Raw genomic sequence first — 144,179 nt, forward strand, 5'->3', positions numbered from 1 at the left:
AAAATGCTCAATAAATATAAAGCAAATGAATTAATTCCTCTGTGCTCCATCATTTTCTGAAGCTAAGATACTGCAAGGGTCAGTGGAGGAGATTTACATGCTGACCTTGTCATATTCTGAATGCACTTATAACCTACCTCTCATCTGTTTTCAGGCAACCTGCTCATGATAGCGCCTTGCTTTCTAACTAAGAGCTCAGCTCTGACTGCTTTCTTCTAATGATGGTCTGAGATGTTGTCACTAATTTCCTTTCCTATCAAGATTCCACATGTTTCTTCATGTCTCATTAGCTACTTTTTGCCACAGGGGTATATTTAGCATATTTGAGTAGAACTTCCTGGGATCTTTGAACTCCTATTGTAATGTTCTATATATTTGTTGCCAAAATATAACTTATAAGTATTTGCTGGCTAAAAGTTAATTCATTAGCATTAAGCACTGTGCTAATGACTGCATTAAAATCCCACACCATGTGAAGAAGACGAATGAAAGCCTCCCCCTGCTTCTCTTGATCATAACAACTTTGGACTATAAATTATGTTCTATAATCCCTTTTTCTGAGTGACAAAAAACAACCTGTGCAGCAGTCATTTGTCCTCCAGGTATTGTCTATTCATCATTACAATGATAAGCTTCAAGCTACAAATGAAGTTTGTTAGCTCAGATGGAAACTTTGGAAGAATTATTGACAGGGCTTATTTTTAAAACCTGCCTTAATTAGATAATATGCATATGTAATATATAGAAGGGAGAGATCACTGCTTCCAAAAACTCAGCCTCTTAACAGTGGGAAATCAAATGGTTGCTGACCTAACATGCAGAAGCTGAAAACCAAGTACGAATTCCTTGCAGTATTTCAGGAAAGATACTACAGGCCCTACCCCCATTTTCTAAAGGCATCAATATCTCATTGAACAGCAAAAAAATAGAAGCTATACAGTGAACGGCTATGAAGGCAGTATAGTAGATACAGTCCTTTCTTTTCATGAAATATCCCACTGTGATACTTATGACTTATCATCTATAGGTACACACAAATTAAAGTTTTTAAGTTATCTCCTTGCCAGCTCAACCGTAAGAGTTAGCTCACAATTTTCAAAACAGTATTAAAAGCAATGGCTATTTGTATTTGTTAACAAAGACTGGATATTGAATTCTCTGAAAAGATAAAATTATATTATACATATACATACACATACACATACACATACATATACACATACACATACATATACATATATACATGCATACTTCATATATATTATATGAAGTAGAAACTGTTACCAACCAGTGTAAAAATTTTTCAGTGCTTTTAATATCTATAGAACCGTGCTATGCAGGCATGTTGGATATTATCTCTGGCACTGTCATGAGCTTAGAGCTGAGGAAAAAGAAAGGGTGAGACAGACAAAATGAACATATCTCCTCTAGAACATTTTACCCTTCTCTGTCCTCAGTGAGATGCCATTCTTCTTTCAGATTTCAAAACACAAGTGTCACTTACAGGGATAAATTACTCACTCCCAACATAAACCTCTTACCTGTTTTCATCCCTCTAATCATGAAAACTAAATGTAATGCATGGTGTTTGGTTCAGCCTGTTTCTTAAAGGAGACTATGGTCTTGAGCACAGTCATTTCGTCTTTTTGCTCACCAGTGTCTTTACAAGGAACAATAAAAATCTTTAGATAAGAGAGAACGGGACATCTGTCTAAGAGTCTGAATGGTTGTGATGAGGGCCAGACCAGAGCGAATTTAAAATGGGTAATGTTGAACAAGGCAAGAAGATTTTTGTTCAGAAGTGTGTCCAGTGACAGTGTGGAAAAGGGAGGCAAGCATAAGACTAGACCAGATCTCCATGGTATGTTTGGGCAGAAGACAGGTCAGGCTGTCGGATTCTTTTACACAGATGACAACAAGAACTGATAGAGTCTTTGAAGAATCCCAAAAAGTACATCTCTGGAACAAAAATGATCTTCTTCACGGGAATTAATAAGGGAGAGACCGGTAACAGTGGAGATCCAGGAACGCAGACTTGGTGAGACTGCGCTGCGAGTAGCCGAGGCGCAGAGAAGTCTGGGCCGAGCACATGGAAACCGCGACCCCCCTGATTGGTTCATGGGAGCAGAAACTCTGCCTTAGAAACTCAGTTTCCACCCGGAGGGCCCATGCTTGCAGAACAGGCTATCTGCTACCTGGAACAGCAGAGATCCAGGGACACAGGCCAGGTACACAGGAGAGACAGGAATCAATCACTGACAAAAAGACCACGTACAATCACAGACAACAAGATCAAAAATTCAGATGACAGTTGATGCTGGCAAGGATGTGGAGAAAGAAGAACACTTCTCCACTGTTGGTGGGGTTGTAAACTGGTACAACCACTCTGGAAATCAGTTCGGCGATTCCTCAGAAAACTGGACATAGTACTACCTGAAGACCTAGTTATTCCACTTCTGGGCATATACCCCAGAAACACTCCAACATACAACAAAGACACATGCACCACAATGTTCATAGCAGCTCTATTTATAATAGCCAGAAGCTGGAAAAAAACCCAGATGTCCTTCAATGAATCCAGATGAATGGATACAAAAGTTGTGGTATATTTATACAATGGAGTACTACTCAGCTATCAGAAACAATGACTTTATGAAATTCTTAAGAAAATGGATGCATCTAGAGAATATCATCCTGAGTGACATAACCCAGTCACAAAAGAACAGACATAATATGCAGTCACTGATAATTGGATACTTAACCCCAGAAAGCTCTGAACACCCCAGAAACAACTCACAGACTGTGTGAAGTTCAAGAAAAACGAAGGCCAAAAAAAAAAAAGAAAAAAAAGAAAAGAAAAGAAAAAAAATCATGCTTAATCTTTACACACCAAGAAAACTTTGACTAATTCCAGGTTACATCTTGTTTTACATGTACTTATGTAGTTATGCTCATTATAACTAGTAAGATTTTAATGCATACTATCAAACCTTTAAAAAAATCTAGTACTGACAAAAATGTATTCATATACTGTTATGAAAAAATGCTTTTAAAATCTGTACATTTATCTTTGTTTTTTAAGCTAAAGTTGTTCAATTAAAAAAAAAGAAGGGAGAAATGTCAGACCTAATAGCTTATCTTAAAAAGGCCACTAATGAGTAATTTCACTGCCTTATTTATTACAAAACAAATGTCTCATGGCTTTTAATGTGTACCATAATTTAATTCATACACCAAATTTAGATCCTGAATGGCTCACAATGTTTTTGTTGGACAGTCCTGATTTAAGTAAAACTGACTGTGGTAACATTTTTTAAAGCAACACTTCCAGCTGTATACTTCCTAACACTGCTCCCCCTTTCTCTGATTAAGAGTGGACTTAATTAGTCATGATTCACTTTCCATAAATATGGGAGTGTCACCTCAAACCTATCGGATGGTTTTATACTTAGATTTATATAACTGGGTGTGTGAATGTGTTTAAACACTGGGAAGATTCTATCACTGTCTCAGAAACAAGAATACTCACCTCTGTCTCAGTTTGTGCTCACTGGCCTCTCACAGGCCGTGCTAAACACCAGGAAGCAACTAGTGACACTGCTGTTTTAATTAGAATTCCCTACATCAATGATGCTGCCTTTTACCAATGAAAGGCATTTTCTGTGGTTTATGTATCACATCAAATAAAGAGTATTTAACACTTAATAAATAAATAAATAAATAAACAAATAAATAAATCTTTAGATAAGCAAATGAAGGGACTACTTTGACTCTCAGGTTTTACGTGCCATGTAAGGCAGAATGGGAAGGCAGTTTGTCTACCGATGGTAAGGGACAGAATCACCACAACTAGAAAATAGATAATTGCAAAAACACTAACTTATTACTGTGTAGTGGGCCCTGTCTTAAGTGACTACCTGCCACAACCAAAGCATGAGCACTTTTAAAAAATATTTAACCCCTGTTAACTGTACACATTTATGAGGTTCGGTGTGTCTCTCCATACATGCATCTGATGTGTACACACTAATCAACTACCCCTTTTATTCTACATGCACATACCATTCCAATCTCTTCTATTCAATATTCTACTTCTAATTCAGTTTTTCTAGTTCCTATCTTAAAGAACATGTAGTGATCATCTTTTGGCACCTGCTCAGAAGCTCTTGACTTCTATGTCCTGTCCTCATATTTAATCTTCTTCCATAACAGGAACAAGGTGTCAAGCGTTTGTACTCCTATTTAAAATCTGATTACATATGCATAAGAACAAAGATAATTTATTACAAGAGATAAGAAAAACTACCAGACATTTTCTGGTTGTCTACTCTAAGAACAGATGGTGTGCTTCTGAGAAATATCAAGATATATGAAAGAAAACATTTAGGCAACTGATGTTCACGTGGGTGCTGATTTCTGGCTACAGAACATGCCTGTTGCTTCCTGACATCTGCGATATTCTTCTCTAAGTACCGGGGTGGGGGGAGCATATAAAATACAAATGACAAAGTTACAAGGATTGTGGGTTTGCGCATTGGTGAGCTATTCCAACTGGCCTTATAAGGTATAAACTAACCAGGAACGCAGAAGGATGACTTCAGAGACTGTTGCATAACAGACATGATTGGAACTGCACTGACTGGAATCCAGCAGGCCTGAGCTCAGTGTTTTGGGCCTGCAACTTAAAGGCTGGGTGGGGTTTTATGTTATTTATTCGGTTGCCTTATTTTTGTTTTGGTTTTGGTTTGGGTTCGGGTTTTTTTTTTTTTTTTTGGCTTGTTTGTTTGACCACAATCAGCAGGTGAAGCATTTCTATATTATTTTACTGATAAAGAAACGGTAAGCTTAGGTAATTGTTAGCTTGACAAAATCTAGAGTTATGTCAAAGACAAGGCTTCATGCAGACCCATGAGTGATTATTTAACTTCTCGCCATACCCAGATTAGAGAATTGATTAGGTTAAATTGAGGTGGAAAGACCCACACTTAGGACTTTCGGGGGTTGGGCCCTAGACCTTACACAAAGGGGAAAGCAAGCTGAGCATCGGTATTCATTGCTCTCTTGTTGCTGCTGTTCTTCTTCTTCTTCTTCTTTAGGTGTTTTGTCTTATTTTTTTCTTTATTCCAAATCACATACCTCCTCCCCAAACCCCCTGTATCCACCCCACCCATCCCACCAGACCTCTAAACTCCCTGGGGTCTTTAGTCTCTTGAGGGTTAAGTGCATCTTCTCTGACTGAACCCAAGCCCAAGAGTCCTGTGCTGTATATGTGTTGTGGGATTCATATCAGCTGGTGTATAGTCATCCAGTGTCTGGGAGATCTCAGGGGTTCCCGTTAATTGACACTGCTAGTCCTCTTTCAGGGTCACCTTCCTCTTCTGCTTCCTCCAGCTTTTCCCTAATTCAATCACAGGGGTCAGCAGCTTCTGTCCATTGGTTGGGTGCAAATATCTGCATCTGACTCTTTCCGCAGCTTGTTGAAGGGCAGTCTTTTGAAGGGTAGTCATGATAGGTGCCTTTTTGTGAGCGCTCCATAGCCTCAGTAATGGAGTCAGGTCTTGGGGTCTTCTCTTGAGCTGGATCCCCCTTTGGGCCTGTCCCTGGACCTTCTTTTCCTCGGGCTCTTCTCAATTTCCATCCCTGCAGTTCTTTCAGACAGGAACAATTATGGGTCAGTTTTGACTGTGGGATAGCAACCTCATCCCTCACTTGATGCCCTGTCTTTCTGCTGGAGGTGGGCTCTACCAAGTTCTCTCTCCCCACTGTAGGGCATTTCATCTAGGGTCCAAACCCTTTGAGTCCTGAGGATCTCTTACCTCCCATGTCTCTGGCACATTCTGGAGGGTCCTCCCAACATCCTATCTCCCAAGGCTGCCTGTTTCCATTCTTTCTGCTGGTCCTCCAGGCTTCAGTCCTTTCTCCCACCCCTGTCCCCTTTCCCTCCTAGGTTCCTTTCTTCCTCCTTCCCTCCTTGTGGTTGCTTGCTCTCTGCTTCTTGACTAAATAATCACAGGCACTTTAACTAGTGAGGAGATGAATTTCCGCACATAACCAAATTTCCGCATTTTCTGATGAAACAGAGCAAGACGACTTTGAAAGTTAGATATTTAAAGGGGAAGAAATGAGCCTATTCAAGAGCAAGTTTCCAAAGGAAAGAGTTGGAAAATTTGGCATAGATTCTTAGGCTCAGTTTCATTAGCATAATAGCAATCACAGTTTAGAACAATCACAATCAGAAAAGGATTCCTCAGAGAACAGAGTGAGAAGCTCACTTGCTGAGACACTAAACCGGAAATTCCAGCCACTGGTCTAAAGAGAAAGACAGGCCTTTCTAGTCAGAAAAGACTGGACACCCCTTCAGACATCAACTTTCAGAGAAAGTACAGGTCCTCAAAAATCCCCAATATCCAGCCGATATTTGGCCAGTTATCAGCATACCGGAATGAGTAATACAGCAAGTTGCCAGTGTACCGGAAGCATAATGAGAAGGCAACAGGACTCCAATCTGCCAGAACAACGGTCTGGGATTAGGCTTCCTAAATGTTATGTCTGTCTTCATCTTGCTTCTTCATTGCCAGGTAGGAGCTGAGGAAATTCATATAACTCAGATAAGGCCTCAGTTTACATCTCTTCTTGATTAGAAATTGCCTTTATTTTGCCCCAGAAGCATCCCAACAATTTCCCTGCCTTACCCAGAGCTGTAAGGGCCTGGTTCAAAATCCTGAGTCTCTTATTTGGTTGTTAAGAATTGAGTTTATAACCTAAGATGATATATACTTATTCTTGAATGCCTGTGAGCTGCTTACTAGTGAGCTACCAGATAATTTACTAAGCATTACTTAAATCTGGTACTAGAGTTTGTATTAATCTCTGAGCTCATTAGCTTTTATTAGACAGACAGACATACAGACAGACAGATAGATGATAAATAAATAGATAGATGTTTGTATCCCTTGAATTATTTATAAACTTGTTACATTCTTCATAATTGTGAGACTGTAATTTTATACTATATTGCTTTTGCTGTGGAAGTATTAATAAACTACAGGATACTACAATAGACCAAAGAAATGTGATTAGCTTAGTGAACCAATTTTTTGAGGTTACTTACAAGAGCATGGCTAATTCAAAAACAGCTGGGGTTTCTTGCACAGCTAGCAGGCAGCTCTACCAAAGAGTTGTCTTCACTCTGGTGATTGTTAATTGATTATGAAACCTCATGAAAGGGGTCTGATAAATCTTATAACTTTCTTAAGAATTTTATGAACTCTCTGGTCTTAGAGATTTTCTTCTGTACTCCAAGACAAAATATTTCTGTATTAGTTACCTTTCTATTGGTATGACAAAATACAAAAGACATGCAACTTTAAAGACACAAGATTTATTTTGGCTCATGGAAAGAAGGAACAGCAGCAGGGGTGTGAGGCAGCTGGCACACACTGTATCTGCTCAAGAGGAAGAGGGGATGTTGGTGTTCACCTGTCTTCTTTTCCCTGTTTATTCAGCTCTGGGATCCCATAGATGGTTCCACCTACATTTAGGATTTCTTTTCTCAGTTAAACCTCTCTTAAGACATCCTCACAAACACATAGAGAATTTTGTCTCCTAGATGATCCTAAGCCCAGTCATGTGAACAAGACAACTAACAATGACTGATTCAATGCACCAGGAAAAAAACTACATGATTTCTCCCATTCTTTAGTCTCTTTCATTTTTCTATCCTGTTTTAAGATATTCCCTGAACCTTGGAGGAAGTGAGAGATGTATTTGATTATTCTCTTCCATTTGTAACTGAGCATTGGGCCATCATTCCGCAGCAGCAATCACTTACTTTGACTGGTTATGAGTTTTCCATGGTAACTGCTGCTCAATGTAAAAATGAGTTTCCCTACCCAAGACTAACAGAAGCAACAATCTGACCTATGAGTCTGAAACACTATATTTGGAAGGAAATTTAATATCATGTAATATCATCTAATCAAATAATATTGGCATTCATTCTTCTGGGCTTATTAAGTCCTGGATCACAAGGTTTCCCTGGTTCATAGTATCAAACATGGGTTCTATTTCATGAAGCAGACTTTAAGCCCAACTTTAAAAAAAAATATGGTTTCATGATACCAATCACAGTATAATGGTACCAAAGTGCATACGCTGTCTTGCATGTTGACATGTGCAGAGTCAATAGTGCAAAGAACCATTGGCAAAAGTTCTCCCCTTAACAATCAACATACTACTTGTAAGAATTATGAAAGCAGACAAAGGGGAGAGTACTTCCAGAAGTGTTCAAGCTTAATTCTTCCATACCCTACAACTAGAGTATACTCTGACTTTGGTAATAGGGTCTTAGCATGTGTCTATTCAACCAAGAGCAGTGGTAATAGCCTCTCACCAGCTTGACCTTGAGATGTAACCTCATTTGGGGGCTGAGATTTTTCATTCAATAAACAGTTGGCTTCTGGGAGTATCTTTTCCTACCCATTCAGTGTATCACTCAAGAATTATCTTTGATTTTAAAAAAATGTTTTTTACAGAGTTGAGCAGGGTCTCTGAAGGTCCATGTCTATCCATACAAAACAAGTGACAATTGGTCTTGAATCACTACAAAGAAACTTAAAAGGAAACATGAATAAAGACCAGAGCAGCATGAAAAGATCCTATTGCTTGTATCAAATGAACTATGTTGGTTCCAGCAGCGTGGATGGACTTTCATACCTTGAACCACTGCTGTGGAGCCACTTCACATATCCTTGTCTCCCAATGGGCTCAACCTAGCCAGATTGTACTGATCAGCTTAGCCCAAGACCAAAGGAGAGAATGCTCACCTAAATTCCAGCATCAGTTATACCTGGCTGCTGAAGAAGCCCTAGGCCGGACAAGCAATCTCAGCCCCCAGGAGAGTAATGTATATAGAATACTCTGAGAAAATAATTCCCCAAACTTGGAAGAAGTTTAATCTTTCTCATCTCTTTATTAGCTGTCGGTTTTTCCTAGGAACTTTAGCTCCACTAAAATGTTGCCACATTTGGTACTGAGTGACCTAACTCTGCCCCATAATCAGCTTTGACGTTTTCCCACCCCCTCCTGAATACTTTAGTTCCATTATATATTTTACTTACATTGTAACCAAAATCAATTAGATCACCCAAAGCCCCTTGCTACTCTACAAGGACCGTGTCCAGCCATGAAGCCCAGTAAAACCTGTGGAAAAAAAACAAAACTCTTTCTTAATTCTCCTATGGATAAAGTTCTAACTAGATAAGGAAATGGGAATCATATATCATTTCCTTAATTTCCAATTCTCTCAATAATCCCTGATATTTATATGGAACTCAGCCAGTGATAGCCAAGCATCCATAATGACCCACATGAGACAGTCCATCAGGAACTTTCTTGATAGTGACTAATTATGAAACCTTTGTCTCAAGGAATGATAAATAGTGTGACTCAGTTTCTCTGCTCCCATGGCACTCTAGCTGATCCATCTGCCACCATGCCCCATAGTTCCACAGGCAGGTTATGAGAGACTCTCTCATGTATTGTTTAAAAGTCTCCCCAGTTTGAGCAATTTAGAGGCAGAACATTCCCAGTTACTGTATTTTACTTTACTGGGCCATTGTTAAAACTCCCATGTTCATGCTAAGTTAGATTTTTTTTTCTACTCTGCATTTAAGGTTATGCTTGAAGAGTGTCTTCTTTTGCTTTGCTCTGTTCCTCTCCTTTGTTCAGTGTACCCTCTCAGTTCTAAGTCTTTGGAGGCCAAGAGTGGCTCTTAGCACAGATCTAACAAACTCATTTTCTCTTGCGCCCTTCCAAGCTTTGAGAAATGTCAAACCAACACATCCATCTCATTCTTCCTTTTTCCCATTTTTTCTGAAAAATCTGAGATAATAAAGATCACAGCATGAGCATGTCCTTTCTTTTTGTAATTCCTCATCTATGTGGCAAGTTCCTTCCAGGCAAGTAGATGAGCCTCAGTTGCATATTTTATTGCCAGGACAAATGCCACATATCTCTGGCCATGTCCTGCTTCTGATTTTTCTACGCGTGCTGCTGTCGGGAACTGCAGTATATGCTCCAGTCCACCAGCCATTTGGGATGGCATCCTCACAACTTAGGTGATAGGTTTCACTCATCAAAGAGACATGCTGCATTCCTTTAAAGCCACGTCCCACCACTCTGAAATGTCTCAGCTTCAATGGTATGCATTACCACCCACAGCAGGGAGTTACACAACTACCATTACAACAAGGGAATTCAACATGGGATAAGGTAACATAGCCTTGTGCACACTGCAATGGCTACTCCTGGTTTGTCAACTTGACTGCATCTGGAATGAACTACAACCCAGAAATAGAAGGCACACCTGTGATCCACATCTTAAGACTAGAAGATACAGGCTTCTGACCTGGATCTTGGCATGGAGATCTTAAGGCATAGTGGCCATAAAACCTTAGGTCCAGAAAAGGTAGTACATACCTTTAATCCTAGGAGACTCAGGCAAGCATATCTCTGAGTTGAAGGCCAGCCTGGGACAAAGCAAGTTCCAGATCCAGGTGTGGTGGTACACACCTTTAATCTGGGCCACACTTTCTGCTGGAGGCCTATATAGGGACACTGAAAAAAAGAAATTCATTCTTCCTCACATGCTTATACTTACTTGCAAGCATATCTGTTGGAACCTACTTCTTCAGGATTCTACTTTATACAGAAGACCAGGTAAGAAAGATCTGCAGGAGCAGTCTTACAACTGAGCCCATGGGTGAATCCACACTCCCTCTCCACTGACTATCCAGGGAGACTGCCCAGAATTCTCAAACCACAGGTATCTCAGTGCTGCCTGGGAACAGACTGTTCAGGAACAAAGCCAGAGACAACCTACTGCCATTGGAACTCACAGCCTACCCAGAGAGCCAAACACATATAAATAGCACACTTAAAGAGTTACAGGAAAGCCAGGAGAATACATACAAACAAGTTGAATCCCTTAGAGAGGAAACACAAAAATCACTTAAAAGCTACAGGAAAGCACAACAAAAAACATGAAGGAATTGAAAACATAAATAGAAACAAAGACCTCACAAAAGAAGACAACCCCAGAGATAGAAAACCTAGGAAAGACATTGGGAATTATAGACAAAAGCATCACCAACAAAATACAAGAGATGGAAGAGAGAATCTCAGGGACAGACAACGCCATAAAAAACATTGACACAACAGTGAGAGAAAATGCAAAAATAAAAAAGATTCTAACCTAAAACATCCAGGAAATCTAGGACACAATGAGAAGACCAAACCTAAAAATAATAGGTGTAGAAGAGAGAGAAGACCCCCAACTAAAAGGCCTAGTAAATATCTGCAACAAAATCATAAAAGAAAACTTCTCTAACCTAAAGAAAGAGATGACCATGAACATACAAGAAGCCTACAGAACCCGAGATAGATTGGACCAAAAAAAAATTCTTCTTGACACATAATAATCAAAACATCAAATGTTCAAAACAAAGAAAGAATACTAAAAGGAGTAAGGGGAAAAGGACAGGTAACATATAAAGGCAGACTGATCAGAATTAAACCAGACTTCTCAACAGAGACTATGTAAGCTAGAAGAGTCATACAGACCCTAAGAAAACACAAATGCCAGTCCAGGTTACTATATCCAGCAAAACTCGCAATTACCATAGATGGAGAAACCAAGACATTCCAGGACAAAACCAAATTTACACAGTATCTGTCCACAAATCCAGTTCTACAAAGGGTAATAGATGGAAAACTTCACAACAAAGAGGGAAACTACACCCTAGAAAAAGCAAGAAATTAATCTTCTTGCAACAAACCCCAAAGAAGAAAAGAACACAACAGAATTCTACCTCTAACAACAAAAACAGCAGAAAACAACAATCACTATTCCTTAACATCTCTTAACATCAATGGAATCAATTTCCCAATAAAAAGACATAGGCTATCAGACTGGATACATAAACAGGAACCATAATATTGCTGCATACAGGAAACTCATCTCAGAGACAAAGACAAGTACTACGTCAGAGTAAAAGGTTGGGAAAAAAAAACTTTCCAAGCAAATGGTCCCAAGAAACAAGCTGAATCAGCCATCCTAATATCAAATAAAATAGACTTTCAACCAAAAGTCATCAAAAAGGGAAAGCAAAAACACTTTTTACTCATCAGAAAAAAAGTCTACCAAGATGAACTCTCAATTCTGAACATCTATGCTCCAAATACAAGGGCACCCACATTCATAAAAGAAACTCTGCTAAAGCTCAAAGCATATATTGCACCACACACAATAATAGTGGGAGACTTCGAAACCCCACTCTCATCCATGGATAGATCATGGAAGCAGAAACTGAACAGAGACACAGTGAAACTAACAGAAGTTATGAACAAAATGGATTTAATAGACATCTATATAATATGACATCTGAAACCATATATATATATATATATATATATGTACCTTCTTCTTAGCACCTCACAGCACCTTCTCCAAAACTGACCATATAGTCCATCACAATAAAGGCCTCAACAAATACAACAACATTGAAATAATCCCATGCATCGTATCAGATAAGTATGGACTAAGGCTGGTTTTCAATAACAACAAAAACAACAAAAAGCCTACATATACATGAAAACTGAAAAATGCCCTACTCAACAATAGCTTCATAAAAGAAAAAAATCAAAGACTTTTTAGAATTTAATGAAAATGAAGGCACAACATACCCAAACTCTTTGGATGCAATGAAAGCAGTTTTAAGAAGAAAACTCATAGCTCTGAGCACCTTCAAAAAGAAACTGGAGAGAGCATACACTAGCAGCTTGACAGCACAACTAAAAATTCTGGAACAAAAAGAAGCAGTTACTCCCAAAAGGAGTAGATCGCAGGAAATAATCAAACTCAGAGATGAAATCAACCAAATAGAAACAAAAAGAACTATACAAAGAATCAACCAAACCAAGAGCTGGTTCTTTGAAAAACATCAACAAGATTGATAAACCCTTATCCAGACTAACTAGAAGGCACAGAGAGATCCAAATTAACAAGATCAGAAATGAAAGGGGATTTACCAATTCTACATCTGAGAGAGGGCTAGTATCCAATATATACAAAGAACTCAGAAAGCTAGACTATAGATAATTAAATAATCCTATTAAAAAATGGGGTACAGAGCTAAACAAAGAATTCTCAACTGAGGAACATCAAATGGCTGAGAAGCACCTAAAGAAATGCTCAGCATCCCTAATCATCAGGGAAATGCAAATCAAAACAACCCTGAGATTCTACCTCACACCAGTTAGAATGGCTAAGATCAAAAAAAAAAAAAAAAAAAAACTCAGGTGACAGCAGATGCTAGCGAGAATGTGAAGAAAGAGGAACACTCCTCCATTGTTGGTGAGGTACAACCACTCTGAAAATCAATCTGGCGATTCCTCAGAAAATTGAACATAGTACTACCTAAAAATGCAGCCACTCCACTTCTGGGCATATACCCCAAAGATGCTCCAACATATAACAAGGACATATGTTTCACCATGTTTCTAGCAGCCTTATTTATAATAGCCAGAAGCTGGAAAGAACCCAGATGTCCTTCAACAGAGGAATGGATACAGAAAATGTGGTATATTTATACAATGGAGTACTACTCGGCTATTAAAAACAATGACTTCATGAAATTCATAAGCAAATGGATAGAGCTAGAGACTATCATCCTGAGTGAGGTAACCCAGTCACAAAAGAACACACATGGTATGTGCTCATTGATAAGCAGATACTAGCCCCAAAAAGTTTGGAATGTTCAATACCCAAGAAATAATTCTCAGATATTATGAAGTTCAAAAAGAAGGAAGGTCAAAATGGGGATGCCTCAGTCCTTCTTAGAAAAGAGAACAAAACTCTCATAGAGGAACAGGGATTGAAGAAAAGATCACTCAGAAGCCACCTCACCTGGGGATCCAACACATAAGCAGTCACCAAATCCAAGCACTATAGCTGGTCCCAAAAAGTACTTACTGGCAGGAATCAGAGAGAAAGATGCCCCCTCAGGGACTAGGCTAAAGTCATATAGATACAGCTGAACATGTTTGTAGCTAACCATCAGTCTGAACTCGGGGATCCCAATGAGGTTGCTAAAGAAAGGACCTAAGGAGCTGAAAGGGGTTGCAAACTCATAGGAAGATAACAACATTATTAACTAACCAAACCCTCCAAAACTCCCATGGAGTAAAACACCAACCTCTGTGCACACGTTGAAAGACCTATTGATCCAGTTGCATATGTAGCTGAAAATAGCAGTGTCTGGCATCAATGTGAGAAGAGGCTTTTGTTCCAGAGAGGGAATGTTGTCTCAGTGCAGGGGAGTGACAAGGCAATGGGGTGGAGAGGCAGAACAGAAGGGAGTGCACCTTTGTGAATGTAACTGGAGGGGGAGGGAGGATGGGAGCCCAGAGGGGTAAAGAGATAACAACTCAAATATAAATACAGAGTATCTAATAAAAAAAGATTTAAAAAATTTCAAGGAACTGGTAAAATATTTTTAAAAAAAGAAATGAAAGGGAAAAGATAACAGAAACTGAAGAAATTCAAGAAGTCATCAGATCCTACTAAAAACACTGTACTCAACAAAACCAGAAAATCTAGAGGAAATGAACAATTTTCTAGACAGATAAGAGGTACAGAAGTTATAACAGAATCAGTTAAACCATCTAAACAGCCCCATAACTTTTAAAGAAGTAGAAGCAGTCATCAAAAGCTTCCCAACCTCCCCTCCCCCCAGAAAAAGCCCAGGACCAGATGGGTTTAGTGCAGAATTCTATCAGAACTTCATAGAAGATGTAATATCTATATTCTTTAAATTGTTTCACAAAATAGAAACAGAGGGAACACTACCCAACTCATTCTTTGAAACCATAATTACACTCATTCCTAAACCACACAAGAACCCTACAAAGAAAGAGAACTTTAGACCAATTTGCCTCATGACCATTGATGCAAAAATACTCAGTAAAATTCTTGCAAATCAAATCCAAGAACACATCAAAATGATTGTTCATTATAATCAAATAGGCTTCATTCCAGGAATGCAAGGATGGTTCAATATACTGAAATCCATTAATGTAATCCACTATATAAACAAACTCAAAGGAAAAAAAAACCACATGATCATCTCTTTAGATGTTGAGAAAGCATTTGACAAAATTCATACCTTTTTATGTTAAAAGTCTTAGAAAGATCAGAATTTCAAGGCCCATACTTAAACATAGTAAAAGCAATATACAGTGAACCAGTAGCCAACATCAAACTAAATAGTGAAACTTGAAGCAATCACACCAAAATCAGGGACTAGGCTGCCCACTCTCTCCTTACCTATTCAGTATAGTACAGGAAGTACTAGCCAGTGCATTCAGACAGCAAAAAGAGGTCAAAGGAATAGAAATTGAAAAGGAAAAAGTCAAAATATCACTATTTGCAGATGACATGATAGTATGCTTAAGTGACCCCAAAAATTTCACCAGAGAACTCCTAAAGCTTATTAAAAAAAAAAAAAAAAACTTTAGTAAAGTGACTGGATATAAAATTAACTCAAACAAATCAGTAGCCTTCCTCTCCTCAAATGATAAACAGGCTGAAAAAAAATTGAAGAATCAACACCTTTCATAAAGAATATAAAATACCTTGGTGTGACCATAACCAAGAAAATTAAGGATCTGTATGACAAGAACTTACGTCTCTGAAGAAGGAAATTGAAGACCTCAGAAGGTGTAAAGATCTCCCATGTTCATGGATTGGAAGGATCATCATAGTAAAAATGGCCATCTTGCCTAAGGCAATCTACAGATTCAATACAATCCCCATCAAAATTCCAACTCAGTTCTTCACAGAGTTAGAAAACTATTCTCAACAATAAAAAAAGAAAAGAAAAGAAATTTCCGGGGGAATCACCATTCCTGAACTCAAGCTGTATTACAGATTGTTGTGATAAAAACTGCATGGTATTGGTACTGAAACAGGCAGGTAAATCAATGGAATAGAATCCAGGACCCAGAAATGAACCTACACACCTATGGTCACTTGATCTTTGACAAAGGAGCTAAAAACATTCCATGGAAAAAGAACAGCCTCTTCAACAAATGGGGTTGGTTCAACTGGCAGTAATGAGCACCCTCATGAAAGATACATCACTGGAGTTCTCTAAAAAAATCTGTAGGCAGTTTCACTGAAGCATCTTTTCTGCACAGTTGCTTATCAGTTATATAATCTCCAGAAATAATACAGTGCATCTGGAACTTTTTGTAAGTACCTGTAACTTTCTTGTGAGTTTTGTAAGTTTCCTAAGACTAATCAGCCTCTCTCCTCCCAGGAAGAAGAAATAACTGTGAGAAAATATTTACTAATATATTTAATTGTTTTCAGACAATGTCTGTGTTTTCATTTATATAAGCCCAACTAACAGGATATCTTACACACAGTAGATGTTAATATTGAGGTTGCTGAATTTCAGAATGAGTAGCTTCTAAAGTTAACTATTCCAATCTTAGTTTTTAGTTATATAAATGTTCATATAAGCTCAACATTACCAATCTAGTTTGTTAATATTTTGGGTTGGTTAGTGTTTTGGATTTTTTTGTTACAATGTTATATGTAATAATGTATGTTTGTTCCAACAGTTTGAAGTATATAATTCTTAATGAGTCTTTACAAAAAAAAATAAGAAATATTCTAACACAGAACTATTTTCTAACAGAATGTTTTCCTTGTCTAAACAGCAACATAAAATCTCTACTAGGTTGTGGGGCAGGAATGGGAAGAAGCTAGCATGGATGCTTCACAATTTCCTCTGAGTTCTGATGATAGTGGGACACAAGCCAAAGATTTGCAAGCCACCATCTTTCAGAGACCTGTCCTTCCTGTTGCTGATGCTATTTCTCAGTATTGGGGTTAAACCAGGGCCTTGTGCATGCCACCTCATGCTTAACTACAGTGCTGCTTCCCCAGAGGTTGTGTTGTTTTTACTGTTGTTTATTTTAATACTTAAGTTACCCAGTCTAAAGAGGAATTTAGAACCCATCTGCCAGCCTTCCAAATGGCTAGGAGCACTGGCCTGAATCACCAGACTGTCTGAGTTACACTATTTGTAGGCAACATGAGCACAATTCATTTAGCTGACGTCTTTGGGCTCAGGGTTACAGATGTTCCATTTTTAGATATTTGTGTGTCCTCTTCTGGGACATGTTTGCTACGCCTTATCTTGTGCACTTGAAGTGATTCAACTTTGCTATCTGGGAAAGACTCTTTACAGCCCAAGGTCAGGCTTTCCTGAAAAACTTAAGGACAACTGGTCTGTATTCAAAACCTTTGGACACCACACTGTTCCAATTAATCTCAGTATTTCTAGTACTTAATTAGGAGAGAGCTCTCTAAGTTTTGAAACTCGTATTTTCAGTTGTTGCACTAAGAGCAGTATTAAGGTAATTTAGGTAAAAAAAAAAAACAAACTTTAAACAAGGAAAGGGAGAGTTAATTACCCCAGGGAAATGTGTGGACTCCTCTGTGTGCTCAGTGGCTGTGTGTTCAAACTGCTCCTTAGCAAATAGCTCCTTGCACATCACACAAGCTTCTCTTTGGAGCTGCTGGTTCAGAGAAAGAAGGGAGGCTGCAAGACTACAACAAGTTTGCCAAGTGACAAGAATCTGGGAAGTCTTCACCTTCTCAGATCCTTTAGTGGCCTTTGAGAAAAGTTATCAATAAATGTAATGGCCTGGTTCTGTTAAAGCCCAGTCCACCAACACACAATGTGCTCAAAACACAGCAATAATAGAGCCTATTACTACTGCCCTTGGTCCCCCTCCCACCCCTTCAGAGACAAAGATATGTCCCTATTGCTGAAGACACCTGTATTTCTGAAACAGACCCCAGAGAGCTGTGGATGAGAACTGACCTAGATGCATCCTCTCTGAAGACTAGCTTTCATGGTACTGGAAAGCATCATGCTAGCTTCTGAAGAAGGGAAGCAGCCAACAGTCTGGCTCAGCTGTAACGCCTATAAACTACATAAGTGACCAGCATGACACGCGAACCCTACGAGGGCAGTAGTGGCACTTGTATCTTGTCAGCAACCAACAAGTCTAATTGAACTTAAGATGCAGGCAAGAAAAGGAAAAGTGTCTGATACTAGAAACCTAGCTAACTACCCAGGGGAAGTGAAGTCATGGGGACTGGAGGAGAATCTATAACTACCACTTTACTAAAGCAGCATAAGCCTTAACAACAATCTAGACATTTGGCCTTGGACAGATGGGTAAGTAAAGTCATCACCCCTCATGAAGGAAACTTCTCTTTGCAATAGATAGAGACCACTATAGAAACATAAGCAACAAAAGTGCAGAGTTGTGCAATCCAATTCCAGTGGATATATCTACAAAACACTCTTGTACCTAAGACTCGTGGAACATTGGAGAGGAGGGGAAGAAACATTGTAAGAGTGAGAAGATCGGGAAGTTTCCCTTGAGGCTGTGCCTCCTAGTAATGTCAGAAGCTGTACTGATTAAGATGACTACCCAAAGGTGAGCTGAGCGAAGACAATAGGCATGCCAAAGTGGACAGGGAAAAGCCCAGGACGCCTCATCCCTACGCAAAGGACTGTATTGAGAAGGGGAAAAATAGACTTCCCCAGAAGCAAGCACACCAGTTATCCAATACCAAATGGTCATCCCTGAAAACATACATACAAGTACCATTATACAGACTGAGGAATATGAAGGTACATATGTTTATGCACACAATAACAATGACAAAAGATGCCATGAATTTGAAAGGAAGCAATGAGAGGTGTATGGAAGGGTCTAGAAGGAGGAAAGGGAAGGGAAGGGAACAATGTAATTATATTATAATCTCAAAAATAAAGAGTAAAATATTTAATGTAACCAACAAGCCTTCTGCTGGTTGAAACGGGTGTCTAAATTGTTCCTAGCACTGCTAACAAGTTTTTAGAGGGAGACAAGAGTGTCAAGATGATGCCTGGTTTTCAGAGGAAAAAAAAAATTAGAGAAGCTTTGTAGTTTTAAGTGTGAGTTACTTGTAAAGGAAACTTGGATTAAACTTCTGGGAGGGTATTCTTTTTGGTCTTTACTTTTGGATTTTTTTATTTTAATTTTAGAAAAAGCATTTTATTTTTGCATACACACAGACAGACATACACACACTGTCAACATCTGCCTTCTACCTTTGGCCTAACTTCTGCAGGTTAATTTAGTCTTTTGAAGAGTCTCTCTTCCTTTAAGTCTTCCTAGAATTGCCTCATTCGCTAATAAGTAAGGCAGGCACCCGTGGAGTGGGCCTCTGTGTTAGCACACCTTCACAGCATCTTTTCCCTCATTTTCAGATAGTTTCCTCATTACATTCTGTCCTACATGTACTTTATGCTTATAGTAACTAGTGGGATTTCAATGCATGCTGTCAAACCTCTAAGAGAATTAAGTACTGACAAAAATATATTCATATAGTGTTATGCCAAAATGCCTTTAAATATCTGTACATGTATCCCTCTTTTTTAAAAATAAAGTTAAAAGAGAAAAAAAGAAAAAAGAAGAACTTCTTGTTGTAAGCTGAGCATGGCCCCAGTTTTAGTCCATCTCTTTAATCTTGGACAGATGGGATCCAAGGCTTTGAGTTTGAGCTAAACACATCCAAAAGTATGTCTACTACTTTTTCTTTTTAAATTATAACCTTAGCCTGAGAATGACCAGGAGTGTATTCTTTAACTGAATATGATCAGGAATGGATCCATGCTTACATGAATAGATACAGGCCACCCGGATAAAGTTCCTGTGCTTCCTCTGTTGCCTTAGAAACAGCTCCTTTGCTCTCTGCCTACACAGGAAAAAAGTCTTTCATGTCTTGAAGATGCTTGTTTTGCCATCTCCAAAGTGCTGCCTATTTCTGTTGGTTACACTTCTGGCCCGACTTGCCTTCTGCAACTTCTCCAGTGTGGACTTCCACATCTGTTCCCTTTTTCTCTAAGGTAGCATTATGCTAGCCTCTCATTTTCTCCTTCATTTCTTAGTTGTTTGCTTTTATTAAATTGATATGCATCTCTGAAATCAGAGCACAGACTTCAGGAGTTCTGGGAGATGACTTCCATTCCTTTGCAGGAGGTGACGGCAGGATCTATGCCATCTAGCACAGGCTCTGAGAGATACAAAGCCATTCCAGAAGAGATGCTTGAAGTGACATTGTCTCACACCTATCTAGGTCTCTGCCTAGAGCACTGATCTAGGGCAGGCTCTGACTTTCCCAGCCTACACTTCCCTGTCCTTTGGAAAACACATCCATCTGCCACATAATCCTTTAAGTTCTTTAAAAAATTTTTTTTTGATTTAAAAAAATTTACTTTCTTTCAAGGGCAGAAAAAAACTGTGCCAGAAAAAAACAAGTCTGTTACAGGTGTAATAGGGTTTCTGATGTAATTTTATTTTTTTATATCTCTATATTATGTCTGTGCTGTTGCTGTACATGAATTGGTTCCAGGTCACTGGCTGGCAAACATGTACTCCAATTCTGGAATGGTATTTCACTTGCAGACTGAACTGTCTGCTGAGCAACTGCATTATTTGTGTCAGAAGAGATGAATAAATAATGCAGCAGGCCTACCACCAGAGGGTTTGCATTTCTCAAGCAAGTAAGAATAGTGGTGGCTGTGGATAGGAAATTCCACATATCTTTTTAAAAAGCACAGAAATAAGCCTCTAGTGTTATTATTTTTTCTAAATTAGAAAGAAGTTTTTCTTTCTTGTACTGGTAACTGTATACCCATGTTCATAGTACCATAATTGCACAAGCATCCAGATAGATACAACCTATATCCCTTAATTATGAATGTGTAAACAAAATATGGTTTATATGGTCACAACGGAATATCATTTAGAAAAGGAATACTGACAAACATTATATCACAGATGAACCTTAAAGACATTTTAACCAAGTAAAACAGGCCAATCACAAAAAGATAAATACAATATACTTTCATTTATGTACAGTAATCAAATTCAGAGAAACAAAAGCTAGAATTCCAGGGACCACAGGTTTGGAAAGGACTGCGGAGTTAGTGTTAAATGGGTCTAGAGTTTTCACTGGAAATGAAGAAGAAACATTAGAGAAGGTAATTATGAATGTGCTGCATTTAATGCTACAGAAAGCTGCACACTTAAAATGGGTAGTGACTTTATGTTATGCACATTTTACTGCAATTAAAGGCATATGAGGGCATTGGTTAATCAAAATAATACTCCCTTCCACCTCAGAAAATGTTAGAAAGTGATGACGTGAAAATGGGATCCTAGCTAGTTCCTCCCTTGGCTAAGTTGAGCCTACATGGTAGCCGTCGGCACATATTAATGAGACAGACCACTCATCCCAGGATAAAGACTCTTTATGTCTCGGTGGTTGAGAGCACGTACAGTCTTACGGGTGACTCAAGTTTAGTTTGCAGCACATACATGACCACCTGTGACTTCAGCTCCAGGTGATCTGGCTGCCTCTTCTGGACTTCATAGGCACTGTGCTCATGTGCACAAACCTAAACACAGACACACATAATTAAAATAAATAATCTAAAATATTCTTTAAAAAGAAAGGCAATAAAAGAGGCTGTGGAAAGAAAGCCTCAGCAATAAAGGTGTCTGGCACCAAGCCTCACTACCTGAGTTCAATCCCCCTGACTCACACAGTGGAGAGAAAGCTGTTCCATGAGAGTTGTTCTATGACTTCTACCACATGAACCAGATCATGCACACACACACACACACACACACACACACACACACACACACACAAAGAAATAACCATAATTTTTAAAGTTTTAAAGCAGATAAAGATGAAAAACCATTAGCATAATGGGAGTCTCAGTGAAGAGAAGGAACCCAAGACTGGGTGTGCCAAAATTTCAGCAGAAAAGTGACTTTTCCTAACCTCTTCCTGTCCCTACACCCTTCATCAGGAAAAGAGAGCATCCAAATGATTGGATGGTGGGTTTGTTTGTTTGTTTGTAGCATTGGAAATTGAGTCTAGGTTTTTATGTAAGCTATACATTCTTCCCCTAGTATTCTCCTAACCATAGACCTAAATAAAGTAAACTAAACTGAAACAAAAACTTTCCATCTGAGATACATGAAAAGGAGTTACCTGTAGCAAGTGATCCGGAGAATCCAGTGTGTCCTGTGTTGATGGGAAGAACAGACTGCCCACAGTTTATAATCATCTGCATGTCTGACCTATCTGTCCAATTTCATATGTGACCTTTTATTGTTTAGTATTTCTTAAAATTTGACTATCAAAGAAACTTCTACCCCCACAAAAAAAAACATTATACTTATCTTCTTTACAGTTTTATCTCTACTATTTGCAATGTGGAATATCTTCTTGTGGCTAAAGAAAATCAAAACAATCACAATAATGCACACAGGTTGTTTTTCCTTCAGTAATTTAGAAAAGGAGAAGGAAAGTGAGGGACTTCATAACTAATAACTTATTAGTTAAATAAAATGTCATTTACCCCAAAGCCCTAGTGTTCACACAACCTATTCACTGTCCTGACATTAATCTTACAAAAAGGACTGTGGAACACGCCAATGAACACTACAAATATTCAGTTTCATATGAGGGATAAGGCTCATTTCCATTCACAGTTTTTCTAATATGCAAACTGTGCCTTCATTCTGTTTGTACCACCTTTATCAACATCTAAATGCTTAACCCCAACAAAAAGGCACCTCTAATGTATACTGATAAGAACAGCTCCTTAACACTGGTTTCACTTATAAGATATACATATGTCTGTCAGCAATAAAAAGAACATGAATAGATTGGAAAGCCATCAAAGAAATTTCAAACCCTACCCTAAGTTCATCCCCATGTCATACTAAAGGCACTCCGGGGTCAGCAAACAACTCTTGTCCAGAGAAAATGAATATATACACAAAGCATTAGATAATAAGAGCCTTCAGCCTTCATAACAAGATAGAAGAGGCTAGAGAGAGATGAAAAACCTCAGTGCAAGGCAGAGGCTTTACCATCAGTGACAAAGAAAATCCTTACATCATCAGTAGGGACAGAAAAGAGAACGAATTGTATGGGCAAATGAAGCTGATGGTAAGATATACAAATAGAAGCATCTGGTGGTCAAGCACAGATGCAGTGCCACAGACAGAGAAAAGGGTGAGTAGCAGACATGCTGATCTGAAGAGTCTCACATATAGGAAGGACCCCATTCACAACAGAAAACAATACCCAGCAACCTATCTCACCAAGAAGGCCAAGGACATCCACAATAAAAACCTTTAAATACTGAAGAAGAAAAAGAGTTTAAAACATGCTAGAAAACAAAAATATTCACATACTCATGCATTAGCAGAATTAACGTTCTAAAAATGACTAAATTATCCAAAACAACCTATTCAGTCCCCTCCAAAACTTCCAATGACCTTCTTCACCAAGGAGAATCCTAGAGTTCATATGAATGCTAAACAGACCCCAAAACTGAAGTAATCCTGAACAAAAAGAGCAATGCTGGAGGATTTGCAATAACTGAATTCAGATTATATACAGTGGAGCAATGGTAAGAGAAACAGCAGGGTTCTGGCACAAGAACAGACACAAACAGCAATGGAGTGCAGTAGAAGGCCCAGAAACCTGAACTCAAGTGGAGACTCTCTGGTTGAACAGAGAGGCCGTTGTGCCACCAGAAGTACAGGTAAGCTGCATGCGGGCAGACCTCTCCCATTCTCTTAGTGTCCTCCATCATATCCCCAATCCACTCACCCCTGATCACTAGGTACAAGCCCCTAACTTGGACAGAGCCCTCCTGCCTGACAAGAGGCCACACCAGCCAGGAGTCTGTATAGGCCACACAACTGCAGAACTGTGCCACTCCTTGGTGCCCCTATCCCTAATACCCCCACCTCTTCTCTTCACTGTGTCCCAAACTCTAACTCAGGTGAAGACCCCTTGCTAAACCAGAGGACACACTAGCTACCATATATCCAGCCCTCAACCCAGAGGTTGAGATCCCATGCTCAACCACAGTGTACACAAGCTAGAAGTCCAGAGAGAAACGAGAAACAAAAAAAGAAAAGACATTAAAGACAAACCCAGAAATCAGCACTGATACCTATATGCAACCCAAACCCAAATGCCTAGATGCCAGCCTATGAGCACAATGGATAATAGTGAAAACAATATGTTACCACCAGAGCCCAACTATCCTTCCACACCAAGGCCCTGAATGGTCCAACACAATTGGAGCCAAAAAAAAAAAAAAAAAAGACCTGAAAACAAACTTAACGAAGATAGTATAAGTCCTTAAAGAGAATTTTTAAACAACATAAATCCCTTAAAGAAATCAAAGGCAAATAAAAAATAGAGAAGAAAATCCCTTTAAGATAATCAAGGATGGCAAGAAAAAAACAGAGTTGAAGAAAACAGAACTGTTCCAGATCTGAAAATGGAAAGAGAAGCAATAAAGGAAACACATTCTGATGGAATTCTGGAAATGAAAAATTTAGGTAAGCAAAAAGAAACACCAGTGGCAAAGTTCACCTACAGAATGCAAGAGATGGTGGGGAGAATCTCAGCTGTTAAAGGTACAATGGAAGAAATAGATACATGTGTCAAAGAAAAAATTAAATCTAAAAACATTCAGAAAATTTGGGACACTATGAAAAGACCAACCCTAAGAAAGAACAAAGAAAAAAAAATCTCAGAACAAAATTTTCCTAACCCAATGAATGAGATGCCTGTAAAGGCATATAGAACACCAAATAGATTACACAAGAGAAGAAATTCACATTGCCACATAATAATCAAAACACTGAACGTACAGAGCAAAGAAAGACTGTCAATAAGTGCGAGGGGAAAGTAGCACATAAAGGCACACCTTTGGAATAACACTTGACTTCACAATGGACACTCTAAGAACCAGAAAAGCCTGAAGGGGTGTGCTACAAACTCTAACATATTATAGATGGCAACCCAGACTTCTATACCCAGCCAAATTTTCAGTCGTAATTGAGGAAGAAAATAAGATATACCATGATAAACTCAAATTTACACATCTAGCTCTAGAGAAGGTGCTAGAAGGAAATTCTAATGTAAGGAGGTTAACTATACCCATGAAAACACAGAAAATAAATAATATCACTCCCTCAAAATTAAAAGCAGAGAAACATACTCATCACTGTCACCACCACCACCTCCACCTCTACCATCACCACTAATAACAACAAATTAACAGGAATCAACAGTCATTGCTCAATAATACTACTCAATATCAATTCCCCAGTTAAAAGGTAAATACTAAAAGAATGAATGCAAAACCAGGATCTATCCTTCTGCTGCACACAAGAAACATCTCAACAGCAAAGATAGACATTACCTCAGAGTTAAAAGTTAGAAAAAGACATTTGAAGCAAATGGACCTAAGAAGCAAGCTGGTGGAGCCAGAAGAAAAGGAGAAAGACACACTTCATACTCACCAAAATGATCTCTCAATTCTTAATATGTAAACTCCAAATGCAAAAGCACCCACATTTGTAAAAGAAATATATATCATTCAGACCAAAAGTAGACAGAGAAATATAAAAGCTATCACATATTATAAACCAAATGGATTTAACAGATATTTAGACTACATTTCACCTAAACACAAAATAGGATACTTTTTTCTCTGCATCTCATGGAACTTTCTCCAAAACTGATGACATGCTCAGTTACAAGTCTTTACAATACAACAAAATTGAACTAATCTGCATTTTATCAGACACTACAGGTTGGAGCTGGAGTTCAACTACAACAGAAAATTTAAAAACTCATGGAAACTAACCAAGTCTCTACTGAATGAAAACTAAGTCAAAACAGACAGACAGATAACAATGGGGGGAGGAGAAAAAAGAAAGGGAAAGGGGGGAGAGAAGGAAGAAATTAAAGACTTTCTAGAACTCAATGAAAATGAATATACAACATACCCAAATTTATGGGACACAATCAAAGTAGTGCCCAGAGGAAGTTCATAGCACTAAGTGGCCACATTTAAAAAGAAAATATGGAGTGATCTCATGCTAACGATTTAACAGCACACCTGAAAGCTCTAAAACAAAATTAAAAAATCACATGCAGCAAGAAATAATCATATGAAGGGCTAAAATCAATAAAACAGAAACAAAAAGAATACAAAGAATCAATAAAGCAGAATTGGTTCATTGAGAAAACCAACAAAATAAACAAACCCTTACCAAACTAACAAAAAAAAAGAGAAAGAATACCCAAATTAACAAAATCAGTAACAAAGAGAAGAAATAATAGCAGACATCCAAGAAATCCAAAATGTCATTTTGTCATACTTTAAAAACATTTACCTCCACCAAATTGAGAGATCTAAATGAAATGGAAGTGTTCTTGATAGATACCACTTACCAAAATTAAATCAATATTTTTAAAAAATAGACCTATAACACCCAAAGAAATAGAGGCCATAATTAAAAGTCTCAAAAAAATAAACAAAAACAAACCAACACCAGAGCCAAACTTTTTGCACAAAATTCTTTCATACTTTCAAAGAGTTAACACGAATTTCTTAAATTAGTCCACAAAATAGAAACAGAAGGAACATTTATTCAATCCATTTTATAAGGCAACAGTGACTCTCATACCCAAATCTTTATTCAACAGAGAAAATTACAGAACAATTTCCATTACCAACATAGATGTAGAAATACTCAATAAAATACTTGCAAACCTAACAAAAAAAAAAAAAAAAAAAAACACATTATAAAGATCACCCACCATGACTGTGCTGATTTGAACAAAAATGGCCTACACAGTCTCACAGAGAGTGGCACTATTAGGAGGTGCAGTCTGTAGAAGTAGGCATGGCCTTGTTGGAGTAGATGTAGCCTTGTTGGAGTAGGTGTGGCCTTGTTGGAGTAGGTGTGGCCTTGTTGGAGTAGGTGTGGCCTTGTTGGAGTAGGTGTGGCCTTGTTGGAGGAAGTGGGTCCCTGGGGATGGATGTTGATGCCCACATCATGCCCAGTGTCACTCACTCTTACTGCTGCCTTCCAATCCAGATGTAGAATTCCTGGGTTCTCCAGCACCATGTCTGCCTACACACCGCCATATTTTCAACCATAATGATGATAGACTAAACCTCTAACCTGTAAGCCATACCAATTAAATGCTTTCCTTTGAGAATTGCCATGGTCACAGTGTTTCTTCACAGCAATAAAACTCTAACTAAGATAGAAGTTGGTATTACACTGACAGGCTGGACCTTGCTTTTGTTCTGAAGAATGTGGATTTGGGAACATTGGGTTAGGAAAGCAGTGGAATGCTTTAAGCACACCTTTATAGCCAAACCAACAGGAACAAGGAAGACAATTGTGCTGAAGGTGATTTGAACTAAGGGGTCCTGTGTCAAGAGGTTTCAGGGGAGAGATACTAATATGTGCCCTAGAAATAGTTCTTATTATATTTTGGTAAAGAATGTGGTTGTTTCCAGCCTTCATCCAAAAAATAATAATCTGTCTGAAGCTAAATTAAAGAGCTATGGATTAACAGCCTTGTCAAAGGACATTTTCAAACAACCTAGCATTGACTGTATTGCATAGGTGTTAGTGCCCAGTCTTATGTAGATCTCTAATGAAAAGGAGTAATCCAAGAAAGGAAAAATACGAAATGAACACTTAGAGGAGAAAGGAGCATCAGGGCGTGTAAACTGATTAAGGTAAAAACCTGATGCCAAGTGGAGTAAAGAGAGTGGTGACCTCAGAGCAAGACCCAATCGAGCTAAGCTTCCAACTTGTGGAAAGGAATTAAATAAAAGTGAAAAGGAATTAAAGCTTACAGCCAGGTGTGGTGGTGCACAACTTTAATCCCAGAACTCTGAAGGCAGAGGCTGGGGAATCTCTAAGTTCAAGGCCAGCCTAGTCTACACAGCAATTTCTAAGACAGCCAAGCTCAGGCAGTAAAGGAAACAATTAAAAACAGAAAGCTTATTGTTTGGCATCAATGGAAGAAGAGGCCTTTGGTCCAGTGAAGGCTCGTTTTTTCCAATGTAGGGGAATGCTAAGGCACTAAGGTGGAGAGGGTGGTTGGGAGAGAGAACACCTTCATGGGAGCAAGTTGTGGGGGAGTGAGACAGAGTGGGAGAAAGGGAATAACATTTGAAATGTAAATACAGAGAATATCCAATTAAAGTTAAATTTAAAAAAATAAACAGAAAGCTTGTGAAAATGTAATTGAACACTGGGGTCATGTTCCAGCCCCAGCAAGCAGCACAACTTGGCAGCTTCGGTTTAGAGCCAAGAATACAAGAAAGTAATTATAGAATCTCCCTCTGTGGCTAAGGAAGGACATTGAGATCAGGAGTGTGCCAGGGGTCTCCCTGCATGGAATTCTAGAGAGGCCATTATATGAAGCTGTGAAAGTGAAGCCTGGACTGTCTTGGAAACCCCACGATACTGGGACACCAGAGCTGTGGGATACCTGCCACAGAAAGCTGCTAACAGGGACTGGAAACAGTCAAGGGAGAGAAATGTGCGGTAGTCGACAAAGCTGAAAGAAGTTGTAGATCTGAAGAGGGTGTTGACATCAGACCTGGAAATGCAGGTTGTGATTTGCCCAGCTGATATTCAGTCGGGTTTTGGTCCAGCATTTCCTCACTATGCTCCTCTCCTCCCTATTGGAATGGTAATGTATATCCTGTGCCATTATATGTTGGGAGTTTGTGATTGCTTTTTTATTTTGATTCTGTAAGGGATTACAGTTGAGAGATTGCCTTGGATCTCGGAAGAGACCTTGAATTTTGGAGTTTTAAACAGAGTTAAGACTGAGATAGATTATAGATGGTTAGTTCTGAAGTTTGACCGAATGCATTTTTTCATTTTGATGTGGTTACAAGTCTATGAGGGCCAAGGAGTGGAATGTGGTGGTTTGAATGAAAATGGTCCACATGGGCTTATAGGGAGTTGTGCTATGAGGGGGTGTGCTCTTGTTGGAGCCAGTGTGAACTTAGGGAAGTGTGTCACTGGGGATGCACTTTGAGTTTTCAGATGCTCAAGCCAGGCCCAGTGTCACAATTTCTCCTTCTGCCTGACAATCCAGATATAGAACTCTCAACTACCATTCCATGACCATGTCTGACTGCATTCACCATGCTTCCCAACTTGACAAAAATTGACTAAACCCATGAGCTGGAAGCTAGGTTCAATTAAGTGGTTTCCTTTATAACAGTTGCCATTGCTAAGATATTACTTCACAGCAACAGACATCCTAACTAAGACAATGACCAAGTAGGCTTCATCCCAGAAATGCAGTAACAGTTCAACATACATAAACCAACCAATGTAATTCACCATATAAACAAATTGAAAGAATAAAACTTTATGTTCATCTCATTAGATGCTGAAAATGTATTTGACAAAATCCAACACCGCTCATGATAAGACTTGGAGAGATTAGGGATACAAGGAACATACCTAAACAACATACCTAGAGGCAAGTTACACTAAGCGTATAGCCAACATCAAATTTAACAGAGAGAAACTTAAAACAACTCCCTTAAAATCAGGAACATGAGATGGTTGACCACTCTTTTCATATCTATTCAATTTAATACTCAAATTTCTAATGAGGGCAATAAGACAACTAAAGGAGATCAACAGGATAGAAACTGGAAAGGAAAAAGTCAAAGTATTGCTATTTACAGATGATATGATAGTATACATAAGCAATCCCCAAAATTCTACTGGGGAATTCCTACAGCTGATAAATACTTTCAGCAAAGTAACTGAATACAAGATTAACCTTAAAAAAATTCAGTTGGCCTTTTATATACAAATATCTAGAAGTTAAAACTGGTTCTTTTTGCCAGTCCCATGCTCCCCAAAATAAAAGGCCCCAACTCAAAATAAATTTACAAAAAAAAAAAAACTTGGCCATATAGATATGTTCTTTCTGACTATATTATAACCTAAAGTAACCTATTTATTCTAATCTACATTCTACCACATGGCTGATTACCTGTGCTCAGGTACCATGTGTCCATCTTGCCACATCTTCCCAGACAAATCTCCCATGATTGATGCTATCCCAGAATTCTTTCTGCCTCCCAGGTGTCTCATATCCTATTTCTTGCCTAAGCCACAAGCTACCAGATTTAATATTGATTGGTGCCACATCCATACAAACATAAGATATTCTCTCTACACAAATGGACAGAGAAAGAAATGAGAAAAACAACACCCTTTGCAACAGTACAAATAATATAAAATATCTAGGGGTAACCTGAATGAAAGTGAAAAACTTGTATGACAAAAACTTCAAGGATTCAAAGAAGGAGAATAAAGAAGATATCAGAAGATAGAAAGATCTCCCATGCTCACAGATCAGAAGGATCAACATAGTAAGGATGCCCATCCTATCAAAACCAATCTACAGATTCAATACAATCCCCCATTAAAATTCCAACACAATTCTTTACAGACCCTAAAAGGACAAATCTCAACTTCATATGGAAAAACAAACAAAAAAAAAAACCCAGGAGAGATAATACAGTCCTGAACAATAAGTGAACTGTGAAATGTGCCTTTATGCCAGTATAAAATTGTACTATAGAGACACAGTAATCAAAGCCAGACACGTGGTATTGATATAAAAATAGCCGCTCAGCTGATCGATGGAATTGAACTGAAGACCCACACATAAATCCACACACATGATTTTTTATAAAGAAGCTAAAATTGTACAATGAAAAAAAGAAAACATCTTCACTTCAACAAGTGGTGCTTGTCTGAGTGGATGTCAGCATGTAGAAGAATGCAGTTAGAACTATATCAATCACTCCATACAAAACTCAAGTCCAAGTGTATCAAATACCTAAACATAAAACCAGACACTGAATCTGATAGAAGAGAAAGTGAAAAAATATTCTTGAACACATTGGCACAGGAGACAACTTACTGAACAGAACACTAATAGTACAGGGCGCTAAGATTAACAATTAATAAACGGGTCTTCATGAAACTGAAAAACTTCTGGAAGGCAAAGAACACCATCAATAGGATAAAATGGCAGCCTAGAGAATAGAAAAAGATGTTCATTAACCCCATGTACAATAGAAGGCTAATATCTAATATATATATATATATATATATATATATATATATATATATATATATTTAAAATACCTCATGATACTAAATATCAAGAAAATAAGTAATCCAAGTTCAAAATAGAGTACAAATCTAAATGAAGAATTTTCAAAAGAGGAATCTCAAATGACTAAAGAACATTTAAAGAAATGTTCAACTTCCTCATCAAACAGGGAAATGTAAATCAAAACCACTTTGAGATTCCATCTTACAACTGTCAGAAAGGCTAAGATCAATATTAGTGACAGCTCATGATGGCAAGAGTGTGGAACAAGAGGAGTTCCTTTTGCTGGATGGAATGCAAATTCACACAACCACTATGAAAATCAATATGCTAGTTCCTCGAGAACTCAGGAATCTACCGCAGCTCTAGTATACCACTCTTGGGCATATATTCAAAACACTCTGCGTCATATTTCAAGACACTTGACCAATTATGTTCACTGTGGCTTTATTTATAATATTCAGAAACTGGAGACAACCTAAATGTCCTTCAACCAAAGATTGGATAAAGAAAATGAGGAGTATTTACACAGTGCTGTATTACTCCATTGTTTAAAGGAAAAATGACAACAGAGACTTCATGAAATTCCTAGGCAAGTGACTGGAACTAGAACATATCATCCTGAGTGAGGTAACCCAGTCACAAAAGAACACACATGGTATGCACTCACTGATAAGTGATTACACAAGATACAATTCACAGACCACATGAAGCTCAAGAAAAAGGAAGACCAAAGTGTGGACACTTCAGACCTTCCTAGAAGGGGGAACAGAAATATTCACAGTAAGAAATATGGAGACAAAGTTTGAAGCAGCAACTGAAGCAAAGGCCATCCAGAGACTGCCCCACATGGAGATCCAGCCCAAATACAGTCACCAAACATAAACAATATTGCTGATGCCAAGAAGTGCATGCTGACAGGAGCCTGTTATAGCTGTCTCCTGAGAGGTTTTGCCAGATCATAATAAATACAGAGGCGGATGCTCACAGCCAACCATTGAACTGAGAACAAGGTGCCCAATGGACGAGTTATAGAAAGAATTGAAGAAGCTGAAGGAGTTTTCAACTCCGTAAGAACAACAATACCAACCAACCAGAGCTTCCAGAGACTAAACCACTATCCAAAAAATATATATATACACATAGATAGACCCATGGCTCCAGCTGCATATGTAGTAGAAGATGGCTTTGTTGGGCATCATTGGGAGGAGAAACCCTTGATCCTGCCAAGGCTTTATGCCCCAGTGTAGGGGAATGTCAGGGCAAGGAGGTAGGAGGGTGTAGGTGGGGGAGCACCCTCATAGAAGTGGCAGGGCAGGGGGGAGATGAGATAGGGGGAATATAGAAAGGAAACCGGGAAAGGGGATAACATTTGAAATGTAAGTAAAATATATCCAATTTAAAAGGAGGGAATGACTGTAATGGATTTCTATTAATAAAGTACAGGAATGCTTAAGAAAAGAAAGAGAAAATGACATCATTAAGTTTGCAGGCAAATGGATAATACTAGAAATAAAATCTTCCTAAGTGAGATAACCCAAACCCAGAAAGACAAACATGGTATATACTTATGTATAAGTGAATATTTGCTATTAAATAAATGATAACTAGTCCCCCTAGAGCTCCATAGTCCCACCACCTGCTTTCATCAGACCTGCTAAAACAGAAACATACAGGTTGTGTCCCTTCCCTACACCCATTCCCTGCCTGCTGAATCCACTGGGGCATGACCAGCTACCCAGAATGGTATTCTGCCAAACCCCACAGCTCACTGTCCTGCCACCATCTGCCTTCACCCGCTAACCCACTGCCCACTGTGTCCCCAGGGGCACATTCAGCTGATGGGAGACTTGCACTTATCACTGAGTTCCTTTGTCCATCGCAAGGCTACACACCAGAAGCCTGCTGCACCGGGAACATTGAGATTAGGTCCCCCTCCCAGTACTACAACAGGAATATCCAAGAACAGCCAGATGACTAAAGGCCAGCATGAAAACACAATCAACAAACACCAGGGCAGTATGACACTATCAGAGCACAGCTCTCCTACTACACCAAGCCCTGGATATCCTAACACAACCAAAGCTACTAAAAACAACAACAACCACAAAACTTAAATGCAAGCTTATAAAGAAGTAGAGGCTGTTAAAGAAAGAGGAAATTAAAGAAATACAGAAAAATACAATCAAACATGACCAAACCTTTTCTTTAAAGAGGAAACAGATAAATCCCTTAAATAAACATGGAAAAATACAATGAAGTGGGTGAAGGAAATAAATAAAACTTTCCAAGACCTGAAAATGGAAATAGAAGCAATAAGGAAAGTACAAACTGAAGGAATCCAGGAGATGAAAACCCTAGGGAAGAGAACATGAACAACAGATGTTAGCTTGGTGTTTTTGTGAGCGTCCTAACAGCAGGAAAGGAGATGTCTCTGACTCTTTGTCTGTTCTTGGGACCCTTTTCCTCCCTTGGGAACCTTTGCCTCGCCCAACCTTGGCCAAGGGTCTGTATCTTGTTACACTATGGTAAGTTGATATCCCTGAAGGTCTGCTCTTTCCTGAAAGGAAATGGAGGAGCAGTGGATCTGAAGGAGAGATGAAGTGGGTGGGAGAACCAGGCAGAGTGGAGGGAGGAGAAACTATGGTCAGGATATATTGTGTGAGAGAAGGATGAGCAAGCAAACAGACAAAAACATATAACTTGAATTTGAACAGAAGTACCAAAAGCGCAATTGCATAAAACATAGTCTCTTTAACAATGGGTTCTAGAAAAAAAATGTCAATCCATATGCAGAAGAGTGAATCTATATTACTCTTTTACTCTGCACAAAGACAAGTTCATAACAAAATTTGCAGTAGTGGATATCGGTTCCTTTCTGTGGACTGAACCTCAAATCTAGTATTAGAAGGCTACCTCCATAATACCTTAATACCTAGCTACGTTAATAGCCACTGAGGACCAAGTATTCAAACATATGAGCCTATAGGGGAGGAACATTCTCATTCAAACCTCTACAAGGGGAAGTAAAAAAGGATAAATCATCTCAAAAATAAAGACAAATATTGCACCTTTTTCTTCAAATGCTAAATCTATAGACATGAGAGATAGAGAGATAGACAATGAAGGAGAGAACAGACATTTGTAGAGATACTACAAAATAAATAGTATGTATGTATTATGAAAACATAAGTAAACCCATTATTTTGTTTGCTACTGAAAATTACAGAAATAAAATAAACAAATTTTAAAATTGAAATGACCCAGATTATATTACTATCTATGAGCTAACAAAGTTCAAGTGACCAGAAACTAAATAGCATCTCAAGTCAAATCTTGAAGAAATGATTAACTGTTAGCTGCCATGCTGAGGTGACAAAAGCATCCTTCTCATCGTTTTAACCAAAGGCAAGATATAAACATATGATCCTTGCAGAGGAACTGAAGGCACAATTGCGATCCTGTCTGACTCTGAACTTTCCCTTAGTCACCTGACATTTAGACCAGGGAAGCTTAAACCAGGTAAGTTTTCTGATTACATTGACAGGAAGAATGGAGTTTTTTTTTTTTTTTTTTTAACAGCTGTGTATTTGCTGATAGTACAAAGTGAGGTATACAAAGTACTTCATCATCATATCTCCTCTACAATTACAGAGAAGATCATTTATTTTTAGCTGTCCATTGCACTTCTTTTTTTTGACTATTACTCTCAACGACGCACCTACATATTAGGTTTCAAAAGCCTCAGCTACACAAAGTTCATTAGCATCACATAGGCTTGCAGGCTGATTCACCCATTTTTTTTCCTCTGTTAAAATAAGCACAAATCTGAAATTATCCAGTAATGAATATGAAGTTCCACTTAGAATGTGACTGGGGAGCAAGAAACCATCTTCTGCAGCCTGTGTGACTGACAAGCTGAGGGGCACCGCGATCAAGATTCCGTTTCTAGACTGGTTTGTCTCTTTTCTCGGTTACTGCTAACTGGGGAGTTAAATAATCCCGCTAGTAAGACATTTCTGGAAGAGCTGTCCACTTTGTTCATAACTAGTCTCTTCTTTGAAACTGGTATCCTAAGATATAGATTTCCATACTGTGTCAGCAATCTGAGATGTGACAGCATTTACTTGTGATCATCTGCCATCTTCCTTAGTGTCTTCTCATCCTTGCTGAGACTGAGACGCTGGTGATTGTTCTACGCGTCTGCCAATCATTGATCTATTAATGCCTTTTCTTAAAGAAATCTCAGTACTTTTTTACATAAATCTTATACCACAAAATTCCTAGAATTGTCATCAGGCACATAGGTGTGAAACTGCATATCCAGCATTCTCTGGCCCACTGTTTTCAAGTTACTACTCAGGCCAGCTTATCAGAATTCCAGAGAGAAAGGGTAAAACAAACAATGAACCCACCCGTGGACTAAGGGGAGGTGAAATTCAACTGCACCCCTTTCCTGTTCTTGTACTAAGATCCACCCCAAAGAAGAAACAAATAAAACAAAATACCAAAGCTCTCTTTCTTTGTCCCCACTTTCATTTGAACTAGTTATATTTTGTCACTGTGGTTAAACTATTTAGAAGGAAAGATTTAATCTGCCCTAGTTTTAGGTAGTTTAGTCTGGAGTCTTCCGGATTTATTAATTTGGATCTAAGATGAGCAAAGCATCAAGTCAGGAGAACAATATCAAAGAAGCAGCAACTAACAAGGTGGCCAGCCAGAAAGTGGGTTAGCTATCACATTTCCATACAATGTTAGCAATCTGAGACGAACAGCATTTTCTTCTGATCATCTGACATTTTTCATAGTGTCCTCTCCTCCTGGCTGAGACTAACAGAATTAGATACATACCTTTCAAGATACGCTCATGAATTAACCACTGATGAAGCTAGTTGCCTCTGATTTAATCAGCTCCTATCAGTGCCACAATCTGGGGACAAAGTTTCAATACATGAACCTTTGAGAGGACACTTCAATTCCCTTGATCCTGACACTTCATTTGTAATGCCTGCTACAGAAGTCCTTCTGTTAAGTCTATGATATCATCTACTGTTTCGGAGATAGGCTCTATTAGTGGGGTTTTTACCTGCTACAGGTCACACTTTATGCTTCATTTTCCTTTATAGATGTTGGGCGTAGTAAATTATACTGTGGAGTGGCTTTTATATGATCCCTTAAAAAGAGTAGAGTTTCATACTGGCAGGAAATTTATTTACCCGAAGATGAACTCCATCAATCTGAACATCTTTTCAGCTTTGTTAGCAGACTGTAGGACATTACAGTGTTAAACTTGCCCTCCTACTTAGAACTATAACTGGAGGTATAGAGTTTTTGAAGTTCTGTAACCAATTACTTGAATACAAAGTAAGATCTTACCTGTCTATATTAGGTAGACAGAACTCAGAGCCTATGAAACTTTGATCATCCTGTAGTTGTTCTTCCCCTGGTCAGCATTCTTTCCTTGGCTTGTGCGATCTAAACAAGCAGAGTTTAGCACTAAGTCAAATGCTCAAAAGGATACCTGTGCACATTTTTGAAGTAACCTGCCTGGTGAAATCTCTTAACCTCGGCAAAGTGCCATCTAAAATGGCTATGTTTGGTATTAACTTGACTATATCTAGAATTAATTAAAGTTCATATGGCTGGTTATACATGTGTGGGGGATTTTACTTAATTAAATCACTTGAAGTAGGAAAAGCCATCTTTAATCAGGACATTTCTGAAGTAGGAAGATCCACCTTCATGCTGGGCTATATCTTCTGCTGACAGCCTGTATATGGAACATAAAGAAAGATGCTCTTTACTCTTCCTTAACTTCCCTCACTCTGATCTTCACTGGCTTTAGAACCTACTTCTTCAAAATTCTGGCCTATACTAAAGACAAGTTGAGACATTCAGCCTTGTGGGACTGAAATGTATTCTTGTACCTTCTGTAGATGGCCCCTGTCAGACTAAAAGGCTCACAGTCCATAAGCCCCTCTAATAAATCCTGGGGGTGGGGATGATGGATAGAGATGTAGGGATATATAAATACATAGATAGATTCATTCTATCAGTTCCTTTCCTCTCAATAACGTTGACTAATATAAATGCTGTAAGTGTTATACCTCCCTGAACCATGGTCTAAGTGTCTCTAGAATTAGGAGTACTACCCAGTGGCACAGCATTTTCCTGAGTGACCAGAGTTTCTTTATTATTTTTTCTTGTCATTGTATTATATGTAAAATGTCATTCATTGTTTCATTTGCTCTAGGGCAAATGGTGTGTTTGGGTGGGAGAGCAGGTATGAACTGTGTCTTCAATACTTTTCTATTGCTGTGAAAAAATATCATGACCAAGGTGCAGTAGTCAGGGTTCTCTAGAGTCACAGAACTTATGGGTAGTCTCTATATAGTAAAGAAATTTGTTGATGACTTATAGTCTGTAGTTCAACTCCCCAACAATGGTCAGCAGCAACTTTGAATGGAAGTCTAAGGATCTAGCAGTTGCTCAGTCCCACAAGGCAAGTAGGCAAAAAGAAAGAGAATCTTCCTTCTTCTAATGTCCTTATGTAGGTCTCCAGCAGAAGGTGTGGCCCAGATTAAAGGTTTGTACCCCCACACCTGGATCTGGGGCTTGCTTTGTCCCAGATGACCTTGAATTCAGAGATCTCTTTGCCTTTGTGTCTGGTGATTCAAAGCCACTGTGCCTCAAGATCTCTATGCCAAGATCCAAGTCAGAAACTTGTATCTCCCAGCCTCAAGATCAGGATCACAGGTGAGCCTTCTAGTTCTGGATTGTGGTTTATTTCACATGTAGTCAAGCTGACAACCATAAATTGCCACTACACAAGTCAACTTTAAAAAAAAAAAAAAAAAAAAAAAAAAAAACCTTTTTTAAAAAAAAATGTTTTTTTTAAAAAAAAAAACCTTTTTAAAAAAATGGTTTTTTTTAAAAAAACATTTAACTTGAGACTCGTAGTTCCAAAGAATTAGAGCCCATGATCATTATGGCAGAGAGCATGGCAGCAGGCAGGTAGGAATGGCACTGAAGAAGAGACTGAGAGTTTGCAGCGACCCACAAGCATGAGGCAGAACAGAGTTAACTGGGATTGGCACTGGCTTTTGAAACCTCCAAGCCACCCTTAGTTAAACACTTCCTATAAGGAGGCCATATCACCTAATCTTTCCCAAGTAGTTCCAACTGGAGACCACACATATGGGGACTACGTGTATGAGCATATGGGTACCATTCTCACTCAAACTATCACATTCCATTCCCTAGTCCCCATATGTTTATAGCTATATCATATTGCAAGATGTGCTTTGTCCAACTTAAAATTCCCATATTACTTCAGAATCAAGACTGTTTAAAAGTACAATACAAAGTCTCTGATGAAACTCAAAGTAATCTCTTAACATTCTTCCCCAAAACTGCATGGTCAAGCCTGTTACAGCCATAGTCCCACTCACTGTATCAACTTCTGCCCTAACTACTTTTCTATTTCTGGAACAAAACAGCATGACAAAGTCAATGTATAAAAAATGTGTTTAATTTGGGGCTCATAGATACAGAGGGTTAGAGTCCATAACCATCGTGGCAAGGAGCATAGCAGCAGGCATGGGCACTGGTGTAGTAACTGAGAGCCTACATCTGATCCACAAGAATGAGGTATGGGTGGGGATAAAGGGAGGGATATAGAAAGGAAGAGGGAAGGATGAGAGGGAGGGGTAAGAGGGAGTGGAAAGAGAGTACTAACTGGGAATGGCATGAACTTTTGAAACCTCAATAGCCATCCCCAGTGATACACTTTCTCCAACAAGGCCACACCCCCCTAATCTTTCCAAACAGTTCCACTAGCTGGGGAAAAAATATTTAAGTGCATGAGGCTATGCGACCCATTCTCATTCAAACCACCACAGCCTGTTACCAGTTACTCAATCTAGCTGAAAGTGGAAGTCATGGCTTTTAATTTTTTTTCTATTTAAAGTGTTTCTAGCAATATATAAAATAATGGTTATACTTCTCTGTTGAATGTCTGACAGGAAAAGAATTACCACTGAATCATTTGGACAGGAAAAAAACATTAATAATTTGTGAGTCATGTAGCCTTGCCTTAGGTCAAATTTTTATAGTTATATACACTAGGCTGTACGATCAAATGAGATTACTACAGCAATGGTTACAATGCAGATATGTGTTAAGGAAGGACAAGGCCAGAAGACTACTTTAACAAGTCAGGGCAAATAAAAACTTATTAGAAGAGAGTTACTTTTCTTTTGCTGTGGTAGAATACCATTATCAAATACAACTTAGAGAATTTTTTTAAAAATAAGTTTACTTTGGCTTATGGTTCTAGAGAGATAGCATGCACCCTAACAGGGAAGGCGTGGCAACAGACAGGGAAAGGATGACAGGAGGGGCAGGAAACCAAATGTTCAATCACATCTTCATCCACACACAGGGGTCAGAGAGAGAGAGAACGGAAAGTGGGGAGAGGCAAATCTTCAAAGCCCTTACCCACACATATTTTTTCCAGTAAGTTCTATACCTTTTTATTTGTGACATAGTTTTTTTTTAATCTACTAACTTACATACCCATATTTATGAGAAAATTCTTCAGGATGAAAGAAAAACATTAGGAATGAGCATTTATACTACACTTATCCAACAGGAATCTTTCTACGATTTCTTCACCACTGAACTCTGGGCCCAAAGGTATCTGGAAATAAATGGAGTGTTAAGAAAAAGAATGAGTATATTCTTTGTGCTAAGATGCAGAGACAAAAAGAAAATGCAGTTAAATAGAGGAAGAGCATTTTGAAAAATGTACCAACAAGAGCTATGAAGTAAAAAAACAAATTAAAAATAAACAAAAAACATGAGAGCATTTAAGTTGATAGAAAACCCATGTGACTGCATCTGAATGGTGTCCGAGAGAGAGGACCAAGAGTTCAGACAGACAGACAGACTGTGAGAGGTTTCATGATTGAACTTGGAAGCAATATTGCCTTCTAAGGAAGTAAGGCTAGACAAAATCAGAGCATAAAGAACAAGAATCAGTATTTATGAAGGTGGTCAGAGAACAGCATTTTCTTTGTGTGGCTAGAGTGTTTGTGTAATATATAATTCCAGCATGACTGAAGGGCAGAGGTGAGAACGGTCAGCATATGACTGTAGCTTACACTGAGACAATCAATAACACAGAAGCCTGCCTGAAGAAGTCATCTGTTAACAAGACAAAGGAGTTCCCTAAAGCTTATAAACCTCTCCAGCAACACTCAAAGTACAGAAAGCCGGGAAGGAGAGGAATAAAGAAAGGGAATTGCTGAGTTAAACCCGTGATTCAGCTAGGCAGTTATGTTTCCATCTGTTTTGTCTTCTGGGCTCCCATTTTTGAGAAATTCTAGAATACTGAAAACTACCTTGGAAAGAAGTTTTCAGATATGCACATCAGCAGGAATATATGTATGTATGTGTATATATATGCTATGTGCTCTGTACTCTGTGTGTAGCTCACACTACACATGAAGACCAAATAATTTGCTGCTTACTTACTTGATTTAACCTTAGCAGGAACACCGACATAGAGAATATGGATACATACATAACACTGGACTGATGCAGTTTTCATTATCATACTATGACAGCATTTCGTTTTTCTTTTTTCTATTTGCACTCATTTCTTTGTTTTTGCAGGTTTACTAGCAAATTTCTAACTAAAGTTGTCTTTCCATGAGAGAATATATTGAAATTAAAATTTTTTTTGATCCACACAGTAATCATATCTTACCGTGAATACATTAGTGTGTGCGACCTGCATTGGTGATCAGTCAGTTTGGTTAGTCTGTATCAAGTATGTATGAACTGTTGTCCAAAACTTACTTCATTTTATGTTGGGGATGTATGAAAGTACATGAATTTAAGACTAAGGATCTGTGCTTTATAGAACTGCCACATTGAGACTTCCTTACAGTAACTAGCCGATCTCTCCATGGAATTTCTGAGGCGTGTGCCTTTCCTAAACTTCACTTAAAGAAACCAGCCACAGTGGGGACCCACTTGCCAGCATACAATACAGTAGAAAAATAGCTCCATATGAATTCATAGAAAAAAAGTGCAGCAGCTTAAAGAGAGGAATGCAGTGTTGTGTAAGACTCACAGGTTCATCTCTTAATAGAGTACAGACTATTAGGGTTAGACGTCAGTGTTCATCATATAGAACACCTTGGGGTCCGAGTACAAAAGAGGCATGGCATGGGTGACTGTGATTTGCTCAAACATACCTAGGACTCCTAGGCTAAACTCACTATCATTGTGGTAAGTATCTAATCTACTTCATAGTAATAATTTTTGAAACTCTTAATTTTGGGGGGAACACTTAAACTCCATATTCTCATTTTGTGATAACATAAATTTGAGTTTTATTTCTTAATAAGAAGATATATTTGCCCTCCTATAGAATATTTTCCATCTCTTATGAGCAACAGGTAGGCAAGTCCAGACTAAACCTTTTTATAACAAAAGTCATTATGCCCATCTGCTTAATACCTTAATGTTACTCCAACCACTAACAGTTAAGGTCACAATCATGTAGTGACCTGAAAAACTCTACACCTGAGTGGTCCTACTGTTCCTACCACACCTATTCCCTCCATTCCTCATATGTATCAAATGCTTCTTCCTTTAGAGCCTCTGTCCTGGTTATTTCTTCTGTGTTTTCTCTCAGATACATTAAATGGCTTCATCTCCTGTATGGTCTTGACATACAGAAGGTCTCAATGAGACCATCGAAAATTCTCCTATTGAAATGACTACACCAGTCCCTCTGTATTTTCAACACTGTTGCCCTTTGTTTAGTTAGCTTTCTATAGAATGTATCACCAATGTATTGCATAATTTACTTATATTTATTGCTTACTATGTATCCCTCAAGAATATAAGCTTCATGAAGGCAGAAATATTGATGTTTCTTTTTATTATTATGTCAACATCTCAAATAGTACCTAATGCCAAACAAATATTTGCTGAATAAATAGACTGATACAGTTCAAAGTTGGAGATTGTGTCTACGGACAATCAAAGGTCATATCTAAAGTAGCATTAAATCCTCTCCCTGATATACTGGCTCTTCCGGTGGGTTCCACTGAAAACAGCCATATACAAAATAGCGATGTATTTGTAATTCCTGACATTCTCTCTCAGTGCTTCTACCAATCAAATTCAAAACTTACCATTTGGTAACTAAAATATGATCAGTTATTCTGATTCTAGAGCAATATATAATTTGAATTTAAAATGATCACCAAAGCAATCTAGAATGTCCTGACACTAACTCTATTTATCATTTTACTATCCATGTCTCTTATTAAAGGCATTACATGTTCTTTATTATAGTATTCGAAAACACTGTCCTAAAATATAAGAGTCTACTGTGATATTTGTATGTGTGTGTTTATGTACAATCACACTCAAGTTAAAAAGCACACTAACACAACCTAATCTATACCAATAGTCAACATATCTTTCAACTTCTCTCAACAATTATAATAGAGTTATTTTAAGGTACTTTCATTTTATTTTCTAATCCTTTATATAAACAAATAAAAATATGGAAAAGATACTGGCTGAGACTGAGACTTCAGGTGGTCACTCCATATAGCCAAGCACTGTACATCTCCAAGAGTGATATATATATATATATCATACAAGAATTATGTTATAAAAGACTACAGAGAGTCACTTCATATGGCCAAGTACTGTGCCTCTCCAGAAGTATTACATATATTACCTGTAAGTCATGCCACAAATATGCTAATACTATGATCCCTTGCTCTGGAGCTATATATATTCTGGATCTGTTCAGAATTACCCTAGATTAAAACAAAAATCTGTGAATATTACTGTAGAAAAAAACAAAAAACAAAACAAAAAAAATGCCCTAACATCTCAAAAATCCTAAGGCAACCAATGATCTACAATAAACTAACATATTATAAACTTATTTTCATGAAAATAACATCTTTAAAATGTTTACCACTCACTAAAGATAGTGACAATGTTAAAGACAGTTGTCTTAAAATAAGTCATAGATCCCCATCCTTGAATATATACTTTGTTGATGTGCTTCCCCCCCCCCCCCGTCATGAACACAGTTTGATACTATAGTGATCTTATAGCACCCTCAAGTGGATTCAACTGACAAAATTTCCTTTCTTGAGAACTGCTAAAATCCATTCAAACAAGTACCATGGGATGAAGCTGTACCAACCTTTATCCTATGGCTTATAGTTGGAGGTACTCTGCAAACAGTAGCAATCAGTGATTGAGGCTGACAATGAACACGGTGGTTAGGTCATTATTTTTCTTTAGTATTCCTCACTTGAGTCACTCCAGGGTGACTTTGAACTGAGTGTCAAGTACTACATAGCAACCTATATAGCAGCACAATGCCCTCAACTCTTGTACCCATGCTTAACAATGAAGTCAAATGACCCATTATTGGGAGAAAAATTCAGACATATCTGTGGACACGCGCATATAAGGAAACAGGAAAACAGAATAAGATGCACACATATTCATATATACTATATAAAATGAAGAACTTCCTCACATGATAAACAACTATGAAAGATTAAAGGGACTGAGGACCTATAGTATGAAATCTATAAGCTCTAGACCCAGGAAAGCTAGTCTGAGTCCAGAGACTGCATAAGCAGTCAATGATGTAAATTCTACTGTGAGGGCAGAGAAGATAAGATTAGATGTCCCTGTTCAAGCCATGAAGCAAGAAAAAACACAAATTCCTTTCTCCTCTGCCTTGTTTGCTTTCCAAGTTTTCAATGGATTGGATAACACGGTCATAGTAGCCTTCAGGTCAGTTTCACTTCCCTTAAAAAAATGTTCTGTGGTTTGTCTATTCTTCCATCTCTCCTGAGAAGTCCTGATAACCAAAGAACTTTTTACTGTCTCTGTAGTTTTTCTATCATCAGTTGGAATAATTCAGTATGTAGCCCTTTCAAATTTGCTTCTTTCTCATTCATATGTATTTAAGTTTTCACAGGTTGTTTTTTGTGGTTTGGTGAATAATTTCCCCTTAATGGTTGTGGAAAAGTAATGACCCAGGTTACAAAGAAAGGGCCAAGGGAGCTTCAACCCTCAGATACCTCAAATATGAGGACAGCAGGAGTCAGCTACCTCTCCCCTCCTAACTTGGTGCCATAAAGCCAGCTCCCGCAGCATCAACCCTAGGAAGAATTTATTACCATGACAGTTTTCAGACCTCATTCCTGTTTGACCTTATAAGCCCATGTGCAAGTGTGAGTGTACACAAACACACACACATACACAAACACACACACACACACACATACCCTACTGTCCCTCAGTATGTAGATTAAATATCTTTCAACAGCCAGTGATACACAGCTCACACAAATCTTGCCCCAGAGTCCTTGGTCACCTTCCCAGAGTCATAAATACTCCACTCCCAATAAGCCCAGCCCAGTGTCATTGCCAGAACACTCAGAGCCTGCTGAGATCCTGCACTGGAGTCACAAATACCCAGCCAAGCTTCCTTCCCCCTAGTCCAGCATGGTGAACAACAGGCCTGGCTACCGAGAGTGGAAAGCAGACACAGGGCAGCAAATTCTGAGTAAGTATCCTATTGTCTGATGGCACCATAGTTTACCCATCCACCCATGGAAAGACATCTTAGTTTCTAATTTTTGACAAGTATGATTAAAACTTCTATATATCCATGTGTAGGGTTTTGTGTGTATACATTTTCGGAAACCAGGGTAAGCTGAATGTAATCACTGGGTTTTATGATGTTTTGGGTTTGTGAAAGCACTACAACTTTTCTCACGTGGCTGCGCCACTTAGCATTGAAACCAACAGGGGAAGAATTCTGTTGTTTTATAGTATCACCTTTGGTATTGCCAATGCTCTAGAATCTGGTCTAGGAAGCTTTAGTGGTGTCTCGCTGTAGTTTAAATTTGAATTTCCCTGATACAGTATAATGTAGCACAGGTTTTCATACATGTATTTGTCATACACTGTCTTGATTATTATATTTTTATAGTAAAGCTGGAGTTCTCCAACTATCCTCTTCATTTTTTTCCTGAAAAAAAAAAAAAACTTGTACTGTTTTCTCCAACATAAATAAGTTGGTTTTGAACTAAAGAATTCTTTTTGCTTTGTCTTATTTGTTTTGAGATAAGTCTTTCTGTGTAGTAAGGCTAGTCTTGAGCCAGCATTCCTGTTGCCTTTGCCTCAAGTTCTGGGATTTTAGGTGTGAACCAACCACCACTATGCCTGTCTTGAAACTAAGGGTTGATTAATACCAATTAGTATTCTCTGTCTTTTCTTCTGCCATTTGAAAAATGAAGAGGTATGAAAAGGTTAATAAAGTTTGAGTGGAAATACTAACTGTAGGATTTGCATTGTCTAAGTATATGTGTGGAGTGGCCAGCATTTTACCATTCTGTACAATTCAGAGGGTTAGCTGAAACCACATTCTTTCTGGATTAGTTTTAAAACATGAATGTAAGCAGAACATTTTTGTGCAGTGTGTAAAGGTTATCTTTGTGTTATTCAAATGCTGGTTTCTCTGCCCTCGTAGCAGACGTGGCATTCAGTCCAGACATGGCATTGTAATGCTTAGGTCAAGAATCTCCTGTTCCAAGTTTGTGTAAACAGCTCTTACCATTTATTCTCTGCCTTGTTAATAAACTCAGATCACCCAACGGCTGGGCAGAAGAGAGAATAGAGTAGAATGTCCACCAGCCAGGGTTAGGTGTGGGAGTTGGAGGGAGCAGTTTCAGACTGCCACAAAGAGAGGGTCCAGGAAGACACCATGAGGAAAAAAAATCTAGAGCCCAAAGAGCCAGAACAATAATAATATGCAAGTATCATGGGATTGGGCAGAGAGGAGGCCTGATTAGCATATTATAAATCATTTAACTGCCCAGTATTGAGGTGCAGCTTGAAATAAATCTTGTTTTTGTGTGGTTATCAGGGACTAGTAAAAGTAAAAGAATACAGCTACCAGAATAATTCACTGCTTACATTTATGTTAAAAATAATTCATTTTACACATGAATAAACATGTTATGTATAACATTGACTGTGTTAAGAAAAATCGACAACTAAACATTTCTGGGTGTGTCTATGAGGATATTTTCAGATGAAAGTGTCATTTAAATGGACTTCAATTAGTAAAGAAGACTAGCTCCCCTGATGGAGATTGGGTAGATATCATAAGCCAATAGGATATCTATTGTTCAGCATTAAAGAGAAATCATTTACCAACTCACTAAAAGAAACCAAGAATGTGTGTGTGTGTGTGTGTGTGTGTGTGTGTAAGAGAGAGAGAGAACTAAATTTGAAAAGACTACACACTGAACTATTCTAACTATTGATAATCTTGAAAACAAAAAATTATAGAGACAGTAAAAAGTTGTTTAGCAAGACTTCTGGAGAGGAAAGAATAGAAAGTCCATAAAGGATTTTTTTTTCTTTTATAGGGCATTGAAACGTCTTCTGTAAGCTACTATGGTGTAGAACACATATATTTGTCTATATCATAAAATATGAATTCTTTGGTAAACCATGGAGTATCTGTGAAATTACATGTCAACGTAGGTTCATTGTTGAGTTGCATAGTTGCAACCAATATCTCATTCTGGTGAAGAACTTTGATGAGGAAGGTTATGCATATGTAATACTAGGAAAATGTCTTTCTTCTACTCACATTTGCTGTGAAACTAAAATTACTCTAAAACAAGTGTCTTTCATTTGAAATTCTTTTCTTTAATGTGAAACATTTTATAACGTATGTTGGCAAGTATTTTTAAGCAGTCAAATGCTGATTTTGTCCTCTTTGGCTCGGTGTCTTTCTGATACTCCCATATCTTTGTCTGTGTGGAATCTGACAGCATTGGCCATCTGCAGCCTTGGCTGCCAGGGCTATAGGTTGTTTCCCATTTCCCACAGCTAATGCCCACTCTGCAATGTTTTCACCTCCAAGATCCTGTCTCTCTGTTTTCTCTTCTCCACTGTAACTAGAGTGTTTCCTATTATATAAGTAGGCAACGTGGAGGTGCTGTGAGTAAATGTGGAACCAGTGTAATGAGTGTGTTACTGGTTTCCTAATGGTGTCCTGTGGCCTCACATCTCTGAAAGCTTCTCCTCTGGCTGATCTTCCCACATCTCACACTCATCACCTCTATGTTCAGAATACAACTGATTACAAATTTCCAATTGATAAGGCCTTCATCACAGACTAGCGGAGTTGTTATAAACAGAAACAGTGAAAACATAAACAGGAAAAAAAAGCATGATAACATATATGTAAGCCTGTCTGGCATACTAAAGCTCTAAAGGTTTTGTGGTATTAATTCTCTGAGAGTGTAACTCAGCTGGCAGAGTGTTTAGCCTTCATTTTCATACCCAGCACTGCATAAACTGCATGGTAGCTCACACCTATAGTCCCAGCACTCAGGGGGTGCAAGCCAGAGAATCTAAGTTCAGAAATTCACCCCTAACTGTACAGTTCAGGGCTAGCCTGAGCTACATGAGACTCAGGCTCAAGGAACCAAAAGATACATATAAAAGAGTAATGTCTACTTTTGAAGAGGGTCGATCATAAAAAGAAGAGGAAAATGAAAACAGTATTATTTGGTCCCTGCCTTCCCAAATGCATACCTTCCTTGGCCTCAGATGGGAATGAAGCCTGCTGACAGTTTACAGTAGGATTAAGAATCAGAATCTGTCTATATATATCTTATGAAGTAAAAAGTTACTTGTACATCCTTCAGAAATGGTAACACAGAGAGACTTATGTTATTTTGGGATATCAAAAAAACTATATTAAAATACACTTCTGTTACTGCTCAGTGTGGCTGCCTTATTTCAGTTAAATTTCTGTGGCTCTGTGCTAAATAAATCTTGAAGCTAATCTTTTTCTCTTTTCCCACCCTTCCTTCCCTTTCTTTCTCTGCAGCCCTTCTGAAACAGTGTTTATATAATGAAAATGTCTGTTAATGGAAATATCCCTACCTTTTTAATAGCACATGTGGACTCCAGAGCATCTTGACTTCAGATTTGTACTTCTTTAATTATATTGCCCCATGTGTAGACTGCACTTACTTAGCTCTTCCTTGTCTAACTACCCCAGCAACTCTACTACCCTCTGCCTGGAGGAAGACCTGAGGAGACACCTTTGTGCCCTATATTAACTTACTACAGTTAATAGCTTTATGTCTACATTCTCAAGTAAATTCCTCCACTATTACAGTCACTCTGAGCCAGGTGTGTTTTCACCTTTAGAGTCTAGTGTTTGTGACAGGATATACATATGTGTTTACTTTAAAATCAAATTTGAAATCACAATAAAAGCAGGGTTCGAAACCAGGTAGTGAAAATCTGGAATACTCTGCTTTCTCAGTTTCCTTTATAACACCCCCATTCCATGTACCACCTCCTCGAAATGGTTCATTAAATTATTCCTATCTCTTAAAAGTTTCTTGGAGATTTTTTTTAAGTCTAAAGAAAAATGCAGGCGTGGTTGTAGCTCAGTGGTAGAGAGAATCCTTGGCTAGCATGCTGAAAACCCAAGAACTAACCAATCCATCCCCTCACTCCCCTGTGTGTCAACTATCCAGTGTTCTGTCCCTTTCAAAAATCTCGTATTTGTCACAGAAGAAAATGAATTCAAAACGCCTGTAAAAATAAAAAGCCCGATCCTCTATGGTGGGTGTGGTACCCAGGTGTAGAACCAAGGTGTGTGTGTTTGTTACACTCAGTGAAGTATAGCCAGCCACCCTAAAGCTCTTCCGTCCCACTGTGGAGCAGGCATCCCAGAAACATCGCCCTTGAAGTAGGCAGTTTAGCTGTGTAACTCCAACAAAGCCACAACCAGAACAGAGCGTGCGCGGTGCGCTTTCCCCTTAGGTCCACCAGGCAGGTTTCCTGGGACCGCCACCTTCTGTTACTGACACTCCTGGGGGAACCCGGGATGCCTCCCCCAGCAGACAAGACTGAGGGAACTTCCTCCGCGGTCGCCACACACCCTTGCACCGCTGAACTCGGCAGCGCGGGGTGAACAGAGACGCGAGCTCTGAGCGTTCCGACCTAGGAACCAAAGCCCGACGTGCGTCCTTCAAGCAAACGTTCGCACAAGTCACACCTCACGCCCTACTTCGCCCTCAGCGCCAGACCTGCTTCGCGCTCCTTGCGACTTCCCGTAGTCCCGCTGGGTCTCGCGAGACCGAGGCTGCTGGTCGCCGCGAGCGCTTCCGGGAAGTTAGAGCGTCTGGGCAGCCTCCCTCAGCTTGCAGGAGCGCGGGCTCCAGAGCCGGACCCCGGCGGGCTCGCCATGGACCGCGACCTGCTGCGGCAGTCGCTGGGCTGCCACGGCCCGGCGCTGTTGTCGCTGCTGCGGAGCGAACAGCAAGACAACCCGCACTTCCGGAGCCTGCTGGGCACGGCGGCTGAGCCGGCCCGCGGTGCGGCGCCGCCTCCGGGAGCCGGCAGGTATGGGGGCCCGGGGGCCGGGCCTGGCCGGGGCGAGGGGCGGACCGGAGAGCCGGAGCCTCGGGGTGTGTGACCAGGCACTGGCTTCTCGCTGAATGGCTGGGCTGCATCTTCTGAACCGCCACCAAAGCTTTCAGAGCTTCTCTACTCCCGTTTCCAAGTAGTATGTCCAGAGAAAATGGGCTTAAAACTTCTTCCGGAACTCAGGGGGTAAAGTCACTGGCCATCGGGCGTCCTGATCTGACTGATTTCCAGGATTCACAAGGGTAGGGGAGAACGACTCCCAGCGTTGTCCTATGACACCCCCCACCCCGAGTTGCACACAGTGGCACGCAGACGCCACGTATCTGCACTAAATTAAAACTACTGAAAAGCTAAAATAATTAAATAAAACTTCCTCCAGAGACACTGCCTGGATAGAACCTGAGCAGGGTTGGGTGATGAAAACCACTTTACAGGACTTTGGATGTATGAGAGCTTTGCTCATTCAAAAGAAAAAAAAAAACTAATCACCTTTCTTTTAAGGAAAGAGAAGAGAGTTGACAACATGGAAATACAAAAGTTCATCTCGAAAAAAGCGGATCTGCTTTTTGCCCTGTCTTGGAAATCAGATGCATCCACACCCTCTGAAGTGCATGACGACAATGACAGTAAGTTTAGTCAGGGAAGTTTCTCAAGATTGATTGGTTGGCATAAAGCAATATATCAGGAGAAGGAGGTCAAAAATTATCGTGGTTTTACTTTTATTTTTTCCAGATCATTATGCGGTCATGCCACCTTTAGAGCAATTCATGGAGATCCCAAGCATGGACCGGAGAGAGCTGTTCTTCCGAGATATTGAACGTGGTGATATAGTGATTGGAAGAATTAGCTCTATTCGGGAATTTGGCTTTTTCATGGTGCTGATCTGTTTAGGAAGTGGCATCATGAGAGATATATCTCACTTAGAAATTACAGTAAGTCACTCTACAGTCATCTCATGCAAAACTTATGTGTTTATACAGTTCTGCTTAAATTTACCTGGTGGGTTATTTGGGGGAGTTAAATATAAGCTGAAGAAAAATAATAGCTTCTCTTCTTACTAAAAGCCATAGAGAGCTGAGCATTGGCAGTGCATGCCTTTAACCTTAGTACTCAAGTGGCAGAGGTAGGCTGAACTTTTAGTTCAAGGCCAGCCAGCCTAATCTCTGTAGTGAACCCCACTCCACCCCCCCAAAAAAAAAACTAGAGTGTTACATTTCTTCCGTTTTGGGTGTTTTAGGGTTTGGGGGACTCTGGTTGCAGGTCAGTTTCCTTTATACAGTCATAAAGATCTGTTAGTAGTTATGATGATGTTCATTGGTATTCTAAACAGATATCTTGTGGTTAAACATGCTTAATAATTGGGCATTAGATGTTCTCATATAAGTAATTTAGTAAAGCCTTCCTATCATACTTATAATAATCATATAACATTCTCTCACTGTAATAAGATTCTTGCATCAGTTTGGAATGTTTCATTTTAACGCTGTTGATGTTGACTATCTGTCTCACTATGTGAAGCAAAGAAATACACAACAGGAGAATGCACATTCCATTTAGCAAATGCTAGTATCTTTTGTATCTTTATCTGATTCTTAAAATTAGAACACAAGCTTTACTGTGATTGGACACAAATTGTAACTAAAAATCTTAAATTTAAGTCACTGACATGTCTGCTACCTGTTGTATAAGCCAGTCAAAAAGAATGAAAGCATGCCATCTGTGGCAGGTGGATGGCCTGAAAGAACCTGTCTCCGGTGAAATAAGGCAAATACAGAAAGACAAATATCACATGTTCACATTGTGTATAAAAGCCAAACACTTGGTTCTGAAAAAGACAGTAGAGGAGTGTAGCAGAGTTAGGAAGCGTGGGAGACCAAAGGAAAGCAGATCAAGCACAGATTAGCCAGGTGTCTGGAGCACAGGATGTCGGTTCATCTACCACTAGAGAAGAATCTCAAGACTAAAGCTAAACATGTTGTATTTCTATTACTAATTATAGCAGTAGGGTAATTGTATATGTGTATTGAATTGCCACCCTGTAAATATGTAAAATGTGTATAATGTTATTAAAAGATAATAGTGTTAGACTTTAGAATTGTTAATGTTCATGTGTAATATTACTATTCATAATGAATAACTAAGATAAGAGATACTGTTCTTGCCAAAAAGTCAAATATGTGCTGCTTTCAAATACTTCTCATTGCAGGCTCTTTGTCCCTTAAGAGATGTGCCTTCTCACAGTAACCATGGAGATCCTTTATCATATTACCAAACTGGTGACATAATTCGAGGTGATCAACTTCAACATACTAATTAAAATTTTCAAATTAATGTTGAAAATGTAGTTTAATGAAGGCAGTGTGTGAAAAGTTTTTGTTTTTACTTGTTTACTGTTGATCCTTTCTTCTTGAAAGCTGGAATCAAGGACATTGACAGATACCATGAAAAGCTTGCAGTGTCTCTGTATAGCTCATCTCTCCCCCCACACCTGTCTGGCATTAAACTAGGTGTGGTTCCTTCTGAAGAGCTTCCCTTGTACTACAGGTATTTGTCATATCTACTTCTAACAAATTAGAACTATAATTTCATTTTATAACTTTTAAATTACTTTAGGCTTGGTAGAATGAATTATATCATAATAATGTACAACTTTTGTGTACAGAAATGGTTCTGGTATTTAAACTTATAGGAATGTTTTTGTAGAAGTCAGAAATGTTTGTTATTGTTTGTGTTTCTGATTTTTTTGTTGTTGTTTTTTTTTTACAAAGGAGGAGTGTTGAACTAAATAGTAATTCTTTGGAGTCCTATGAAAATATCATGCAGAGTTCTCTGGGATTTTTTAATCCAGGAGTAGTTGAATATCTTCTAGAGAAACTAGGAATAGATGAATCTCGTCCACCATCTTTAATGAGAGGCCTACAAAGGTAAAAGTAGATCTGCATTCTCTTAGCTGTTGAAGGTGGTGAGGGCTATCTCCTCCTGGTCTGCATGCTAAGCAATGATAGGGATATGCTATCTGACCAAGTAGAGAAGGATATAGAAACTTTATGTGCTGAAGAAAAATACCATTTAACAGTAGTGCCCACATTTGACAGTTTAAAAGGAATTGACTGTATAGAGTAATGTGAATTTCCTGCTTGAAATTAACCATTTCACTGTTGAATCTACCAGAGACAGAATGAAGTATACCTGTAAAGTATATTTACATTTTTGACTCATTTTTCTTTATAGCAAAAATTTCTCTGAAGATGATTTTGCTTCAGCATTAAGAAAGAAGCAATCAGCATCTTGGGCTTTAAAATGGTATGGAGATTGTTCTGTCGAACAGTGGCATTTATCTAGTATGAAACTTTCAGTAAGGCACGAATTCTCTCATCATCATTAAGACTAGAATGTGTTTACAAGTGAATGAACATTTTTGACATTATTTATTTAGGCTTTATATTGGTTTTACACTGGAATCTTAGCAGACAAATTTTATTCCGAATTGTTTTCCAGAAAGAATTAGCATCTTGTTATCTGAGTTTTATAAATGTTTTCCATGAAAATCTGTAAACGCAGGGTGCTTTTCAAGTATAGAGAGTAATTTAAAAACTAAATATTTGTTCAATTTAAATGCCTTTTTATTTAATAATGATTTATACTAACATTTTTAGATACTTTGTAAAGTATTTATGATGTTTCACAAATGTGTTTTCAGTGTGAAGATTGGAGTCGATTATTTCAAGGTGGGGCGACACGTGGATGCTATGAATGAATACAATAAAGCTCTGGAAATAGACAAACAAAATGTGGAAGCTCTGGTAGCTCGTGGAGCATTGTAAGTGAACTGTGGATTTTAAGGAGATGTTTTGAAGAATGTGAAAGATGTGTAAATGGGTCACAGGATTAAATTTTACTTTCGTTTAATGTTTCTAGATATGCAACCAAAGGAAGTCTAAACAAAGCAATAGAAGATTTCGAGCTCGCATTAGAAAATTGCCCAACTCACAGGAATGCAAGAAAATATCTCTGCCAGACACTTGTGGAAAGGGGCGGGCAGTAAGTATGGGATTTCATTTAATAGTATGTTAATGATGTGCAGCTGACTCCTATGATACCCTGAGGTTTTGTTAAAAAAGAAAAATAGCTTCTCAGCATATGCAGTTTCAGAGCACTCTTAGTTTTGGGTGGGAGGGTTTTTAAAATAGTCACTTTTTTGTTATCATTCTTGGCTTATTATTGAACATGCACATATATAATCTGAGTCAAACCCACTCCTGTTACTACACCTAGGAGGGCATGAAAGCACATTCTAAGGAAAAAGCCATATTGTGTAGGAACAGAGGCTGCAACACCCTTATTTACTTGTAGTTTCTTACAGGCTGTCAGAAATCTCACACGTCATTATTCATAGATCATGGAATCAGTTTCAGTAACTAAAAGGCTCTTATGACAGTAACATCATTGTGTTGTTCCTCTTTTCTTTTTGCAATACTGGGAATGGAACCCGGACACCAGTTGGTTTCTCAAACATCCCAGGCAAATGCTCTACAAATGAGCTACATCCTTAGTTCTCTCTCTACTACTTTTGAAGAACATTGATCTCTTCTGTATCACAGATCTGTCTGGCCATTCTTGCTTGGAGGAACATTGCAGCTAAGCATTTGTGGGATGAAATTTCCCACAAATTACTAGTTAATGAAGTTTGAATTAGTGACTGGAGAAGCTTTTTCATTGTTATTAAGTAAATAACTCGTACTGCTAAAATGAGCTTATCTTATTCCTGGTGTACTGGCATCTTTTAGCTGAGAGAATGCTGTGTTAACCATTATCCAGCCACAAGTATTGGTAATAATTTGACTTGTCTCTTGGCTCCCTGCATCCAGTCTACTAACACAAACATAATCCCATTTGTTTTGTGGTAATTTTTTCCTTTTATCAACTAGAAATGCTTGGTAAAAGTCCTTTGACTGCCCTACACTCAAACTTCTTTCTCTATGTAGCCCTGGCTGGTCTGAAACTTGATTTTAGAGCAAATTATTCTAAAATATCATAGTAACTTTTTTTTCCTTTGCCTCCTTTGCTGGGATAGTAAGTGAATGCCACCACACCCACCCAAACATTCTAATTTTGATTTTTTGTAGGTCATAGTGTTATCTACAGCTATGTGTATAAGTGTTTTAGTATTTCCAAAGAATTTTAATAGATTTACAGTGGAAATTTTTCCATAGAAAACTTCACAAACTACCTTTAAAAAGCAATTTTATGTAAGACTGTTCTAATGACAAAAATCATACTACATTTTCAGATAGCAAGTTATGTATTTTCCAGTATTTCTAAGAAAAAGTACCAGTATTATTTAGGTACTAGTAATAGATTTTCGTGTAAGTGGTCTTTTTACTAAGTAAACATGAATAGGTAATTAGAAGATAATTTGCTAAGCGTTATTTGCCTCTAATAAGTTCTGTCATAAGTGTCTATGATTTCTCTGTGTATTCAGATAAATTTGTTTTTACAAAATGCTTAATCTTCCTAACTAAGGTTAGAAGAAGAAGAAAAGTTTTTAAATGCTGAAAGTTACTATAAGAAAGCTCTGGCTTTGGATGAGACTTTTAAAGATGCAGAGGATGCTTTGCAGAAACTTCATAAATATATGCAGGTGATTCTTTATTTCCTCTTTGAAATGTAATGGTATTTAAAATTAAATACCGTTTTCTTTTAGGAGAAACTAGGTAACCTGGGAGAAGTGTATGAAAATGGATAGCTTTTTCTAACTAGGTTAGCATTGTAGCACCGCTGCTTTGCTCTTTATTCCAACATAAAAAAGAAAATGCCTATGCCTAAATTCAGTATGTGGTATTGATTGTTCTCCTTTGTAGGGAGCTTACTTGCTGGTTATAAGATTATGAGTATTGCTGGTGTAATTTGAGCTAATTATGCAGACCTTTGTAGACATTTTTACTTGTTCTTTCCTGTAATACTGATGATGATGTTTTCTCATGCATTTTCTTCTGAATTGGACCATTGCTGCTGTGTCTGTGACATCTGGTGCTGCTCATCCCCATCCACAAACTGGAAAATGATTTCTTATGTAATCATGCATCCAACTGGGCTGTGCTATTTTTAAAATGGTTTGTATTTGAACATGGTGATTTTCCCCTCAATTCACCTCTGTGGAATGTCCTTATTTAAATTTTATTTGTAAAATGTATCCTGTTTACATTTTCCAATTTTTAAAAAATAATCTTTCATCTCTTTTTGAATCTTACTTGCATTCTGGGTCATTGGTACTACTGCAATGGCTTCCCTGTTTTTCTTGGGATACCAACTGCAATATGGTCCTCAATACTGTTCTGGCCATTCAAATGAATAATGCCAAATGTGTGTCATTATTTTTTTTTTAATTTAAAAAAAATAACAATACTGGCTATATGGTGATTTGCTTATCCTAAATTGGGTTTCTTGTGGGTGGGTGGTTTTTAAATACTGTTTTTTACATAATCTGCTGCTTTTATTTTTAACGTGTGGTTTTTTCCGATATCTGGGTTCTAAAAGAAATCTTTGGAATTAAGAGAAAAACAAGCTGAAAAGGAAGAAAAGCAGAAAACAAAGAAAATAGAAACAAGTGCAGAAAAGTTGCGTAAGCTCTTAAAAGAGGAGAAAAGGTAAACTATAATATTCACTGTTTTTTTAAAAAAAACTTAAAAGCAACAGAGTTGAACCCAAAGTGCCATATGGAGGTAAAGTAAGTAAAAAAGTATTGGAAATGATAACTCTTAGCAGGCATAGTTCCACATGCTAAGAAAGAAATTCAGCAAAGTAAAATCTAAGGCTAGAATTCTTTTTAACGATGATATGAAAGTATAGAATAAATTACTTTAACTGTTTTTAGGAGGTTGGCATTTAGAAGAGGAGCCGTGGTGCTTAGGCAGTGGTGGTTTGTTCTGTAGTTACTGTAAGTTGTGGGCAAGTGCTGGCATCTAGTGTGTAGGAGCTTTGGCATCAGCATCCTAGAATGCACAGGACATTCTACTCTTATCTTCACTAAAGAACTGTTTGGCCCTAGAATGTTAATGCTGAAGGGGAACATGAAGAAACTAGGAATAGGTAGATAGAAAACTCAGGCTACTTCTTACATGTCCAGATAAGTGTAAACAATGCTAGAGGTCCTGGACTTGCTTATAGAACACCTTTCTTCATAGGTGTTCGAGTCATGCTTCAGAGTAAAACATGATGACATAATTGAGGCTGTTATTATGTCTGAGGGATAGCTTATTTAGAACATCTCCAAGTGACACAAAATAGGGTAAAATTTTGAGGAATATTTGACTAATGTTTTTGTCCTTAACATGTCTGATGAGCCAACTAATTTTTTTAAGGCTAAAGAAGAAAAGAAGAAAATCATCATCTTCCTCTTCAAGTGTTTCTTCTGCTGATGAATCAGTTTCTTCTTCCTCATCTTCTTCCTCTTCTAGCCACAAACGGCATAAGAAAAGTAAAAGGAATCGTTCAGAGTCTTCTCGAAGTTCAAAAAGGCACTGGTCTAAGACATCTTCAGGCCACACAGATCAAAGTAGGAAAGATGATTGCTACCCAGTTCCAACTAATACCTCAGCATCTTTCCTTAATCAAAAGCAAGAAGTGGAAAAACTGCTGGAAAAGCAGGATAGGTTACAGTGTTCAAATGCACAGGTAAAAGAGAAAGAGAGAGGTCTCTTTACATCTTCAGCTGAAGTAGCAGATGATTTGGGAGGTAGGTCAGATTTTTACAATAGCTGTAAAACCGAGGCAGGCAGTAGCAAGACTGAAAAGTCATATAAACAAGACAGACATTTCTCCAGTAGGAAAAATTCCTCAGATTCCTCCTCTAGAAATTCAGAGGACAAGATAAAAGCAACTAGTTATCGAAGATTTGAAAAGGACTCGGAGGGAAGAAAAGATCACCCTAGGAGGTGGGAGCCAAGTTCTGTGAAGTACTCTACTTCACCAGCAAGTTCAGACTACTCCGGGAAGTCACTTGAAAAACAGAAAAAACACACGTACTCTGGATCACGAGATGTCAGTAAACACGAGCAAAGGTATCAGTTAAATACAAACCAGGGAGAGCGTGTACTTGAAAAGGAGGACATCTGTGGGGAGGGTAACAAAACTGAAGCGCCAGAAGAGATGCTAAATAGCAAAGAGCAGCCAGAAAGCAGAGTTAAGAAAAATTTACCTCAAAATTTACTCAATATATTTAATCAGATAGCTGAATTTGAGAAAGAAAAAGGAAATAAGCCAAAAAAATGATCTGCTAAGGTAATTTTTAAAAGTTTGGGATTCTTTAGCCCTAACAAATAGTTCTAAGTCTAAACTTATTTGTAACCAATCACAGAAGGCTATTTTGTTTTAGTTATCAGCCCCTTCGTCAGTCAGTGTTGTGGGTATGTGTGAGTACAGCTTTTAACTGACAATTCAGACTTTTTCACCTCAAGATATTTTCTGAGTACTTTGTTTCTTCACTGTATTCTGATTTATGAGAATTCTTGGGTCCATCTTATTTCACTGCTAGAGAAAAATATGTTTGCATTGAACAGTTACTTGTTTTATCAAAAAAAATACTTTATTCTTTTTTTTTTTTTTTTTTTGTTAAAAGCCCTTAGCCTTTGGGGGTAGGGAAGAATTTATGGTTGGATGTTTCTTAGGTATTATTTTCAATCATTTGTTTTCAGTATTAAAATTTTTGTACATTTCATTTTTAAGTGATAAATTATGACTTGACTTAACGTCTAAGGCTTGACGTAACTGGTTTGTGAACACTGCTTTCTTCCCAGCTAAACAAAATACCTTAAGAATAAGATCACGAAAGTTGGTTAATCAGAGCCTGTTTTATTTCTCCAATATTATTTTTACTTAATGTTTATGCTCATAAGAAAGTCTTTAATTTTAAACATTGACCTAACCCTTTGAAAATTCATAATCAAACTAGATGAGATGAGAAAATAATTATTAGTAAAAATAGCAGCAGAGAGGCACCCTGTTCTCTTCTGCTATCATTGCAGATGCTTGGAAAGTCAGTGGGAATGTTTCTGAATAGCAGAGTGCTCATTTGCAGCTTTAGAATTTCTGTCATTTTCCTCCTTTATTGATACCCCTCACTAAATCCTAGTGAATAACCCAGAGTAAATCCCAGGCCTCTGAGGTGACACAGTAGGGGAAAAGTACTAGCCACACCTGATAACCTGAGTTCAATTCCAAGACCACATGGTGTAGTGAGAGACCTGGCTCCCAAAACTTATCCTCTGACAGCCACACACACTTAAACAGTACCATGTATGGACCTATCCACACAAACAGCTAAAGAAATCATCTTCGGCTTTCAAAGAACATCTCTTAGAAATTGAATAGTACTAATATTCCTAGCAATATTAGTAAGTATCATAGCTGTTGCATTTCTGATGCTTTTAAATTAGGATTCCAGAAAGTATAAATATCAATAAGCTTTTAGTCTCTCATTGATCATTAAATGGGATCCATCCTCAGACATGCATGAGGGAGTGGCTGAAATAGAGACTCATTGCATGTTTGTTTTTACCAGTAAAATAATAAAGCTTTAATACTGATGCATAGTATTTGTACTGTTATAGTGATGGAAAACTACTGTGAAATGTAATATTTTACAGTACAATACAGAAAAGAAACCTTGAGTAAGAACAATAAATAATGACAGCAGAAATTTCATAATCACCTCACCATTTGTTACTGTACCAAGGAACTCAGATTATTATCATCATCATCATTATATGGTCTGGGGCGAGGATGGTGACCATATGTGGACACTGGAAGACAATTTGAAGAAATTTCTTTTACCTGTGGGTCCCAGGAATGAAACTTGGCTGGCTCGTTGGGCTTGACAGCAAGTACCTCTATCCACTGAGCCATTTTGCTGCCCCAGCACCAAGGAACTCTTTAAGAGTATTCTATATATTAATATTTCCAGACTTATTCTACATAGCTAGGGTTTGTTGTTGTTCTTAAAGATGAAAACCACCTCTGCACACCCCTTGATTTTTGAGAATCTCTAGTATACCTCATAATCTTACACATAATACCTTTTAATTAACCCTTAGTATAGTGCCTTTAGGTAGGCTGCCCAGACTTTGAAAATTACATCTTTCCTAGGAAATAGTTAAGCAAACTAAGCATCCAGTCCCTTAGAATATTTAAGGAGTCGTTATAGAAAAAAAATATTGGGGACTTAAATTGATTCTCAGTTCTGTCTTCAGTAGCTTCTTTCACATTAATATGTCCATAATATGTACCTTGGACAGCTCTGTCTTAATTTCCATGAGTAGAACTGCGACTTCTGGATATTAAGATACTCCAGATCAGGGTTCATTGTTTGTCTTACCACTTAGCATACTTACATGCAGTTAGTGGTTAGATGTAAGCGTGGATGCTGGCCATTCCTGGGTAGGCTTTAATAGTGATTCCACAGGTAGAAGCTTACTATGCAGTTAACCCTGTTTCAATGCCAGTGTGTTTTGCTTATGTTAGTTTAATACTTTATCACAATAACCTGTGATAGTTAATTATCTCTAGGTTACAGAAAAAAAAAGCATAAAAAGTAATTTCTCTAGAAATAAAACTTCTGCCTTGTAGAAATTAAAGTTTATTGTTGAAGTTCTAAATAACATACAAATTATACATAATTGAGAATCACAACATTTATAAACAAAATGATGATAGGATTTATCAGTTTTAGATCTTAAACATGCATTTAGGCAATGTTTGAACCACAAAGTGCCCAGAGTTTTCTTAGGCATTTTACTTATTAAACTTAATTATTTTTAAATTTAAAGCGATCATTAGTAGAAAGCAATTTACTGCCACTACTGCTCTTTTTCAGAAGTAATTGAGTAGTGGTTCTAAGACAATCAGTGTTGCAATGAATATCTTGCCCAAGGTTTAAAGGAGATGCTGATTTATATACCTGAATGGTAATGTATTTGAAATCTAGCTTTATAGTCTTATTTCCTACTCTAGTCCAAAAAGTTCAAAGTGCTGAAAATAAAGTATTAGCTAGAAAAAAGCAATTTTAAATAATAGTATGCAATATCTACCTCCAGTGTAAATTTAATATGTTCAGTTCTTTCAAGGTCAGAAGAAACATTCTTAGTAGCTTAAGTTGCACTTTATTTGTACATATAGAGATAAATGTATATGTACACACACATATACAGTTCCTTTCTTACTAAACTTTTTCTTAAAGGAGTGCGAATGATGCTGTCATTTGGTTACAAATTATAACCAGTACAAATGAACAGAATGGCCTTTACAGGGTCCTCCCTCAAGCCAACTCCCCCCTCGCCCCACCGCACACAAAAAAACTAAAGAGTCCGGTTGTTTGCTTTGTGTTCTTTTATTTCAAAAAGTAATTTTGTGATCTAGAGTAAATGAAAACTTGAGATACAGAATGAATCTTTAGAAGTATATTAAAGAATCTTATAAATGTGTTACTTCATAAAACATCTAACACTAGACATGTTCTAGTAAAAAGAAAAAAAACTGCTGATTTCCCTCTGATTTGTCACATGTGGCTTAGCTAAGGTTCTGCAGTTTCCCTCTCTATATGAAACAGTAGGAAAAAAAAAACAAATAAAAAACTACCTTTGTTCTTTTTCCAAACAGTTTTTTATAGCCACTGTGCAGAACTTTGGTCTGGTCTATACTTTGGTACTACTTTATTAAGCCTGTATCATTAATAAATGGAACCCCAGAAGAAGAGGGAGACTTAACTACTAATAAGATTTTCGTTTTTGTTCAAAATTTGTACAAGATTTAAAAAAAAATTATCTTTTGAGCTTTTTTCCTTTAGGAGTATTGGGATTGCTGCCACTACTGGATGACCTAGAAGTATCACTTGTTGCCGGAAGCTCTGGAAACTTGAGCTCTATCACTTTAGCCATAGGTGGAGAGGCGGGGATTGAGTCCTCGAACGACCTGGAACAAGAAAGGATTTTCTATAAACTTAGTGAAAAATGTACTTCAAAAAGGCCTTTCTTTTGGCAAAAAGAAATATTTTTCTAATTCCATAAGTAATTAATGAACTAGGAAATCTATTAGTGTTAATAAAATTTTAAAATATGACCAATTCTTTCAAAAAAAAAGAAATGAACATAGTTTAAGTAAACTTACTGTTTCTGTGAGAAAAATATTTTCAAGTGTAATTGGTTAGATTGGAAGCAATAGTTTGTAAGGTAGAAACAAAAGGAGTGGATGCTTGAAAAAGTGATCAAAATGATAGTTTTAAATCATTTGTGCTAAAGAGGAGAGGGGTTGGCAGGAAACATGGTGAGATTGTTGGAAAATAGCCATTCAATTCTGAAATAATATGGTTTATTAAAAGTACATACAATTTTGATACATAGTGAACATTGAGTAGTTTATGTCCGAAAAGGGCTTTTAAGCTAGAAACTGTCTTTAGGGGTCTCTTAAATGAAACAGTTACACAGACTAATAAAAACTAGTATATAACTTTCAACTATAGAAGATCATAAATCTTAAAATCAGGTTTATTATTAATAAGCCTGTCAACAAAGACATAATGTCCATTCTGGTAGATTTTAGTTTTCATTAAGCGAAGTAAGATGTGGTAAATAAACATCTATAATTAGAAAATCCATTGTCTGTGCATTTAACTTACTCTTTTACAGTTTAAAAAGAATTTAATTTTCCCAGAGTTTAGGGTTTCCCAAAATGTTTGCTATATCACCCCAATTTTCACCCAACCTTATTCCCTAAAATAACTTCCTAGTTACAGTGAATGTGTCATAATAGAAATATTGGCAGCTACAAGTGGCTTGCAGTCCTGTGTGTCTGTGGTGAGGTTGCTCAGGGTGAGTGACATGGGTGAGTAGCGTGCTGGCCAGCATCTGTGAGGTCGAGGACCTGCATCCCTTACCTGATTGATGAAAGTGAAGACTGGGAAGAAGATCTCGAGCTCGGGCCTTTTGCTGTAGGTAGTTCTAACCCATTCTGAAAGAATATTCCACTCATTAGCCCTATATACTTTAGAAAGAAAGTTAATTAGATACACAGACTTGCTGTATTATTACCTGCTGAAAATATGTTTGGAAGATGACATGAATTTCTGCATTTTCCATGGCATTAACTAACATTTGGTCAATGTCCTTGTGAAACTGTATGATCTCACGGAGCTGAATGTCTTGTTCTTCTAGAGTTTCATCATTTGTTTGTTTCAAAATGCGGATTTCTCTTCTCAGTCTTCCACACTGTTAATAAGTAAATCAAGTATTACATAAGACTACTTTCCACGAGTTAAGAAAAGTGGGGTCTGGGTCCATTTGGTACTTGAGAGGTCTGAGTATAAGGGTCAGCTTTAAGAGGCCGTCAGCACCTGCTTTGTTACTCGCTGTAATTTTGGCTTCTGCTCCTCAGTCTCCTTACGAAGTTGAAATGAGAGGGTTTGTTTCTCTGACAACTTCTCTTTGGCATTATTTGCTAAGTGTTCTATGACTTCAAAAGTATTTTCCATGCTCTGTAGAAAATAAAGTGTCAACATACTCACGGTCAGAATAAAAAAAAAAGCCGTATTACTTGCCATTTGCCAGCTGTTCCCTCAATTTGAAATGCTTGTGTTCATCACTGTATTAGTGGATAAGGAATACAAAGGTCCTGTGAACTAGTTTTGAATATCATTCTCCTGGGAACTTTCTATAGCACTTGGGAAAATAGAATCAGTTACTTGAAATTATCTATTTTTTAAAGATTCATAATTTGTGTTATCAGTTTGTTCCCTTAGGCCCTACTTATCAAAGCATATTCAGTGTTTAGTGGCTACTGAAACTAGATTTACTGTTTTAATCTTTGTGTTTAAATTTTTTCTTTGCTTGTTTTTCTTTAAATGAGGTTTGTGTTTCTCGTGGCCTACTTCTCTAAAGATGCCTTTACTACAAGATTAAGTAGTACCTTTACTTAGGGCTTACTACCAAACAGTCTGTAGGAATCACCTGGATATCTTCCTGAAGTTCTCTGATTAGCCTTTGTTTGCATCTGTATTTCTCATCTGCAGATCGTTTTTGTTCTTCTAGTTGAATTTTTAATCCATACTCATCACCTACAAGAAAATTTTAATTTCCAATATTTGTGGAAAGCTATCTTAAAGTAATAACAAATAAGCCTCTAACTTTTTAAGTGAAAGTTTACATGTCATAGATCCTCATGAAAAACACAATATAGACATGCAGCCATTTCTTATTTAGTCAGCATATAGCACCAGTGTATATTTTCCAGATTCAAATCCATAATCCAGTAAAACTAATAATATAACATTTCATACTGATTAAAGCAAAGAGAGGCTCATATAAGCCCAATCCTAGCACACTTTTGTTCTCCAAGAATCACAGTGTTCCTCCACATTTATTTAACTGTATTTGTCATAATGGCTGCTACATACTTGATGGAGTCACTTTTTTGAAAGATTGCTTATAATTGTTGTTGCAGCTGTTCAGTACTTGCAGTGTGTTTTGCAAAGCATAGATTTCTTTCTCAGCTTTGTTGATCTTAGCGTCCAGGCTGTCGCCTTCTCTTTGAAGCTCTTCTTTTTCTTGAGCAGCCTATAAAATACAGAACAGAGCCAAATAGTTTATCATAGGGGATATTGCCTAAAGCAGAGAATAATTCATAGCAATCTCTGCTTACCTTAGGGCCTTCACATGCTTGTCAGGCATTTACTTATTTACGGGGGGGGGGGGGCGGGTATTGAAGGGAGCTAAGCAGGTACCAGATCTCTGGAAGATAGATGGGGTGACTCAAAAGATCTTGAAACTATAAGAATGTTTTGATCTGAGAGAGGTTTGAGAACCCAATTCTTATTTGATTTGGAAAAGGATAAAATACAACCAGAGTGTATCAAGGAAAGCAGTGTGGGTGTTTTCTAATACATCACAATTTAAAAGGTAACTTTTGGGCTGGAGGGATGGCTTAACAGTTAAGAGCATTTGCTGCTCTTCCAGAGAACCCAAGTCTGGTTCCCAATTCTATCAGCTGGCAACTGAATGAACCTTTAACACATTTCTATAATAAACCCACAAAGAAATGATACATGAAATGTGATTACCCCTAACCTAAATGTGTACATGAATGGAAATATCAAGCTAGCATAGAAATACATGTAATTTCTATGTCAAGTATAACCAAAATAAAAATCAGATCTGCTGCCTTTTTTGAATAAAATAATGTGGAAGCAGGCTGGGATGAGTGAGACAGATTTTAATTTGTTCATCTGTATAAATTTCTGACAATTCTAGGTATGCCTTTAAATTCTAAAATGATCTTTCCATCTGTTGGTAAAAAAAAAATTAGATATAGATACAGTACATTTTATATTTATAGTACAAATGTATATATGTATATACACATGCATATGATACATTTCATAGAGATATATATAGTACATTTTATTTGGGGTTGGGGAAGTTGGTGTTTTGAAACAGTGACTTTAAGCTATTTAAAATACCATTATTGGACAATATCACTCGAAATCAACAGGGCTGTTGGCTTCTAAAGATGTAGTGTCTTGGGAATGAAATGTGAAGAATGCTAGGTAGCTCTTTGGTATGTTATTCCAGTTTTGCTTTTAAGTGGAATCAGACACTAAAGCTGAAACATGGAAAACACCCTGGTATGTTCAACATGTAGGCCAACTGCTATTGCAGGACCAACACCAGGAGCTACTATGGGCATAAAAGAGATGTGCTGAGGTCCTAACATCTAGGAATGTGGTGTGACCACATTCAGAAGTCGTGTCTTTGCAGATGTCAAGATGAGGTCCCTGGTTGACCTCAGAACATCTTAACAAAAAAAAAAAAAAAAGACACTACTGTTGTCCAGTTTCAGCCATGGATAATTTCAGTTAAAATCTTGACTTAGTTTTAGGGAAATAACCTAGTTTTCATATTTGAGATGTGAAGTGTGAATATATATTTTAATATATATTGAATGAATAAATAAATACATATATATCATACAATCAGATGTACAGCGGGTAAATGTTACCTTTATTACATAATAGGACTGTGTTTTCTCCTCTTCTCCTTCAGGAGGCAGCATGACAACAGTAAGAATTTCGTATCTATTCTTAAGTTTATCAATTTTACTTAGCCGCTCATGAAATTCAGAACTAATACGAAAAGAAATTTAAAATTAGGTGTTTTATTGAAGACTTTTGGATATGTATTATTACTGTACTCGAGCAGGTTAAAGTGCCCTCCTGTTTTAATGATCCTGTGTGTAGGTCAGAGTTTACCCTACTTGAACAAGCTAGCTTGGCATAGTTCCACAGATTCTAACAGAATACATGAGAGACTAGAATAACAGAGATAAAGGATGCTACCATTCCTGACAGAAGATATGAGCTTCCAGTCTGCATGGCTTGCTCCACAACTCATGAGAGCAAGAAGAGGATCAGGTAGATATTTCACAAACCGGTCTATGTTACAATTAAGGAATCCCAAATACTTTCGAGCAGAAAATAAGCAGATACACCTAACTTTCACTTGAGGGAACAATGACCTCTGCCTTGCTATTCAAACAGCACATCTTACAAGGCATTAAAATAAAAGAATTCATGGGGATTTACCAACATTTGGCGTCAGATTGTTAAGGGTTACGTTCTTTTGTTTCTGTAAACTTCTGTGAGCTATTTTCAGGAGTTAAAATGGTGATGGTAACATATGCACGAAAGGATGGAAATGGGCTCCTTGCTAAAACCTTATGAAAATCATTGACTTGATCATGTTGAAAAGAAGTCTTCAATCTACCATCTTCTAGAAAATGATGATGGTAAAAGACATTTAGAACCAAAAGTTAGCTCTTTAGATTTTTTTTTTTTTTTTTTTTTGCTCTATTACTTGATCAGAACACATGATGTTTTATAATTTAATTCATCAGCTAACAATAGAAGATTAAACAAGTTCATCATACCACCTTTCTAAACAAGAGAAGCCAGGTATGGTGGCAAACACCTTTAATCCTGGTTCTTAAGTGATGCATGGTTCTTGAGGCCAAGGCCATTCTGATCTAGGTATCAATACCAAGTCCCACAAACAAATATTAAAATAATTTTTAAAAGGGAAGAAGTGAGAAAGACATGAAACAAGCTTTGGGAGCAAGGAAATCTTTTCATTTGTTAATGAAAAAGTGGAAGAGAGGGCTAAGCAAAAGTAGATGTACTCATGGAACATTAATGCAGCATGAAAAACTGCTTTCTGCTAACAAAGTATAACAAAGACAAGCTGGTGCACACCTCTAAACCCACTCAAGAGGCAAAAGTGGGTGGATCTCAGGAGTTCAAGCCCAACCTGGTCTATAGAGCAAGTTCCAGGACACCCAGAGTTACAGAGAAACCCTGTCTTGAAAAACAAAAACTGAATCTGATAGAAATATGTAATACATTTTTGAAACAATAAGTCAACTGAATCCATGGTTGAAAATTCCCTATCAAAAAAATAATAATCCCCAGTGGTTTGTTTCATCAATGAGGTCTTTGAAAATTATAAAGAAAAAAAAAACCACTCTTTCGCAAACTTCATCAGAATAGAGAAATCTAAGAAACAGATTTTATGAAGACATACAACAAAAACCTCGTGATAGGAGCAAAGGGAACCAAAGGCCATTTGCATACAGGTTAAAAATGTAAGATACTATCAAACAAAATCCAAAGTATACAGACAATAAATTGACTTGCTACAGGAATATAATGTTGGCTTAACTTTGATAAACTGGTCAGTGTAATTACAATAACATTGGAAATACGTGCAGGAAAAGTTAGTGTATGTTTCCAGTTTTAAAAATTTGAAGCATTTTTTCAACAAAATAAAAGCAGGTGAGGGTATCTCAAAACAGTTCAGCTTGTGTAGCATACATGAAGCCCTTGTATTTAATTAAAAAGTGAGGAAACCCTCCCTTTGAGATCAGACAAAGACAAAGGTATCTGTACTTACTGTTACTCAGTATTGAACTAGAGATTCTGTACGGTATAGTACAAGTATAGCAAAGAGAAAAAGCTCTATAGGGTGGAAGGAAACAAAACCTATTCAAAAAGTATACAAGTGGAGTACCCAGAAAATTAATGTCTACATGCATACATGTCAAACCTACAACTTCAGTGAGAATATGTGGTGCTTATACTTAGAAATTAACTATGATATTTCTATATGCCAGCAACAAATCAAAAATGGCATCCTTTTAAAAGTAACATTACTTTTAACATGTGGCTGGGAATAATCTCATAAGTGATACTAAAACATACTGCAAAGCAAGTTGCTTCAGTAAGCATAACTTAAAGCTAGATTTAAAAAGCACCTTACTGGACCATTTTTTAAAGAGATCATATATAAAATATCAATTCCACGAACTAGAATTTGGCAAAGTGCCTGTCTTTCAAACATAAGGCCCCAAGTTTGACCCCAGAGTCCATTTAAGATGCCAGGTATAGTAGCAGAAATCTATAATCCCAGCACTGTGGAGGTGGTGACAGGGGGATCCCTGGGAATCACTGGCCAGCCAGATCTGACTAAGGAGAACTGTCAGCTGTGAAAGACCATGTCTCATGAGAAGACATTCCTGATGATGACACCTAAGAGTGTCCTCTGGCCTCCACTTGCATACACATGCATCTCATTCAGATATACATGAATACACATGCATTAAAAATAAATTGAAGTTGATTACTGATCTTGCATAGGGATATGTCTCAAGGATACACGATTAGTCAAACAGAAGCAACTAGACTTCTCTATCTTATACTAATGGCAGAAGCTTTTCAGATGAGCCAGAGATACAATATAAGATGGATATGAGGGTGGTGTCAGGAAATAGAACTCTCCTCACACCACAACACTGGTTTGCAAATTCTTTAGCAAAGAGAAAAAAACCAAAATGTGATAATTACCTCACAGTTTGTCGCTGCTGGTCAACATATCTGATCTGTGAGGTAAGCATGGCTTTGTGCACCTTAATTTCTTCTGCTCTTTCTTTCATGGCTGTGCACAGCTGCTGTTTCCTTTTCTCCAGAGAAAGGACTTCCTCTGCCTTGCTGTAAAGCATTTCTCGAGCACGTTTAACTTGAAGCTTTAAAAGATTGTCCTCGATCAGCAAATCCTACCAACATAATCAAATTTTCATGTATTGAAATAATTATTTCTAAACAAAAACCATGGTGTCTTTCTTTTCTGTGGCAACAAAAGTCAAACTTGAAAACACATTTTTTTCAATTAGATCACTAAGTGACATCTGCCAGGATAAAGACAGAGTGGGGAACTATGGTTGCTCCAAATCATCTTTAACAATTCAAATTTAACTTCAAGCTTTACTAGCATATACAGTTGCCCATACAATCAAAATGCATTTTTAGACTCCAAAATAGCTGGCACAAAATACTTTAGAAATAAATCTGTAGTTTAAACGATCTTGTCATGTGTAGAGTATTGCATAGAAGTCATTAGTCAATTGTCTTTCCCAGGAAATAGCCTGAGTATAAGGTAAGCTGCTTCCCAAGCACAGCTTTCATGTGGCAGAAGATGAGATCCCTACATCTCAATGCCCAGAAAGATACTCCTGATGAATAAGAAAGCCTAATGCACCAGTAGAAAGAGTAACCCCCTTGTCTGATATTAGCACAAGCTTCTAAACATAAACAGTACAGAGTAAAAACTCCCTTGATTCTTAACCTTAAATTTTTTTCTGTTAAGAAATGAAATTTTAAAGGCAAATGGGGAAAATATTGGCAATATTTAAAAATATATAACAAATTTTAAAAGAAATTGAAAATATAAGCCCCTTAATGGAAAAAAAATGAACCAAGAATATAAACTGGCTAGTCAAAAGAAAATTATGGAACATAATGTAATGCTTTCTATATAAATTTAGTTTTAAACTTTAGGGAAGTGTTTCCAAGTAAAAAGTAGAAACTAAATGAGATTCCATATTTGTCCATCAAGATGGAAACATGATCCAGCCCCAGTGACTGTAAACTAAGTAGTGTTACATCGGCTGGTGGAAGAATAGTAATGAAGCCATCTAGAGAACAATTTGGCTTAAAAAATAGTTTCAAGTCCCTAAAATACTTATGTTTAGCTTAATTGCACAGATAGGAATTACTCTAAACAACTGAGCTGTGGTCATAGGTAGCACATACACTACCAGAAGGTCAGAAATAACAGTGTCAGACCACGGGACACTTGAATAGATCGTGCTAAGCTCATAAACTGTCCCTGTAGGGAATATGCTGGAGAATTAATGCTGGAGAACAGCTGATGTAGGAAATGTGCGATATATCAGACATTTGAAAATACAAGATGGAATACATAATTTTCTTGTTTTAAAACTAGGAAATAATATGCCTACTAACACTGAATCTTAAATACAGTGGTTATTGTGGCTGAGTTTTTCCTTAATTATTTTCCTGTGATCCCCACGCCTGTAGAAGCATGTGACTTATTAACTACACAGATTCATCATACCTCTTTCACAGTTTTGGCTTTGTTCAGTTCCTTCTCAGATCTGTCAATGAAAAGGTGCAGTTCACTTAATTTATTCATGAGAGACTCTTTCTCGTCATTGTGTTTACCATTTGACTTCTTAATGAAGTAGAGGTCATTCTGTAAAAAGGGATGGGACATATGCTTTAAATAATGAAATGAATAGCAGACAGCAATTGTTATGCCACACATTAGGAGTTTCAACCTCTTACATCACTTCAAATTATTCAAAATGTCACATAAATTCAAACATATTCACTCAGAAACATTGTAACTTCTATCACTGATGTTTTGGGGTTAGCCTGATAGCAACAGTTCTAAGAAGTATTGTGTATGGTTATAATTCAGTCTGGTGTTCAAGGTGCTCGCCACTCAGGAGGGGAAAGACCCTGGTAGCTCACTACAGAGCACCAAGTGCCAGGTGATAAAAATCACTGCAGGTCTCCAGAGCACTTACTCTTGACTAACCGATGGCTCTAGGCTCAGGTGGCCTTAATTCCACATCAGTTTTCTCATCTCTGAAACTGTAATGGGAGCAGCTCCTGTTCCAGGATTATTACAAAATAAAGGATGTTACTGGAGCAGAGCTCACAGGCAACGTACTAAACACAGAGATGCGCGTGATCACATCTGCCTGCCTGAAAAAAAAAAATGCTTAATGAAGGCTACACCCCACAAGACATGTAAACAGCTCTTACATGCCAGGTGCCACTTTTTGAGTTTTAAGAGCTGACATTCCTCTTCCCACTCAGGGCCCACCTTTGTGATGTTAGTCCCTAATTGGTTCCTGAGTCAAATTTTCTAGTTATTATTTTAAGATTAAAAATTCTAAGATATTCATATTCTTCACCATCACCGCATCCTCTCGACTCTTCGCTGCTTTTCTCATTGTTTATGTTTCTCTAAAGTACCAAGACTTAAGAATCCAGCCAAATCATAAATGGAGGGAAAGTTCTGGCATAAATGGTGATTTCATAAAATGACTCTGCAAGGTTGTCCTCTGACCTCCACATGCACACAGTGGCCCACATGCCCACACATATACATCATAAATAAAATAACAAAATAAAGTAGGTAAAAGTGTAACATCGTCTCAACCTGAAGTTGGTTTCCCCTGTGGGCCGTGAGCGCTGAAGGAGAATGACACCTCCCTCACACCACGAGGCCCTCAGCCTGACCTACTGAGAGTGCATCTCCATGGTGTATCCAGCTGCAAGCTGGGATTCCCTTATACGTCCATGAGTCTGTATGTGAAACAACAGGCATGGGCATGTGCACCTCCCAGCTTCATAAGGGCAAGAACAGTGGGGGTGGTTACACAGGGGGCTCCCCACACAGTGCAACCCAAAAGCCCACTCCACTCTAAGTGGTCAAACAGCACCGTGTCTGGAGACTACCCAGCATGCACTGTTCCTGCTTTTGTTGTTGTTGTTGTTTTCCTTTCTTGTTAGTTAGTGAGAAAACACTCGGGAACATTAAAATAATACCCAAGTAACCTTGACATCAAATGTGTGCCTCATCCTCAAACCTGTGCTATTTTCCAGACAACCGAGGTACCACTTGAAAACCGTCATCGAAAACTATGTCATCAAGTTAAAAACCATGAACTTAAACCAAAAGCTGTCAAGTTAAAATTAAATGTCTTGCTCACAAGTAAATCAAGACAATTCTACTTATGACCACTAGAGGCCACTAATCACCAGCCTTTCCAACAGTGCTGCGGGGCTGAGGTTTCATCCCTGTACCCACATCTCTACCCTCCACCTCCAAACCGCCCAAAAGTGTTTCATGTCTAACTGTAGGTTTTTCAAACATTATAACTGCGCGAAACTGATTCCCTTCTAACCATAGGTTTCAAACATAACTGTGTAGTTAAATGAGAACAAATGAGTCATTTTAAAAAGAAAGCTTCCTGATAGCATTTCAAATATAAGAACTAATTCAGTTTTTCCTGTGGCAAAAGTGGACTTTCTCAACATTGTAAACACTGTATGTGGTCTAAGAAATCTTTGAAGTCAAATGGATCAGAGTTTAAACCCTACATCTCTGTAAACTAACTCACTGTGCACCCTTGAACAAGTGACTTAGCCTATAATAAGTATAATCATCTTCTATACAAGGCATTTGTAATAGTTAATCTGATACAACAGTCACACAAATTAAATATAGAAATAAGAAAGGTGAGTTACATGGAGCTTCTTGATCTGGGCTTCCAAAAGGGAAAGTGTGGATTTTTTCTCATCCAGCGTCTTCTTAAGGTCAAGGATTTTTGCTTCGAGGGCTTGCTTTTCCTCTGAATTAATCTCTCCTTTTAATCGTGACATTCTGCGTTCTACTTGCTGAATGTAAAAATCCTGGTAATGGTTTTTAAAGAGAAGTTAGTGAATGTATACAAACAGGAGCCTCTCTGTTTAAATGTAGAAGCAGCAGCGACATGAGCTTTAGTCTGGCATCACTGGTTATTAAAGTTGGTCCTTCAGCAAATCAGGATAGAAGAATTCCTCCTAGCCTAAGGGGAGCAAAAACACTGCTCGACAAACAGGGTGCAGGACAGCAACACAAACTCCTTCAGGGACTTAGGAAATCACAGGATGTAAATAAATGAAGATTCTCAATGGACACCTTTCAAAGGACACACAAAACAAAACAAAACAAACAAAAAACCCTGCTATGATAACCGTGGGGCGTTTAACATACAATGAGTTGTTTTATCATTATATTTCAGCATCTTCGATACTGTGATATCGTGAAACTACGAATTATTCAGATTGAGAAATTAAGAAGTATGGGGGGGAGGGTGTAAGAAAAGAAACGTGAACACGAAAGGTATGTAGGCAAAACTGAGGGAAAAGCCTACTACTGTGATGTGCAGGTAAGGTGGGCAGGGGATGCTCACGTCTGCAGACTTTTGTTATGCTGTGGGACACACCCCTCCTGGTTCCTTTAAAGCATGGTCCTTCCTCCCTCACCGGAGTGTCTGTCCCCTTTTCTGTCTATTTTAGATTTAAAATGAAAATAGTAAGGCCCTCTCAAGCCTCCACTGTCCTAGCGTGGTAGCCAGCTGCCACCACCTGAATACTCATCCAGAACATCTTAGAACTCTTCATTTTCTTGGGACACTGGGATAACAACTACCAGAGGAATTAAAGTCCTTACAGAGGATATTCACAAAGAGGAGCATCTACCTGACTATACATAATTTCCTGCTGCTTCAGTGTTTCAAAATCCAGTTTGTGTAACCGCTGGTTAAGGTGTTTCAGGGAGGAGCGGGTTCCTTCAATTTCTGATACCAGGGCTTTCTCTTTCGTTACCACATTCTGTAACTCTTGGACTTTCTTAAAGAGCACGTCTTTTACTATGTTCAGTTGAACATCCACTTCCTGAAAAGAAATTGCAGGAATTACAACAGTTAGTTAAATTATAATAGCTTAAAATTCCTATTTACATGAACATTAAAATTTCAGAGCTCAAAGTCTCCTGTCAACATTTAGCCCTTGAAAATACAAAGTTTTCCCAAAGCGCTGGCCACTCCCCCCAACTCCTCTATCTCCAGCTGGTAGACAAGATTGGTAGTTTTCTATTCTTATACCCTTTGATCTACATCCTAACCCCATCTAATCGCCCAGGCCTCAGAACTCGACACCCAGTTAGTTCAGAGTTCACTGAACAGTCTTGAGGGGGTAAAATAAAAAAAGAAATCAGACTGTCCAATTTGAAGCTTCTTAGGGCCACATTTAGCCATCAGCTCTCTAGTGGGTGGGGACTAAGGATAAATACTCTTTCTTTGGTGTAAGCACATGCCTGGTGGGAAATTTCACACTACTGCTATAGTTACACTCCCACAGAGACGACATACAGAAGCAATCAAATGTATACATGACAAATGTAAGGTGTCATTTTAACCTCCAGAACACAGCTAGTCATGGAGTTTAATTTACACATGATGAATACTATCTGTGACTGCTGATTTGAATATGATGTGCTTTGTTATAAGTCTACATACAATTTAGGTTTTAATAGTTGCTGGCTTAGTAATAAACTTAACAAAAAGTCCTGAGAATTTAACTGCTAGCTTTTAAGAATGTGTAGGAATCAGCGCCAAGCAAGCCCTGGTCCAGCCCTTCACTGAGACTTTGGTAGTGCTTGGTCTCGCCTCTGTGCTGGCCCTGAGGAAAGATAAGAAAATTTCTGATCCTGACACTCCTCAAGGACCTACCTTGACCTGAATGTTTCTGTTGGACCTACCAATCCCCAGGCCAACTACAAGTCACCCCTTTAAACACGGAAACAATTTTCCCTTAGTACCACGGCTCCGCCAATGAACCTCAATATGAAACAAAACAAGCCCATGACTAATGTGTGCAAATTTTCACTGATGTGGCATTTCTTGTGTATTTGTCACTTCTCATTGAACTCAGGACCTTCTCAGAGATTCGTCAGCACTTTGAAAGCCTAGATAACGTGGTGACAAGTCCATTGAGCTTTTCCCGAAACAAACACTGAGACAAACTCAGTAAAAGTGAGGGTTTTCCTCCCATCCAACACTCCTGAAATAACAACTCTGAGACTCAAATTATACTTACAAATTCTTTGGCCATAAATTTTGGTTTTTCCCCAATTAGATCATAACTTAATATCCCATTTATTCTGATCTAAGTTCTGCCAAGTGTCTGGTTACCTCTGCTCAGTGCCAATGCTTCTTCTGACTTCCTCCTTGGGAACCTCCACACCTCGCTCTGTCCCAGACTCCTCGCCTCCTCCTGGAACTCCCGCCTTCTATTTCCTGCCTCAGCTACAGTCCAATCAGCTTTATTTGACAGACCAAGTTTGGAAATAGACATAAGATGTCCCTTCTACAGAGCACAGCCCTCTAACAAACCAATGGTACATCTGCAGCGATTTTCATATTTTCAAGTTCATCTATTGTTCTTTGTTAAGTGTGAGGGTTTTTTAATGTCTTTTTTGTGATGCAATTTCCAATCAATCCTCTTTATGCCTTCATGGAGACCTGGGCATCTACCTACTGTCATTTCTTCCGATTAAGAACTTTACTTAGCATTGCTCAGCTAGCAATATATTCCAGTACCTACCATGTGTCTTCAATTATCTCATTTGTCATTTGTCATCATTATCAGATGTCATTTTCATTGACAGTTTCATACATTTATATACTGCATTGTCATTTCACCTTGATTTCTCATCCCATATTCCCCCCACTGCTCTCTCGCTGGTACCTTTCTGTTCAATGACTCTACCTCCTTCCACAACTTCTTGGTTATTTGCTTGCTTTTGCTTGCTTCCTTGTTTGCTTGCTTGCCTTCCTTCCTTCCTTCCGTCCTTCCTTCCTTCCATCCTTCCTTGTTTGTTGCTTGCTTGTTTTGAGACAGGGTCTCATTATCTAACTGGCAATTCTGTAACTCTGTAGACCAGGCTGGAATCAAACTCACAGAGATCTGCCTGCCTCTGCCCCTCTCTGCCTCTGCCCCTCTCTGCCCCTCTCTGCCTCTGCCCCTCTCTGCCCCTCTCTGCCCCTCTCTGCCTCTGCCCCTCTCTGCCTCTGCCCCTCTCTGCCCCTCTCTGCCTCTGCCCCTCTCTGCCCCTCTCTGCCCCTCTATGCCTCACTGCCTCTGCCCCTCTCTGCCTCTGCCCCTCTCTGCCTCTGCCCCTCTCTGCCTCTTCCCCTCTCTGCCCCTCTCTGCCTCTGCCCCTCTCTGCCCCTCTCTGCCCCTCTATGCCTCTCTGCCTCTGCCCCTCTCTGCCTCTGCCCCTCTCTGCCTCTGCCCCTCTCTGCCTCTCAGCCTCTCAACCTCTCTGCCTCGAGTGCTGGGATTAAAAGAGTATACTACACCAGGCCTTCTATGACTTCTTTGGGTGTGAGGTCCACTGAGTTTAGAGTTACTTCCCTGAGCATGGATAGGAAGTTACTAGTGGAACATGGGCAACTTCTGTGTGACTACACAACTGGAGAGAGTGCCAGCCCCTTCAACAGGTATCAATTGCCAGTAGTCTTTCTGGGAGGGGTGGGTCTCCTGGACTCTCCCTCCATCTAGGATAAAATGTTGATGGACCAATTTGTGTAAGTCTTGTACCGATAACTACAACTACAGTGAACTCAATTCACCTGATTTGTTTTTAAATGTCACAACTTTTATTGTCCTCTGTGATTTAATTTACATACTTTCAGCCTTTCAAGGATTCTTTTCAGCTTTCATAACTGAAATGGGCCAGAGTATGAGGGGAGGGTTTGATCATGAATACACACGACAGAATGAGGTGGAATGCTGTCCAACGAGGACACTTGCTAACAGGTGTGCTTCAGTGCACTGACCAGCCTGGCAGGGGGATCATGGGAGAATGGGCACGGGGAGGGAATGGACTACAGGACACATTTAGAACCAGGGCCATCTGAGACTTCACAGTGCACTAAGTACTTCACTCTTTGGAAGACTGCTGTGTCTTCTGTAAAAATCCAAAACAAGGCTTACCTTCAAACCTTTCTCCTGCTCCTTCAGCATGTCTTCCATGTTAGTAGCTTTCTCCTCGATAGATATGGTCTTCTCAGTTATCATCTTTAATTTATGTTTTACAACCTCATTGTGATGTTTAAGTTTTTGTAATCTAGATAATGTTTGTAAGAAAATATAGAAAATGTGCTTTAAAAAATATTTGACACATACACGCACAATAGTTGCTTCTGCTACAAACATTTTCATTACCATCATGTCTCTGGTAGGCTATAAAACTATTTCTCTGAGCCTCTCTGATGATAACAAAACAAAACTAGAAAATCTGGAGTTTGATAATGGAACAAATAAGGTGGGCGGGGCTCAGTGGGATGGGGCAGGCTCAGTGAAATGGGGCGGGGCTCAGTGGGATGGGGCGGGGCTCAGTGGGATGGGGCGGGCTCAGTGAAATGGGGTGGGGCTCAGTGGGATGGGGTGGGCTCAGTGAGATGGGGCAGGGCTCAGTGAGATGGGGTGGGGCTTGTGAGATGGGGCGGGGCTCAGTGGAATGGGGCGGGGCTCAGTGGGATAGGGGTGGAGCTCAGTGAGCTGGGGTGCCACTGAGTGGTAAAATGTTTACCCTCCACATTTAAGACCCTAGGTTTCATGCCTAGCACCAGCAGAAAAAGAATGGTAACTGTTGTAATCTTGCATGTATTTACAAAAAAATTATTTTAACCACTAATAAGTTTCTAAATACAGACCACAAATATATTTAATATTTACATACATTTATATGGGTTTTTCTTACTTCATTGTTTCATCAAAGATGTCCTTCTTTACTTTGGAAATGTTTTTCCTCAGAGCTTCTAAGTCACTGGATGTTCTATTGAGAGTGGTTTTTAAAGTATCCAGCTATTTATCATTAGACAGAAAAAAATTACATGTTCACATTCAATAAGTTTCTTTTCTGAGAAATGCTATACTTCCTACTTCAAGTTTTAACCATAAAATAACACCTATAAAAATAGCAATAGCACTATGTAACTAATGCATATCTGTGGATCTTCTTGATCCCCACATCAAATTTTAAATGACTTTTTGTTTCATAACATGAAAAAAATGATAAATATCACCATATATAAAGTTGAAAGTGCATGTAAAAACATGTAGCCATTACACCTGCTCAGTGGTAATACAACTCTGGATCAGTGGTTCCCAACTTTTCTAATGCTTTGACCCTTTAATACAGTTCCTCATGTTGGAGTGACCCCACAACCATAAATGATTACCATGCTACTTCATAACTATAATTCTGCTACTGTTATGAATCATACTGTAAGCATCTGCTATATAGGATATATATGTATATGTGTATACATATATATATGATGTGTGTGACCCCTGTGAAAGGGTCATTCGGTGCTTCCAAGAGGATCACAACCCATAATAGGCAACAGGTATATAAAGACAGCACCACTGAGTCTCAGGAAACACTACCCAATGTCACCTGTCAAGTTAGAGTTGACACTGTGAGTTAGATTTGCCACACAAAGGCAGCATCAGTCATCATGCATACACACACACACACACACACACCCACAATTTAAGGGAAGAAGCCAGAAGGCCAAATGGGCCTTTGCCATTGACTGAGCAATCTGTATGACGGCAGGCTGGGCCTTGGGTGGCACACCTCATCCTTCAGCTGACTTCTGTTGGCTTCATGGCGCTGGTAGTCCATCCTGCACTTCAACACTTTACGCTCAGCAGCCGAAATTCTTCTCTCATATTCTATGTTGTTTCCAACCTCGTTCTCCAGAAACTTGATCTTCTCTCTCACTATGCCTTCTTTTTCTCTTGCTTCCTGCTTTATCCGCGCTAATGCCTGGAGATCAAGACAATTGCATACACTCGAGTATTTAGTCAGTTCCAACTAAAATAAAAAGGGAGTTAAGTTTTGACTTTTATACTCAATACTTTTTATTTTTAAAAGTCGTTAAAGATAAGTTTGCTGTTGTGGGGAGTGCTTTGTTGCTGTTGCTTGGAGACAGGGTCTCACTGTGGCCCTGAGTAGCCTAGAGGTCTCTGTGAAGGCCTGGCTCACCTTAACCACACGAAGATCTGCCTGGGGTAAAGTGTATGCCCTCACACCTGGCTAAAATAGGATGGGGTTGTCGATGTGCTACACCTAAATACCCATGAACTCACATCTGAAAGATCTGAGGAGCAAGGAAATGGATCGGCCTTTACACAGAAAGGAAAAGTTCTCCAAAAAGAAACAAAAACAGAAATAGTACTGAACAGGTTACACAACATAGAATCGCAGGCCTCAGTGAAATTTTCTAAAAACTGTCTAAACCCCCGATTTTTCATTTTTAAAATTAACATTTAGCCAGATATGGTGCACGTGGCACTCAGGAGTCTGAGAGAAGTATAAACAGCTTTGAGCTCATGGTTCAAGTCCAGCCTAGACTACACAAAGAAACCCTGTATCAACAAAGCAACACAGAACAAAAATATACTGTTTGTTATTGGTTTCAATGAAAATATCCTCACTTAGGCTCCATGGTGGTCTTGAAATTACAATAGTAAAAACAGTCCTCAGAGTTCTGTGTCTTAAATAAAAGAAGAAAAAGAAGATCCTAACCTCTATCTGACAGGAGCCGCTGACTATGTTATCTACAGGAAGTTCTGCCTCCACCCTGAGAACTGCTTTCATGGTACTAAGAGGAGCCATGCAAGCTTCCAAAGGAGGGAATCAACCAACAGTCTGTTCATGAGGCCTCTGGACCACGCCAATGAGCATCATGGCACGGTAGCCCTAAGGGTGCAGTAGCAGCTCTCATACCTCGAGAGTAAACAACTCTCTAGTTGGACGCAAGGCCAACTTTAAATGGAAAATCTGACATTAGAAACCTAGCCAACTGCCCAGGGCTGGTGAAGTCATGGATCTTAGAGGAGAACCTACACTTTATTAAAGTAGCCTAATCTCTAACTACATTCCAAATATCTGTCCTCAAACCCATAGATAAGTGTAGACCTCGCCCTTCATCGAGGAAACCTCTTTGTAACAGTTGAGACCATTACAGAAAACCATAGCCAATCGAAATGCAAGTTGTGGAGCCCAGTCCACTTCCATACCTAAAGCTAAGGGAACATTGAGAAAGAGAGGGTGGAAAGTTATACAAGCCAGAGAGTCTGGGCATTTGCTGTGAGATTATGTCTCCTACTAGCATCGAGAACTACAACAGGAAAGTCTCACCAACATGATTTACCTAAACCTGAGCTAAACAAGAATAATAACAATAAACATTGTAAAGTAAATAAGGAAAAGGTGACAAGGGCCCAGCCCTATAGGCAACTAAGGAGTGCTGAGAGTGGGAGGAATAGTCTTCCCCAGGGAAGAGCATACCAACTGGTTATCCAGTACCAATGGTCAGCCCTGAAAACATGTATACAAGTATCATCATACAGATTGAGCAGGCTAAAATTATATACATATATGCATATAATATAAACATATATTTATTATATAATATTCAATATGTTCATAGTATACAGTCAATATTTTGTATATATTTATATTCGTGTAACAACAATTAATGACCAAAAGAGGCCATGAATTTGAAAGAGAGAAAAGAGAGGTATATGGGAGAGTTTGGAAGCAGAAAAGGGAAAGAATAATGTAATTATATCATAATCTCAAAAACAAAGAAAATAATTTAAAACAAATGTGGATATAGACATTTAAGTGTTTATTGTAGCTGGATCAAGTGGGAAGGGTGGTATGAAAAGGGATCATAACGGAAAGGTTGAAGTGTGAGCAAAAGAAAAGGCAGAAGAAATAGCCTAGCAAAATAGTGCTTCTAAGGGTCAGGTTAAGAAGAAACACAAATGCCAAGTTTAGAAGGGTCAGCTTTTAGACAGTGCACAAAAGGGAAGCTTGCAGAACTGGGGATCAGATCAAATGGGATTTTTACCAATGACTCCAGCCAACAGAACTGATGAATTAAAAGGAAAACTTGTCCTAAATCATTTGTGAGTTTTTCCAAGGGCAATTCTATCAAATAACCAATTTTAAGGTAGTATTCGTACATGCTCTCCTGGTCAATTAACACGCGATGCAGTATTCTATATCACTATTGTGCTGGTACAACGTAAGGACTGCCGGACTCTTCTGAGCTTACATGTTTCAAATGCTCACTTGAAAACTGTCAGCACATTGTCTTCTCTGCCTCTTAGGTAGATAATTTAATACTAACAGCAACAGTCAAGTTTCTTAGCAGTGCTACGGGTGATTAAGTGGTCTCCTGGATTTAACACGAATGTTGCCTGGTAGCAAGATACAAGCTGGAGAAAGGGAGAAGGACCAGAAGAGACACTTAACTAACTGAATAGCCTTGGGCTATGCAAAAACGCTGTCTGGAAACCTGTGATCCTGGACCTGTTCGAGTCACATTACAAAACAGGGCTTGGGGTTTAAAGTACAGGATGCCAAGGGGTTAGACACCGATCTATATATATTAGCCTCAAGAATTAAGGATGGACACGGTGTGCTATTTAACTGCAGCCATTCTACATAAACAACATTTAATGTCGGTCCATCCTTCAGAGAAGACACTGGCTCCCAACCTCAGGAACTGTTGCTGTTAAAACCAGAATGGCTTTGTCATTCTTCCCAGGGAGGTCCAGCCTTTCTGTCAATAAGACAAGCATCCCAGCCTTTTCTCAGAAGTCCAAACTGCTAGTCACCTCTGCTCTTTGCCTTTTCATTCAGTAGATGAAGAGTGACCTTAACACCTCTCCCTGCCGCTTGCTTTCTCCCTCCATTTCTTCTTTTCAAGGTCATTTCTCCTGGTCTTCTAGCTGTGTCTACCAACATCCTCTTTCTTGATGATTTCCTCCAAACTTTCTCCTAGATCCCGTGGCCTGAATTCCTACCACACCATCCCCACCTCATTTGGGCTATAACGTCATTGGTGCCATGGCTTTAAAAATGGACCACACTGGCAGCCAGAACTGCTGTACCTCCTGTCTGCACCGTCTGCCACTTCCACTATATGCCTAGAACTTGGTGCCAAAGAGCAACACGTAAAGCCCAAGTTACAACAGACAGCCATGGGCTGGAACGCTAGAAGGAAATCTTGGTCCTTAAGGATAATAATACTAGAAACTTCCATAGATGCCCGTTGCTAAATGCTTGACTTGACATTTGCCAGAACCATTAAATCTTGCTGAAAAGTGATTTTCAAACAGCCGCATGATATAAATTCTGTTTTGTTATGATGATGGTTAATTGGTTGTATTTGTTTCGGTTTGTTTCTGTTTGGTTTGGTTTGGTTTTGTTTGGTGGTTTGGTGGTTTGGTGGTTTGGTTTGGTGGTTTGGTTTGGTTTGGTTTGGTTTGGTTTGGTTTGGTTTGGTTTGGTTTGGTTTGGTGGTTTGGTTTGGTTTGGTGGTTTGTTTTGTTTTGTTTTGGTGGTTTGGTTTGGTTTGGTTTTTGGTTTGGAGTCAAGATCGCTCTATGTAGCCCTAGCTGTCCTGGAACTAAATAGACCAGGCTGGCCTCAAACTCACTGAGATCTGCCAGTCTCTGCCACCCAAGTACTGAGATTAAAAGTGTGTACCAACAGCCCTAGCTATGGTGTATATTTTAAATGGATGGGGTAAACAGGAGACAGTAGCACTTAGCAGGGTCAGAGCTGGCTCACCAGGGCACAGTTGTCTATCTCCTGATCCCGCCTCTTCATCTGCTCAATGGTGTTCTCCCATTGCTGAATGAGCTCCTGTCGCTCTACGTGAATCTTCCGGAAATCCTGTGCAGCTTTATCTAACTCTAACTGCAGAACAAATAGAAGACGACACTTCTATTAATCTAAACGCTTTGGCAAGTATCACCTTGGAAGTTAGGAAGTAAATATCTCCGTAGACCTACCTGAGCGCTGAGCGTCTCTGTTAGTTCACTGTCTAGAACCTTCCTCTTCTCATTACACTCCATGGTCAGCTTTTCTAACTGCAGAGTCAGGGCCTATGATGTGGTTACATGGAAAATACTTATGAATATCATGTTATTTCAGTATTAAAGCTGGCATATATCATATCTATCATTCTGTATTAATACAGCTCATGTAAACACTAAACACTATAAAATAATATGTATTATTGTTATGGTCTAACTCCCAAGGCATTAATGTGTTGTTTGCATATATCCCCATGAAAATGTACTTGTTTCTAAGATGCCTTTTAACACAAATTAGGAGAAAGATGCTAACACAACCTGCCATTTAAAAATATTTAAAATAGCACATGTAGTATTTAATCTGCTAGAGAACTACATGTGTGTGGCAGTAACCTCACAATCTCAGTAGATGCAATTCTAAGTGGATTTTACAAAGTGTGAATTTACAATAAATAACTTATCAACCTCAATATTATCTCAGATCAGTAGAACTTACTGATTCAAATTAAATGTCAAAGTATCCAGAATGAATTCATAGTTTTAGGATGATTAGAACTTTCTCTCCTGAAATGCTTTGAAATGTCCTTTGAAGTCACAACTCAGGTTCCTGGTGGGCCATATGGCTTCAGAGGCAGCAGCGCATTGGAGCATTTGACTGCTTACTTCCTTTCAAAATGTTCTCAGAGGAGAGCCTGGCCCCAAACCCTCAAGGACAGTTGCCTCTAAAATCAGTAACTACAACCTCATGCTTTAACAGTTGACTTAGAAAAAAAAAGCAGTTCTAGAAACTTCTAACAACTCGCCTTGATTTTGTTGTCGTCTTGCTGAGAGTACTTCTGAAGAGTGAGAGAGTCACTGTCTTTGTGAGCCGATTCTTCTAGCCAGGCCTCCAGGGCTTGCTGGTCCCAGTTCATCTGACATTTCAAGCCATCCAGCTTTTGAGTAGCTTTAAATATAGCATTCTATTTGTCAAGGTGTGGGAGAGAACAGGTGATAATAAGTCATTTATTATGCAAACATAGTGGCGCCCACATTCTGCCGCTAAACAAATGGAGAAAGCCAGGCTCTGCCCTCCACATGCACGTGGCGTATGTTCATCCTAACACTACTATGCTACTATGGTTTTAATTCTTCATTTATAAAACTGCGATGTTCACACAAGGTCAAAAAACAGTTAGCTAAGTCAACGTTCTTGTGAAAAAGCTTTAGGGCAGTTCTCTCATAAAGAACTCATTAGATCCCAAACCACAGCCGCCCCAAATATGTGAGCGTGTGTGGGTCCATTAAGAAAGTTTGCTTGTCAGACTTGCTTAAACACATGACAAAGTCAGCCCATTTCTAGTCACATCTGCTACCCTAAAGAGGTCTCCCTGTAGAGATTTGGAAGCATTTCCAATTGAAGTAAATAGAATACAGGGAAAACATTATTTCTGCAAATACTGTCGCTTAATGAGTCATTAGCCACAAAAGAAAACATATGTTAAATCAAAAAATGTTATTTATATTGGATATACAAACATTGCTTTATAAAATTAAGATATGTATATGAATGTATATGCATTCCGTCGATGAATGGCTGATGTGGAAGGGCCCAGCACACTGTGAGTTGTGTTCCTGGGAGATGTAAGAAAAGCAGCTGGCCTGAGTCTGCTAGCAAGCCGGGACGGAGCATGCCTCCATAGCTCCAGCTATGCTCGGGTTCCTGTGCTGACTTCTCTTAATGTTCAAGACAGATCAGTACATATAAACCAAACGAGTGCTCTTCCCTCGCTGCTTGTGGTCAGTGTTTTTCCACCGCAGCAGAGAGGCTAACCAGATAGGTCCCCACGTTCACAGATGAGTATGAAAGGTAAAAAAATTGAGGTGCAATTTAAAACCAAAAGTTATTTGTCTGCTAATAACGTGGCTTGCGCCTGTAAGCAGGTCTTACTAATAGCGGGAATGCAATGTTTGATCATTTCTTTCAAACCACTACGTGGTCATTTTATTGAGGGAAAAAAAACAACATGTAAGTAAATCTCAGAGAAAAGGTTCTCCCCGGACAGGGCTGGTACAGAGGCAGGACCACAGCGAGCCACACCCACTTCCTTATCGCTCTTGCGCTCGCGGATGATCGCCATCTCCTTCTCCAGCAGTCGGATTTCATCCTTGATTCGCCCCAGCTCTCTTTCAGCAATGGCCTTAAAATGCTCTTCGCTTTCAATTTCACTCTCCCGTGCTTTGTAAAGAGACTGAAGAATAATCACACGACAAAGAAGCACTTTACGTTTCTATAGTATAAGATACAATACATCACTGCACAAAACAGCCCCAAACCAATTGCTCAGATTAAACCCAGTTAACGCCACCGGATGGGATCTCCCCCACTATGGCCTGTGGTTCCTCTGCAGCTGCCGTCTCTCACTGCTGTGTCCTTCCTAGCAGACTACTGTCAGGAGTTCAGGGACAATATGGAAGAAACTGAAGAAATTGGTAGGGTGAGAGCTAGAAGCTATAATTCATCCTTACAAAAAGGTGAGAAATACTGGTTATAAATAATTGAGAAAATGGGGTTTATATTGAATTCATCATTCATTCTACCTAACAGAGACAAGTTTGAGATAACTGTTTACATGCCGAGAGGTGAACATCTCTTAGAATGCATAGAGTGATGTCTTTGTATTTAGCTCTGCTTATTAAAAGACTATTTTCTGGCTGGAGAGCCCTTCAAGGGTGTGCTCTCACTACTTTACAAACCAAAGCTGCTGGCCCTGGGTGAAGGCTACTGACTTTGGTCTCTACAATCCAGGTTTCATAATAAGATGTTCTCACAGAGACCCTCTGTCCCTACAGTCCTAACTCAGTAGTGTAGTAAGGAGCTGAGAAGTCGTAATTTGTCAATTGCTCATCCAATCTGGAGGAATTCTTAGTATTAGAAAAATTAATTAAGTGCAAAACTTTCATTAGAATTTATACTAAAATCCAGTAAGGTTAGTAATTACCTTTATTGAATATAAAGTGTTTATAAAACATGGTTTTGTCCACTTGAATATAATAGGATACACTTACTAATTTTTTGAGGTGGAAATTGTAATGTTCCCAGTGCTGGTGTGTACTGGGCTCTGGGCTCCTGTGGCCTCTACATAGTCACCCCATTTTAACTGAAGTGGATTTTTACTAGTATTGCTTTTTATATTTTTTTATTTTATTTATGTGTCTATGCCCATGAGTGTATGGCACATGGCTTATGGAGGCCAGGAGAGGTCATTCCCTGAAGAAATGGAGTTACAGTGGTTGTAAACCTTTCAACATAAGTGTTGGGAACTGAACTCAGATTCTCTGAGAGCTCAGCAAACATTCTTAAAAGCTGAGCCAATCTTATTAGCCCCAGTGTTAGTATGTCTAAAATGAATTTTGCCTGCCCCTGTTATCTGAAAAGTCTTCAAAGCATAAGAACATCACTCTTGAGGTTAAGATTTCAATTCCTTTTTTTTTTTTTCATTTCTGTTATTGGATATGTTCTTTATTTACATTTCGAATGTTATCCCCTTTCCCGGTTTCCCTTCTGGAAACCTCCATCCCATCCCCCTTCATCCTACATCTATGACGGTGCTCCCCCTTTTACCCACACACTCCCTCCCACCTCCCCGCACAGGCATTCCCCTACACTGGAGCACCAAGCCTTCACAGGATCAAGGGCCTCTTTTCCTGTTGATGCCCAACAAGACTATCCTCTCGAGCCAGGTGTGATGGCACACATTAGTAACCCCAGCACCTGGGAGTGTAATGTTCGAAGATCATATGTTTGAGAGCGGCTCTGTAGCAAGACGGTATCATAAAAAATAAAATTTTAATCCTGACCTATACTAAAATACCATGACACTGCAGGACTGCAGAAGAGCAGCTGAACCGAGCCCAGAGGTCCGTGCTGGACAGGTAAACTGGAGACAGAAGCTCTGACAGCCACATGTCATCGGTCTGCCTTCAGTCACTCTGCACTGCTCCCCAGGGTACCCCCTCTTGTGCAGGATTACCAGCTTACACTCTGAGAGAGCCTGGTGGTGATTTCTGCTTCAGTGAGTCTCTGCTCACAACTAACAACAGTACTCAAGTTTCTCAAGGCACTCTTTTTGTCTCCTGTTCAAAACTATGTTCACAATCATCTGATTAGGGTGGGGTTTCCTGTTAAATCTCTAACATAAAAATCTTAAGAGCAAATGTGGCACCTAATAGCCAATGACGACACAAAACAGTATTCCTGTACCTGTGTAAATAAAAACTCTTGATTGACATTTTTAAGGTGGGAAGTCATGGAACTTATTCGATCTTCATAGTCACGAAGCTGATCTTGCAAGTTTGACTTTTCCTTGTTTAGCTTTGATAACTGGAAGAAACAGATGCCATGATTAAGAAGTAAAATAAATTTTCATTTACTTTGTATCACAGTCAGTTTGAGATACTATAACAAAAATACCAGAGACTTGATGCCCCCCCCCAAAAAATCCAACCAGAAATATACCTGTCACAATTAAGGTTAAGAACGGCAGGATTCTTAGTGATGCCCTTCTTCTCACTTTACAAACAAATGTCTTCTTACTGTATCTAAACAGGGAGAGTACCTCTTTTTTCTCTTTTTATAAGGTCACTGAATAATTTATGATAGCTTCACCTTTGGGGTGGTTTGAATGAGAATGACCACATAGACTCATGTTTGAGCACGTGGTTCCTGGTTAATAAAACCGTTTAGGAAGGACTAGGAGGTGTGGCTTTGGGGAAGGTATATTACTGGGGGTTGGCTTGAGGCTTTTTTTTTTTTTTATTTCATTATATGGGTTTTTGGGAGGTGGGAGAATCTTTCTTTTTCTTTTATTGGATATTTTATTTACATTTCAAATGTCCTCTTTCTGGGTTTCCCCTCCAGAACCCCCTATTCCATCTGCCCTCCCCCTGCTTCTATGAGGGTGCTTCTCTACCATCCACCCACTCCTTCCTACCTCCCTGCCCTGGCATTCCCCTACACTGGGGCATCGAGCCTTGACAAGACCAAGGGTCTCTCCTTTCGTTGATGCCCATCAGCTTGAGGCTTTTCAAAGACTCATGCCATTTCTAGTATGCTCTCTGTCTCCTGCTTACATTTTGAGACTGAGATTTCTGCTATTTCTGCTGCCATTGACTGTGATCCTTACAAAACTGCTAACATTCTAAGCCCAATTAAATGCCTTAATTAACAAGTTTCCTTGGCCATGGTGTTGTATCAAAGCAACAGAAAAGCAAAGAGTATAAGCACCACTCTGGAGCTCCTATCTCCTAAAGGCCACCACACCGAAAATTAGGACATTAAATTAAAGTTTTGGAAGGACACAAATATCTAGTACATGGTACCGTGATTTTTTTTTAATTTCCACAAGAACTTCTTAGAACTCCACTGATCTTTTCAATGTAAAATAATGTTGCCAACTAGAGATTATTTTGGCAAAAAAATTAGTATTGCAGTTCATAAAGTAGGCACTTCTCATACAAAAGGATTACTTCCCTGGGGGGCACAAAGGAAATGCTATTTCAGTGCTAATCTGTGGGCTGACTTACTATCTTAGGTTTCTCTCACTATGATAAATAAACGCCATGACCCAAAGTAAAGGTTATTTCATCTTACACATTCAGAACAGTTTATCACTGATGACACAGGAACAGGAACTCAAGCAGGGAAAGTAACTTGGAGGCAGGAACTGAAGCACAGGCCATGGAGGAATGCTATTTACTGACTTGTTCTTCATAGGTTGCTTAGCCTGCTTTCTGATACAGCCCAGGGCTACCTATCCATGATGACAGTGCCCACAAGAGGTGCGGCCCTCCTGCACCAACCACTAGTCAAGAACATCCCCCACAGGCTTGACTGACAGACCAAGCTTGTGGAGATATTTTCTCAGCTCAAGTTTCCTCCTCTTAGATGATCCTTGAGAAAGGAGAGGAGAAAAAATGAAGGGGAGGAGGAAAGAGGAGTAGAGAGGAGGGAAGGAAGAAAGGAAAAGACTACTTTGCTCTGTAAGCACACACATAAAACCCAGCCACGGTGACATGTTCCTGTCATCCCAGAATTAAAGAAAGAGAGATGGGGGAATTTCGTAGACTCACTAGTCTGACATCTTAACCTAATCTTAGTTCCAGATCCCAATAAGAGACCCTGCCTCAAAAAGTAAAGTAGGAGCCTAGGGACTACTAACACTTAAAGTTGATTTCTGGCCTCTGCTCACGAGCACACACATGTACACTATGCAGTCAAACCCACCACTACACACCACAAACACATACCCGAAAAAGGAAAGAAGGTAATGCAACGGAAGGGGAAACAAAAACTACAGAACAAGACCCTTAAATTCAAATGCTGACTGTAGAACCAGCAGGATGACTCGTACAATTGTATAATGTATTAAGTATAAGATTGTCCCCCACTCATCTCAACTCTAGTTTGACAAGACACACATCAGGTTTGTGGGCTGGCTCTAAACCTTCAACTGGGGTACCAGCAGTGACCTTTTTTACCTGTGCTAAAGTTGATGGTCCTAAAGGGGTAATGGCTGATCCTAACCAGAGGAGAGACCAGAGCAGAGCATTCTGAACATTCCAGTCTTCCCAGCAGATTCACCCCCCGGCTTCTCAAGCTCACTGTTCAGAGGGTAGAAAATATTCTCGTCTACTTTGTCAATTTTCACAAATCCTCGGTTCTTGGGCCCTCTTCCCGACCCTAACACCAATTTGTGGGACCTTGGGCTGACTGCTAAAGATTCATAAACTTTGTGAAGGCGGTTACAGTTAAAAAAAAAAAAAAAAAAAAAAAGCAAACAAAAAACCTAACGAGGCTTAAACTGTATTATTTTAGTGGGTTCGTCCTAACAATGTGAAATAAATAGTACAATATCCTTCATCCTCATCTGAAACTCTGCCTTGCAAACTTCGCTGAAATGTGTCTTTTGAAAGCAACTCAAGCCCCTTTAAGCATTACAGAAACACAAGTGCTTGTGAGAATGTATCTTGTGTGTTCACATACATAAATGGCAGTTACTGGGCAAACACCAACAAAGCATTTGCGATCCTTGATTGAATGCGGAAAGCCTCTTAGCTGGTACCTAAAAGCTAGAGGAGTGATATTCGGGCTTATAACCCTGAATAGAAATCGTTGCTTCGATAAGACTTTTAAATGTGTAGTTACTGATTGGAGCAGCAGAGAAAATGGGGAGGATCAGTATCAGATCTAAGTGAAGTAGTCAGGGAACAAGAGGAGTAAATGAGCTAAGCAGAGGCACCTGTTCGTAGGACTCGGCGTTCTCTGGCCATCCCCTGATCTCCACTGGATACCCGCCTGGCCCTGCATCCTCTACTCACAGTCCTTGCCCGGTCATCCATCCATCCACTTATCCTCCCTCGGGTCCTCATCTGGCGGTCCTGGCGGTGTTCAACCATTCCTTTCACCATTCCTCAGCTGCGCCCCTCCTGTCCTTTCTTTCCCTAAATCCCACCCGGTCCTCCTCACCTGGTCCTCCAGGATCTTGTTCTCCTGATTGGCCACGGGGATGGCGAACCCATCTTCCCAGTGCAGCTCTGACAGGAACTCACTGCTCATGCCGCACAGGCTCGAAGGGAGCACAGACAAGCCCCCCAAACCGTTCCCTGGAGCTCGCAGCCAGAGTCTGCAGAGCCCACCCGACTGTATTCCGCGGTCCTAGCAACAGCCAGGCGCCCTTAGTTACCAAACAGGAAGCACTCAGTCTGGAAGGCGGAACTTCCTTTGAGAATTTCCGTGTCCTTTCCGCAGCCGGTAGAATTTGCTTACCTAGGATTGTGAGGCACGGCTCTTTTTGCAAGGATAGATGCACTCCCAGGACTCCCAGAACGTGTAAATCAAGGACCATGGGTGCTTCCGAGGATCATGAAGTTCGGGGGACAGAAGACAGGTTCCCCGGGGTGCCAGGATGGTGGACTACGGGATACCAGAATGGACGACCACCAGATTGCTGGATACTATAGTACCCAAAAGGAACTTCTAGTTTATTCTTAAGCCATATATGAGGGACCAGGATCTGGGAACACAGATCCAGGCTGCCCCAAATGACGTGTTCTCACATAAAAACTTGTTTCATTACGTTTTTGTAATTGCAGAAGGAAGCCATAAATCAAGGCATTTTCTAATGCATTGATTAAAAACATCACCAAGGACTTTATAGTGTTGGGTTTGGGATAGAAGCTGAGAAAACTCATTTTAGAGACGGAAACTTAAAATATAACTAAGGTTTTATTTTCTGAGTGCCCAGGGAAACAGCCAGTTTGGTATCTGAACCATGTCCAAGAAGGGAGATTATATAACATTATTGTAGGATGGCAACACGAATCGAGTTGGGGAGTTAGTGGGAACTACAGTGTTATCCAATTGTATTCTGACATTATGGGTGAAACAAGGGAGTACCTGTTGGAGACTGGTCCTCTCTGGGGCACCTGGCTTCGAGGTCCTCAAATCATTCTCCTAGACATTAGGTCCAGAGCTCAGAGTAGTAAGGGGACAAAGGCACTGGTCAGAGGTATATGAACTTGTTTGACCCTGCCAGCAAAATGGAGAAGTTGTCACTGAGATGTGTGGACTCAGACAACCGTCTATAACAGAAGATGTTCAGCTATAGGGAAGCCTCTGGCTCCCCCCTTGGATCTGGGACCTTTAATTTAGTTTCTCCCTATGATTAAATGGAGTCTGAAAACAAAATGGTAGCGCCTGAAGTACATTTCTTTTGCTTCTTCCCAACAGTAGCAGTACAGCTGGGAAGTCGGTGCTATCTATAAGTTTCAGATACTATCTGATGACATTCTTAGCTTTGGGGTTAGTGGTCTGCTAAGTTAATACAATCCCAAAAGTATTCCCTGGTAAAAATGGACAACGAATAGCCATTAAGGAGACTAAAGATAGCCCAAGATAATTTGGCTCTGGGTTTCCAACTCTACACCATCAAAGTTCCGATCCAGGTTGTCAGCTTTAACATAGGTGTGGAACAGCATCCACAACAAGACGCCTGGATGGAAACACACAGCACCACACTCCTCCCTACCAAAAGGCAAGCTGACACACACAACACACCAACTGCTTTCCGAATGCCATTTGCTGAGCTGTGTGTGTTCTATACGCTGCTGTGAAAGGAAGCCAGGGAGAACAGTACATACTGGTATTTGAAAAGTTAATTCATGTCTTAAATCCTTTCTGGTTGTTATGAATCTTTGCCAGTTCCAAACCAAGCCCGACTGCAGCAGTTCAGGCGCCCAAGCAGCACAGCGCAGCTCCAGCAGCTGGCTCTTGCCATTGCTGGGGGTCCTCTCTAGATCTATCCCTATGGGACTTCTGGTGGCAGGGGCAAAAGGCAGTAATTGAAGCATCTTAATTATCCATTGAAGCATCTTAATTATCCACAGCAGGAGTCAGGGATAAGAAGGAGATGATGCAGCGTATCAGTGGGTGGCTCTGTGGGCCAACTGGTACAATGTGTCCCTTGCTCCCACAAAAGGAGGCAGGCATAGCTAAAGGCTCTAGGACACCTCACACTATTACAACCTTCGAGCTCTGCAGAGGTGGCAGCTTAAAGACCAGTGGTCCCAGGTAGAGAAGATACACACCAGAAATTCTCCAACTTCCTCCCTCCTCCCCACAATCTCCCCTATCACAGATTGGGACACAATACACAACCTGTGTGCAGGACACAATACACAACCTGTGAAGCTCGTCCGGGTCTATTGCTGAGATAAGGAGCACACAACGGTTGCTCTTCTGTTTCTCCATGAATTATCTCTAAAAGAAGCATTGTGGTGATTAGTAAGGCTTGGCAAAAGGGAAGTGTTAGGCAATGCTCCTCTGCTGAACCTCCTTTGCTACGCTGGGATGGATGGGAACCTTCAGGCAGGCACCTCCTGGCTCTGCACACCTACAAGGACTTGCTCCTGGGGCCCTTGCCAACCACTGTCTCTTCGGTCTTGTTAACTGAATTTTCTTTTCCCCTGTCATGAGTGAAGACACATTTCAGGGGTTTTCTTTTTTAGATTCTTGAAGAGTCAGGTTTGACAGCATAACAGAGCTGAAAGAGGCCTTCAGATACAAGCAGCCTGGTACTTTATATCTGAAGTGCTGGGAGGACATTTGGTTCTTTTCTTCTGTAAAAGAACAGTGGACTTTTTTTTCTGTTTATATCCATAGTAAACACTACATGGATCTATTTGGGTAGGTGGTGTGTAGTGAGGCCCGGAGATGTAACACCTTACTGACTGTGCAGGTCTGTCTTTTGTTGGACTCTTGCAGGACTTGTAAGTATTTATCTGAGTCTTTGGTGCAGTGGGAAGCCCACTATCAACACTGGACCCACTCCAGTCTTTGCTATACAATGTCTTGGCCATTTGCTGCTCTTGTAGATCAGCTGCTCTCTGTCAGCCCCACATTGGGATCTGTAGACAAAATTAACAAAACATTTTGTTAATTTTACCAGCTTTACAAGGAAAGACCAGGAAACCAAACAAGAACAACTTACCAGACATTAAACTATCTATAAATAGTTAGTATTTAGTCTTACTTATATCCTTATTACATATTACAGACATGATTTCCACAGATAAATGGTATAGGGAAAAGAATACTGGCTTTTGAAAAGAATTCAGAGAAGGGGACACAACAAAGGCTTCTCACATGCTATATAATTCTCTACTACCGAGCCACAGCCCCACCAGAAAATTACTTTTGACGATAAATAACACCATAGTAAACTCTAACTTACCTGTTGCCTTAGCTTGCTGGATTTAGTTTTATAGTTTCTTCCTTTTATTCATTTTTAGAATTCTATACAATGTATTTTGATCCTATTTACCCACAATGCCATTTATTATTATATAGTAAATAATAATAATATAGAAACTCATTAAGGCTTGAACTCACAGTGATCCTGTCTCAGTCTCCAAGTGGTCAGTGCAAGACTTCCAACACCTAATTCACTGTTTGAACTGCACTTACCTATTCTGGGTAAGGTGTTTGCTTTGTTGGTGTGTGTGGTTAAGGAGGCAGTGCTCGGGAAGCCTGCGGAGTGCAGTGACCAGCCCTGGGGACCTGTTTGAGTTCATAGCCACCTGTTTCCCAGACACTATGTCAACTACGTCTTCATTCACCTCTTTAAGTCTGCACTTTCTTGAAATGGAATTCTTTGAGATGTGGTAGCCAGGGCCTTGAGCCTGGCACAGTGCGGGGTATCAGCTCCACCTTCTTTACTTCGTATCTTGGTAAGGGTGGACTTGGTAGCCTAGCCAACAGGAACCATGATAATGCCTGGGGCTTCACAACAGTATGCACAGTCTCCATACTGAGAACAGCATGATATAAGAATCATGGACATCCTTTGGAAAGCTCTAACATCCTTAAGGGCATCTTATGAAGAAACAGGTCATGTGCACCACCAAGATGACTGCTGCCTGCAGCCACAGCACACCAGGCCTCAGGGAAAGGACCTCAGTGACAGGGCTTGGCAAGTAAAGGGGCCTGGTTAACTGGCTATAGGTTAAATGAGTAAGCTCATTTATGAGTGAGGATCATTACCTGAAAATATAAAAGTTTTCCTACAAACTCAACCCATTACTAAATTTGCCAGCTTTATCTTCAAGATCTGTCCATCACGTCTGATCAGCCCCAGCTGTTCTAGAATCAGAAAGTGCCTTGCATCTTATTTAAAGTCTCTCCCTTTATGTAAACACTGTGTTGACCTTGGTCAAAGTTACCCGGTTTTCCGTAACAGTAACAAAGTACCTGAGATAATCAACCTAAGAAGACAGAAGGGTTATTTTGGCTAATAGTAAGAAATTCCATCCCACATTTGATTAGTCCTGTTACTGTAGGGTCTGTGGAAGGCAGTACATTATTGGGATTGCCTGGTGGAAACAGCTATTCCTTTCATACTGCAAGGAAGTAAAAGAAAGAGGAATATGAGTGGCCAGGACCCAGTGAGTAAGGCAAGCATAGGGAATGGCTCAGCAACCTGACTCCCCTTGGCTTGGACACTGTGCACCCCTGTTCTGACAAGGCACTGGGAAAACCAGGACCTCGTTTGTATGTGTTACGTTCACATGTTCTTTCCCAAACAATGCATACAGCCCCCCAGGATGTCAATCTGCACTGAGCTGTGTATACACCCTTATCTGAGACTAAGTCCTGTCTTTAATGGCCATCAAATTTACTTGGTTTCCATTCTGACAGATTTCTAATACATACAGGTATGAGGATCGGAGGGCTGGTTTGACACAAACTGGTTTGGAGTGCACGTACAATAAGGCGAACCACGTCCTCGAGACAAGATTTTAGGGAAAATCGCTGATCTACCATCTACGGCTATAACTGGACAGGCTGATGACTAAAATTTTGCATCACTAGAAGGAGCATGAACACTGAGCAAGGGCTTACATCATCCAAGCCTGTCAGTCATACACCCCAACTGACTTTCTACTGAACCCCATAAAATAGCCAAAAACAATAATCAGGACCTGAGTACCCTCACTCATGTGGTCCAATGTCAGTCTTGACAGTGTATCCAACCTGAACAGTCACCTTGCTTTGAAGTCACCTTTGCTGAAACTCTGTGCCTTTATGTCAATCCTTTGAATAAGAGACCAGAAACCTGGACACAGCTGGCCCCGACTGTCTATTGGCAATGTGCTTGGGAAGCCAGTCACGGGGGGGGGGGGGGGGGGAGGAGACACTCTCCTTCCTGTCTTATTGACCATTTCTCACTGCCTTCTTTTTTCATTTTGGTGTCTGTGGTGACAGTTGACCCAACTAGCCAGCTTTGTCAGAGAGCTGCCAGTCCATTTAAGTGTGCCATGTCAGCTCATGGGCATTGTTTTACTCTTTTGTGCTCTGGGAAGGAGCTTCGAGACAGAATCTGTGGCCCTTCCATTAATGTCCTCATCATAAATTATGTGCTATTCTTGACATATGCCTAAGTGTAAGATGCACATATGTGTGTAGTATGTGTGTGTGTGTTTGTGTAACTAACTGTATATATAATGTGTGCATGTGGAATCTAGGGATCACACTCATGTTGTAAAGTTTACACAGCCAGTACCATTACTCTCTGTGCTGACTTGTCAGTGTGAAAATGATCAAAACAAAACAAAACAAAAATAATGTTTGTTTGTTTGACTGACTGACTGACTGATTGATTGATTGATTGATTGATTGAATGATTGATTGTAGAGTCAAGGGCTCTCTACTATGATCTCCAGCTGTCCTGGAACTTACTGATTAAAGGCATGCACCACCACACCCTTGCATGTGTATATGCATGTGTGTCATCAATAGAGATCAAAGACAACTTTGAGAAGTTGGTTCTTTCCTCCCACAATGTGGATTCTAGGGATGGAACTCATCAGGCTTAGCCACTGTCACTCATAACCACTGGGATATCAAGGCCAGGGAGAGCCTCACTCTTCTGTGGTGGTTAGAATAAGAATGGCCTCCAACCAGCATCTTCTGGCTCATGCATTTGAATGCTTAGTCAATCTTTGATAGGATTAGGAGACTGGGTGTGCCCTTTGGAGGAAATGTGTCATTGAGGGTGGTCTTTGAAGTTTTCACAAGCCCACACCCAGCTGAGAGTTTTCCTCTTTCTCCCTCAGCCTGTGATCAGGATGTAGCTCTTAGCTACTGTTCTAGTTGGTACCTTGTGCCTGTGATCAGGATGTAGCTGTCAGCTACCATGTGTGCCACTATCTTCCAGCCATGATGATAAGTGACTGTACCCCTGAAACTGTAAGCCAGCCCCCAATTCAATGCATTCCTTTGTAAGAGTTTTCTTGGTCATGGAATAGAACACTGACTGAGACATTGTCTTTAAATGAGGGTGTCTCAAGGACTTTCATTGAAATTACATTGGGTGTGGAGGATAATTTAAGAGCTTAGTAAATTGTCTCACTACATGGAAATGTACACCTCTCCATTTATTGAGATCTTCTCTCATATAATTCTTCATATAGTGTCACCTGAGTAAACTGAGAATCTATCCACAGCAGAATTAGAAAAACACTGTGAAATTGTTTGATTATAAGATGTGTACAGGATTGCATATTAGTTGGCGTGTTCCCAGTGCCCTGAGCAGGTTGGAAGACAGAGTACATGCCTGTAAGAGACTGTAATAGAGCCAGTGACTGCTGTGTTCCCTGTGTTTAGTGGCTCCTGTCCAGTGACTAGCACTCTGTGAAATATGTCCTTCACAGGCTGCTTCCATGTCCTCCTGGGCACATTAATCTGGGTTCCAAATTTTTATCACAGAACATTAACCTCAGTGTAGAGAAACTACAGGATTTCTGATAGCATTGGAATTGTTCCAATGTACCAGTCATCTTTCCCAGTACCTGTTAAAACATCTTAATACTTGCTGAACTAATGAATGGGCTCACCTAAATTTGAATTTTTCTTGTAAAAATTGGCTATGGTTCTATTTAAAGAAAACATTTTTAAGGAAGAAAAACATTTAAAAGACTTCTCTATATGACTGATTTTTTTTCAGTACAGAGGATCAAACCCAAGGCTTTGCACATAGAGGATAAATATCCTACCACCTAACTACATCCTGGCCCTAATCAAAGACTTTCTAATCTTTTCTGAACTACATAGTCACAGGATGTTTTTTCCAGTGTCAGCTACTGCTTTGCAGAAGTACTAAGTAACTGAGTGCAGTCCATGAATGTTTGTGTTTGACAGTGAAATTAAGTCACAGTGAACTGTGTGTATAGCCTGGTGGTGTGTGTACATGTGAATGTATATATAGGTATGCAAAAATATATATAAGTGTGTGTCTTGTGTATGTGTGTATGTACACATGCCAAGGTCCAGCCGCAGCTTGGAGAGGGGTTCTAAGAGAAGGGGTGTCTAGCAAAAACAAGCAACTCAAAGTCAAATCATGGGTCCAAGCTGTCGGCCTATATTCTGCTTTTCTTTGGAAATCTCCAGACAGCTAGATCTCTTGAGACAGTTTTTTAGACTGCTCTCTGTATTCTGCTCTACTCTAAACAGCATTTTTTTTTTTTTTTTTTTTTTTTTTTTTTTTTTTTTTTTTTTTTTTTGCTATCCTAAAAACTCTGGACAACTCATTTCTTGCAGACCAAAAGCCCAGTTATTGATTGACATATCAATTCAGCCTTTACCCCAATTCCCTTTTGATTATCCTATGAACTAGCATCCCTTTACCCCAGCCCTTTGATTTCTAGGAGACAAAAAGGAAAAAAAATTGGAAAAGATCTGCCTATCTCTATTAACCACAGACAATAAGCTAGCTGGGTGGGACCCCGCCCTGAAATTTCTACCATACTTGGGCCTAACCTTGCTCTATCCCAGGTCAACCCTAAACTCAGGAATTTGCCTGCTCTTGTAAGCATAAACAAAAACCTTAGCTGGGTGGGATCTCCTTTAATCATCACTCCCTAAATCTCTTCATCTCCTTCCTTAATGTCTTTCTGACAAGTTGGCTCACAGTGCAGCTGCTTTTGTTTCTCATATAATTCATATTGCATCCTTATTTTTGCATAGTTGAAAAATTTTATATTTTTGAACTCATGTTTTTTGACTTCCTTTCCACAACTTTAAGGACTGTCCAGAAGATCTCAGTGTTAACCATTTTGTTGAAACATTAGTCACACCTTTGCCTTCCAGACATGTGCTGTCTCTGATTATCATGGAGTTATTAACCTTAACAGAGAGGACATTACTTGAAGGAGGAACATGAAAATCTGTACATTATTTTATATATATATATATGCCCACAGCAGCCATTGACACTTATAGAGGCAATGCCTGCTTGCCCTGAACCCAAGGACAGGAACTGCTTAATTTCACCTCCACCAAGACCCTGTCTGACTCAGCACACAGATATGTGTGTGTCTACCAGTATGTGTGTATATGAACTTCTGTGTATATTTTTGTATGTGCATGAATCTGTATATGTACAAATGTGTATATGAATTTTTATATCTGTGCATGTGTATCTACATGTATGCACATATATGCATGTGTGTCTACCTATACATCTATGCATGTATATATGTGTGTGAAGGTGTGTATGTGTGTTTGCATGTGTGTCTGTGTGTATATGTGTATTTGTATAGTCAGCTGTATAGGTGTATGACTATAAACAACAGCTAGTAATTTCCTCTGATTTTTTTCCTAAAACCAGGAACAGAAAGGCTGTTTATATTAAAGTATCCCCAACATTTGTAGACTAGACTCTGAAGCCGTGAATAAACCAGTCCTGTGCTACTCAGCAGTTCTCTGCTGGCGAAATGTATATTCTGCTGGTCTCACTCGTTTGCTAGAATCCAGCAGATGGTGCTACATATCTGTATATGTAAAGCACTACAAATGCCCTTTTCCCTTTTATCTTTGTTGTTGTTCACTCCAGGGTTTTGTGGAAGTCTGCTAGTACAATGAAGACCATTATTCCCAGCATCTGAGTCAACACATCTGGATGTAATATTGGAGGTGAACTTGAAAAGTCCCTCCCCCAAGTAACTGTGGACCAAATAGCAACCTGGCAGTCCTGCTGCCATCTTCTCTTTCAGTCCACATTACAAATACCCAAGTGGAGGAAGCATAGTGCAGTCCTTACTTTCCCATGTCACAGCTGGCATTGCCATGAAGCAGCCACAGTCATGGTGATAATTAACAACAAAATGTAAGCTTACTATTGCAACATGTAAATCAACTTATAAATCAATCTTTTACAAAGATTCCATTTACTTTAACTTTGCAACCATGTAAAATTTCATAAACACAAACTGGTGATTAAGCTAACCATATACAAAAATGTTCATTATGAATTCTCAAAGACCAAATGCTTTAGCAAAGTAAGGGCAGTGTGCAGAAATAATCACAGATAACCCTTATCACCTAGCAACCCCTAATTAATTAATTAATGTTACTTATTGACACTAAACAGGACTAGGAAATGAAACATGTAATTTAAATCAGAAGTTATCCATGTTGCCTTCTGTTATCTGAAGGGTTTGTAGCATGCAATTATTCAACATTGTCAAGAGGTTATGAGAATATCATCCTATTGTAAATCAAGAATAAGGTGGCATCGACTGCTTATAAAAAGTTAGACTTCCCTACTGCATTAGACTACTGTATGCTATTTTGATTTGTTTCTCTGTGATATGATTTCATCAAGTGAGCTCCTTGAAAATTCTTTTACTCTTTCTTAGAGTATGGAAAGAGAAAGTAAGCAGTAGCTAGTGACGAGTGCCAGTCATGAGGCAGGTGTTGACAGCTTGCTCACTGGAGGCTTAATGAGATGTGTTCATTCAGCAGACTATACTTATTTATGGATTTTGTTTTAATATAAACACACTGACTTGGGAGCAATGTTTCCAGTGACCATATGTCTTCCGAGTTCCTCTTTACCCATCTCTTCATTTAAGTTGTTTTTTGTTTGTTTGTTTTGTTTTGTTTTACCAGCTGGTGAACAAGCTCAGATAGGCCTGCACAGGTGAAGAGTTGGGTAATACAGGAGGACAGAAAGACAACAGACAGAGACAGACAGAGACATGGAGAGAATATTACCTGACCTGTGTTAGAATATTCCTTACTCTCTCTTTCTTTGAGGTTCTTCAACCTTATCATAATCTTTCTTGTCTTAACTAGAGTTTTTATTGCTTTGACGAGACATCATGACCATCAAAGTACTTGAGAAGGAAAGAAGGGTTTATTTGGCTTACACTTACTTATCACTGTTCAACAAAGGAAATCAAGGCAGGAACTCAAGCAGGGCACGAACCTGGAGGCAGGAGCTGTTGCAGAGGCCATGGAGGCATGTTGCTTACTGGCTTGCTCCTCATGGCTTGCTCTGCCTGGTTTAACGCAGAACCGCCTGCCAAGGTGGCACCACCTACAATCGTCTGGGTCCTCCCACATCAGTCACTAGGTAAGAACACACCCTGCTGGCTTGCCTACAGCCTGATCTCATTGAGGCATTTTCTCAGTTGAGACTCCCTCTTCCCCAGTGACTCTAGCTTATGTCAGGTTGACTTAAAGTAGTCAGCACACTGCTTGTTGAGGCCATCGACTAGGGAACTGACTTTGGGAGCAGCCTTCGGCCAGTCTCAAGCCTTCCATAGAAGACCTCTGACACCATTTTTACATCTCAGCCATGATGAGTTCTTTAATCCTTACACCTGAACATGTCACCTGCTCCCCATGGCCTCTCAGCTTGGGCTGACCCTCATGAACTGGGTCCCATCTGATCCCATTCTCTCCAGCTCTTTCATTCTAGCCCAACCTCAATTTATTTTCTTCTGTTCAAGCTCTCTTTTGTGTTAGCCTTGGTGCATGTGTTCAGCCAGCTCAGCTCCTGTCAGGCTGCTCTGTCCTGAGTATACTTTACCAGCTTCAGGGTGCTTACTAAACTGCTATTCTCTGGGTCCAATACTCCATAGCTAAGAGTTTAGATCAGGGGTGCACTGCTTATATAGCTGTGGCCTCCCACAACTGTAGACATACATCCCTAGAATCTGCCTCCCCAACCCAGGAACATTTTCACCCAGGCACTGGAGCTGTGTAAGGAGATCCTGAGTGTACTGAACCTTGTAACCATAAGCAGCCTTCACAACCCACCCCAGCTGCACTGGCAGACTTTTTCAGAAGAACTGTTCCCACAAATAAGGCAGTATTTTCAATACGAGCCTGTGAGATATTGCTGACCCTCAGACCTCGCCTCAGTCTTCCTAAGATGCTCTGCAGCTGGGATCTAGAAATCTGTGTTTTTACCCATTCCCTGATGGCTGACACACCTGGCCCAACCCAGGTCACTATGCTAGAGAAGGTGAAGAGCCCTGAGCTCCCCTGAGCCAGTGGAAAGCATTACTGTTGCTGCATAGGTGGATTTGAACTGCTTCCAGAACCTTGTTAAGTACATGCAGTGTGCTCACCAAGCAGGGCAGGGCTTTGTCTTGATAGGGAAAAAGAAGGAGGGCCAAAGAAAAATCTAGGAAGAAAGGCTTTTGCCTGATACCTGGGTTTCTAGTAAAAGTCTCTGCAGTAAAAAGGGGATCGAAAGGGGTTACAAAATAATGTCGTCCTTTTAGGCGCAGTGAGGCATTTGCATGAGAGAAGCTCATGATAAGACAGAAAAGGTTGAAAGGTATCAGATCCTTACAGGCAGGATAATTGAGTAGGTTTTAAATGGGGCAGAGGAGGAGTAGGAAAGAAGTCACATGATAAGGATTTGAGCTTGGAAAAGGAAGGGGGGAGGGAAGGGGTTCCTCCTATTCTGTGGGTGTTTGGAAGTTGGACAAAGCAAGAGAATGGTCTTCCCACCCTATGGAAAGTTTCCAATGTCCAGTCCCAAATCTTCCAGTCAAATGATAGCACAGTGCTTACAACCTTCCAAAGATTACTTTGCAAAAGTGTTTTTGCCTCATGTTTTAGATACTCATATGTCTTTTGGTCATCAGAGTTATGTTACCACCAACAAGCACCTGGAAGTATTCATGTACATCATTAGTGATGTCTTCAGGCTCCAAAACAGAGATGGAAAAACCAGGGACAGGAAGTGACAGTGTGTGTGTTGTCCAGCATTTAGGGCAAGGAACATTGGCAGAGGGCGTTTTGCTCTTAGTTTCCTTCAGCCTAATGCAATCTTTTACTTGGGAGAATCATACACGAAGGAAGCTGCTAGTCTCCTGGTCCAGTCTGTGCCTCTTGAAATCTATTCTGTCTTCTGTACCCTGCCAGAGGCCAAGTATCTTATGCAGTTCATCTCCTTCTCCGAGATTGACTTTTATTTCCTCTGATGCTTACAGCACTGTCTTACTCCCAACTCCTTCATAAATGAGTTTCTCAAGTTTCAGTGAGAATTCTTAAGATATCAACCAATTTATCCTTTCAGTGAAGTCCATTGTAGAGTGACTAGGAAAACTAGAAGAGAGGGAGAGAAAGGGAGGGAGGGAGAGAGGGAGAACGAGAGAAAGAGATAGAGATTAGCCAACAGTTTTCTTTTATGAACAAGAAAATTGGCTGTTTTCCTATTAGCATATGAGGAACCTAGGACTGTCCCTTGTTGTCAAGGCAACAGCTATTCCTTGGGTAGCAGCAATAGAAAAGCCAGAGTGATCATCCATCGTAAGATCAATTTTTAAAAAAATCATCAAATCATAGAAAGAACAGAACCATGAGAGTTGTCCAGTGTATTCCTGTCTCTAGTGAAGACTCATTAAGATAATTTGAAACCCCCCCTAAAAAAAGTCTTGTCTCAAGCACATGGGAAGAGCTTGAGTGAGTTTCTTTGTAATCATCTGTGGCATCTTACAATGCACACTTACAAATAATATTTGTCACAAAATCTCCAGTGAATCACACAGCGGCTGGGAGCTTCCTTCCCACCGTTCCATTCGTGGTAAAAAGTAATAATTCTGCTCTTTGTTCTGCGTTAAGTTTCTCAAGATGACTCAAGCCAGACCTAAAGACAGACACTGACATCAGTGTCCTGCAGTCGCTGACACCGACCCCAGGGAAACTTCTGTACAAGCTAAGGCCTCTAAGGAGGAACTCAGTCCTGAAATTCTTAGAGAAGACCAGTTGTGTGAGGAATGCTTCCTTCCACACCCTCTCAAGTACTTAAGCATCTGAAGGAAGTTATCCTGGAACCATATTCCTGGTCAGAGTAATTTGCTCTTTGGGTTTTCACACGATGAAAATGCACCTTGTTGCCTGACTTGAGCATCCATCTCTTTTGCACATGGCACCAACCAATGGCCCCGCACACGGTGCTTTCCCTTCAAATGCCCAAGTAGCCATTGCTTCCCTTTTCCTCATATTATTTTTGTTCTCCCCCTGCCTCCCTGGGACCTTGATGACAAGTTTCACAAATACCGTTGACTCCTAATATGCACCTCACTGTTAGCTCAGGCTGGATATTTCTCCCTAAAACCTCCATACTGATTGACCAGACCCAACAAGTGAATAACTTAGAACCGGGTACTTCTTTTCACCCACTGGGTGGCCCATGTCATTTGGCCTTGGAGCTTCAAGGATTTAGGACTTGCCCTCTGAGCCTCCTTTTCTTTCAAATGAAAGAACCTAGAACAAAGATCAGCAACCTGTTTAGATCCCTCTCCCTCTAAATGTCATGTGACCCCCTCTGTCTGTGCCATCTCATCTCAGCTTCATGACTGTTCTAAGGGGTAGATACTTACCATCATCTTATTACAAAACAGAGCACAAGTTAACCATTTTTAAATTATGTCACCAAGTATCTTACTTGCTTTCCTATCAGCACAATAAAACACCACGACCAAGGCAGCTTACGAAAAGAAGGAAGAAATTTATTTATTTATTAAGTAATAATGGTTCAGAGGGACAATAATCAATCACCATCACCACAAGAAAGTGTGGCAGCAGCTGAAAATCAGTCCTCCAACCACAGACAGGAAACAGAGAGGACACAGGAAACTGCATGACATTTGAAACCTTAAAGCCCACCCCTAACGACACACTTCCTCCAGAAACACCACACCCACAATCATCCCCAAACATCATCACCAGCTGGGAACCAAGTATTCAGATGCCTGAGAGTATCAGACTTGTCTTATTAAAACTACCACACCAAAAATACATAAAACAAAGCCAGGTTTAGGGGGAGGGCTGATTGGTTTGCCATACTCTAATCGTAACTCTAACTATGCCTAATAGAGAAGAAAATGGGTATTGGGATATTTAAAATGTGACTGTCAAGGCTGCCAAGATGGATAAGGTCATTGACTGTACTTCCAAAGGACTTTTGAGTTTGAGTTCTAGCACCATTTAAAACATCAGTTCCAGGGGATCTTTTGCCCTTGTCTGGCCATTTCAGGCACTATACACACGTGATACATAGAAATACATGCAGGAAAAAACACCCACACACATAAAATTAAATAAACCTAAAATAAAAAATAAACTTGACTATCTTTGCTCCAAGATTTTTTTTTCACTTACAAACATATTTTCTATGTGCCAGATAGTGTTCTAACTTCCTCTAAGATTCTTAAAGACAAAGGCTGTGACACAACTCTGAGGTTGGTACTAATGTCTCTACTTCATATACTGGGAAATAAAGGCACTTGGGAACCCAGTAGCTCTCACATCTCACAGTGTTATAATGATGAAGCTCAACTGTAGTTACAGATTCTAGTCCTTGTTTCTAGACTGTCCAGTAGCCTGCATTTTAGGAATTAATTCTTAGGAAAGTGTATGGACATTTAGAAGACATTCCTATCTCTGTTTATAGAGTCAAAATTGTGGAAAACATTCCCAGTGGGTGGTAGGCTAGAAAATCTACAGGGTTCTTTATAAATACTACCTTTGTGGAGGAGTTATCAATAACATTTTAGGCTATATTGATACCATATATTCTGGTAATAAAAGATAGTTAATCAAAGTGGCATATTTGTTTTTAAAATATTTATATATGTGCATATATAGAAACTAGAAGATTCTAGGAGCAAAAAACAAGCATTGGTTTCTGAGAGAGAAGCTGCTGATCCTTTTAAGTATATTTGTAATTTTTCCTTTTAATTTTTTAGATTTTTAAAAATGTTTATTTGTATGAATATTTTGACTATATTAATATCTGTGTACTACCTGCATGCCTAGTGCCTATGGAGGTTCAAAAAGGGTGTCAGACCCCTACTACAGTTATAGATTGTGAGCAGTGTGAGTGCTGAGAACCTCCTCCTCGGCAGGGCTCCATCCTCAGCACTATATAAAGCTTGACATAAATGTTTGAGTTTGTCTGGATCTGTGCTTTTTCTAACATATGATGCTCCCATGACACACAGAGTACATTGTGAACCACCTGATTGGCTTCAGTACAGATGTGTATAGGTTTTATCCCTTGGTACTTGACAGCTGTCTTCAAAAGCTACTCCATCAAATGGTCCATGATAATGGACCATTAAGGCACAGACACATATCTGCATGTACCTCTTTTTAATAAATGATGTTAAGAGAATGGTATTTACCTCCCTCAAAGCCTATCCCTTTGAGCTCTAAAGACTACCCACCTTAAGAAACTATTGCTGTCTCTTGTCAATAAAGTCATTATACCCAAGTCTGAACTGGCTTTCACCAGTCTCTGCTGACATGAGGTGAAAAGAGCTGTCTTGTTATAGATCTCCCCTTCTCCACACTCTCCACATTAGTTTAGCATCACTGCCTTTCACTGGAATTGTCCTACGGCCATGCTCCATGTTGCTTGAGCCTCGGTGCTCAGACAAGTAAAGAACTTCTGACACAATGGAATGGAGTGTTGTTGTTGGAAGCATTCAGAGAGCATCAGATAACAATGAGACCAGTTTCAAAGTCTTGGTTCTTTCTAAGGGCACATCAAGAACTGCTGGAGTGAGACCACCCCAGCATTATCCCATCTTGTCTGGTGCTGAATGGGGTGCAGCCTCCTTCATGGTAAGCGTCTTGTTTTGTTACTAAAGGACTCCCCTCTAGTGGGCTCACAAATTTGCTGAGTGCTGTCTTACTGACTCTTTTAACTGTTCTAGCTACAACCTGCTCCAGATGGTAAACACTATGCCCATGCATTTTATGAAGAATCAATCAATTCTGAAGCCAGTTTAGAAACCCAAGAATCAAAGAACTTCCCACATCTACAAGACTGCGTTTTGTCTTCACTTAGAGAAATCTGTAAATCTTGGCTGTCTCATATCCCAGCAAGAAGGCGGTAACCACACATAGAGGCTCCATGAAATGGACCCAAATTAAAATTTTATCAATAAGCTTCCCCAGGGAATCTGATGCCTAGACTGTCATTTCAGATGGACATTCTTAGGGTTCCATCAAGAGATAAACTCAAGGGAAAGATATGTCAGCTTATGAGTCACTCTGACAAAGTGAGACATACCCTAAAACCTAAAGTACTCTCTGACAGTTGACAATAGTCTATGTCAATAGACCAATGGCAGCACAGTCCTTCTGTGAGAGGACACCCACAGTAGGCACCTTACTTTTACTAGAGATCACAAATAAATGACATCATAATTAATTATATAGACTAGTAGACAGACTACGAAAGGTTCTATCAATATATTGAGTTTCTGATTGTGGGACCCTGAAAAACTATCCACAGTATCCAAACCTCAGTGTGGTCACATGTATCCAAACCTCAGTGTGGTCACATGTATCCAAACCTCAGTGTGGTCACATGTATTCAAACCTCAGTGTGGTCACATGTATCCAAACCTCAGTGTGGTCACATGTGAAATGTTTTCTCAAGCTTGCATTTTGCCCATTCACTTCTGGACCCATAATGCTAAAACTGTCCCTCAATTTAAGGGCATTAGTGGTGTCATCTGAGGGGTTTAGATATGTATATTTATGGGTGATATTTCACTCAAGTTTATACAGGTCTGATATCAAAGGATGCAGATGGGTCCATCTTCCATTTAAACACACTTGCATTTTTGAGTTTATGTGTGTTCAGGAAAAAAAAAAAAAGATAAAAAAAAAAAAAAAAAAAAAAAAAAAAACTAACAACAACAACAACCTCTCGGGGACCAGGATGTAATTAAGACCCATGATTTCTAATTCCCAGGCTTTGACTCCAGCCTCTGAAAATACTTCAATTCAATGGCACTTTGGTCTCTGGAATTAGATCCTGTTATCAATGACTTCCACATGGAAAGATCATTCCAAAATGTGTAATTAACCAAGAAAATGCAAATAAACCAATTTGTACCTGCTATTTAGAGGTAAGATAGACATGGCTTGGGTTCATTATTTTAAAACGTGAGCTTTTCCACTTCAAATACAGTTCATGTTCTCCATGGCTTCCCCCCCCCCCCCAGAAATAATGTTTTCTTTCAGTTAAATATTTTAGATCATTTATGAATCAATTATCAGTGCAGGATGGAGAAAGAAATACAGGAATACAATGAGAAAAAAAGTATCTTCTTTTAGTGACCATTGAGAACTCAATTCAATAAACATTTTTCAAAACCCTTACCTTTAAAAAGCCCCAGACAAAGAGGAAAGGGAGTCAAGTCCTGTATCCTGCACAGCTAGATGCGGGGTCACACTCGGCTGGTGTTACTAAGTCAAAGAGGCCCGTGAATGGGTAAACCTGTGTATACCTTCTAAAATGCAGACAGCAGCTATATCATCAGAGGTCTACAGACTCAGTCCAAAAAGGCCTCGTACAGGAAAAAAAAAATATTTAAGCTGGACCTAGACTCTGCTTTGAAGTGACAGACACAAGTCTGAGTAATTGGACGAAAGCAAAGCGAATTCAGACCGTCTGCTTTATTGTTAGGACAGGGTCTGGAATGCCCAGGCCCGCTAGTTCTTGGTTTCATCTCCCGTTGCTCTGATTCTCTCTGCATGGAGCCTTATCATATGTGGGATATCCACGTATGTTAGAGAACATGACCATGAGTACCCTTCAGTTTCCAATTTAGTGACACAAAAGGAAAAAAAATCTCTTGTCTACCTTCCATCAAGGAGGGGCTCCAGTTGGCTCATGTTTATCCTTAGACAATTCACAGAGGCCAAGTGCATAAAGGCATGTCAGGCTTCGGTCATGTGAAGATGTAGAACTCTCAGCTCCTCCTGCACCATACCTGCCTGGATGCTGCCATGCTCCTGCCTTGATAACAATAGACTATACCCTGAACCTGTAAGTCAGGCCCAATTAAATGTTGTTCTTATGAGAATTGCCTTGGTCATGGTGTCTCTTCACAGCAGTAAAACACTAATTAAAACACCAGCAAAATCAAGAAGAGGTGGGAGGGGGTGGGGGCATTGCTATGAAGGGGAAAATAGAAAAATGGATGAGAGAGACTTAGGTAAGGGAAAGAGACAGTCAGAACAGAGGACATGGAAGGAGGGGTAAATAACACTAAAGATGTCTAAAAAAGACATAGGTCATTATATTATTTTGTGCTTACTTAAAATTATATATATATATATGTATGTGTGATATATGTGTTTATGTACATATATATACTTATGTACATATATACATATAGTTTAACTGGAGTTATACCATTTAGGTGGCAATGGTCTCTAGCACTGTATATTATCTAACAATCCCATACACCAGGATTGGGAAATCTGTATTTGAGTCAGGGGAGACCAAAAAACCCCCAAAACAACATAAGTTATTGATGTGTCCTTTGGTGTCCTTCAAGGCCTTATTACCGACGACAGCACTCGCCTCAGACACAGGAATTAGAAGAATTAGGCTGATCGGACCTGGAAGTCCCTGAGGATGAGCACTGTCAGCACCAGCCTGTCTGTGCAAGCTGCCAAGGGAGAAGAGCAAGTAAGAGCCCGCCCCCTCCAGCTGCTACGCCTACAAACCACAATGGCCGCCACAGAAAGATATTCCCAAAGATGAACAAGCAGCACTTATATCCTGAAGTTAATCAACACCACCTAATCAGACTTAAGGTCCAGTCACTAGGAGGGAACCCATGCATTTTAAAATCCATCAATTACCAGTGGCTGGCAAGGCCTTGGAACCGTGGGGACCTACTCCCGCCACTGTCCTAAGCCAGCACAATTCCTAACTGCATCCTAAACACTCGAGTTTACATCCACAGAGAATGCAGTTCTCACCCCTCAACAGAGATGCTTTCTTTTCTCAGCAGATAGAAAGCCACAGCTGTTCCAGTGCAGAGATCAACTGATCATGGGGGCCAGCCCCAATGGACACATAAACAAACTCCACTCCTGCACATAAGGCTGAGGGGACATCTCAAAAGACACAGAAAGATTGTAAGAGCCAGAGGACCAAGACATTAATTGCAAGAAAATCTCTCTTTGACTGGAAGGAAGGAAAGAAGGAAGGAAGGGAGGGAGGGAGGGAGGGAGGGAGGGAGGGAGGGAGGGAGGGAGGGAGGGAGGGAGAAAAAGAGCGTGAAGGAAAGGATAGGGAGGGGTGAGTGGGTCTGGGAGGAGGGAGGAGTTGTGGGTAGTAGTGAGGAAGAGCCACAATCTAGATACATTGTATGAATTCCTCTTAGACCTAACAAAAGTAACTATTGTTTAACAGGAAGGCATTTTTGTGTTAGGGAATGCACTGTATCTGGGAGGCAGTGCCGAGGGTGGAGAGCTGTCACTTGTACATGTTCTAGCTCAGTAAAGAAGTTCTAACATGCTCTTTGTGTGAGGTACACATTTTTAAGGTTTTGGTAATAGTGAAATATATTCCTGTGGTAGTTTGAATAAGAAATGTTCCTCACAGGATCATGTATCTGAACATTTGTTTCCCAGCTGGTGGCACTGTTGTAGGGGGAGGGGTATAGAATCTTAGAGGCAGAGCCTTGAAAGAGGAAGTGTGTCTCTGGGGCTTTGGATATTTATAGCCTAACCTCTCCTCCCTCACCTCTCTTCACTCCCTCCCTCCCTCCCTCCTTCCCTCCCTCCCTCCCTCCCTCCTTACCTCCTGTTTCCTGTATACAGATGAAATGTGACCATCCGGTCTTTGCCTATGCGACCCTGCCATGTCTTCCTTGCATCACTGGACTCCTTTTTTTTTTTGGAGCACTAAACCAAAGCAAACTCTTCTGTTAAGTTGCTTTTGGTCATGCAGAAGAGTAAGCAACACAAAGCAACAATACAAAAGTAACAACACAATACATTTGGAGTGGCCATTCCAATCAGACTTAGGAGGAGAGGCTGGGCAGAGTGTGGCCAGGGCTGCAGTCTTGTCTGAAAGCATTCATCTCCCAGGGAGAGCTTTTTTTCTTGTGGGGCTTCAGGAGCACCAGAGTTCTGAAGAAGCATGTGTTTCCTAGGACACAATGCTGCAAGCATGGGTGCACACACGACTGGGGCGGGACCTAACTGAGTTCCTTCTTGTTGCTCCATATCGGATATTTTTCATCGTGATCTGAGAATGTAGACTGAGAATTTTCAATAGAGTCTCTGTAAAACTGAAGACAAGAGGAAATGAAGCTCAAAGCACAGAACCACGAATCTGCACAAATGACTTTTCAGCCCTGAATCGAAGGTACTTGGGCATTCCAAGCCTCATATATCAATTCATGTTTCTTTTGTTTACATTATTTGAACTGTATACTTTGGCTCAACAGCTGAAAATACCCTGACTAATATAAGAGATGCCATTCATTGACCACGTAATACATGGGTGTTCTTCATGCATATTAGCATGCTTTAAAAATCTATATTGCGGGTAAAATTCCATATCTTATAGAAGGAGAGGACATGAATTAAAGGGGTAAAAGAAGACAGAAAAGTTAACTATTGAGTTTGGCAATGATATTCTACATGTTTTGCTCAACTCCAAACATATGCTTTTTTTATTCACCCCTCTTTGTGCTGTTGCCCTCCACTGTCCGAGAACAAACAGGTTCCTCAGGACTCTAGTCGGCTGTGGATGCTGGGAGTGTTACAGCTCATAGAAGAGACATGAGGAGGTTTGGGCAGCCTGTGTGGGGGCAGGCAGCTGGGGTCCTGGTCTCGCAGCAACAACAGCCAGGCAGGACCAAGATCATTGGAGAATGCTTTGGGAGAGAGAACGCTTCCCGGAGTTAGAGCTCAGTAAAGACAGTCACTCTCAGATGCTCTCCAGTGAAACGACATGTGTGCTTTATTCCATGTGGGCAGGGACTATATAAACATTGAGGCGTGGGGTGGGATTTAGAGATAGGTGTTTCCTATTGGCTGAGGTTGAGATGTTAGTGATGCTATACTTGCGTTGGGAGGGACTCCAGGTGCCTGTGACTGACTGCCCATGGTCCTCACAGTGGAGTGACATGGTTGCTTCCAGAGCAGGTACAAAAATGGGCAGGGAGCTACTTGACTGCTGCTGATCTCAAAGTCTCTGAGATTCCTGGGGTCTGAGCTTACTCAGCCGTACCAGTCCTTCTGTCTGGGGGCACAGCCCACTCGCCCTGCATGCCATGTTGCTCTCATACATTTAAAGCACAAAACTCCAGTTGAAAAATAGTAAAACAGCTTGAACTAAGGCAAGGATGTTGAGGAGAGGAAACGGATTCAAGAAATATCTAAAGAAAGAAGCGGTGGTTCCTGACACTTTCTTCTCCCCCAAGTTGCTTAAAAGGTTGAGACAACTCTAAGAAGCCTAAGAAGATTCTGCAATCAGGTTAACTTCAATAAATAAATGCTGCCTGGAAAGGAACAAATCATGTTTCTTCTTAAGTGCCCATTGAAGTTCCAAGTAGAGATAGCTCTCCGGTAGGTTTTCAAGAACACCAGCCTCTGGGTCTGTAGAGGGTCACAGTAAACACACAGGCTTAAGAGTGATGTGTGGTATTCTGTTTACAGCCTCTTAGGGGAGAAGATTGTTCACAGACAGCACATAGTGTGAGACCTAAGATAGCTCAAGATGGATAATCTCCATCCTGAAATATTAGCATTGAAAGAGCGATCCTGGGGCTGAAGAGGTGGCTCAATAATCAAGAGAACCTTTTTATCGCCTCAGCACCCACACGGTAGCTCTCCACCACTTTAACTCCAGTTCCAGGGGATCCAACACTTTTTTCTGGCTTCTGTGAGCTTCAGCACACACATGGCACACATACATATGCTCAAGGTGTACGTGTATGTGTGTGTGTATGTGTGCACACACACACATACACACATAAAACAAATAAGCAAATAAATAAATATTAAAGAGAAATATTTAATAAATATTAAAGAGACCCTTGTACATGTGAGCCCCTCATCTTGAATGTTGCTCCCTTCTGTCTGTCTGATGCTGAACGTCCTTTGGAAGTGACATCACTCAAGTGCAGAATCTCTGTGAGACTTCGTTGGGGTTTTCTTCTTTTCTTTTTTAAATTCATTTCTATCTTGTTTAAGTATTGATTGTCTTAAATGAATGCACAAAGTCCAGCCCTCTGTTTTTTGTCTTCTCATAGAACGGGGCATGTTAGTCCTTGCTGTCTGCCCTCTGGGTCTTTGTACAATATTACTGTTATAGTTCCTAAAGAGATTTAATTTCACAGCACACTGGCGCAGCCCTCTGCAACCCAGAGTACAAATGTCACACTTCATACAGACCTGGGTCAAATGTCCACTGGGCCTGGGCAGATTACCTATGAGCTGTGTGTGTGTGTGTGTGTGTGTGTGTGTGTGTGTGTGTGTGATAAAATAGAAGTGAGTGGGGCAAGTATCTCCCTCCCAGAGCATTTTAAGAATAAGCAAGATGATCATAAAATGTCGACATGCTAGCCTAAGCCGATTACTGGATGCCTGTGAGTCTGTCAGCCAGACGTCTAGCTGATCACCTGGGCCTTCAGCTCTCTGACCAAGAACATCAGGTGTGGTGGTAACCTAGGAAATGGAACTGACCCAACACCAATGCACACATCATGGGGAGCCAGACCCATGACTCTTGTCTCGTTTGTTCTTTATTGAAAACACCTCAAGATGAAAGACCCTTGTGTGGGTCTCCTTCAGCCTCTCCTTGTGGGCTATAATGGGCTGTAAGTTCAAGCACTTGGAGAAGCCAAGCTCCTCCCATTTACCATCCCCTATGCATCTACTGCCCCAATTATTTATACACACATGTGTATGTGCATATATGTGTGTGTAACATTGCTTATATATTGTATATTGTATATGTAATCTTCATTATATATTCCCAAATTAAGATCATTTTTCAGGATGAAAAATACTTTTTAAAAAAATATAGAATATTAAAAATATTGACAAGCTATAGGATCAATTTAATATTTATTAAGAGATTTAAAGGTATGTAGTTTTTCAGTTAGTCTACTAATGATTTATTCTCTAAGAAAACTAGGGTCTAATAGGGCACAAAAGCAAATACAATTCTGCAGATTTAGTATGGTGAAAAAGCAAACACTATTTAAATACTGTCCGGTAGGGGCTCTGCAGACTGTAGTGCGGTGGGTAATACTCAACCACACTTACTCAATCACACTTATACATTCTATACCAAGAAGTAAGCGGCCACGTGGCATGGCTCAGTAAGCAAAAGAGCCTGAACCAGAGTCTCATCTCTGGGATCCACGCGATACAGGGAGCCAACTCCCACAAACTGCTTTCTGTAACGCGAGGGACATTTCCTGCAAAGACATATCGCACACGTCTTCTTACCCCGGAAAGGGACCCGCTTCGACCAAAGCCCAGCTCTCGAACCAATGGGTTTCTGGTTGGGGTTACTGACAAGAGGGCCGGTAAGGAATTATTCAAGGGACAAGGATGACTCTAAGCAGCAACTTCATCACCAAAGCTCAGCCCAGCACAGATGATGTGTCTCAACAACAGCAATCCCAAGCTCTCTGCACACCCGGAAGTCCACAGCCCAAGATTCCCTTCTACATCTCGGCCCTACAGCAGTTTGACTCCTATAAAGGTGGGACGGAGCCTTTGAGAGCTTCCAGATTCTGCTTGTAGAGACTTGAATCCTTTGTTTACCCCCTGAGGCTCGGAGCCTCCCTTTCTCTCCTGGAGATGATGTTCATTTTGAACAAATCTGCTCTTCAGCATCCTCTGATCCCCACATTCAAAATGGCTCTCCTGTTGTAGAAAACTAAACTATTTTAAAAAGAAAACCACCCTAAAAAAAAAAAAGGACAGAAAAATACGTGCAATCTCAGCACATCTACACACACAGTTTGTAGGTAACGATGTGAAAAGAACAAGTACTTTAAAAATAAAATAGAAAGAAAACACAAATATTACACCCAACTCCAATTCATACTCTGAATTCAAGCAATAAGAATGTGAACACTTAGAAAAACCTACATATTAAAGGAGAAAGATTACCAAGTTCCAGGAAAGATAAGTGATCTTTTTCTTCTTTAGTAAATTTTACCCCCATTTGGAAATTGTAATTTTTTTATAATTAAAAATTTAATGATACATAGTCTAATAAGAGATTAAAAGGCTTTTCCTTTGAATCTGGTGTGAGCTCTTGCGTGCATGTGTGCATGTGGTTGTTTGGTTTAGTTTTTGTTGTTTGTTTGTTTTAATCCGCACACAATAGTATTCCTGTTATTAAACCATCTTCCTCCTTATTATGGGGTAGCTGGAGAAATACCTTAAACCACAAACAGGAAATGTGTAACTTCACAATGCCCCAGTTTTGCAGGTCACTTGGAGTCTCTCTTCTTGATCCACAGTGTCAGGCACCACTGAGAATCAAACATGGCTCCTTCCCCCATCCTTGAATCTGCACATATCTGACATTACCCAGAGCAGTACTAGCTCAGCTTCCCCCACCCCATCTCTAGAGAACCTCAAAGCCAGTGTGCCTTCCGCCTCTGGTTCACATCAACGGAAGGGGTAAAATCTAACAGAACAAATGCTTCCGAGTTCAGTGAGACCTTCTGACCTGACTCTTAACACACTTATCATCTATTTACTGCTTCGGCCTCAAATCCTTCCTCCTTGTTACAGGATGCCCTGGCGAGCAGCAATTACTGCTCCCAGAACCCCTAGAACACCCTGGGCCCTCACTTAAGCCTCACTTCAGCCTTCACCTGAAACTCCCCTCTCTCTGCTCCTTAGTAGTAGACTTCTGGTCTGCAGAGCCCATCAAAGCTCCGAGGTACAACCTGGTATCAGAAGATAAGCTACAAGGGGGACACAGGACTGTGTAACAGCCGTGTATGTAACTATGTACCCTGGCTGTTCTTTCCTCACTGTGTTTACTTACACGTTGATGTTTTGGTTCGGGTGTTTTCCGTAAGTTCCACTCTAAGCACCATGCCTCACATGCAGCGCGGGCTGTGCCTTGTGACGGGATGATTTGGTGGTACCTGAATGAGAACTGTTTAAGTATCGGAACAAAGGGTCTTGGTTTGAGGATTGGCACTTAGTGGTGAGTACAGCCGAGCTCAGCCAAAGCCCCAACAGCACTGATGGAAGACCACCACATTTTCGTGTCAGCGCGGCAGAGGGGCACATGCTATTGGATAGAGTGCTCTGTCCAACCTAGAACTCAGGGCTTAACCTAGTAGTGAACTAAACCAACAGGAATCAAACCGTTTCCAGGGAGGCTTTGAAATGCGCTCATTGTTTAGTACGTGAATTCACTTACCAGACTTTGAAATCTCCCGGATTTTTCCCCCCAGTCACCTTTCTTACTGCTGTTGGTCGTCCTTTCAGCAGGGAAGGTTGCCCCACAGGGACATTCTTCAGAGCAAGAACCTACTGGCGTGCACTCAGAACCAAATCACTCTGACCGGTGTGAACTGTCGTGCTTTGAATTTGCAGAGACGCCTGGGAGGGAGGGGTACCCACTAGACTACGGGAAAACATCAATAGCTCAACATTGGTGAAGTCCGAATTGCCAGATCTATTCAACTTTGGAGCCAATGTAAGCCATGCCAGAAAACATTAGTGCGTGGATATAGATGCTAGATTCAAGGTCAGGAGACAAAGTTCAGATCTCCGTCTGGTTCTGCCATTTCCTGGGCCCACTTTCCTCGTTCTAGGAACCAGAAGGTTGGGCTAATGTCAGACACCTAACTTTGAAACCATGTCAAATTCTATGCTAATCATTTTTCTATCAGAGATACTTAAGCTGGGTCAAAGATTACCTGACGTGAATGGGGTGGGGGGGGGGGACAAAAACACATTTTAATTTTACAGCATTGGACAGACATTAACACACCAGGAATATGTTTGATCCTTGCTCATGAAATAAAAATAGTTAATTGGCCCTTTTCGGAACATTCTTCTTCAAAACCTAGTGCCATTTCTTCTTTCCCTTCCCTGTAAGTAAGTGAGATTAAAAAAAAAAAAAAAAAAAAAAAAACTAATGGATGTACAAGTACGAAGATACCACAGTATTAGGTCCTCTGCATCTGACTAACAAAAGGCTGGTTCTGCGGCTGCGGCGCACACGCTGTAGACACATCTGGCTTACTTGAGCTCACAATGGAGCCTTATGAATCCTGCTAAAAAGCACTGTTTGTACAAATGCAAATACTGTCCCATCTGCTCAGAATTTTTCCCCTTTGGTAGCTTTTGTTCCAGCATGGTAAAAGCCTGCTTCTTTACCCTCAAGTACTCCTACTGATGGGAGTGAAGTAGAGGACGAGGGACTAACATCCATTATCAAACAAATACAGGGGCTTTTCAGCAAGTCATCACAGGCAATGTTGCCTTTTTCTTTGGCATTGAGTTGAAAGTGGTTTGCGCTCATGCAAATAAGACAAACAGGTGGGTAGGGGGAATAAAGCACGAATGTGTTCCTCTCGATGCAGTTGGCTTTGTGTTCCGCACTCTGCAGTTGGCCTGTAAATCTACTTTCCGTTCTCTTCTTGGAGCAGGGATGGCAGCAGCCTTTTTAGCTTTCCTTATTATGGTCTAAGTCCTGATAAGTTGAACAGAAAATTTTACTTCTGCCTCGCGCTCTCTTAAACATCTGACTTCTGGTGTGGGAGCCCCGTTGTAACCCAGGCCAAGCTGCAAGGAAACTTGGCCCACAGGCTTCTGGACTTTCAAGGGCTTCAGGACCCTGAAAGGCCAAGTGTCCCTCCCAGCTCTGTCTTGAGATGCTCACAGGTCCCCTTTACCCAAAGCTGAACTCTTTCTGACAGCACTAGTTGTAAGATTTCAGGAGAAATGGATGATTAGATGTATGCTCTACAAGATGCCGGTAGCTGAGGCCAGAAACTGAGGCTCCCAGAGAGCCGCCTCAGTCCACTCGAAATGGAGCTCTTGGCCCTCAGCTGGGCCCTGTGTCTGGCTTTCTCGGTCCCTGTTTTCAGATACATTTTTTTTTAAGCATGACAAAACAGAGAGACATATAAGAGAACTTGACTCTTTCTTCCTAAAATCCGGGAAGGACAGAGTAAATGAAGATTACAAGCCTAGGTAACAGGAACACTTCTCTTTTATAAAAATAATAATAATAAAAGAGGTGTCATATAGTATTTTGTAAACCATTTTCTTAATGCCTGATGAGTTTGTAATTAGTTGGATGCTAAATCACCTGACAGAACAGGACTATTAACGGTGTGCTTCTCCTAGATTTCTAAGGCTGTCCTTTTCACCTTTTTTGGGGGGGGGGTTAAGTTTTATACTTCTGTCTGCAAGTAGTGTCAATTTGTGGGTTGTGTTGAGAGATAATGAAACAGACATCAATGCAGTTGAGTTCAGGGGTGAAGTTGTTACAGATCTCGAGGGGCTTTACATGATGGGCACACACTGGTAATTCCAGGCAGAAAAGAGCACCCTAGAAGGGATGGTTGGTCTTCTGCACAGAACGAGGAATGCTGGCAAATGGTGTTTCTCCTTGTGGTTTCTCTTCCCGGCTGCTCTTGCCTTTCCCAGGCCACTTACCGAAATGAACACTGGCAAACACCACAGCTCTGAGCTCTCTGAAGATATTACCATCGCCTCCCAAACAGTTCGGTGACTAAAACTGTTATCTAAAATGAATTAATTATTGTAGAACCAAAAGCCACGAAAGTGCAGCCATTATCTTGGCACAGTGTAGATAATTATATTTACAACCCTGCATCGGTTTTAGAATGACTGACTGAAAAACGTAAAGAGATAAAAATAATATCTGTCCTAATAAGGCTACTTTTTATCAAAGGTGATTTCCTTTTATGTTAAGGCAAGATAACTTTTTTACTCTTCCTGACTTCAAAGAGAAATGCATTATTCCTAATATGTTTTAAACTGTTAACATGAAATCCCTTATACATGAAACTATTAATATAAGGCTGGTTGGGAAAATGTCTAATTCTACTGGTAATAATGTCTGGCTTTAATTAGACCCTGAAGAGTAAAGGATTTAAATTCAAATCTGGCCAACATTAATTACAGAGTTCTTAATATTGTAGCATGTCTTTTTCTAAGTGTCTAGGATCTGCCCTGTGTTAAGTACAAAGAGAAATTAGCTTTGGAGACAAAGGGCGGGTTATACTGGGGTGCTGTAGGTACTGATATGTGGTATATCATACTGAAACCCCGTCCTAGGAGTCAGAGCCAAGGTAGGCTACTCATCTGTTCCAATGTACTTGTCCCCCTTGCATGGGGAGCAAAGAGCTGCCCCCCATCCCCAACAGCTCCACAGCCTGCTCAGGGGAGAAGTCACTGTCTGCTATGTCTCTTGAGGTCCCGCCTTAATCCTAATCAAGCAGCAGCTGCTACTGCCACTGCTAGAGCCTGAGTATTCCTAAGTGCCCTTCCTAGACAATAGGGGAGGAGTGATGAGGAAGCACCTGGCAGGTGCTCCCCAAAACTGTTCTGAGCTTCTTAGGGGGCTTCTTGCTTCAGTCAATGAAGGTGACTGTCTTTATGAATAACCAACTAGTCAGCCATCCCATCCATCAATAGTGAATACAGTCATCAGCATATTAGTTATACAGAATGGGTCTCATGATAACGTTTTATGTAAGGTATTTTGGTCATATTCTCCCCCATTACTGTCTTTTGTCCTGATCCTCTGCCTCTGATGTCCTCTCTGCCCAATTAGTACCCTGTTCTACTTCGCTATCCTTTTGTGGGAATGTGTTACCACATGAGTCTCATTAGGATTGCTTACAGGAGGCTTTACATAAGCATTCGTGTTCACATCAGTCTCGTGAGCCATGCTAAAAGAGGATGCACTCAGCACAGTGAACACTGACCAAGGTCCCCTTCCTGCCACCTGTCCCCATTGTCCATCCTCGGTGGTCTAGATCTACCTCAGACTTCCCTGAGATACTTCCTAATTCCTTTACCTCTCTTTACTGTTCTGAACACCTAATAAATTAGAGTCTGGAGAGAATGCTTTGGAAAACTTAAAATACTGAGAAGACAGAGCTGGTTACTGAACTCTATTCTATGCTATGAATACATTTCTGTGACTTCTCGGAAAGGTCCTAAAAGAACTGCAAAACGGTAAACAGAACAAGGGAACACCCTTGGCTCCCATTTTGGTAAAGATTCAGATATTTTCAAAATTATTGTGATACACAGGATAAACACATTTTATTCATTTTAATATCTTATTAATTTACTTCTTACTTTATTTTAGCCAAAAATGTGAAGAGTCACTCTGGTGGCTAAGAATCCAAAATCAGCAATCCAGAGTTAGTGGGTTCAAGAAATAAGAAACTAGGAGATCTGGCAATAAGCCACTTGCATTACATGGGACTCCATCCTGTGTGTCAGGGTGTTCTCTCCTGCTTTCCCAATTCCTGTATCTTGAGAAAGAAATAATTGAAAAACTGAAGTGGGATGCGGGAAGTATGTTATAATTATCCATACAGAGTGTGGAGTTACCAGTGAAAGAATCCATTGGCATGAAGTCAACATGAAACACATTGACCATTGACCTTCATGGGTGAGAAGCCAAACCACCCCCAGGGCCAGGTTGAGAAGGCTAAGAAACTGAGATGTCAATTGTAACAGCGGCAGTAAAATCCACACAGCTGGCTTTTTGGAGAGAATCTCATGTCAGCAAACTAACTGAGGCCTTGGACCACAGCCCCAGATTGTTTCAGGGCCACTGCTGGTGTGACGCAGCAGACCGTGCAGAAAGAGGAGGACTTGGGGCCCCAGTGAGAACACCAAGTGAAATGAGCCTTAGAAAGGGCAGGTGTGGAGCCACTTCATCAGGACTTGTGGGCTGCCCATACTGCAGGGGCACCCTCTACCAAAGACACGGGGGACTCTGTATGGCTTTAAAGGCCAGAACTCATGAGAGGAAGTTCAGAAGAATCATTAAAATACAGGTAAAGTATAATGACACACATCTTTGATAATACCGCAGTTCATCACTTTGAATGCTAACTCTTAATTTTCTTAAAACCCGAGAAAGAAGAAACATAATGAAAGGGTTGAACTTAGTTCTCAGAAATTCAAAGTTCTGCCATGTGGCATAACTTCTTTGCCTAGGAATCAAGGTCCCCAAATGAACTACACTCAGCCTTCATTTCAAGCCAGCTTTCTACTCTGCTGACAGGAGGGATGAGCTGGGTGATTAATTGCTCCTCCCTGCTAAGCTGACTGTTCTTCCTCTGAACAAGCAGGACAGTCATGGGTTTGATTGACCTCCTGAGTTTTCACCACAGTAGGACAGACTACCTTTATCTAGTACTGTGGCTATAGTCATAAAGCAGATCCACACTCTGCAATCCCAGAACCAGAACCAGCTGGATTTTAACACCTTACCCCTTGACCCCTTGATAGCTATGTGGAGGGAAAAAACTTAGATGAGTTTAGGATTAAAAGCTTGTAATTGCTATCTAACTAATAGAGTCCAAGATATGTGCTCACAGATCATGAGGATATAAAAATGATTCACACATATATTTATTTCTATTATGAAATGAATAAAAATTGTACTAGGAAAGATGGCTTAGTTGGCAAAATGTCTGCCATGCAATCATGAGGACCTGAATTTAGGACCTTAGTACCCACATAATAAAAAATATTGTTTATAATTGTAACCCCAGCTCTGATGCAGTGACAGGAATCTCAGTGGCTAGTTAGTCTAGCCAAATCCATGAGTTCCGGGTTCAATGAGAGACTCTGTCTCAAAGTATAAAGGTAAAAGGTGATCTAGCAAAGACAATCAATATCAACCTGTGGCTTCCACACAAACACAACCCAACAAGTGCATATACCCTAACAAGTGCACACACCCTAACAAGTACACACACCCTAACAAGTGCACACACCCTAACAAGTGCACAAACCCCAACAAGTGCACAAACCCCAACAAGTGCACACACCCCAACAAGTGCACACACCCTAACAAGTGCACAAACCCCAACAAGTGCACAAACCCCAACAAGTGCACACACCCCAACAAGTGCACACACCCTAACAAGTGCACACACCCTAACAAGTGCACATACCCCACAAGTGCACACACTCCAACAATTACAAAAATTACACATGCTTATCTAACTGAATGGAACTAAACAGGAATAAAATAAGCTCAGTGCTCGGTATACACGGACACTCAAAATTGGCCCACCTGTCATAAAAGGGTTGCCAGTCTTAAAAATATGTGACATCAGCAATGCGGAGAATTGGCGGGTAAGCCTGACTCATCAGCAGGCTGACAGTCTCAGTTCTTGTGTGCTAAGCACGAATGTGGACAACATTTTATGGCACATCTCAGGACCTAACCAGGGCATGACTGAGGTGGTAGATGATAGTGATGTTCCTGTCACTAGGAAGGTGACAGGAAGAATGAAATTGAGAATGAGCCTTAACTTAGAAAAGTTTCCATTGCTGGGTAGCATGAGGGACCTCCATATTCAGCACTCTGGGAGCTCTGATTACACGGGGAGACTGCCCCAAAACACAAAAGAAAGAGATGGGAGAAGAAGAAAACAGAAAGGAAAAATCCTCAAGTGACCCCAATTTAGTGACTTTTTCTAAGATCAGTATGTTGGCATTTGGAGTTTTACTGAGAAGATTTTTTTTTTATGAAATCCATAAGTATCCCAATAAAGACTGACAGGGACATAGGATTTTCTGCAACAAATAAGTAAGAAAATAAGTCTTTTTAGTTGTTAAACGTGATAATGAAATTTTATATCTCTAGTTCCTTTCTATTTTATGAATGTCTTAATGTATATAATAATACACATTATACATATAATGTATATTTAATGTAATTATATACAAGTCAGCAAACCTTTGACAATGGGCAGTCCTCATGCTTGACCTGAAACATCTGGGCCCATGAGCTGTTCTACTTAGGTGTGGTCTGAGTGTTGCAGAAATAATACTAATGCTAAGCTGGTCAGACACTTTGAGTACTGGAGAGGTACAGGGAAAGGGAGGGGGAGAGGGAGGGAGAGGGAGGGAGAGGGAGGGAGAGGGAGGGAGAGGGAGGGGAAGAGGAGTGTATGACTGTGTGTGTCTGTGTCTGAGCAAAGGAGAAACAGGAAGAATTCCAGTACTCACAGGATGCTTCTTTCTCATGAAGCTTGATTAAGAAGATTTTCCTCATGTTGGCCCTAGATTGCTTCTGACACATGAGAGCATTATAATTGACCACTATGGAGTTGGCAGAGAATAATACTGGCAGGAGCCAAGTGTTCACTAGATAATATTCTCTTCATTTTACCAATTGTTTCCATTTTACATGCTCTAGTAGAGGAACTTACCCAATGTCCCAGGGAACAGAGAAAGAAGGAGATACTTCCGTCACAGATGGTGACTATCAAAGTGATGACAAGGTGACTAAGGTCACGACCACATAGAGCACAACCCATGCTGTGGGCAGGTGCACAGGTGTGATGGTGGTCAAGAAGCCAGTCAGGAACTGTAAGGAACCAAGGAGCCTCATCCAACTCACGGGTTTGGAAAAAGCACACTATGTGGACCGGTAGATCCAGCCTCCTACCAATCCCAAGCTCAAAAGAGATTTCAGATTTCTGTGTCAACTCTTAAATATAAAACTGAGAGATCACTATGGGTTTTAAGCAGCGATGCTTCCACCTTCCTGATGAAATGTTTGAAGACAATATTGTAGAAGTATTGGATGCACAGCACTGAACATGACGGAAGGGCACGAGTCCCACTGTGCACACTTGAAAGTGGACGCTGCAGCTAGAGCGGGAAGGTTTCTCCCAGGCACAGTGTGTGGAAATGCTGTCTCCCTAGCTGGGGGATTGTTTTGGAAAGCTGTGAGAGTTTTAGGAGGTGGAGCCTCTCTGGAGGAAATGGGACCCTGCAGGCAAGGACTGGGGTTGGGATGGTCTGTGCCCACTTGTTGGCCTTCTTCCTGACTACAAGTACAATGTGATCAGCCACCTCACACTCCAGTCTCTGCCCGTGCTTTCCCACCATGATGGCTGGCAGCCCCTTTCGATGTAAGCTCAAGTAAACTCTTCTAGTAACGTGTTTTGTCACCACAACAAGAAGAGGGACTGTGACAGTAAGTTTGCAAAGCATCATCATATTAGCAGACCAATAATAAGACCCAAACAATCTAAGTTTATCTTTAATATGCCAATTGTTCTCGTAAGTCAAAAGAAATAGGAAAGGATGATTCACTGATTCCACACAACTCCAATAGACAAAGCGCAAACGCTCAAACCTAAAGCAACAGCAAAGTCCTAATAAAAAATAAATAAATTATGTTTTTCAGTTTTAGAACTCATTCAAGAGCTGGAGAGATGTCTCAGCAGTTAAGAGCACTGTCTGATCTTCCAGAGGACTTGAGTTCAATTCCCAGCAACAACATAGTGGCTCAAAACCTTCTGTAATTGAATCCGGCGCCCTCTTCTGGTGTGTCTGAAGACAGCAACAGTGTATTCACATACATAAAATAAATCTTTTTAAATAAAACTTATTTAAAGCAATAAAATACCTTGTTTTTTATTTTTATGATATCCACTTCTGATGACCATTCATGAGAAAATGGTACTCATATATCTTAAGTAGAAATTAAATTTTTCTATGATTAAATTGAAAAACAAAAGCTTCAAAAACTCATGAGCACACACTTAAGGATATGTCACTTTGTTTATAGGAATATAAAGTGATACAACTCTTTCAAAGTCAGGTTTTAAGTCCATATACCTCAAAAAATACTTATATTCAGGCTGGGACTGTAACTGGATGAAACACTTACCTACAGTGTATAAGGAACTGTAACTGGGTGTAAAACTTACCTACTGTGTGCAAGGACCTGGGTTCAACCACCAGCACTGTTTGCACAATTTTAATAGTAATTTTCAATTACTAGGAATAAAACAATTTATTTTGAGGGTCAGTCCATCCTCTGTAACACTGAGGCCCACTCACATGGAAACCAGTGTACCACAAAGCACACTCAAGGTGAAACAAATAGAGCAGTAACAATGTTTATACACTCACACTCAACTAAAAAAAAAAAAAAAAAAAAAAAAAAAAAAAAAAAAAAAAAAAACTTGTGTCGTGCGAATCCTGTAATGTATAGTGTATTATACATGCATTTAAATTCTTGGCCTGGAGGTGTCTCCTGAAATGGAAGAAAATTAAAACTAGAATCCAACACAGAGATGTGAAGATTATCTGCAGCCCTTCCTTCTTGCTCTCTACCTCCTCAATGGCCCCTTACTCCAACTTCACACCGGCACCACAAATGTTCACCTTAATGTGATATTCCTGATCATTTACCTATCAAGATACTCTCTTATATGCTTTTCCTAGCTGTGGGCAGTGCCATCAGAGAACAGGAGAGAGAATCCCAACAGCTGCTGAGGTTCATGCTTTATTTTTCCAGAATTAGGTTAAAAGGCTGACTGAGTAGCCTACTATTTTTTTTTTTGTACAGTACAAATTTGTCTTTACAGAAGATGATCTACTTATACTAAAGATATATGGAAAGGCATGGAAGCTCTCTTAATCTTTTCCTGGATGAGTCTGAGTGGAAGTTGCTTTACAACACGGTTCTTCATTATGCCATTGGGAGGGCAGCTTATTGTCACTGACGGTGTCTGTTTGGCCCTTGTAGGCCAGCCTAGAACACCCTAGCTAATACTCGAGCCAGACTAGGCATCAATAATTCTCAGGAACTCATTATAAGTGATTGGGACCCATAGCCTTCAACCCTCCTCGCCCCCTTGGAAACAAGAACTTTTTACCTGCTGTTGACCAATGAAGATCCTTCTTACCCACACGGTGGAGAAGCTGCTAACTCTTTCTGACAAGCAGCCCTCATTCTCTATCTTACCAGAGAGTTAAATGCACCATCCTATACTCTGATAAAACTTAAGTTGTTCCGATCTGATAACTGTAAGATGTACTCTACGTATCTTAATTTGTAGGGTTTTTTTTTTTTTTTTTAATGCTGAAACTCAAGGCTGTTCAGATATAACAGGGGTACTGGAAATGAGGTACAAAATGCTGGAATTCAAATTAACCAATAAATATATTTTAATATATATCAGCAGGACTCTAGAGGATTCCATTAATGTTGAAAAATAGAAAGGATTTAGGTTAATTTGGTGAGAAGGCAGGTCAGAACGTTTACAACAGTGGTATAGAATTGTATAGAGATGCAAAATTTTTCAAGAGAGCAGAATTTTTTCAAAAACGCTGACTCTAGCTGTCACAGCCCTGCCTTGGCTAAATCCAGTGGAGAGATAGGAGGACTTTCTAATTTGCTTTCCCTCTATTTTAATAATAGCTGTGCATAAGTAATTTATGAAAGGCCAACCAGGCAGTGGGCAACAGAAAATTAAACTCATTTTATCTGAAAGCAGGTGGATTTCTATATATCATTAGCATGCATAGAATTCTCACAATGTTATTTCTCATACTGATGGAATGTAACCAAATAATATATGAGTTTTTTGCTTATGCACGAGTGAAATTTTTAGATAAAAGTGCCAGCCCCAATGGCAATTTTCTGCAAAACGAAAACTAATTCTGCGAAGCTTCTTATTACTGGAAAGACTCATTTGGCTTGCATTAGAGACGGACATAAGTGACTTTAGGATTTTACTAACAGATTAGATGAGATGTGCCACACACGGTAATGTCATTAGAGAATGTAACAGCCTGGCAATGCTTAGGGCACTCAGTACGAGAACCAATGCAAGGAAATTGTTTTTCTTTATGAAATAAGCTTTTGAAAAATTTCTTCTCTGATTAGCATACTTTATTTTTATGAGTATTTTTGTGGCATTTAAAACAACTTTTATTTTATATTTCCCCCAAATTGCATGCAAATTACATTTTCTCATCCAGCTTGGTTTGCTAAGTGCATTATCTATGCCTTACTCCGTGATATCACCTAGGTGGAGGGGGAGCTGTATTAAGAAACCAGCTCACACAATTCACAAGTCAGAATTCTTCTAACTCACAGCACAGGGTAATCTTCATGGCTCTTGGGAATTTCTCCCCTTACTATCTTTCCTCTAACTCAGTGTTTGTGCGAGTTCTGCTCCCAACTTCCAACATAATCTTCAGATCAGTTCATTTAAAATACCAAGGGTCCTATGAAGACCCACGTTGTTCTGGCTAACTGTTGTTCTAATGCTCACCTAAGTATGGGAAACACTCCAGTTCTTTTTATTCTGATGAAGTCTTCCACTGCCAAAAATTATATGTATCAAATGTAATATTTCCTGCTAAAGGAGACAAAAATTAGAGTAGAAAAAAAAAAACTTATGACGAAGCTCAAAACCTGGGAGCATGGTGGAGATGGTTTCATGCTTGCTTCTTTCGGGTTTTTCTTTTCTGGGTTATTATTTCTGGATGCATGGTTTCATTTCTTCCTGGTTATAGGGTTAGGTGGTTTTACTTTAATTTCTTTTTAAAGATTCTGAGACATTTCATGATCGCAGAAGGAAATCAATAAGCAAATGAGTACATACATAGCTACTCACGCATTTATACACACAGTCTCTGTGACACGGGTGTGTCATGGTGGTGTCGCTCTATGTCCCTGGTAAAGTGGTAAAATTGAGGGCTGTGAGCGGCATGGAAACCCAGCTTTGGAACATAGCTATACTTCTGACTTTAGGCAAGCTTCCCTTTGAGCTTTAGCTCCACATCTATAAAAATGCAATAATAAATCCCTGACCTAAGAGCCTCTCTGTGCAGAATCCATATACCTGGGCCATCCTACTGTGGCCATTCCAGCCCTGCAGTAGAAACGAGAGGCCTGACAGGTTAGAAACTGCTGCAGGTCAGTTCTGCAGATGATCCAGGTTCTTACAGAAAACTCAAGAAGAGGAATGTGAAAACGACCCATGAAACACTCCAGGCCAGTGTCTTCAACACTGACCACACCTTCGACTCTTTGAAATACAAGCTCTGTAGCCAACAGCCAGGCGAGTGAATGGTTTCTCACTACAAGAACTTCTGAGAGCGCACAGCCTCCAAACGGTTCTCTTTAACATAATGATCTGCTGTGCATAGACAGATAATTTGGGATGTATACATTTCAAATTGTTCTTATAGAAATGTGTGTGTGAGAGAGAGAGAGAGAGAGAGAGAGAGAGAGAGAGAGAGAGAGAGAGAGAGAGAGAGAAGGGGGCTCTCGGTGCATCTTCATGCAATATGATGTAGGGTTTGTGAAAGTGCAAGTGCCTGAGCCTTTGGAGGTCTTCCTGATAAGGGTGGGCCAGACGTTAAAGAGGCTGAAGCAGCTAATCAAGCAAAGCTGCTTACTGAAGGCCCCCTGATCTCCTCTGTGAAGGTGGGAGAGAGGTGGCCTAGGGAAGGGGAATTGTTCCCACCAGAACTAATCTCCTAAGGAGGCAGCATATGAGATCAGGGGTGTTTTTCCCGAGGTGCAGACAGGACCCTTCAGTCTCTGCTTCCTCACTCCCCAAGAACTTTACAAACACTCTTACTTACCTGGCATTCTTCCTAAGAATGATGGTATCATCTAAACTTATGTCAGCTAGTATAGGTAGACATGTGGGTGTGGCTGGAGGGGATATAGATTTCAAACAGTAACTGATTACATCATATTTGATAGTAAATGGAGGGTAGGCAGGGATAAGATTGAAGTGGAGCTGAAACCCGAATGTCAGACTCCAAAAAGACAGCTGTACTCCACTCCACTGCACTGGAGTTCTGTTTTCCCACCCAGAACTGACAGGCACAGATGACACCAAATCATCTGTGTAAGAACCATGGGAGATTCACCAGTCCTGAGACAGACAACTGGACACAAAAGGGTGGAGGTTGATCTGGGACTGAGCTGAAACCAGGGAAACTGCATGATGTCTCGGGGTTACAAGAGGAGCAGGTATAAAGTGATTAATCTTATCCTACTCAGCCAATAGCTTTAAGCATAGTTTACCAAGTTTTCCCAGGTGTCTCAATCGGTCACTGTATCTAAGAGAAACCACTGGTGTCTGATGGCCACCATGAAACACCCTGTAAGCCTAGTAATGCTGATGACCTTAACCCAACATCTAGGGAAATCTCTAGTGAGACACTAAACAATGGAACATACCCTACCCTGCAGGACACTGTTGGGTCAAGTATATCTATAACATTACCTGACTCAGAAACCCCAGAGAAGCCTCTCTTCTGGGACTTGCAGGCCAGATTCATAGCAATAACCATACCCCTTATTAAATTGCAAGTTAAAAGTTGACCTTGTCTTTTAACTTTTGAAGACACAATGTTCGGGGCCCTTCATCCTTCATTAGGTGTATTATTGTAGCCAACCTTTCTTCTCCTTGAGGAAAATGATTAATACCTGTCTTAGGATTTCTATTCCTGCACAAGCATCATGACCAAGAAGCAAGCTGGGGAGGAAAGGGTTTATTCAGCTTACACTTCCATACTGCTGTTTATTACTAAAGGAAGTCAGGACTGAAACTCAAGCAGGTCAGGAAGCAGGAGCTGATACAGAGGCCATGGAGGGATGTCTCTTACTGGCTTGCTTCCCCTGGCTTGCTCAGTCTGCTTTCTTATAGAACCCAGGTCTACCAGCCTAGGGATGGTACCACCCACAGTGGGCTGGGCCCTCCCCCTTTGGTCACTAGTTAAGAAAATGCCTTACAGTTGGATTTCATGGAGGCATTTTCTCAACTGAGGCTCCTTTCTCTGTGATAACTCCAGCTTGTGTCAAGTTGACACAAAACCAGCCAGTACTATACCCAAGACAGAACCCATGTGTTCCCCATCCAGGTCACAGCACCCAGTCCCTCAGTTGCTTTGCCGCACGTTCTCCATGAAAGATCTCACACCCTGTGCCGATCAAACAGTTTGATCTCAGCTGAACTGAGGAAGCAGAGAGGTATTGTTATACCATGGTTGCCACTGTCCATGAAGTGGGAAAAAGTCTAATTATTGACTGTTTAAAATGGCTTAGGAGAACTATGAAAATGGGTTATGGTGTATTTCAGAACGATTCACTCTGGCCTCATTCAAAACAAACAACTCCATCCTTTGAAAATGAGGCAACATTTCCCAAGTAGGACTGTGGCAAGGGCTTCCCGTCGATTCATTGCCTGCAGATACGAACAACTTAAGCTGATCTCTGTTATCTATAGAGTAAGGATAAAATGTTTCGCCCAAATAGGTAATGACATTTTTGTGTCCATAAATGTGCATGCACAGCCAATTATGTGTTTGTTGTCCTTTAAGCACCGCCACCATTATTGAAACAGAAGTGCCAGCACTAATTCTTGCTGTCACATTTTCCAAAAATGAAAATAAGGCTTTTAAGTAAAATGCTAAGGTTTTCAGTGTGAATTACGCATGCTTTGCTTGGCCTCAGCACAACACCCTCAGCAAAATAGCTAAACAAAAGCCTACCAGGGTTCTGGTTTCTAATCTGGTTAAGAAATACATTATAGGATTTTTTTTTCTTTTAACTTCACAGTTAATGGAAAAGTTTTTCCTTCCCTGAAACTCAGCGAAGAGTTCAAGAAAGCTTCTTTAACTGACACAGCCTCCATCTAATTGAAGGGCCATGAGCAGACCTTGAAAACAGTGTCGTTAATCACACAGCTAAACAAACTACCTTTGATGGCGCCAGCCAACCAGCCAAAGCTGTCCCCAGATGATCTCTGTGGAGTAGCAATCCATTAATAATAACCGAAGCAATGATCCTTCGAGCCACCTCCTTTCATGCAGGCCCCACTCCACCGCTAATCTCTCAAGGGAGCTATTAGCGGCTCCAGCGTCCTTCAGAGAGGGCACTCTCCTGTTCCAACACTTCTTTCCATTGTGGCATTATTTCTCTCGCGCATCCACAGTAGAGCCTTTTAGAAATTAAAATACTTCTCCCAGTAACTCTAGCAGGTATAGAAGAGTAAAGAAAATAAGAAATGAGTGGGAGAATAAATGAATCAGAGAGAGAGAGAGAGAGAGAGAGAGAGAGAGAGAGAGAGAGAGAGAGAGAGAGAGAACCACCTTCACTTGCACATCAAACTCACTCTGAATTCCCAAGTTGTCAGAGCCCAGTAGTGCAGTGTTTTTAAGTTAATAGGCTTGCTCTCCACCACCTGGTCCCTAAAAAGATATTTTTATGTCTCTAAATGACCCAAAAAATACAAATAAAGTAAAATAGCATTATTCTCTTGATCCTAACACCACACACACACACACACACACACACACACACACACACACACACACGTGCACAAGTGAGCATACACATGCACATACATATATACACGTGCATGAATGCATGCATACACAGTACAAAACAAATCCTGACATGCCATACCCAGTTTAAACCTTCAACTCAAAGTCAACCCTGACCTATGCACATCTAATGCTATTCTTTTGTCCTAAAGTTTTGAAAGTAAATGCCAAATATTGTATAATTTTATACAAATATTCACCTTATATCTTCAATAATAAAAAAATAAGCACTCAAGTAATTAAATCCTGTTTTTCACTCTCTATCTATCCATCTGTGCCTGCAGGCCATGTTTTAGTTGATCTGGAGTCATTTTTAAAAATATAAGTATCACATTATTGGATTGTGCTGGCAAGATTTTATGTCAACTGACATAGACTAGAGTCATTAGGGAAGGAAGAATGTCAATTGAGAAAATATCTCCACCAGATTGGCCTGACAAGCCTATGAGGCATTTTCTTATTTAGCAACTGATGTGGGAGGGCCCAGTGCATTGTGGGTGGTGCCATTCCTGGCCAAGTGATCCTAAGTGTGATTAAAAAAAAAAAAAAAAAAAAAAAAAAAAAAAAAAAAAACAGGATGAGCAAGCAATAAGCAGCACCCTCCATGGTCTCTACTTCAGCTCCTGTCTCTAGGTTCCTGCCTTTAGTTCTTGTCTTGATTTCCCTTAACAGATGTGACTCAGGATATGAAAGGACATGTAAGCTGAAATAAACCCTTTCCTCCCCAAGGTGCTTTTGGCCATGATGTTTTATTACAGTGATAGAAACCTTAACTAAGAGACGGATTTAAACAGTAAGCTATAACTTCTTGATATCAGCACCTATCAGGCCATGTTCCTTTGATCACCTTGCAACACTGAAGGTAAAGTGTCTTAAATTCTGGTCTCTAGAGAAATAGGGATATCAATGTTTTATATATATATATATATATATATATATATATATATATATATATATATATATATATATAAAGATTTTCAAAGAGGACAAATGTACTCCCCTGTGCCACATGCTGAAAAGATATCATTTAGACTTGTGAGAGGTAAGCATGAAATAAAGCCTGTACTGTTAGCATTTTAGGATAGATTGGAACATGCCCCGCCCCTGCCTCTGCCTCTAGAGAGCCAGGCTTCGGAGACCCATGATGAGTGTGTTGGTGTGCTGAGGCTGAAATGACCAGCTACCACAGACCTTCCATTTAACCAATGGGAAGTCATCTTCTCACACATGAGGCTGAGCACCAGAGTGAGTATTCCACCTGATTCCCTGTCTGGTCTCATTCTTTGCAAATGCATCTTCATGTGGCAGAGACAGTAAAGGAGCCATCATGTGGTCGTTTAGTCTTCTTCAAAGACACTAGTCCTGCCATGCCAGAGCTCTCCCCAAGACCTCATTTAGCCTTAATTACTCCCCTACTGTCTAGTAATCCCACCTAGTTAGGACTATGGATCTGTCTAGGTGGGGAGCAGGGGACACAGACACCCAAGTGAGTGTCCTGTGAACCTCCAGGATTTAGGTGTGACCCTGAATTAACTAGAAGTTTCTTTATTGCCTTTCAATAGTAGTAGATACTCAGTCTGTAGGAAACAGTACATTTAACTTACCTGGGCTTCTAACTTGTACTTTATTTCAATCCCCTTTGTCAGCTTTGTAGTCTATCATTAGGAGTGTGAGTTGACCAACGGGCATGTCTGTGCTGCCTCTTAGAAGATATAAAATGATATTTAATCACTTATCTCTTCTAGTAGTGGTGTTCTTTCTAGCTGTCCCCAAAGAACGTACTGTTGCTCTTGATAAAAGTTCTTTTGAGCTCCATGAGAAATAAATTCTCCAGATTCTTCCTCCCAGGATCTGGCCTTCTGGTTTCAATCATGAATAGTATTCTACATTAACACAGGAAGGGCAAGAACAATAAGGAGCTATCGTGATGGGTTTCCCACATTGTGATAAGTACTTTATAGGAACTTTATCATCTATATCTATTAAAGCCCTTTACATAATAGCAGTTTATAGATGAGAAAACCAAAGTCACGTGTCTAATAAATTAAAAGGCCAAGAGATGGGTAACTAGGAAAGCTCCCTAGAGTCACCGCTGTAAACATTAGATTCTGAATCTTTCTTGGTGATTAAAATACTCAATTCCCCTCACACACACAGCCTCTGAAAGCAAAGTCTCCTTGAACTCTTGCCTCTTCACACTTGTATTTAAACTTTAGAGTACAGACTGAAAGGGGGGGAAAAAAGGAAGAAAAATCTTCAAAACTAAATTGTTCAGAATGTCAACCTATGGTGACTCTTCACTATTTTCAATGAAAATAAACTTTGCTTTGTTATTATTGAACAGCTCCTTCGAGCTACAAGTGTAGAATTTGACCTGTTCTTTATGAGCCCAGTTTCAATCACTCCAAGCCAGAACTCTAACGGGAAACCGTGAGACAATGGCTGACAATATTGACAGAACGCCACATTTACTAGAGATGGGTTTTCTGTGCTCCTTCTATTCTGAGAAAGTGTTTGAAGAGACAAGTCCACGAAGGCATTCTCCATCAGCTCACGAAACAAAAACCTACCGACGGCAACAGTGTAGCCATTCAAGAAATTATTAAATGAACTTTTCTCTCAGAGAAAACTAATTTGCCCCGACTGGATGTAACAGTGGGAAGAGAAAAATTGGGGAGGTGTCGCTGCAGACAACTGGCTAGAGTTTACCCAAAGCTGCAGCCAAGGAAAGGTACCAGACCCTACTTTTCTTCTTGACAGTTGACATATACACTTGGGCTCTCAGTAAATTTTAATTTAAAAGAATTGATGGGTACGTATATTTTGGTTACTGTTTTATTGCTATAATTTTAAAACTCTTATTCCCAGAGTCTTGGGAAATAGCGAGTTGTTTCGTCTAATATCTCTAGATATCTATCTGTCTGTCTATCTCTATCTCTCTTTTCTTTATCTTTTTATGATTTTGTTTATTTTATTGTTTCTGTCTTCAGACACAACAGAAGAGGGAATCAGACCCCATTTGGTTTTGAGCCACCATGTGGTTGCTGGGATTTGAACTCAGGACCTCTGAAAGAGCAGTCAGTGTTCTTAACCACTGAGCCATCTCTCCAGCCCCTTTTCTTTTCTTTTAAAATATATTTACATAGTGCAGATAGAGGGACATGTTCCCAAGTCCTGGGTCCTGGATGTGGTTTTCTCACTGAGAAGGCTTGATAGTTTGAGAGCTATAGGCGCTCTGTATACCCCAGCATAACCTTTAGCAAGCTAGCAGGGAGTGCTATTAGCTTGGAAGATGACCCCCATGTGCGTTTGGCCTTTATAACTTTCTTTGTGTAGCAATTCTCCTTTTCTGTCCACTGGTCTACAGTTAACATTGAAAGTGTAGTCTCTACTGACTCAGTAAAAAGACACAGGAAAATAAGGAAAACAGAAAACGTGACTCATTCTTAGTGTGTGCACCAGAGGGCTCTGATCTCACCAGCTGAGACCTGTATGCTCCTTAGAGGAAAAGGTAAACTTCATATGAAAACACTGGTCTCCAGAACTCAATAGTCAAGAACTAGCCTGACAGACAGCAGAAATGAGCTGCCCAAGGTGAGGCTGTGGCTAGAGGAGGTCCCAATATGACCTCCTAAAAAGATCCAAGAGGATAAGAGACTGCCTAAGCTGATCCTTGGATCTGTGGTGGAGCCCAGAACTGCCCAGGTTCATGGAATCCCCTGCACTGGCCTTTTGCTGTGTTACTGTGTCATTCATGGAAAACTCCACCCAATCTAGGCCTTCTGAGTATCTCTGTGGTGGGAATTAATCCTCACTTCCTGTCCTTCACTCCCTAAAGGGTTACAGCCCTCAGCTCATCAGCCTGACCCTGCTTCCAGCACAGGCTATCTCCTGTTTCTACATCCTTGCCTTTCAAGCATAACCCTCGAGCACTGGCTCAACAGGAATTTTCAGTATGGAATTTCCCTGGCATTTCCTGTCACCTGGATGCTGCCTCCAGGCCCTGCAGTGTCTCTTGATGAACGCTCCCTGAAGGCTGAGGTCAGCCACCCTTTGCTCTTTCAGAACTTTCCAACTCTATGACTTCAAACTTCAGGACCCCAGGTGCTGTTCCGGTGCCTTCCACTCTGAGGTTCTTCCTCCGGTTTCCTCTCCACACTGCAGCTCCTGTGCCAAACCTTTGCCTGTTCACTCCCCAAAAATCTGCCAGCCAATTGTTAATGTCTTGTGATTAGCTGCTTTTCTGTTACAGAATCTAAATCGTGGCTGTGCAGACTACCCTGCGACTCCTAGTACAATCTGTAGATCCTCTCTTGGAGGCTAAAAATATTCATCACCATATTGAGCCTCAGAGAATTTTACACCAAGGAAATGTCAGACTTAGTGTCACATGCCTACAACCACTCACTCAGAAGGTGGTCAGGGCAATCCCAAGTTCAAAGCCAGTCTGTGTGCTACATATTGAGACCTGAACTCAAGGGGCAGGGGAAGTGAGAAGGGGAGGAGGGATAGGGAGAGAGAGGTTTTCTTCAACCCAGTATCACCCAAAATTATTCAATTATGAGTCTCTTTTTAAAAAGAAACTAGAAGCAGTTGCCCCACAGGACCCACTTCCATAAGACACACCTCTCAAAGTACAAGACAAGGATTAACTTCAAAGTGGTGTGTTTGGCTGACAGTGGGTGTTTTCTAATGGCACAAGTCTAAAGCCTGACCCTTTGATAGGAACTCCGGTTCTGACAATGACAGATCACCAGCAACCCTATGAGGCCCTGGGTCACAGCATGATGAAGGAGCCCTTCCTGTGCTTGGCCACTGTCAAGAATGTTCTGCGTGTGTTCGTTCGCTCTTCTCTAGGCAATCTGAAAAATGACCCTTATGCAATAGGCCGCATCTCCACCAATTTTGAAAATGAAAAACGTGGGAGCTGGAGAGATGGCGCTTCCAGAGATCCCAAGTTCAGTTCCCAGCATGCACGTCAGGAAGCTCACAATGGCCTATTAATCCATTTCTAGTGGGTTAGATTGGTCCTGTAACTTTCAAGGGTCCTGCACATACACACATACAGACACACAAGTAAAAATTAGATATCAAACTTTTGAAAAGGAAGAATATGAATTCGGAAGTTCCATAGCTTGCCAAAATCAGCAATTGGTAACCATGACTCACTCCATTTCTTATAGAGCTGAATCCTCTATGTAGCCACAATGCCTGAATCAATAGATCAGCAAATCTCAAAGCCTGGTCCTAAGATGCTCATAAAATTCATATCCCTAGATCTATGCTCGATACATTGAGTCAGAGTTTGAAGGTGCACAGCAATGGGTGCTTTCAATCCACACCTCACTTCTCTGTTGCACACAGTAGCCTCCATTCTTAGTAATATTAACAGCTCAAGAAGTCTGTTCTACTGAACCACCAGACATCCAGCAACTTTCTCCAGCAATATATGGTAATGCTGGTACCCTCGCTCCCCTGTTCCCAATCCTGGAACAAAGAAGACTTCTTCCCATTCTGCCCTTCACATGTCACCTACTGGTCAGCTTGCCCAGGTGAGACAATGCACTGCACCATGAAGATGAGTCTTTCTCTAGTGAATAAACTGGGTTTTGTTAGTCATGTGTTCCACCCACAACCCATCACCTCTAGTGTGGTTAACTCTGTAAAAGAACCTTTTGTCCCATTGACAACGGTTTGAGAGCAAAGGGTGTTTAATGAGAAGCAATGTTTGAGTTAGCCAAGAGACTCAAAGGCTTTGGCTTTTGTTGGGTAGCAGTGATTATTTTTTAAAGAAAAGATTTTTTTTTCCAAACCTGATGCCTTCATTGTGTTGCCCTTCTCCTCTGCATTGATTCTCTAGAGAAATCAGCTTTCCTTTCTGTGAGGTGCTCTGCCACTGACACCAGAAAAGCCAGCTAACTTTCTTCTTGTCTTTGCATGGTGTGATAAGACACTTTGCCCCAAAACTAGGGAAAATGAGCCCATGAACAAAGGGACCAAGAGGCTCTTTCTGCCTCTTTCCCCCTTGCTTAGTTACAAACAATCTTTGCTGCTGGCTCTTGGGCTCCTACCTAACTACCAGTGTAACAAAATGTAACCAAATGTAACCAAAATGTAACCAAAGAGTCAGCTACTATGAGAGTCCAAGGAAAAATCAGTAAAGATAAAAGTAAACAAAGATGTAAGTAGGGTGATGAATAGTTCTTTCAATAAGTGTCTAGTTAGTATTAACTGATGGCATTTACCCTGTATCCATGAAACTCCCAAGTTTTAACAGAAACATCATTGCCCAGAATAAAACACCATTTCCGCCTCCCTTGCCGCTAGGCTAACCCCAAGGTCAACTGACGGCTTTTATAATACAGACAATGGAGCAAGGCAGACGTTACTCACACTCGCCTTTGAGCTTTGGATTCTTCATCCTTTCTTCACTCCTGTTGGCTGGATGACTAGAGAAAGAGTAGCCATTTTCAGAAATGAGGCAAGCCCAGAGCAGTGAAACAGCCAGTGACCAGACAGCTCAACCCTGCTCATTTTGTTAGAGAAAGAAACATTTAGTCTTGTCTATGACTTGATAATGGTGTTTGCTACCACACACAGCAGAACCCGTACTAACACATCCTGTTACCCAGACTCCACATACAGCAGACACTGGCCCTGGACTTGTTTTGTTATGAATCAACAAAATAAAACTGATTCTATATAATTATTCTTTTGTATAAAAGTAAAAATTCCTACTTAACAAGCTATTGGGCATACAGATAGAGTTTGCTTTCTGATGTGCTTGAGAGCTTAGGGAGGTACAGGGGTCCTCAGAAGAAACTATGTTTCCCTGTGATTCAGACAGCTGTTCCTGCAGAGTACACGGATTACATTTTAACTCCACGATCAGATTGCTGCTGTTTCTGAATTTTACATTTGATTTCTTCTATTTGTCTCCTGTAAGGTTTCTATTGCTATAATGTGGCGCCATGTCCAAAAGCAACTCCGGAAGGAAAGAGTTTATTTCACTCCAACAGAACAGTCCATTTCTGAGAGAAGTTAGAACAGAACTCAACCACTAGCAGGCCAGAAACTAGAGGCAGAAACTGAATCAGACACCACATAGAAACACTGCTTACAGGCTTGTTCCCCATGGCTTGCACGGCCTGCTTTCTTACACCATACAGGACTATCTGTGCAAAGATTGAACCACCCACTATGGGCTAGGCACTCCCAAATCAATTGCTAATTAAGAAAATGCACTACATGCTAGCCATAGAAAGGCCAGTCTTAGGGAGGCATTTCTTTTTCAGTTCAGAGTTCTTCTTCCCAAATTACTTGAGTCTGTGTCAAGTTGACATAAAACTGGCCTGCGCGCTCTTCCTTTGCAAATGACATTATTTTCCTAATAGAAACTGTGTCAGCTTATCAAGACAGAAAACTCTCCTCCACCACTGTCCTTTCCTTTGTTTCGTCTGACCTCTTGACACTTTCAGGAGCACAAGCCAAGGCTAGCAAGATGCTGGAATCTAGAAAGTTCTAGGGAGGTGAGGAGAAGGAGGAAGAGCAACGGTTTGAAGAGTAGCTATGGGCAGGCCTGTCTCTTTAGAGCCATTCTTACAGGGCACCTTCCTCTGTGCTGGATTCTCTGGAACTTTCCTGGCTCTTTCTTCTTATGTAAATGTGAAAGTCCTCCGCCCCACTTCATGGTTTATTATTCCCAAACAGCAAATGCATTAGGGCCTTTGATTCATCTGTGGAAAATGCATTATGAAGCAAAGCTTAATGCTCTAAAATGGTTAGTTCATGGGGTTTTCATTTGAGGAATATCAGAAAAGCATTAATTCGTCGTCTTCAATTGGCACAAAAATTTCACCAGATCTCCTCACAAAGAGTAACCCCTCCCGCCCTCTGCTTAGAAGTGTGCAGGAGATTTAACAGAAATCAGAAGTCCCAAACAAACTTTCTTATGCTCCTGTGCTTCCTGGGCAGCAGTCTGTAAGGAACTGACCTCCAGGAGGGAAGTCTTCCAGAGGCCTGAAGCTCTAATCTTTGGGCTCTTCAAGATTTTCATTTTAAAAGAGACAGGGTATCAGGTAGCTCAGACTTGCCTGGAACTCACTATACAGTCTAGATTGACCTTGAACCCGAGCTTCTGACTTGGGAGTGTCAAGATTACAGATGTGAACCACTATGACTGGTTTAAGAGGTGCTGGGCATGAAACCCAGGGCTTTACACATGGTAGGCAAGCATGTTAACTACCACTAAGCTATATCCCAAGCCCTCAGGAGAACCAAATTTAGCTCACGGTCAAGAACAAGGCCTAGAGACCCTTATTTCTGTACTGAGCAACACACCCTGACTTTACTGAAAGGACGATAGTGAAAAATAGGATGGTGGAATTCACATTCCAAGGATATCACTGAAGAACCCTGGTGCATGTGGTAAGTGTGTACAGAGAGTTAATTAGCACGCCCTGGTTTCTCTGTCTGTGTCAATAGCAACTAGATATGCAGTGAATAATCTTCCCACAAGAACAATTCCTCAAGAGCAAAAGAGTTGGGAGTACTGGCTACAAATGAATATAGCAGCAGCAGCAGTAACAACACCAAAACAGCAACAGCAACAACAATAGCAACAACAATACCAGCAAAACAGCAAAAACAACACCAGCAATAGCAATGGCAGCAGCAACAACAACAAATCAGTGGATAGCACAATTTCTCAGACTGTCTTCTTTGTGAAATAAAATTAAATGTCACCTACAAAAATCCCCTTAATAAGCAAATATAGGGTAAACAAAAACTTAGGAAAGAATTTTTAATAAGCAATGTGTGGCCTTCATGCACCCATGCTGTAACTCACCCAACTAGAAGGATGTCCTTTTTGTAACTGTGCAGGAGTTGGAGGCAGGAGGACCACTACAAGTTCAAGTGCAGCCTGGTCTATATAGCAGGTTCCGGCTAGCCAATGATGCAAGCAGGAGGAGAAACTTCTCAAACAGGGCAGGGTCCCTAAGGAGCAGTTCTGAGAAGAGCCTGGCCCCTGTATCTTTGTATCTCCTTAGTGAGCATCTTGTCAACAGATAATGCATGTTTAAGACTGAAACTGACACCCTGGACTCCCTGTGGTTGGGCCAGCTGGACTGACAGTTCACCCCCTCCACATGCCTTACTCAGCCACTAGAGTCACCTCTCCATGGCACCCTGGTCCCTAGGACCTCTCCTGCTGTAGATGAGTTCCAGCTCTCAATTTCTTCTTAAGATCCCAACCAAAATAAGCTTCTCCCTAAAACTCACCCTACTTGGCTCATGGTTTTTATTCTTCAAATTTCATTCATAAAATGAGACCAGAGAGCTTCCATCTTGAGGTAGCTTTGGTGGCTTGTGAATTTTCTGTGATCTTAGCTCCCCAAGATAGTTTTTATCACCTCAAAGACACCTCCCAATGTTTCTGCATCACCAAGATAACATAAAGATATTTATAAGCATAATATAAAGATTGTTTCAAAACAATCAAAATTTGAAAGGAACCAACCAAGAACGCGCTGGGGAACTTCAGGATTAATCACTGTCTGAGGATGCAGACTCAAGCCAGTCTAGGTGGGGGGCCATTATAAACCCTGTGCATTGTCCTTAGACTCCATTTTTGACCTTCTCTCTTGTGTCTCCAGCACAAATACAAGTCAGTGAGTGTACCACATCCTTAAGAATCTCAGAACAGAAGGGCTTAAGTGTTCTTACCACAGAAGCAAGCATTACAGGAGCAGAAGCTACCTTTCCTGGCTTCATCATACTCCGGGACCTACAACAAGCACCACGCTATACACTGTACATAAATGCTGCCTTAATTAGTCACTTCAGGAATGCTCAGAGAACTTTCATACACACACTCTCAGCTCTGCTCTTTCTCTCTATGTTAACAACTTAGGGATAGAGAAATGTGTGTTTCTGAGCTGTTGGAGCAGGTGTGGAGGATTAAAATAGTTTTCTATGCACTATACTAATGATACATCAAGAGGTTGTATAAACCCAGGGTTTCACTGAACATTTTATTCTGAGAGTCACATTTTTTAAAAGGTTAGTATCAATAAGAGTCCATCAACTTAATGTTGACAGACTCCTAGGTTTCCAATGATTCTATTCTGAGAAATGCTAAGAGCTAGAGATGTGGACCAATTGGTAGAGTGCTTGCCTAGCATATATGATCCCTGGGTTCAGCCCTCAGCACTCCGTAAACTAGGCATGTAATATACTCTTGTAATTTCAGCATTTAGGAACTGGAACTAGAGGATCAGGAATTCAAGGTCAATCCTCAGCTTAAAAGTAAGTTAGAGGTCAACCTGAAGCTTCATGAGACCTTGTCTGAAGAAGAAAAGGAAAGAAGGAAGAAAGAAATGAAGAGAGGAATGTTGGCTTGTTGTGTATATATCTTGAATTCAGAAGCAAAGTTCTCTGTGGTATTTTGGAAATAGGTTGCAAACTGAGATGGTTTTAGGGGGGTTGCTTTGTTATTTCTTTTTTTTAATTTCTTTATTCTTTTCTCATACAATATATCTCAAACCACAGCCTCTCCTCCTCCCAGCCCCTCATTTCCCTGCATCTCCCCAGATCTACTGTTCCTCCTTTTTCCTTAAATAAGATTAGGCACCAACCCTCATATCAAGCCTGGACAAGGCAACCTAGAATGAGGAGGGGGAGGTTCCCATGAGCAGGGAAATGAGCCAGAGACAAGCTTACTCCACTGTTAGAAGTCTCACAGAAAGCCCAAGCTAAATACCCGCAGTGTGTATGAAGGTTTTGAGGCTGACTATGGTGCCCACTCACACTGGATCATAGAGGACAAGTGTGCCTGCCCCATGTTTTTATCTGTACTAGACCCTAGCAGGCTCTTGCTTTTCTGCTGGTGGAATGGGTACATGCTGACATCTTGTCGCATTTTCGATTCTTCAAATGCTGGTGAGAGGATTCAGTCATATTCCCTGTCCACCGTATTTCATCCTCCAAGAACTAAATGGCTCTTTGTACCCTTTGCTGGCCTGCAGCTGAATTAAGTCGCGTGGCTCGTTTGTAGAACTCTGCACATTGTAACCTTGAATATCTGATGTGTTAGAGGCAATGGCTTTCAGCCTATTGCTTATCCTTTAACTTTTCAATGAATCTTTAACTTTAGAAAAGAGGTTAGTCGTTATGTAGGCTTCTGTAGTCTTCATTAGTGACAAGGTCATTTTGTGTTTTGGTCAGAAACCACTTTCCTAGTTAAAAGCTACAAAAATCTTCTCCTCTAGGAATTTATAACTTTTCAAAATTTTGATTTTACATGCATGTATGTTTTGCCTCCATGTTTCCGTTCACTGCCATGCGGTGCCTAAGGAGACCAAAAGAGGGCATCAGATCCCCTGGGACTGGAGATATAGACAGCTATGAGCTGCTATGTGGGTGCTGGGAATCAAAGCTGGGTCCTCTGGAAGAGCAGCCAGTGTTCTTAACCACTGAGCCATCTCTCCAGCACCTCTTCTAGAATTTTATAATATTTTCTGTTGGCTATGTTTTATTTGTTTTCTACATTCAATAATCCTTATAGTCCTTCATTGTAAAAGATAAGAGGCCAGTTCTATATTTTTTTAACCTCCTAAAATGGATGACCTAGTGTTTCAACACAAGGACTCACCAATTCTACTTGTTTGGAATCCCTTGTGTTACAACTGTCTCTCTATACTTTACACTGGTCTAGGCTTTGTGTTTCTGTCCCACTGACTTCCTGGCCCACATTGCTTAAATATCTTTGCAATATTAATATATCTTGATGAACCTAAATTTCCCTGCTGCCCAAAAGGAGGATATCCAGGCATCCACCTCTCCCTTCACGATTGTAAGAGTGCCCGCCAAAGGACCCAGATACACAGCATACCTGTTCACTCTTGAGACTTTTCCAATTCATTTAGGAAGTAATGATGCCTTTAATGAAGCCATCATTAATGGTCATCACGATGCAAAGGAAAAAGAAAACATCTGTCTGAAGTTGTCACTGTGTGCACCCCTGGCTGAGCAATACTGAAAACAGAGGTCCCTTCCATCTTCCCTCTCTCTAAGTCATGTGATCAGTAGATAGCCACATCCAGATCATCTTCCACTGGGGAAGAAAACTGATTTAGAAAGAAAAGAAAAGGAAAGAAAAGAGGAAAGAAAGAAAGTCTTAGGTCTAGGGAGGCGACTCAGACAGGGAAGAGCTTGCCTTGCTAGTGTGAGGGCCTGAACTGGAGGCCGGGACCTCACACAGAAAGTGAAACACAGTGGTTTTTCTTTGCAACCCAGAGCTAGGGAGACAGAACTCACTGGCCTATTAGCCTATCCTATTTGGAGAGTTCCAGGCCAGTGAGAGACCTTGTCTCAAAATAATAAGGTGGATAGCATCCCAAGGTTTCTCTTTGATCTCCACATCAATCTACATACATACACATACACATGAACCCACATACATACACACACACACACACACACACACACACACCTGCACACACAAAATTCTAGAGTCTTTTCTAAGTGATAATATAAAATGGTAACTAAATAGTCTGTAGGTTTCTTTTAGCCCATATCTTTAAATATTGATGATATATGATAGATTGGTTTAAAATTTTATGTAAATGTACCTTTTATTCTCCTGTAGTAATTGTTGTCTCTGAAGCTTACTGCCTCTGTCTGCTAACCTAGACCTAGTTCTGGAAGTATCTCGCCTCAGTACAATCTCATGAGACCTAGAATGCTTTCAGCCTCTGAGACTTGCTGCTGAATAAGCTCACCCTTTGTCAAGCTCTTTCTGAACTCTGGCTGGCTGGTTCAACAAAGCCCTTTTGGCTCAAATTCCTCTCTAAACTGACAGCTTGAATCTGGCTTCTCTCTCTGCCTCTGGCTGGATTGCTCTGCTTGGCCTCATACTACCTTTGACAATCTGTTCTAATCTTCACACGCCTTCAAATTCTCTGGCTTGGTCTGTCTTCACCCATGTCTAGCTTGTTCTCTCTTACTCTGCAACCTGTCTCTGCACAACTGTTCTGGCAAAACTGCCCCGTCTCCTTTTCTCTGTGTGCACTGCTTTCTCTTAAGTAGCCTCTTATAACAGTCGGGCAGATCCCATTCTGTCAAATCTTTCTCTGGTTCATTACTTTGTCTGCCTCTCAATTAGACATCACTTTCAAACATGGCTGCCTCCTTCTACAAAATAACTTCACCTTCATTGTTTAGGATGCACTAAGGGTAAATCTGTATTCTAGCCAGAGGGATTAACAGTATGTACCAAGGACATGTCTATATTTTAGTCAGAGTCGCCATATTGCTAGATTAAAATCCCTCTACAATTTAAAACAGCTCAGACTGTAAGCCCATACCCCTAATCCCAGGACTCAGGAGGTAAGCAGATGTCTATGAGTTCAAGGCCTACCTGGTCTACATAGTTGCAA

The 144,179-nt window shown here is 40.1% G+C and overlaps 2 protein-coding genes across 2 annotated transcripts; one reads left to right on the top strand and one right to left on the bottom strand.

Moving 5' to 3' along the window:
• Window positions 1-49,577: 49,577 nt before the first annotated feature.
• On the top strand, window positions 49,578-59,809 carry TTC14 (tetratricopeptide repeat domain 14; the record flags this gene model as incomplete). The annotated part of the gene is made up of 12 exons (XM_080929375.1): window positions 49,578-49,735; window positions 50,261-50,385; window positions 50,492-50,691; window positions 51,966-52,050; window positions 52,174-52,303; window positions 52,528-52,683; window positions 52,991-53,062; window positions 53,460-53,579; window positions 53,678-53,800; window positions 55,283-55,400; window positions 56,297-56,406; window positions 57,121-59,809. 12 exons carry the CDS (start codon window positions 49,578-49,580, stop codon window positions 58,028-58,030), a joined length of 2,307 nt encoding a protein of 768 aa, XP_080785501.1. The 3' UTR covers window positions 58,031-59,809.
• A 238-nt stretch (window positions 59,810-60,047) lies between these two features.
• On the bottom strand, window positions 60,048-90,282 carry CCDC39 (coiled-coil domain 39 molecular ruler complex subunit; the record flags this gene model as incomplete). Its single annotated transcript, XM_080929283.1, has 20 exons — window positions 60,048-61,723; window positions 62,685-62,758; window positions 62,839-63,015; window positions 63,141-63,281; window positions 63,754-63,860; window positions 64,200-64,359; window positions 65,801-65,924; window positions 68,697-68,905; window positions 70,267-70,404; window positions 72,474-72,638; window positions 73,470-73,664; window positions 76,770-76,902; window positions 77,539-77,642; window positions 78,421-78,612; window positions 82,438-82,566; window positions 82,662-82,754; window positions 83,489-83,647; window positions 84,770-84,916; window positions 86,929-87,048; window positions 90,193-90,282. 20 exons carry the CDS (start codon window positions 90,280-90,282, stop codon window positions 61,573-61,575), a joined length of 2,808 nt encoding a protein of 935 aa, XP_080785409.1. The 3' UTR covers window positions 60,048-61,572.
• Window positions 90,283-144,179: the final 53,897 nt, after the last annotated feature.

Source organism: Micromys minutus (genome assembly GCF_963924665.1).
Source record: "Micromys minutus genome assembly, chromosome: 15".
Taxonomy (NCBI): domain Eukaryota; kingdom Metazoa; phylum Chordata; class Mammalia; order Rodentia; family Muridae; genus Micromys; species Micromys minutus.